General features: G+C 43.4%; 1 protein-coding gene across 1 annotated transcript; it reads right to left on the reverse strand.

Annotated features, from left to right (window-relative positions):
* Positions 1–1,611: 1,611 nt before the first annotated feature.
* Positions 1,612–111,386, reverse strand: LOC126234650 (acetylcholinesterase-like). The gene is made up of 10 exons (XM_049943381.1): positions 111,229–111,386; positions 90,782–90,916; positions 68,839–69,133; positions 48,988–49,173; positions 43,419–43,618; positions 36,288–36,453; positions 30,612–30,802; positions 22,203–22,335; positions 13,073–13,202; positions 1,612–2,148 (listed from the first exon to the last, which is right to left on the reverse strand). Exons 1-10 carry the CDS (start codon positions 111,280–111,282, stop codon positions 1,998–2,000), a joined length of 1,641 nt encoding a protein of 546 aa, XP_049799338.1. The 5' UTR covers positions 111,283–111,386; the 3' UTR covers positions 1,612–1,997.
* Positions 111,387–144,179: the final 32,793 nt, after the last annotated feature.

Raw genomic sequence — 144,179 nt, forward strand, 5'->3', positions numbered from 1 at the left:
GAACATCATCTACAAAAGTCACTGCAGAATTGAACGTCGCACTCGCGAACCCCGTCGGCACTAAAATAGCACGAAGAGAGCTCCAGAAGCACGGAACTGCAGGGCAAGCTGGTATTCCAAAACCACTCATCACTGATGCAAATGCCCGTAACAGCCAGATTTGGTGCAGAAGTCATAAAACCTGGACTATGGAGCAATGGAAGAGAGTCTTCTGGTTTGATGAGTCTTGCAACTGTTCCAACTTCTGGTCGAGTTTACGGCCCAAGAAAGATTTGGATAACCATTTCGTAATATTCCATGGACGCCTCTGCAGGCTAGGAATACTGCCAACGATTAAGTGATCATTTTGGCTCATCAGGTGCATCTCATGATGCAGTCTTAGTTCCCTAATGGGGATTCTGTTTTCCAAGACGACAGGATCAGTGTTCAAGCAGCTCGCTTCGTCCATGACTGGTTTTTTTGAGCACAAGGATGAACTGTCGCATCTCACCACAGTAGCGGATGTCAGTATCATTAAGCCTTTGTGGTGTACTTTGGCGAGGAGGGCGCGTGGCCGCATCCACCTCTATCACCATGTGTGAACTTGCTGCTATTATCAAAAACAATGATATAAGATTTCCTTGAAAACAATATGGGACCTGTATTTATCCATTCCGAGACGTCGGCCGGAGTGGCCGTGCGGTTCTAGGCGCTTCAGTCTGGAACCGCTGCGGTCGCAGGTTCGAATCCTGCCTCAGACATGTAAGTGTGTGATGTCCTTAGGTTAGTTAGGTTTAAGTAGTTCTTAGTTCTAGGGGACTGATGACCTCAGATGTTAAGTCCCATAGTGCTCAGAGCCATTTGAGCCATTCCGAGACGTCGATTGGATGCTGTTTTGAATCTCAACGTTTTTCCTACGCTGAATTAGACACGGTAATGTGTTGTGTTTATAATGTTACCATATTTTTTGTCCACCTGCTGTATAAGTTGGTGTTCGTAAGGTATGTCCCTTCAGTAGTAAGTACTTTGCTTCACTGAAAACACTACTTTTCTACTTGGAGTTAACTGTAGGTCGGACTTAATAATATTATGACAAGCAGTGCGTGAGTTTAAGTGCAAACAGAGGCACAAATGAAGTTATAATAAGCCGAGCGGCTAGGGCTTCCCGTCGGGTAGACCGTTCGCGTGGTGCAAATCTTGCGAGTTGGCGCCACGTCGGCGTCTTGCGTGTCGATGGGGATGAAAGGATGATGATAAGACAGAACACCCAGTCACTGAGCGAAGAAAATCTCCGACCCACCCGGGAATCGAGTCCAGGCCGTTGGGTGTGACATTCCATCGCGTTGACCACTCAGCTACCAGGGGAGGACACAACTGAAATTATGTTTGTGATGGGCAATAAGAAATTTTACATTAATTAATAAACGGAAATTGTAATTAATTCGTGAAACCACCAGTTCCACACAAGTAAAAAGGCAGGTGTCTGGTGGAATGATTACACTCAACAACAGCGATCCAAAGAAAAGTAAAATTATGTTTCGCTTCCTCTTCTTCAATATCTTTAAAAACATTCAACAGAATTCGTTTTCAGAGTAAGTTACAATTACAGCTGAAGCTTCAATAATCCAATAGTTGGAAAAGGCACTTTTTTATTCGTTCCTTAGCCAAGAAACACACTGTACACAAAGTAATAAGTGACAAACATGTTTACACAAGTGACAAAGTGCAAACATATGAAGTAATTAAATTAGGGAATGATTAATCATAACCAAATTTTCCTATCCTGCTTTCGAATGATGGATGCTACGGTGGAGGACAACTTTCATTGGCGCCGATGCACACGAAAGTATTTGAATAAATGCCTATTACGCCAAGGCAGCGCTAAAATACCGGAAGATGTATGTATTGGGAGACGACTGACATTTGTCAAATAAATCTAGTTGCAAAATGAAGGATCGAATGTTCGAACTACAGCAGCTACGTTAACAGCCGTATGCTGTAACGTCTCGCCTTCTCATCTAATACACAGGGATATTCTGGTGCCAGAAGTCCATCCGCTCCTGGTTGACGTTCTGCTCCATTGTGAAAGTGTCCGTAATGTGCAGGTAGTTGAGGTCGGCGTTGTTGAATGGCGTCCACACGATGGGTTCTCCCTCTGGTGACGGCGTCCTGTAAAAAAGGACGAGGCGTCAGCCGTAGTTGAAGATACGTCGTTTCTACATGTTAAAAAGAAAAAAAAGGAAAAGAAAGGTTTTCTTACACCACAGACTAGATACATAATGCTCGAGGTTGAAAGGATAAAAGTAGGAAACGTTTTCACCACTGAGTCTCAATAGAATGTTTAAGATACCTCTCATTTGCATCTTTTCAGTTACTTTACATGTTTCGATCACTCTGGATCATCTTCAGATCCCAGCAGTTGTGTCACCAACCCGCCTTGTCAACGCAGAACCACATATCAGAGCATCAATCTACTTCCGTCTTTGGATTTTTTGTTCTTACGATAGTCGAGGTTCTGTTAATGCGATATTTCGTGAAACGGAATGTCTGAATCACTATCCAGGACATAATTTGCACCTTTTACAATGTCTACGTCACTTTCATATCCAAGCAGTAAGCTTTGCTTATTAACCAAGCATTGCTCTCCAGGGTGTGGTGGTTCGCAGTTACTTTTCTCCAGAGTGTTACGGAATATGATTTGTGTGTTTATATCGTGTCGAGAGTGTGTGGATAGCGTAATGAGGTCTCTCTGTTATTACATTATTTGAAAGGAAGGCGAATAGCGGAACTCGATGACGGCACATTGCGCAATCCTACAGAAGTTTAACCTCCATAGTCCGTGGGTCCACATATGTGCACTTCGTGGTTTTATTTCATAAAGCTCGTGAACAGTTTCTATCAACTAAGGACCTCTAGTAAACGTTTGTGGAAGTTTCGTAGTTTCAGTCCATGCCACTACATTGCATCACAATCGGCTTGCAGGCCCACTGTGATGTTCTGATGGTAGGGGTCGGCGAAATGACTACACACAGCGCGCGCTGTGAAGGTAATTCAAAATAATACGTTGTTCTATACGCTAAATTTACTTTCTTTTTCTATTTAATATGTAAAAAGAGTCACAAATGTGATTTATATACGTTTTTTTCTAAAATTCTATCTCATTGTGAAGACAGTGGACATCGAAAGTCGAAGTACACGTATGTGTACTTCAGGTCTCAACCTCACAATTTTTTCTTTATCTTGTTAATTGTGAGGTTTTAGTTTTTATGGTATTGTGTGAGGAAATACTCATAATTATCCAATTGCTGTGGCAAAATGTTATATAATTTTTAGGATGTCTATTGTTTAAACATCAACAATTAATTTATGCCGTTATTTTAAGTAAACATCGATGAAGAAGTACTTAGGATGCCGGAGGAGAGTGACTTCAATTCAGTTTCAGACGATGAGAGTCAACTATTTTCGGATAAAGAGGATGTTTCTGAATCTCCTGTCACTACCGAACAGGCAGAAAGGGAAATAGAAGACCCTATGCCCGATAGGCCGCAGGACAGTGGACGTAAACGTAAGTTACAATGGACTTGCTCGAAAATGGAAAACAGGGAACCAGATGAAGATAATTTCACAGATCTGACGGATGGTGTGGTCAGGGATCCTGCTGAATACTTGATTATGATAAGAATTTGTAAAATTTTGTTGCAGAAGAAACAAATCTATATTATGTGCCAATTAATAGTAAGCATTTAAACACAGATGTGAACGGAATTCTTTCCTTTGTTGGGATTGAAATTCTAATGGGTGAACTCAAGCTATCACAAGCCAAGATGTGCTGGAGTAGGCTACTTGACTTGCCTCTCATCAATGATTGATTCAGGACAGGTATTTCAAGTTACAAAATAATTTGAATTTCGTAAATAATTTACACGATCATGACAAACTTTGGAATGTGAGACCCGTGATTAATTTTTTTCGGGAATAAGTGTCTCGCCTTGCCACGATCTAAACATCTCTCAATTGATGAACAGATGATTCCATTCTCTGGCAGATGTGCAATGAGAACGTATGTGCCATCTAAGCTTAATCCTCGTGGGTTGAAGAACTGTATTTTGGCGTCTTCAAATGGTTTATTTCTTGACTTAATAACATGTACTGACACTGCTTTAAAAGAAACAGGTTTAGCTGCACGTGTAATTAAGCTATTGACTGTGACAGTTCCAAATGGACAGCGTGTAATATACAGGGCGTTTCCAAATAAATGTACGGGTTCCAAGGCTGTGTAGCATTTATTACATTCAACTTACAGTTATAAATAATACATCAAATGAAAGATCAGCTGAAACAGTTTTTCTTACAAGTGTCCAATGAGACCACCATTCATCTGAGATCGAGTCGATATGGGAGTTCTTCCCAAACCTTGGTCGTCATGCAGCAACGTTTTGTTTGCGAAGTTGACACATAAACCGTACGCTGTAGGCTTTTTATAGCTTGTAACAACTGTAGGCGACAAGGACGTACTTGTAAGCGTATCCTTAAAGGTCTCCATAGAGACATCACTGGAAATGCTAAATGACGACTAGCCATCCGAACTGATTTATTGGTGCTGCGCGTGAAAGGCTCTCACTCATTCAACACGTTCTTCAGTCACTCTTAGTCGTTCCAGTCTCTTCCCTTTACGTACAGGTATACAAACAAGACTGTATGAGTTGCTCTTTCATTTGCTGTATTATTTATATTTTAAGGTGAACGAAAAAAAGCCTTAAAACCCGTATATTCATTTTGAAACATCCTGTATAGTGACAGATTTTTTACAGACATTAAGTCAGTTGAGCTTCTCTTAGGCAACAATATATATCAAACAGGGACTGTAGTGAAAAACAGAATTTCTGACATGGCTTCAACATTCAAAACTGATTGTGATCCAAACAGAGGTGAATGGGATGAATATGTGAGGGAAGACAAAAAGGTGCGTGCACGTAAATGGAAAGATAACAAGTCTGTTATTTTGTTATCATCTTGTGTTGAGAGTGAACCGAAAGTTAGCCGGCCGAAGTGGCCGTGCGGTTAAAGGCGCTGCAGTCTGGAACCGCAAGACTGCTACGGTCGCAGGTTCGAATCCTGCCTCGGGCATGGATGTTTGTGATGTCCTTAGGTTAGTTAGGTTTAACTAGTTCTAAGTTCTAGGGGACTAATGACCTCAGCAGTTGAGTCCCATAGTGCTCAGAGCCATTTTTTTTGAACCGAAAGTTACTTGTAAGCGATGGTCAGAGGCTCAGAAAAGAAGTACTGATGCACCACAACCAGCATTTGTGAAGAGTTACAGTTGTAGCATGGGTGATATTGACCTATGTGACTGATTCATGATCTACTACAGGTCAAATACCAGAACAAGAAAACGGACAATCTGACTATTTAACCATTTTACTGATTTAGTTATTATTAACTGCTGGATTATGTACAAAAGAACCTGTGCCGCGCGGGATTAGCATGGACTGTGCGGCTGGTCCCGGCGGAGGTTCGAGTCCTCCATCGGGCATGGGTGTGTGTGTTTGTCCTTAGGATAATTTAGGTTAAGTAGTGTGTAAGCTTAGGGACTGATGACCTTAGCAGTTAAGTCCCATAAGATTTCACACACAACCAAAGAATCTGTGCAAAACAGACGTACGAAAGTGTAACGGACTGTCCATAATAAACTTCAGACTAAATTTGGCTAATGTCCGAAGTTCCTCACAACTCTCCAAAGAAATAACCTTGGATTAACAGATCACTGACAGTTCAGGAGAAGATGAAGAAAAGTTGTTTCCATGCCAAGGAAGCCAACTTGATTCGTACGTAGGGGCAAAAAATGCATCTAAGTGTCGCTTTAGAGGTTGAAAATCCCGCACAAGAACCTTGTGCAAGAAATGTAACGTTTATTTACGTATGACAGTTATTTAGTAAAATTTCATCAACAAAACCTTTAATATGTTTTTCATTGTATCATATATTTACCGGTTACGGCCTGAAGTCCACATATTTGTAACTCAAATATATTAAAAATACAAATAACGTAATCCTGAATGTAATCGTGTGTAAGACTAATAAAAATAAAAAAAATGGCTCTGAGCACTATGGGACTCAACTGCTGAGGTCATTAGTCCCCTAGAACTTAGAACTAGTTAAACCTAACTAACCTAAGGACATCACAAACATCCATGCCCGAGGCAGGATTCGAACCTGCGACCGTAGCGGTCTTGCGGTTCCAGACAGCAGCGCCTGTAACCGCACGTAATAAAAATAACACTGAAAACAATTTTCCTTACTTATTTTACCTTCAGGACTCAAGAGGTAAAAGAAAAGGGGTCTCGTTTCTTCTTTTGTATTCACCAGAGCAGATTTAAACTGTAAAGTCACGGTTTCAAATAACGGAAAAATTATGGAAAGTAGGTGAGAGTATTACGCCTAGTCGACGTGGTGAAGGTGGTAATCCAGTGCCCAGTATCGTCGAACACGAGTTTAGTGTCATATCCATGGCCGAGCGGTTCTAGACGCTACAGTCTGGAACCAAGCGACCACTACGGTCGCAGGTTCGAATCCAGCCTCCGGCATGGCTGTGTGTGATGTTCTTAGGTTGGTTAGGTTTAAGTAGTTCTAAGTTCAAGGGGACTGATGACCTCAGAAGTTAAGTCCCATATTGCTCAGAGCCATTTGAACCATTTTGTCATATCCATCATCCATTGGCAGAAAATCCTTAGAAATTTTGGTCTTACGTCTAAGCGGTAGGTGGATCAAAACAGAATGTCCAGACACTCTGTGACCAAAATGGTACTGAAACAGAGGATGACAGACTAAAGGCCGAAATACTAAATGTCTTTTTCCAAAGCTGTTTCACACAGGAAGACTGCACTGTAGTTCCTTCTCTAGATTGTCGCACAGATGACAAAATGGTAGATATCGAAATAGACGACAGAGGGATAGAGAAACAATTAAAATCGCTCAAAAGAGGAAAGGCCGCTGGACCTGTGGGATACCAGTTCCATTTTACACAGAGTACGCGAAGGAACTTGCCCCCCTTCTTGCAGCGGTGTACCGTAGGTCTCTAGAAGAGCGTAGCGTTCCAAAGTATTGTAAAAGGGCACAGGTCATCCCCGTTTTCAAGAAGGGACGTCGAACAGATGTGCAGAACTATAGACCTATATCTCTAACGTCGATCAGTTGTAGAATTTAGGAACACGTATTATGTTCCAGTATAGTGACTTCTCTGGAGACTAGAAATCTACTTTGTAGGATTAGTATGCGTTTCGAAAAATACGATCGTGTGAAACCCAGCTCGCGCTATTCGTCTACGAGACTCAGATGGCCATAGACACGGGTTCCCAGGTAGATGTCGTGTTTCTTGACTTCCTCAAGGCGTTCGATACAGTTCCCCACAGTCGTTTAATGAACAAAGTAAGAACATGTGGACTATCAGACCAATTGTGTGATTGGATTGAAGAATTCCTAGATAACAGAACGCAGCATGTCATTCTCAATGGAGAGAAGTCTTCCGAAGTAAGAGTGATTTCAGGTGTGCCGCAGGGGAGTGTCGTAGGACCGTTTGCTATTCACAATATACATAAATGACCTGGTGGATGACATCGGAAGTTCACTGAGGCTTTTTGCGGATGATGCTGTGGCATATCGAGAGGTTGTAACAATAGAAAGTTATACTGAAATGCAGGAGGATCTGCAGCGAATAGACGCATGGTGCAGGGAATGGCAATTGAATCTCAATGTAGACAAGTGTAATGTGCTGCGAATACATAGAAAGAAAGATCCCTTATCATTTAGCTACAATATAGCAGGTCAGCAACTGGAAGCAGTTAATTCCATAAATTATCTGGGAGTACGCATTAGGAGTGATTTAAAATTGAATGATCATATAAACTTGATCGTCGGTAAAGCACATGCCAGACTGAGATGCATGGAAGAATCCTAAGGAAATGCAATCGGAAAACAAAGGAAGTAGGTTACAGTACGCTTGTTCGCCCACTGCTTGAATACTGCTCAGCAGTGTGGGATCCGTACCAGATAGGGTTGATAGAAGAGATAGAGAAGATCCAACGGAGAGCAGCGCGCTTCGTCACAGGATCATTTAGTAAACGCGAAAGCGTTACGGACATGATAGATAAACTCCAGTGGTAGACTCTGCAGCAGAGACGCTCAGTAGCTCGGTACGGGCTTTTGTTGAAGATTAGAGAACATACCTTCACCGAGGAGTCAAGCAGTATATTGCTCCCTCCTACGTATATCTCGCGAAGAGACCATGAGGATAAAATCAGAGAGATTAGAGCCCACACAGAGGCATACCGACAATCCTTCTTTCCACGAACAATACGAGACTGGAACAGAAGGGAGAACCGATAGTAGTACTCAAGGTACCCTCCGCCACACACCGTCAGGTGGCTTGCGGAGTATGGATGTAGCTGTAGATGTAGATATTTCGCTCTGTTTCTAAATGGCAGGATGCGGTAGAATATGGGGGTGGAGATAGTACTGTGGGAGGTGTTACAACCCTTTATGTTGCATTTTCTCTAATGAGTTACCTTGCTGTTGCAAATTGACCCACAACTCTAGTTTTCTAAGTCTTGATGCGCGTGGACTAACACGCGACAATCGTTCATCATAACACAGCGATCTGCACCCAGTTTCAGGCCAGTAATACCTGGCAGTAATACTGTACCTGGCTTTTTCACATTTCCCTTTTTACTGCATAAATCTATGCTGCGCATTTCAATTAATGATCTATGTGATAATTAACTGTATGTCTTTAAGTAGTTTTATAACTGAAATATTAAAACGTTACAGCGAGAGTTTCCTTTCGTTTGGACACCGATATTTCTAGTGCGTTTTGCTCCAGTCTTGTCTGAACGTTATTCGCAAACCGATCAGGTACCTTTGTAGACATATTTAGATCCTGTCTCTCAGCCATAACCTGAAGAAGGTGGCAGTTACGCAACAACATTCAGTGTAAGTCACTTGTACACCTGTTGAACAATATGGGAGACAATGGAGACTCTGGTTCTATGGGTTTTGTACCACTCTTGATTTATAACTGTCAATTAGACAGGAGGTGTGGTAGATAGGGGAAAACCCTGTCAAGAACTCCATGTATAACTACACGGCCCAGCCACTTTAATGTGACCATCAATCAAAAGCCCGAATAACCACCTTTTGAATCGCGGACATGCAGGAAGAGAGTCAGTGAGGTTCTGGAAGCCACGGACAACGATATGGAGCTATGCCGACTCCAGTATCATGACCAGCTGCACTAGGTTTCACAGTTGAGGACCCTTGACGCGCAGAGCTCGATCGAGTTGGTTCCACAAATTCTGGACTGGGTTTAAATCCCGAGAGTATGGTGGACAGGGCAGTGCTGAAATTCACCCTGGCGCTCTCCGAACCACGCACGAACACTGTGAGCTGTATGACACGTTGCACTGTCCTACTGGAAGAAGTCATTGTACCGAGGAGAAATAAACTGCATTTTAGGGTGGACTTGTGTTGATCTGTTGTGTCTTCAAGAATGACGACATCACCCAGGGAGTGTCATGAAAACATTCCCCAGACCATAAAGCTCCCACCTCTGGCATGGACCTTTCCGACGACTGTTGCAGGACCATACACGCCAAAGGCTATCTGTCTATTGGAGTGTAAAACGTGATTCATCTGAAAAGGCCACGAGTTCGCACTCAGTGAACGTCCAGTTGCGATACTGGCGTGCTGATTCCACCCTTCGTCATCTACGAACAGTAGTCAGGATGGGCGTTTGCACCAGATGCTTGCTGCACAGGCCCATAAGCAGCTACGTTCACTAAACGGTCGTTGAGGAGACGTTTCTGGTAGTCCCTTGTCTCATCTAGACCGTCAGTTGCACATATATTCGCCTGTACACATCTCCGCAACCGTCGTGCAGCCCTGTCATCTATGGCCAACGGTACCCCACACAACTGTGGGGTACCGTTTTGGATAGCGCCATTTTGGCATTTACGGTATACTTTAACTACGGCGGAATGTGCATTGTTGTCCACGTATCCCCGACACGCTTTACCCGTATATATCCTCCACTACTAGTGCTGCTACATGTCGACATGCAGTGGTTATTTGACGTAGGCATCAAACACAGGCGGTGGTGCCATTAATGCCATTGGATCGTGAATTTACTTTTTAGTACGGTCATACACACATCATAGACGCTCATGACATCTGAATATACTGCCATTAAGTAGTTCTCCCTGCTGCAACATCGATGTATATTTTTCGACTGTAAGTTGAAGTAAAGTTTCCTGTGCCCATATCACATCTGAAACAGATTGCTCTTCTACAGATATTTGGTTTCAGGCTAATTTTTATAATTCGCTCACGTATTTTGTGAGATCAACAGAGTAGGTTTGTTAGTGTATATGACATTAATTAAAATAATGGTTTGTGGGATGGCTTGATAGGCACCATTCTCGATATCCTTAGTTGTGAGATGTTAGTAATGTGACACTATTCTCTGTTGAGAATGTTGAGTATCTTTAAATGCGAACATTTTAGGTTAGGCTTTACTGTGTCTGTTATTTATATAAAATGAAACGACAAGTTTACTGTTACCAGTCACTGTTTATTTCTCTCCGCGACGCGTTTCAAAGGTTTAAACCTCCATCATCAAGTGGATTTAAATTTGTAGTGTGACATTTGTGTGTGTGTTCTGTTACGATTATTTGAAGGAACTTATTGCACTGTCCAGTGGAGAAACAAAACATTATTTCAGAACATGGTTTTGGATTTCTTTTGACAAAAAAATTAACGTATATCTAGCGGTAGAAATAAATTGAGTAAAATATAGTACCTCCAGTGGTCAGACGTTCCTTTCACTGTCGTAACACACTACATGTATACCGTCACATTTTGTAAACGAATATGGCGTCTGGAAACTATTAGGTGCAAGGATCGTATATCAGAAGAGAAAAAATTATCACAACGTACAAAGAATATACATTGTAACAACATTATTATAGAATAAAATTTAAAAGGATTTTGGAGACGTTAGTTTTAAGGTGACGAATACATGCGTTGGAATAAATATTTCACGTGGTATATAAATTCGATTTTGACAAGTTATTATAGCTTAAACTTCAAACTCCTTTATACAATCGGGTGACATGTTACAAATTTTAAGTAGAATAATTATGTTGGCTACAGTGGTAAAAATATGCTGGAGGAAGATGGAGAGGAAGAGAAAGAGAAAGTTGTAGGGAAAGAGAAGGTGGAATCATGATAACGTGACAAAATATTTATGGTAGATATTAAGGTGTGTGTGTGCGTGTGTGCACTGCAATTTTAATAACGTAGGAAGCTGCTGAAAACAGAGATGATAGTATTGTAAACATAGTCATTTTTGTTATTTAAGATGGATTCAGTTTATTTTGTTTGGTGTTTGTATATTTGGAGTGTTTCAAGGATGTCTAGTTTTTTGCCTTGTGGTTGGATGTGTAGGATGCTGTTACTTGCGTTGTAAACATGGTGTTTTGCTTCATGCAGGAAGGCGGCTATTGCTGATGTGTGGTATTATTTGTTTTTTAGTGCTGCCATGTGTTCTTTCAATCTAATCTCAAATTATCTGCCTGTTTGGCCTATATAGAAGCAGTCACCGTCCAAACATTCAATTTTGTATACACCTGTGTGATGAAGTTGGTTTCGTGTGCTGATGTTGTGGGGTAACTTCAGTCCAATTTTGTTGTCTGTGGTAAAGGATATGCGTATGCCTTTTCGTTTGAAGACATTGGCAATCTGACATGAAGTGTTACATAGAAAGGGGATTGTATGGAATATGTTATTTTCTTTGAAACTATATGTACATCAGCTACTGGCAGAAATTGTATATCCAGCTGCGTATTTTAAAGCATTAACCAATGTATTACCCCAACCTTTAGGCAGTTACTGCATGTAACAGATATAATCTTAAGACCCGCTGCTTTGTAAAGTTTGCTCTCATACAATCACTCTTTCCACCCTTCTCTCCCTCTCACTTTCTCTTTCTCTTCCTCTCCCTCTGCCTCCAGCCTTTCGTATCTATCTGTGAATCCCAACCAAAATTGTTATTAGTGCATAATTTTACCACCGTAGCCAACGTACTTATTAGCTTAAAATTTGTAACGTGTCACCTGATTGTATACAGGAGTTTGAAGTTTAAGCTATATTAGCCTGTCGAAATCTGATTTATATACTACGTGAAATATTTAGTCCAACACATGTATTCGACACCTCAAAACAAACATCTCCAAGATCCTTTAAAATTTATTCTATAATAATGTTGTTACGATGTATATTCTTTGTACTTAGTGACAATGTTTTCTCTTCTGCTATTCGATCCTTGCACCTAATAGTTTCCAGACGCCATATGCGTTTACAAAATATGACAGTATACATGTGGTGTGTTGCAACAGTGAAAGGAACGTCTGACAACTGGAGATATATTTTACTTAATTTATTTCTACCGTTAGATATATGTTAACTTTTTGTCAAAAGAAATATAAAACCATGTTCTGAAATAGTGTTTTGTTTCTTCACTAGACAGTGCCACAAGTTCCTTCAAATAATCGTAACAAAACACACACACAAATGTCATACTACAAATGTAAATCCACCTGATGATGGAGGTTTAAACCTTTGAAACGCGTCGTGGAGAGAAATAAACAGTGACTGGTAACAGTAAACTTGTTGTTTTATTTAATGTTGAGTATATTTGCTTTCCTAATGACGACAGGTGTTGTAACGTCCTATAATGTGTACGTTGTCTGATCTCGGTGCTGTTTCTCTCCCATGAATTTCCATGATCCTTTCCATCTCTGGCGTACCCAGAGGCTGCAATAGCTCATGATACGACATTAAGAGGTTTCACAGCACGTAGGGAATTCACGCCATCTCATAAAGATCATGTACTGTTTTTTAATAGTAGTTATTTGTGTAGAATCATACTCTACGTGTTGTTTAGTTCATGCACATGTATCATTCTTTGTGTCAGAACATTACAAACGTGAGCATACAAATGGAATTATCTATGAAGCTAGAGGTAAGTAACACCTATACGTACCCATACTTGATGAAGTTGCTCCAGAGTCTGACCAAATTGCTCCTCAAGAGTCCAAATGTTGTGTTCGCATCTGGTGGGGACTCATCGGGGCGCAACCAGAGCAACTGTGCGTCAGAAGCATGCGGCGTTCCTTCGGAGGGAGAAGTAGTTTATAAGCTCAACATGTCATCAAGATTTTACAGTAAAAAGCGTCTACTGTCTAAAAAAATGAAAACTTTGTCTAAAATTAGTTTTTCAGAATGCCTGCAGACTACGATGCACGGACGTTGTTATATCATAAGCATCCGAATTACATTTTATGGACGATTAAATATTACAAATTCCCACTAAGTCAAAATACACTCCTGGAAATTGAAATAAGAACACCGTGAATTCATTGTCCCAGGAAGGGGAAACTTTATTGACACATTCCTGGGGTCAGATACATCACATGATCACACTGACAGAACCACAGGCACATAGACACAGGCAACAGAGCATGCACAATGTCGACACTAGTACAGTGTATATCCACCTTTCGCAGCAATGCAGGCTGCTATTCTCCCATGGAGACGATCGTAGAGATGCTGGATGTAGTCCTGTGGAACGGCTTGCCATGCCATTTCCACCTGGCGCCTCAGTTGGACCAGCGTTCGTGCTGGACGTGCAGACCGCGTGAGACGACGCTTCATCCAGTCCCAAACATGCTCAATGGGGGACAGATCCGGAGATCTTGCTGGCCAGGGTAGTTGACTTACACCTTCTAGAGCACGTTGGGTGGCACGGGATACATGCGGACGTGCGTTGTTCTGTTGGAACAGCAAGTTCCCTTGCCGGTCTAGGAATGGTAGAACGATGGGTTCGATGACGGTTTGGATGTACCGTGCACTATTCAGTGTCCCCTCGACGATCACCAGTGGTGTACGGCCAGTGTAGGAGATCGCTCCCCACACCATGATGCCGGGTGTTGGCCCTGTGTGCCTCGGTCGTATGCAGTCCTGATTGTGGCGCTCACCTGCACGGCGCCAAACACGCATACGACCATCATTGGCACCAAGGCAGAAGCGACTCTCATCGCTGAAGACGACACGTCTCCATTCGTCCCTCCATTCACGCCTGTCGCGACACCACTGGAGGCGGGCTGCACGATGTTGGGGCGTGAGCGGAAGACGGCCTAACGGTGTGCGGGACCGTAGCCCAGCTTCATGGAGACGGTTGCGAATGGTCCTCGCCGATACCCCAGGAGCAACAGTGTCCCTAATTTGCTGGGAAGTGGCGGTGCGGTCCCCTACGGCACTGCGTAGGATCCTACGGTCTTGGCGTGCATCCGTGCGTCGCTGCGGTCCGGTCCCAGGTCGACGGGCACGTGCACCCTCCGCCGACCACTGGCGACAACATCGATGTACTGTGGAGACCTCACGCCCCACGTGTTGAGCAATTCGGCGGTACGTCCACCCGGCCTCCCGCATGCCCACTATACGCCCTCGCTCAAAGTCCGTCAACTGCACATACGGTTCACGTCCACGCTGTCGCGGCATGCTACCAGTGTTAAAGACTGCGATGGAGCTCCGTATGCCACGGCAAACTGGCTGACACTGACGACGGCGGTGCACAAATGCTGCGCAGCTAGCGCCATTCGACGGCCAACACCGCGGTTCCTGGTGTGTCCGCTGTGCCGTGGGTGTGATCATTGCTTGTACAGCCCTCTCACAGTGTCCGGAGCAAGTATGGTGGGTCTGACACACCGGTGTCAATGTGTTCTTTTTTCCATTTCCAGGAGTGTATATCTATTCTTAGGTACAAAGCTAAACCGAAACTTAACTGTGAGGAAAATAGACTGCAGTTGTACAAGTTGTTGTACCTCGTGACGGAAATAAATCGCAACCCCAAAAAAAGGCTTAATAATGAAATTTGTCTAGGTAACATACTTAAGTGATTAAAAATACAGGATCACAGATTAATGTAAGCGCGAGATACGCTATTGCAAACGTGAAATGCCGGCCGAAGTGGCCGTGCGGTTAAAGGCGCTGCAGTCTGGAACCGCAAGACCGCTACGGTCGCAGGTTCGAATCCTGCCTCGGGCATGGATGTTTGTGATGTCCTTAGGTTAGTTAGGTTTAACTAGTTCTAAGTTCTAGGGGACTAATGACCTCAGCAGTTGAGTCCCATAGTGCTGAGAGCCATTTGAACCATTTTAGCCAAACGTGAAATACTGGTAAATTAATAACCGGTGTAACTGCCAGAATGTCGAATGAAAGCACGCAACCGTGCAAGCATCGTGTTGTACAAGTGCCGGACGTCACATTGTAGCAATGAATTGTATGCTTGTTGCCCTTGGCCGGTCCATAAAGGGGCGGTTAATGTTGTTTGTGGATGGCGATGGAGTTGTCATCCGATGACGTCCCATATGTGCTGCGGTAGAGACAGATCTGGTGATAGATCAGGCCAAGGAGATATGTTGACACTCTGTTGAGCATATTACAACAGCGGTATGTGGGCGAGCTTTATCCTGTTGGACAACATCCTCTGGAATGCTGCTAATGAATGGAAGCACAACAAGTCGAATCACAAGAGGCACAAATTTGCAGTCAGAGTGCGTGTGATAACCACGAGAGTGCTCCTGCTGTCATACAAAATTGCACCCCAGACCATAACTCCAGGCGTAGGTTCATTGCGTCTAGCACGCAGACAGGTTGGTTCGGGCCCTCACCTGGCTTCCTCCTAACCAGCATAAGGCACCGGGGCAGAACGAGCTTTCGTCAGGAAACACACAGTCCTCTTCCCGCCCTCCAAAGAGCTCTCACTTGACACCACTGAGGCCAAAAATGGCTGTGGTTTGAGGTCAGTGGGAAACATGCTACAGGGCATCCGGCTCGAAGCTGGCCTTGAATTAACCGATTTGTAGCAGCTCATTGTGTCACTGTGGTATCAAATATTTCTCAGTTTGCTGCTGCAGATGCAATACGATGAGCCAAGGCCATACGTCAAACACTTTGGTCTTCCCTCACGGTAGTGCCACGTGACTGTACGGAACCTGGTCCTCCTGCGAACTGCCGGCCGGAGTGGCCGAGCGGTTCTAGGCGCTACAACCTGGAACCGCACGACCGCTACGGTCGCAGGTTCGAATCCTGCCTCGGACATGGATGTGTGTGATGTCCTTAGGTTAGTTAGGTTTAAGTAGTTCTAAGTTCTAGGGGACTGATGACCTCAGATGTTAAGTCCCATAGTGCTCAGAGCCATTTGAACCAATCTTGCGAACTTACATCTTCATAACAACCGCTGCCAGCAGTCATGTACAGTGGCTACATTCCTGCCAAGTCTTTTAGAAGAATGACAGAAAGAACATTTGACTTTTCGAAGGCCTATTACAAGATTTCGTTCAAAGCCAGTGAGGTGTTGATAATGGCATCTTTGTCGCCGTAAAGGTGTTCACGGCTAAAATAAGCTCACCACATCCAGTCTCAAACGTAATTAGCGTTCACGACCATTACAATGTGTCTCTAAACGTAACCTGATTTGCATCCTCATAGTGGCGCTACTGCCGCGAAATATGAATAGACATCATCTCTCAGATGTGGAAACAAGCGTGCGGACTTTCGTTTACGTCACAATCTCTTTCTCCGTGTTGTACTCTGTCTGTACAGGGTAAATCAGACCTCCAACGATATTTCGGAGCTTGTTCAGGGCTATTTTCTGTGTATTCTAACAAACCTGTGAATCGTTTTTCATTGGCTCGTTACAGCGAAATAATGTAATTATTTTTAGGTTTTTTACCCCAGTTACGTTTCTTTCTGTGAAAATACCTTTACAACAGGGAAGAAAAATGTAATATGCAATCAACAAAACAGGAAAACCAAAGCATAGACTAACGCAAAAGCCCCTAGTGCTCGTTATGGCTGCCGTCGCTGTAGCAACAGTTCGTCATAGCGTCGTCATGCTGCTCTTCCACTGCATTTACATCTACGTCTACATTTATAATCCGCAAGCCACCCAACGGTGTGTGGCGGAGGGCACTTTACGTGACACTGTCATTACCTCCCATTCCTGTTCCAGTCGCGTATGGTCCGCGGGAAGAACGACTGCCGGATAGCCTCCGTGCGCGCTCAAATCTCTGGAATTTTACATTCGTGATCTCCTCGGGAGGTATAAGTAGGGGGAAGCAATATATTGAATACATCATCCAGAAACGCACCCTCTCGAAACCTGGACAGCAAGCTACATCGCGATGCAGAGCGCCTCTCTTGCAGAGTCTGCCACTTGAGTTTGCTAAACATCTCCGTAACGCTATCACGGTTACCAAGTAACCCTGTGACGCAACGCGCCGCTCTTCTTTGGATCTTTTCTATCTCCCCTGTCAACCCGACCTGGTACGGATCTCACACTGATGAGCAATACTCAAGTATAGGTAGAACGAGTGTTGTCTAAGCCACCTTCTTTGTTGATGGACTACGTTTTCTATGGACTCTCCCAATGAATCTCAACCTGGCACCCACCTTACCAACAATTAATTTTATATGATCATTCCACTTCAAATCGTTCCGTACGCATACTCCCAGATATTTTACAGAAGTAACTGCTACCAGTGTTTGTTCCGCTGTCATATAATCATACAATAAAGGGTCCTCCTTTCTATGTATCTGCAATACATTACATTTGTCTATGTTAAGGGTTAGTTGCCACTCCCTGCACCAAGTGCCTATCCGCTGCAGTTCTTCCTGCATTTCACTGCAATTTTCTAATGCTGCAACTTCTCTGTAAACTACAGCATCATCCGGGAAAAGCCACATAGAACTTCCGACACTATCTACTAGCTAGTTTATATATATATATATATATATATATATATATATATATATATATATTGTGAAAAGCAATGGTCCCATAACACTCCCCTGTAGCACGCCAGAGGTTACTTTAACGTCTGTAGACGTCTCTTCATTGAGAACAACATGCTGTGTTCAGTTTGCTAAAAACTCTTCAATCCAGCCACACAGCTAGTCTGATATTCCGTGGGCTCTTACTTTGTTTATCAGGCGACAGTGCGGAACAGTATCGAATGCCTTCGGGAAGTCAAGGAAAATGGCATCTACCTAGGAGCCTGCATCTAATATTTTCTGGGTCTCATGAACAAATAAAACGAGTTGGGTCTCACACGATCGCTGTTTCCGGAATCCATGTTGATTCCTACAGAGTAGATTCTGGGTTTTCAATAATGACATGAAACGCGAGCCAAAAACCATGTTCTAAAATTGTACAACAGATCGACGTCAGAGATATAGGCCTACAGTTTTGCGCATCTGCTCGGCGACCCTTCTTGAAAACTGGAACTACCTGTGCTCTTTTCCAATCATTTGGAACCTTCCGTTCCTCTAGAGACTTGCGGTACACGGCTGTTAGAAGGGGGTCAAGTTCTTTCGCGTACTCTATGTAGAATCGAATTGGTATCCCGTCAGGTCCAGTGGACTTTCCTCTGTTGAGTGATTTCAGTTGCTTTTGTATTCCTTGGACACTTATTTCGATGTCAGCCATTTTTTCGTTCGTGCGAGGATGTAGAGAAGGAACTGCAGTGCGGTCTTCCTCTGTGAAACAGCTTTGGAAAAAGGTGTTTTGTATTTCAGCTTTACGCGTGTCATCCTCTGTTTCAATGCCATCATCATCCCGGAGTGTCTGGATATGCTGTTTCGAGCCACTTACTGATTTAACGTAAGACCAGAACTTCCTAGGATTTTCTGTCAAGTCGGTACATAGAATTTTACTTTCGAATTCACTGAACGCTTCACGCATAGCCCTCCTTACGCTAACTTTGACATCGTTTATCTTCTGTTTGTCTGCGTTTAAATTTGCAGTGAAGCTCTCTTTGCTTTCGCAGTAGTTTCCTAACTTTGTTGTTGAGCTACGGTGGGTTTTTCCCGTCCCTCACAGTTTTACTCGGCACGTACCTGTCTAAAACGCATTTTACGATTAGTCAACCTACACACGAGGTGCGTATCACCCAACCCTCCTGTCAACTTATCCATACTGCTGTGTGTTACTGTTGAGGTACAACTAACACTGCTGAATACAAGCTTGAGGATAAAGAGTAAAAACGGTATTATCGTTGTCGCAGCATACCGCGTTACGTCGACATTTGTACTGTTGGGCAGGTATTTTCAGTGCACTGCCAATGCAGAGATAAACGGGGTAAGAAATCACTCGAAATGTAATTACTCTGTATCGAGTTATCGGAGGCCACGCGTCCCTTCTACCAAAATAAAATTTTGTGGGTGGAGTTGTGGTTCACCCTATACTCAGATATATCTACACCATCTATTAGATTGTAATATTCCATTTACTTAGAATCGATGTCACCAGATCTGCATACACAGATTTTCTTTGCTGCAGAAAAATGGTGACATCATCAATCACTTGCAAGAGATTACTCTCTAAATTTTTCTACAAGGATAAGATATGTGAGGTGTGCTTAAACCAACTAATGAGGGCGGAAGGCGGTACTGATATTAAGAGGTGCATTTTTTCAAAGTTAATATGATATCGTAGATCCTCGAAATATTCAGGGGGATTTCGAGATGAGGTTTCAAACTTTTACGGATGCTGGAAATGGGTGAATGTATCTGTTTGCAGTAAGGGATCCTGGTCCGAAAACGACCGAGTCGAAAGTTGTAAGCGGAAATCGTTGCGATACCTTTGACAGTGGAATACCTGTGCCTACGACTGTAAGGTAGGCAACTTTCAGAGATGGTAGTATAGACCAAAACTAGAAAAAATGTGTGGTAAATACGGGCTCTAAAAGCATACGCCAAGAGCTACGAGCACTCGTTCATCTTCTCTACTGTGGAACACATCTCCTGTACTGATCAACTACTCATAGCTCTTAAGGTATGAATTTTACAGTTCAAATTTTCTGGATATTTTTGTTGTCGTTTTCGCCCATACTGTCATCTCTGAAAGTAGTCTATCCTACAACCGTTACAACAACGATACCGGTACATATATTCCACTGCCAGAGGTAACTTAACTTTGTAAGTTTCCACTGGGTCGTGTCCGGACCAGAGACCATTACCTCGAATTTATACATTTATCCTTCTCCATCATCCCTGAAAGTTTGTACCATCATCGCGCAGTCGCCCTATATATAAGGCGTGTTTCTTTTATGGTTCCCAGGAGAGAAAGACGACTACCTCAATCCCCTTCGGACGAAAGAAGATAGCTGCAGCTATACATCTGCTCTAAGTTCATCCGAGCAGGGAAAGATAGTCATGAAATAACCAGCGCATCTAAAAGGAAAGACCGCTGTCGTTGATGAAGGTGTATATATCACGTGCTCCCTTCCGTGAGTAACGTTTTATGGTTTGCACACGGCTGATCGCTTCCTGTGCACAGCGCACTCTCGAAGCTCTCTGTGTAGAGTACTGGACGACGTCGCCCATGTGGCTTGTGCAGTACTAACATTTAGACTGCTGGTCGCTAAAACTGTATCACCGTGAAGGCAGTGTGCAATAAATATCAAAATGGCATGAAGTTTACTACAATATTGGATACGCAAATGATTTGCATTTATTGCGACTGCAAAAAATAGGTACTCATTCTACATCCAGCACATAATGGAAGATTACTGAACGCGTGTTTAATTCTGAAACAGCATTTGACTGTTGTTTGTTTGTGATGAAATCACGGTATGTCTCGTGTCAGAAGGGGAAGCGCCTATCAACACAGCATTGTGACCTATCGGAACTGTCTTTTGTTGTTTGATACAGTTTCTCGCTTTGGTCGGCATCACGCGACTGCCATGCGCATGTGCAGTCTGTGGATTCTGAAGGTTTGCACGCAACGCCATGCAGGATCTCGATGGCGCCATGCAAATAGCGCCTGGCGGTGCCATGCGACGACCTCCAGAGGGACAGACATTATTGTTCGGCTCTCCCGTACATGATCGTATAGGACCGTCACGAAACTTGAGTCAGAAAATGGGCTTATTTTGAGGAAGAAACGTAGCCACATGGACACTGAAAGCTCGGGCTGTCTGAATGGAGACAATTGGAGCGACTACTCTTGGCACAGTAGTGGCTTTCGTGTTGTAGCAGGTGGAGCACTAGACTCGAGCCTTGGAGATCACGGGTTCAATCGTGGGTGGGAGGGGGGGAGGGGGGAGGGAGATATTTTGTCGTTATAGTCACTTCAGGACGGCCCCAGTTCCACTCACCCTACTGTCAAAACGAATACAGGTGGCCTCACCCCTCCCCCTTCTAGTGCCGCGTCAGACAGAAGTGCTGAACTCTGCCTGCAGTCAGCCCGATATCCCGGTCACAGGCTTTACTTCACCCTACCTCTTGCCTCGGCAGTAGACAGAGCCGCGCCAGCAGCGCAGCACCGCACTTGAGCAATGGACACAGAAGCAGTACGACGTCGTCTTTTCAGACAAATGCCGGTCCTGCGTACAGTATCACGATGAACTTACCCATATGTGGAGGCACCGAGAAGAACGATCGTTGTCAGATTACATTCGTCACAGCATACATACCTAGAATCTGGCTTGTGGGAATAGGGTGCCACTCGGTACACAACACGGTCACCTCTGGATTGCATAGATCGTAATTTGGACAGAAAGCGTTAAATTCATGGCATATTAAGGCCAGTGTGCGCTATCTCCGAGGGCTCTGTGACGTCATCTCTCAATAAGATAGCACAATGCTTCGCGTTGCCCGTGTTGTCGTGACTTATCTCGGACAGACCATGTTGGAGTATGCCCCAGACAGGATGTTCTTCAGATACTCCACCAACTGAAAACATCTGCTTGCGAGAGAGCAGAACAGCACCGCTCACCAGCCAATGCGATCGATGAAGTCTGGCATAGACCTGGAGCAGCGTGGCACATCATACCCGTCTTTGTAATTAAAGATCAGCTGGACTTGATGCCCATCCGGGTTTGGGCCATTGTTTCGGCCAGGGCTGAAAGTTCTGTGTCACTTTATATACGTCTAAATGTCTTACAAATTTAATCGTGTATTTTTCCTCCAATAATGTACTCGCACAAAAGTAAAATCATATTCTTTGGTATCCTTCCAGATGTTGCAATTTTAATGACAGGCAATGTAGTTTCTCACAGCTTTTTGACCGATATCGACCATTAAGAACACAAATTTCAATTACTTACCATATGTTGAGTTCCCTAATTCTGACCCCCGATAATCAAACTGGTAGTAATACAGGGGTCCAGCGTCGGAATGGTTGGCGATGATCCGCACGGCTGAGTCCGCTGGTTCCACAAAGAATATGTCACTTGTCATCTGTGGACAGAGGCTCTTGCTAATGTTACATATAAAAAAAATGAGAAAAATTCTGTTGTATATAAATCAATAGGAGTGTTTCTAAATGTTTCAATGCACTTGAATACCGTATATCCTCTGACAATAGAACAATATTCCTGAAAATAGTTTCCTCCCCTGCGACGATGCCGAAGGTTCCTTAATCCAATGAAAATTACACTAAAATTGAAGCACAGACATATAAGTCAACAGAATTTTAGAGTGTGAAGAAGTATCTGGACTCTATGGCCGCCACTGTAGTGATGTCTTAGGGACATATGTGGCGGGATCACTAGAAAACACGTATGTAGTGTATCATTGACAGCAAACTGTTACCTCACGATATGGGCTATTCATGATAGCAGTGAAAGCTCTAGCTGTACAAAACATCACGCCAAAGTCATTGCATTCATGTGGGACTTGATGTGAAAGGAATATGCATTGAAACCAAGTGATATGGGCCATGATTAACGCAATGTTCCCGTATTCGGATGGGTAGGGGTGAAACCTAGTCTGAGTACCTGTATTTGGGTATACTGTGATTATCCTATACCACTTGAAGCGAGTAATTTGTGAAGGTTCAGCACAATCCATATGCAGCGCATTCGATTGGTGTTACCTACTTCACAAGGCTATAAAGCTTGGTGGCAGATTAAAATAGTGCATTTGCCTTTCTTTTCTCACAAATATTACATTAGTCACAAATTCAATGCGGGATGTAGCTCTCTGCTGCTTTCCTAACTTCAAAGCGTACCTCCCACACACCTTGCTGAACTAGCACTTTCGGAAGAAAGTACATCACGAATAAATGGTTAGCCACACCTTAGAAGAATATTTCCATGATAAATATTTCACTTTTTCTGTTAGTATACCTTTACAATCTGTCTTACATACTTCACGAGGCTTCGGGTAGACGTAACGCTCAGGCATGTGAAACACATCCATATCACAATGTAATCCATAGCCTTCCACCTAGTATCAAACTAAGTAACTCTGCAAAATACTCGTAGTAAACCATTTCACTATTTGTGATTAATCACGTACATTTCGTATCTGCTATTGAAGAACGCTGACGTGGCAGACGAGTACTGGATAACTGATCTTTAATAGAAATAAACGTAAACGTCTGCTAATAAACATGAGAAAATAAGAACTCTTTATTGTATGGTTACACGAATGGCAATCAGTTACTAGAATCAGTCACTACTGATAATATTCAAGAGTGTGCGTTTGGGACGGCAAAGTGAATTGCTTATATGAAACTAGTTTTAGCACGGAGAGATAACAATCTCGGCTCAACCAGAAGAATTTTATGTAAATGTGATTTACTCACGAAAGAGGCAATCACAAAACCCTCATTCAATCAATTCTCAAGTACTTCTCGACACTGGAAACCTTGGCAGGTAGGATTAACAGCTAAGATAAAGCAAAACCAAAGAAGAGCAGCACGTTTCCTCACGCATTCGTTTAGAAAGAGTGACATATCACGGTGATGCTCACTCAACTCCTATGGAATACGCTACAATGTCGCTGTGCACTGAGTAGAAGTTTATTATTAAGACTGAGAGGAAAACAGTTGCAAAAAGGATCAAGGAACTTACCATGTCCTCGTACATACATCTCGCGAAATGACCTGGACGGTAAAATCAAGGAAATTTGATGTTGTTTTCCCGCACTGTCACGTTTGGATCTGGGAAGCAGGGAAATGCTGGTATGCATAGCATCCTTCGCCACACACCATGAGGTGCCTTATGGCGTATGAATGTAAATGAAGGTATACATCAATTTCATGGTGATGTTTAGGTATGATATTTAAATGATTTGTAATGTGAACTAAAGGGTATTCGAGCTAAGGAGTAAATGTACAAATAAACATTGTTAGTAGAAAAGAGTCGGTAATACAAGTCCCTAGACAGCGTTCATAAAAGTGTAACCAGCGATCGAATGAAGCGCTCGTGATCCTGATGTGCAATAACTAACGCTTCAATCCAGATGTTTTACCGTGTACCGGTGGGTTCACCTTTTTTTAAATTTCTTTTCTTACACTTAACTACCGTAAGCAAGTGTCATACTCGTATAACTGTTGAACATCTTCACAAAATATAACGGAAGATACACGTGAATGATTCCACTCTGGTCTAACAAAGCTAATAAATAAGTAGTTGTCTTCCATCTTGAAAACAACTGATCACAATAGTTGTGCTGTAAGTACGAGTAATATAAGTTTGAGTGAGGTTGGCTGTTATATTTAATGTGTATACTTACGACTTTGGGCTGTTGTATTCCTAAATACATTGCCATCGGCAGATTAATTTATGTTTATAAACTACGAGTACAGGGTGTGGACAAAAATATGGAAGCACCACGAGGCATGCGTGCTTGAACGTAAATGCAGGTGCTAGACAAGCATGCAGGTTGTGGTGTTGTATTTGACCATAAACGGCACCTGTTGCAAGTCTAACTCATTGCCAGAACAGTGTCCTGTGTAGTTGCGATTGCATTATATCGTAGCTAAGTGACTTCGAATGGTTGGTTCTCATTTCTCATATGGTGCGTGCTTCCAAACCGCTTAGTGTTTGAAGAAGCACCGTAACGAAGATTTATAAAGCGTTTACAGGGAAAGCGGAAAAACATTGTCCGCTACGTTAGAAAGCGGACGGAAATATGTGTACAGTGACCTTGACAGGTGGTCCATTGAAGAGAATTGCGACAAAAATAAGAGGACGACAGCAGCAAAAGTCACTGCAGAAATGAATGTTGCACTCATGGAATCTGTAGGCACCGAAACAACAAAACGGGGAATCCATAAGCAAGGAACTGGAAGGCGAGACGTAATTCGAAAACCACACATCACTGATGCAAATGTTTGTAACAGGAAAACGTTGTCTCGAATAGTGAAACCTAGACTGGAGCAACGAAAGAAAGTCTTTTGTTCAGATGAGTCCTGTTTCACACTGTTTCCAATTTCTGAACGAGTTTACATCCCAAGAGAGAAACATGACGTTTTTTTTTTAAATAATTTGGGCAACCATATTGTGGTATTCCATGAGCCCAGGATCACTCTACAAGGTCGCATTACTGCCATGTAATGGGAACATTTTGGCTTATCCAGTCCCTCCCATGGAACAATGTTTGTTTCCCAATGGTGATGCTGTGTTCCACCGTAGTTCTTTTTCGACATTTTAGTTCGTAATGTTTATTCCCTAATGTTTCACATGTATTTCGAATGTGATGATGCAACAGTAGTACAATGTTAGGACAGAAGTTTAATTTCCTCGTTATTTTTGACTTACAAGCTGCCAGTTTTATTTGGTGCGAATATTCAGCAATAAATTAAATCTCTGGAAATGCCTTTTGCACTCAAGACAGCGACTCTAACCATTCGGCTAAAGAGGTGGTACCAAGCCCAATTACGCCACACACCTTTTTTGGATATAGCACTCCGTCTTCAGGCCACAAGTGGCCCATCGGGACCATCCGACCGCCGTGTCATCCTCAATTGAGGATACGGCTAGGAGGGGCGTGTGAACAGTACACCACTCTCTCGGTCGTTATGATGGTTTTCTTTGACCGGAGCCGCTACTATTCGGTCGAGAAGCTCCTCAATTGGCATTACGAGGCTGAGTGAACCCCGAAAAATGGCAATAGCGCATGGCAGCCTGGATGGTCAATCATCGAAGTGCCAGCCAAGCCCGACGGCGCTTAACTTCGGTGATCTCAGAGGAACCGGTGTGTCCACTGCGACAAGGCCGTTGCCCTGTTTTTTCGAATATTTTCTCATTACAACTCATCAGAGAATCATAACTATGAACAATTATTATTTAATAACCGCTATGAGTTGTCCTATACTGGTGAGTGTATTGTTAATAGTGTCATTATTACTTTCTTTGAGTAATCTGTATTATCACTGAAGCTTTTTACGTTTTAATTTCTTACAACTGGACTTTTGTACACAAAAAAAGAAAACTATTCTCCATGGATAATCCTAACGGGATGGGGGCCGGAAATGGGTATATGTGTTGTATGTGTACGGCCAAATGAATGATTACAATTTTAGAAAAAAATGGATCAAGAAAGGACTTCACAAACTGAGGAAGTCAATAACGTGTTGGTCCACCTCTGGCTTTCTGCAAGCAGTTACTTGACGTTACGTTGATTGATAGAGCTGTTGAATATCCTCATGGGGAAAATCGTACCAAATTCTATCTAACTGGCGCGTTAGATCGTCAAAACTCTGATCTGATTGGAGAGCCCTGCCCATAATGGTCCAGACGTCCTCAGTAGCAGAGAGAATATCGTCTACGTAGCGCTGTACTGTGAGCTTGCCTCATGACAGGCGACAGCCTGGTTGGTATCCCTCCACTGTCTCTGGGGCGTCTTCACACACGTCTTGCTGGTCATCTGGACTCATTTCGAAGCGGGGCTCATCACTGAAGACAATTATACTCCAATCAATGAGATTCGAGGCCGAAGATGTGTCTGGAGACTTCCCCGACAGTCGTGGGATACCAACGTGACTGTCGTCCGCCATACGGCCAGACAAGCAGGAGTGATCGTCTGCGGTGACATTTCTTTTCATAGCAAGATCCGTTCGGTTGACATCTGCAGCATCCTTACAGCATATATTCTACGCCCCGTTATACTCCCCGTTTTGTTGCTCTTTGTGGCAAGCCATCTTGGGCTTACATTTCAATAAGATAATGCCCGTCCGCTCATAGCGAGAGATTCAATTGCTTGTCTTCGTACTTGCCGAACCCCACCTTGTTCAGCAAGATCGCCGGACCTCTCCCCTGTTGAGAATATTCAGAGTATTATTGGCAGGGCTGTCGAATCACCTTGGGATTTTGACGATCTAACGCGCCAGTTGGATAGAATTTGGCAAGTTATCCCATCAAGAGGGCATCTGCCAACCCTAATAACTGCTTGCATGAGGGCCAGAGGTGGACCAATTCGTTATTGACTTGCACTATTTGTGACTCTCTTTCTCTTGAATAAACCATCCAATTTTTCTGAATTTGTGTCATTTATTTGTCTGTAAATGTAAATCACATCTACCGATTTACATCCCATTCGGATAATTGCTTCCTGATGCATCGTTTTCTTGTCTTAGAGCGTGTTTCAAAATTTGTTTTCATGTAACTTTTTGGTAAAAACTGACCTGCTGCTATAGCTTAATGAAGTTAATATGGCCACACAATTAAAACAAAATAAAATTTGCCAAATCATGGAAATCGGCAGACTTTGTAGGCTAAGAAAAAAAAGAGAGACTAAATTATCACTGAAGCTTTTTGCGTTATCGTCATTACCAGTATCTTGTTACAAAAGTAACACACCTAGCAGTAACCTAATGCGCATCTTCGTCACTAGGATGTCAAATGACCAAGATGGGTATTAGATTACTGCTAGACGTACAACATGTTGAGTCTCATGAGATCTCATGATAGTCGAAACCAGTAAACTGCTATAAACCCACCCAATTCAGTCAAGACAGTGGAGAGTAAGAAAATTGTCCAACATAGATCGAGTACTCCTAATTGACAATGTCCAATTTTTGATTGTAGCTCTTTCCGTTCAAATGTCATGTATTGCACTATTATACAGGGTGAAAAAAATGCCGAATTATATATAGCAAAACCTAGTCCCGCCAATAGGTTTAATAGAAATGTGATTTAAGAATCGAGGGTCTGGCAACGCTGTACCTGCGTGCAGAGAAGCCGAGAACGGGTAGCATGAACTACGCGCATGCCGGAGCTGCCTCATAGCTCATTAGCCGGCAAGGTAGCTCAGCGTCTTCGGTCAGAGGGTTAGCTGCCCTGTGTAATAAATAAACTCAGTGAGCAGATCAACGATAAACCTGAATAGGTACCATGGGACGTCTGCAAGTGCAACGAGCAATAATAAACAACATGAGATTAAAAAAAAAAAAAAAGAAGTGCGATGAGACAATGCCGTGGAGAACGATATGCAGAATCGCCGATGTTCGAGTCGCGTTCACACCACACTTTTTTTTCAGTTAAAGCATAAGATTGTATCAAATTTACATTTCGACAATGCGGTATCTTGTGTATTTCTTTCTATTATTGTTGCCTTTATTTATATATTAAGACATAAACGGCCACTTTGTTTCGTCTATGACATAAATAAAGCCAACAGAAAATAATAATGGATACAGTAACACCGTCTTTATCCAATGAACTGCAAAAAACACAATAGGTAGGCTACAATAGATTGCACGTTATGCTACGCACAATAATAATTCTGTTCTGTACGTGTGATTTCCAGGCTTATCTTCACACGTACAGTTATGACCAACGCTCATTTAATAGAAGACGTTAAAAGCGACCACCTTGCATTTGCAAACACTTCGCCACTCAGTGGATCATACTTTGCTGGAGCCTAGCCGGCCGGTGTGACCGAGCGGTTTCTACGCGCTTCAGTCTGGAACCGCGCGACCACTATGGTCGCAGGTTCAAATACTGCCTCGGGCATGGATGTCTGTGATGTCCTTAGGTTAGTTAGGTTTAAGTAGTTCTAAGTTCTAGGGGACTGATGACCTCAGATGTTAAGTCCCATAGTGCTCAGAGCCATTTGAACCATTTGAAGGTCCTAGGAACGTGGCAAACACAACGTTGTACCTCCACGACCAAACAATTTCCCTGGAAAAGCTTCAGTTATGTAGTTCTGCAAATTCATTACAAAGTGTGCCGGTGCAGCATCATGCTGAAATCATAGATGTCACCGAACACCGAGTGGAACGTTTTCTATTGCGTCAGGCAAAGTATTGCAAAGAAATGTACGATGTAGGGGTGAATGGAATTTGTCTGGAAATAGTCATGGGCCCAAAGGCACTCCTCCCACGTTTCCAACCCACGAGTTTATGCCAAAGGGTGCCTGAAAGCGACGTTCGCAGATGACCTTTGCGATGTGTGTCCAACAAGGTTCAAATGGCTCTGAGCACTATGGGACTTAACATCTGAGGTCATCAGTCCCCTAGTACTTAGAACTATTTAAACCTAACTAACCTAAGGACATCACACACATCCATGCCCGAGGCAGGATTCGAACCTGCGACGGTAGCGGTCGCGCGGTTCCAGACTGAAGCGCCTAGAACCTCTCGGCCACACGGGCCGGCTGTCCAACATGCCCTGTTGTAGATGATGATAATAACTTCACGAGTGAAGCTAGATTAGTCAGTCCGTATCACGTTACTTATGAAACGTGCACTATCTTCCACGTGGTGCAAAAGCCGTTCACAAATCTGTACTTGTAGAATACAGTCTCTTGGCTGCTGAAGTTGAATTAACATGTAATGATACGGATACAGTTTTTCATTGTGCAGCACTTCAGCAATATGTCTTTGAGATATCTGCAACTGCCTTACAAGATCACAGACACTTCGCCGAGGTGATTGGCGAACTGATTCAAGAGTCGTGTCCTCTGTTTGTGGAGTACCTCTTGTCCTTGGACGACCTCTGTCCATTACTTGTGGACAGAGATTTCCGCCTTCCCGAGGCGTTGGTTCAAGTGAATGATGATGGCGCCTTTGGGGATACGGCGGAGCATACTCACGAGAACCAGTAGCAGAATCGGATGCACCCAGCACCAAAAGTGTTCTTCGTTTGTGTACTTCATCGGGACGCCGCTCTACATGATGCAAAGGAAAAGTTAATTTAATCGTGGCTTGGCGGTAGGAAAACGCCATGATCGTCGACGAAGTCGGACTCCAAGACAAGATGCTATGCAGAAGTAAAGAGAGGACCTGCAAAAAATAAGAAAAAGAGCCTGACCATGATTTGAACCGTAGTTCCATGGTGAATGTGGGTTTTGATGTCCAAGCAGTGTACTCAGTGAATTGTGACGGTAGTGCGGGGTCATAAACGTTCCTTTGTATATTCCCATTCGCAGCCCGTACCATGTCACAGTGTTGCCAGCTCCTTATTCTCATACATGTGTTTTTAAAATGTAGCCGATCTGATTTCGCTAAATAAACTTCTGTCTTGAATCTGGGCGAGGACTCACATGTTTCCCTCCAAGTGTGGCATTTTTTCTTCACCCTGTATTTCAATATCCATCATTATTTTCACATAATAGTGCAGAAAATAATCATGTTCTGTAACTTGTACCCATTCTTTACCGATTGGGTTTTCTGTTTCTCAACGGAGGCTTTGTTTCGATCTGTTAGGTGTAATTTGACACGTTGATCGCCGTTACCAGTTATCACAGGCAGTGCTGCGAGGGATACGAGGTTGGTAACTTACGTCGACGAGGGCCTGCGCGTCGTCCAACGTGATGTTCTCGTGCCCGAAGTAGAAGTCCCGCAGCTGAAGTGCGGCCTGCTCGCGCTGCGCCGACGTGGGCAGGTGGACCAGGGTGGACACCGCCTCCACGAAGTGGTCGCTCAGCTGCTGCAGCAGCGCCGCGTCCTCCAGGTAGGCAGGCTTCAGCGGAGCTGTCAAAACGGTCACCATGCAGATCCGTGTACGTGTGGCAACGTATGTGGACAATTACACTGCTAGCCATTAAAATTACTACACCACGAAGATGACGTGCTACAGACGCGAAATTTAACCGATAGGAAGAAGATGCTGTGATATGCAAATGATTAGCTTTTCAGAGCATTCACACAAGGTTGGCGCCGGTGGCGACACCTATAACGTGCTGACATAAGGAAAGTTTCCAACAGATTTCTCACACACAAACAGCAGTTGACCTGCGTTGCCTGGTGAAACGTTGCTGTGATGCCTCGTGTAAGGAGGAGAAAAGCGTACCATCACGTTTCCGACTTTGATAAAGGTCGGATTGTAGCCTATCCGAATGCGGTTTATCGTATCGCGACATTGCTGCTCGCGTTGGTCTAGATCCAATGACTGTTAGCAGAATATGGAATCGATGGGTCGATTAGGGTAATACGGAACGACGTGCTGGATCCCAACGTCCTCGTATCAATAGCAGTCGAGATGACAGGCATCTTATCCGCATGGCTGTAACCGATCGTGTAGCCACGTCTCGATCCCTGAGTCAACAGATGGGGACGTTTGCAAGACAACAATCATCTGCACGAACAGTTCGACGACGTTTGCAGCAGCATGGACTATGAGCTCGGAGACCATGGCTGCGGTTACCCTTGACGCTGCATCACAGACAGGAGCGCCTGCGATGGTGTACTCAATGACGAACCTGGGTGCGCGAATGGCAAAACGTCATTTTTTCGGATGAATCCAGGTTCTGTTTACAGCATCATGATTGTCGCATCCGTGTTTGGCGACATCGCGGTGAACGCACATTGGAAGCGTGTATACGTCATCGCCATACTGGCGAATCACCCGGCGCGATGGTATGGGGTGCCATTGGTTACACTTCTGGGTCGCCTCTTGTTCGCTCTGACGGCACTCTGAACAGTCGACGTAACATTTCAGATGTGTTACGACCCGTGGTTCTACCCTTCATTCGATCCCTGCGAAACCCTACATTTCAGCAGGATAATGCACGACCGCATGTTGCAGGTCCTGTAGGGGCCTTTCTGGATACAGAAAATGTTCGACTGCTGCCCTGTCCAGCACTGAAAACGTCTGGTCAATGGTGGCCGAGCAACTGGCTCGTCACAATAGGCCAGTCACTACTCTTGACGAACTGTGGTATCGTGTTGAAGCTGCATGGGCAGCTGTACCTGTACACGCCATCCAAGCTCTGTTTGATTCAATGCTCAGGCGTATCAAAGCCGTTATTACGGCCAGAGGTGGTTGTTTTGGGTACTGATTTCTCAGGGTCTATGCACCCAAATAACGTGAAGATGTAGTCACATGTCAATTATATTATAATATACACTCCTGGAAATGGAAAAAAGAACACATTGACACCGGTGTGTCAGACCCACCATACTTGCTCCGGACACTGCGAGAGGGCTGTACAAGCAATGATCACACGCACGGCACAGCGGACACACCAGGAACCGCGGTGTTGGCCGTCGAATGGCGCTAGCTGCGCAGCATTTGTGCACCGCCGCCGTCAGTGTCAGCCAGTTTGCCGTGGCATACGGAGCTCCATCGCAGTCTTTAACACTGGTAGCATGCCGCGACAGCGTGGACGTGACCCGTATGTGCAGTTGACGGACTTTGAGCGAGGGCGTATAGTGGGCGTGCGGGAGGCCGGGTGGACGTACCGCCGAAGTGCTCAACACGTGGGGCGTGAGGTCTCCACAGTACATCGATGTTGTCGCCAGTGGTCGGCGGAAGGTGCACGTGCCCGTCGACCTGGGACCGGACCGCAGCGACGCACGGATGCACGCCAAGACCGTAGGATCCTACGCAGTGCCGTAGGGGACCGCACCGCCACTTCCCAGCAAATTAGGGACACAGTTGCTCCTGGGGTATCGGCGAGGACCATTCGCAACCGTCTCCATGAAGCTGGGCTACGGTCCCGCACACCGTTAGGCCGTCTTCCGCTCACGCCCCAACATCGTGCAGCCCGCCTCCAGTGGTGTCGCGACAGGCGTGAATGGAGGGACGAATGGAGACGTGTCGTCTTCAGCGATGAGAGTCGCTTCTGCCTTGGTGCCAATGATGGTCGTATGCGTGTTTGGCGCCGTGCAGGTGAGCGCCACAATCAGGACTGCATACGACCGAGGCACACAGGGCCAACACCCGGCATCATGGTGTGGGGAGCGATCTCCTACACTGGCCGTACACCACTGGTGATCGTCGAGGGGACACTGAATAGTGCACGGTACATCCAAACCGTCATCGAACCCATCGTTCTACCATTCCTAGACCTGCAAGGGAACTTGCTGTTCCAACAGGACAATGCACGTCCGCATGTATCCTGTGCCACCCAACGTGCTCTAGAAGGTGTAAGTCAACTACCCTGGCCAGCAAGATCTCCGGATCTGTCCCCCATTGAGCATGTTTGGGACTGGATGAAGCGTCGTCTCACGCGGTCTTCACGTCCAGTACGAACGCTGGTCCAACTGAGGCGCCAGGTGGAAATGGCATGGCAAGCCGTCCCACAGGACTACATCCAGCATCTCTACGATCGTCTCCATGGGAGAATAGCAGCCTGCATTGCTGCGAAAGGTGGATATACACTGTACTAGTGCCGACATTGTGCATGCTCTGTTGCCTGTGTCTATGTGCCTGTGGTTCTGTCAGTGTGATCATGTGATGTATCTGACCCCAGGAATGTGTCAATAAAGTTTCCCCTTCCTGGGACAATGAATTCACGGTGTTCTTATTTCAATTTCCAGGAGTGTATTTGTCCAATGAATACCCGTTCATCATTTGCATTTGTTCTTGGTGTAGTAGTTTTAATGGCCAGTAGTGTACATTTACCATATTTTACGGAGTCTAAGACGTACTTTTTTTTTCAAAAAAATGCCCTCCAAAATTCGAAATTAACATAAGGATGTTTAATGTTTGATTTAAAATTCCCACCAGTTTTAAAAATGGCTATATACAGGGAGATTCACGAAGATATGCAAATATTTTAAGATGTTATTCTGCAAGTAAAAATAAAGAAAAAACTTCATATAAACACAAGTCCGCAAATGTTTAGTGACGGAGTTACGGCTAATAAAAGATTCTGCTTGAAGTTTAGAATCTTCGCTAATATGAAGCCATCGCAAAACTGTACGAGGTTAAGGTAAAGCACGATTTCCATTTATTTTGTTGTTATTGATCTGGTGAATCTAATAAAACATGTCCCAGACGTGTATCTGCAGCAGTTTTCCAGAACATCCAGAGAAGCAAAGAAGTAAAAATTTTAATTTATTAATTACTTGCACCATATTTTTTAAATTCCAGAAAATTGTACAAAGTTATCAAGTTGTACAGAATTTAATTTTGGAAAAATGATGTAGTAAATTTAATTGAAACTGTATGAACTTCGACACGTCTTGTAGAAAAATCAGCATCACGCAAAGCAGTTATTGCAAGAGACCAGATAGCAAATATGTATAATGAGAATGATAAAATATTAAGACACAAGGGATTAAAACATTAGCTACTAGAGGACATTGATTTACATCAATGCAGCAAGTTGAAAATATGTGCGACACTAGGATTCAAACCTGTGTCTCCTGCTTACGAAGCATATGCGCTGACCCCTACCCGATCCAGACACAGCAGTCACGGCAGTCGCATGGACGATCCTAGCACTCATCCCGTCAGACCCATATTCTCAAAGCAAATCATACACCACCGATGTAGTGCCCCTGATCATTAGCCCCATTACTCCAGGCACCTCGCCAGTTTCCATAAGCGTTCAAGCTTGGTGTACACGTGCACTGAAGGGATTATTGACCATCATTGCCTTAATTATATATGTGGACATGTCCGAAAGAACATAGATCACGTATATAATTACAGTAATGACGGCACAATGATCTCTTCAGTGCAAATGTACGCCAAGCTCGAACTCTTAAAGGAATCGTCACGAGATACTGCGAGTAATGAGGCTAATGAGCTGGGGGCACTACGTCAGTAATGTGCAGTTTAAGTTGAGAATTTGGGTCTCACGGGGGGGGGGGGGGGGGGGGCATGCTGTGGTAGTCCGTGCAGTTGGACGACCACTGTGCCCAGATGGTTCAAATGGCTCTAAGCACTATCGGACTTCACATCTGAGGTCATCAGTCCCCTAGACTTAGAACTACTGAAACCTTACTAACCTAAGGACATCGCACACATCCATGCCCGGGGCAGGATTCGAACCTGCGACCGCACCAGCAGCGCCGTTCCGGACTGAAGCGCCTAGAACCGCTCGGCCACAACGGCCGGCCACTGTGCACAGAAGGCGTAGTGGTCAGCGCATATGCTTAGTGAGCAGGAGACCAGGATTCGAATCGCAGTCTGACACAAATTGTCTCATTAATATAAATCAATGCCCACAAGCAGCTTATGCCTCTAACTCCTTTGTGTCTTGACTCATAGTGGCTGTAGGATCAAAATGGTCGAGACTACTCGCGGCAAAGTTGGCCACACATCATATAAGAAACAGAATTGCTTGAAAACGGAAACAGACAGCTTGGACAATTTCAGTGACACTATAAACGTACATCGGACTGAGAGATTAAATTTCCAAGTAGGAAGAAAGACGAATTCGAAGATGGTCAAGGATGTTCTGTGTCGGTGAATGTAGGTTAACTATCTGATGTTTCTAGCGACTATATTATTCGAAAACATCGGTCATAGCATCTCTGAAAGACAGCATAAACCCGCTAGTACGGAAATACCTCGAGGATACGGTAGTAGTAGGTGGTGACATTGACTTACATAGTAGAGAATTGTCAACCGCATATGATGCTGGTGGTAAGGGAAAACCGTTTTGTGAAGTAGCACTGAAGGTATTATCTATCCCGAGCAATCAGAAGGGAGGAAAGATAGAAAAACAAGTATATACAGAACAATGTGCCAGAGATCAACGACAGAGAAAGTTACAGGAACAGAGAATCACCAGGGGAGCAGACAAGAAACGAGGATACAGTAGATCTCACAAGAAAAACAGGAGAGAGAGAAGAAGAGAAAAGAGGTTCTGGGAGGAGAGGAAACGCAAGCCATGAAGGTACTATCTGTGATTCTAAAGAGGCCTCAGTGAAAGGGGAGGATGAAAGCAATCTATTTTTCACACGAGCGATTCTCTGATTACCACTTCCTGCAGGCATCTCATGATGTTTGGATGCATTTCTACGAATAGATGAATAATCGAGGTAGTAATAGAACTCAGAAACAGTCCTTTGAGAAAAGCAAAGAGTTAAGTATTGACAAAAGCGTAGTATGTCGTACAGTTTATTGCATATGGTGGAAATTCGTAGAAGAAGGCACTAGGAGGAGAGCTGCCTGTAGCAGTATCTACTAGTCCTTACGGGATACAATGATATTAATTTACAGAATTAAAAACAGCCAGTACACTGAGGCGCGACAGAAGTACTCAAGTAAACAGCTTACGGCCTAGTAAGACGGCTCCCTCTCCAGACGTAGCTCCCTCCAGCACCGGCACCTTGTTGAAGCGACCTGCCCTGAGGTTGTTGGCAGGCCTGTCTGTCATGAAAGCACCCTCCAAGTCGGGCTCAACCACTGGCAGGAACACCATCGTGTTCATGGACAGCCTCTCCTGTGGTCGAACACACGACATGAACAATGCTAAAAAGCTAACTCAGGTATCAGCAGATGTATCAAATTAAGTCTACACATATGTTTCACAAACCAGTGCACATAGTACTTAGTGCGTTATTCGTCACTCCCTTGCTGTCTGTGAGTGAGGTGATTGATGACACGGCCGTCCATATCCAACCATAATTGCACAGGTATCTGTTCTGTTGTACAAAACGTATTTATGCAAAAATACTATGGAGCTAGTAGAATTGATTTTCAAGGGCAAGCTGAAAACTTCGTTCTGCGGCTCAGAGACAGTAGTACAGATATAATTAAAGTTCTGTGCTATTTGTACGTATTCCAGAACAATTAAAACTGCTGTCAACTTGAATTTTGCAATAGATTTGTTTATTTAAGTTTTTGTAGCGGATGTGGTAGTGCGTGTGCGTGTTTTTGTGTTTGTGTAGACAGTGTGGAATGTTGTGCCTCCACAAATTCCATTGTTTTAGATTTATATCGACAACAGAAATCTGTACAAAGTTAATGGAGGTTAGTGGTCAATTTGTCCTTCCGTTTTCAACAGTTAAGAATCGGGCAAGTGAAGTCAAATGTGGCAGCACGCGGCAATTCAGACCTCCTTCTCAACGTAATATATAGCAGAGAAAACTAAAGCCAGCATTGATTCTCCGCGTTGAAATAAGATGTTGGAAGTCTTACTTACATTAATAAAAGAGATGAGGAGAAACATGTGGTCTACATTATCTAAAATAGCGGATCTAGTGAAAGAAAGCAGAATGGAGAAAAACTCTTTGGTAGAATTAATTGTCTAGGTAGCATATAGGAATAAATGAAACAAAGGCGAATAAGGAGGAGAACAAGGGGTATCTAAACACTCAGAGTATCTGAGACAATAAATCGAAGATTTCTGTTGCCTAAAAAACAAATAACATACAAGTGCCCGAAGTGCGGAAAATGTCACAAGTTGATTGGTGCTGGAAAATGAAACTTTCTTCAACCAAAGAGATTTGTAGGTGTCAAATATTGTTACAGAGAACTGAAGAATCCAAACGGATGTTCTTATGTCTGATACTGACGTGTTTCTGAAGACAAAAAAATTATTGGTTCAATTTCTTTACGTGTAATGGAGAGTGAATTACATGGAAAGGGATTTATAGAACATGATATTGTATTGGAAACAAGATTTAAAAAAAGTTGAGCAGAAGAAGGTGGAAAAATTTTAAACGAGATATTACAGCAGGATTCATTTGATTTCATGTGAGTGTTGTGGGGGAATTGATAGCAGTATTTGGAACAAGGTAGTTGAATCGTGTTTTTGCGCTTCGCTGATTTTTCTCGATTTTTGTGCTGCGCGCGCTGATTGTAGTCGTGGGACACTTTCGCGCTGTTAAGCAACTATTGCCAAACGCTGAGAAGAGGACCGTATGCTATCTGACGTCAGCGTGAAGCCTGTGCAATGGTCTGGATAGAAAACTACAGGGTGGCCCGGGACGAACAGTCAGTATTCAGGGATGTAACAGGAACGATCACTGGAAGCAAAAGTCTCTAATAAGCATTCACTCTGAAGTGTATATCTTAAGAGGTGTGAGCATTTGTTCGTCTTCGCTACATGAAACACATCTCTTATACTGAACAAGTGCTCATAGCTCTTAAGATATCTGTTGTAGAGGCCATGTTTACTAGAAAATGTTGTATTGTTTCGATCCATACTACGTCCTCCCAGAATGTGGAAAGCATAGAGCTTGCAGTAGAAGAGCTTTGTTTCACCGTATCGAAGGTCAAGATGTGCTCATAGCTCTTACAGTACGCAATTTAGAGCCCGTGTTTAGCAGGCTTTCTTGTTTATCTTTCGTGTTGTATCCCTAAACATTGACTATTTCTCCTGCGATACCCAGGATTAAGAAAAGATGCGCAGTGTGTTAACTCATTTGATTAATTAATGTTGACAGTAAATCATAGCGTCGAAAGGAGGGTAAAAGTGAGTTTATCGGTCTTAGAGGCGAGTGATTAGAGAAGAGTAATCAAATAATTCGAATTTGTATCGTCGGTAATTTATATATTATGGACATTAGGCAGTGGTCTAAGGCATATTAATGTGCCTGATATCTCCTCTCTTAAAAATAGAGATATTCCCAAAGTTGATTTTCAAACTTAGGCAAACTCAGCGACTCGAGCCGTTTATACATAACCACGCAATTTTCTAGACAACACAGATAAACCGCGAGGCGGCAGCATATTATGCTTTGGGATCACGAAACCACTAAATTAGATTGTCCGATACTGTTGTTTTATCAGGGTCCAATCACTAGTATGTTAGAATTTACAGACAGGCCACAGAAATTAAAAACACAGAAATAACTTCAATAATAGAAGAGGAACGCAGATGTCAGACAAGTTGTGGGACCTAGTGCTTAATAAAACTGAACAGCGGCAACGATTCTGCAGTACAAAGCTGTCGTCACACCGGACGAGGCAGCTCAAGTCGACGTGAACGCGGACGGCAAATCCAACGTCACGAGATATAGCGCCGTCGGCACACGGGACGAGCTGGTTGAGGCAAGATACCCAGCGCTCTGCAGCGGCAATGGGAGGCTTTATTTGGCTTGCAAACCATACAGTTTACATTTCCTCCCTTTTCCGTATGCTAGTCAAGTTGTTCTGTTTGTAGAATGCATAAATAAAACCTTCAGTATCCATCAGCATGTAACAAAAAGAAAAAGGAAAGATACATATTTAGTCAGTAAGGACACCAGTTTATAAATGTTGACAAGATCGGAAAAACGGATTCCTGAAAGAGAGTGCACTTACATTTCCGCCACTTAAAATATTAAGGAAATTTTTTCTGTTAATTTAATAAGAAAGCGGCACAACCTTTTAGAAGGTGAAAAAAAAAGTATAGGTTCAGCTGGACGCCAACCCCCTACCTAGGGGACTGATGACCTCAGATGTTAAGTCCCATAGTGCTCAGAGCCATTTGAACCATTTGAAGGCATGTGGAATTGATGATTTGCCAGCAGAACTGTTGAAGAGTCTGGGAAACAAGGCAAGAAAAGAAACAGTCTACCACTGTAACGAAATATATGACAAAGGGGAATGGCCTGAGGTTATCCTTGCAACAGTTATGATACCAATAGAGAAAAAGAGAAACGCTAAAAAATGTGAAGAGCGTAGTTACCATGAGTCTAATTTCTCATGCAGCTAAAGTCTTGCTCACAGTGTTGAATAGAAGGCTACATGGCAAGTTGGATAGAGGGATTGCAGAGGAGCAGTTCGGATTTAGAAGAGGAAAAGGAACAAGATATGCTATTGGCGTGTTAAGAACTATAGACCAAAGATATATGGAAAAAGGTAGAGAAATCTTTGCTTTTTTTTATAGATTTTGAAAAGGCTTTTGACAGAGTTCAGTGGAACAAGCTGATGGATATTTTGAAGAGGAAAGGAGTAGACTGGAAAGAGAGACGACTGATACAGAATCTATTTTTACACCAGAAAGTAAGGATAAGGGTTGGAAATGAAATGTCAGAAGGAAGCAGCACTGGACGAGGTGTTAGACAAGGTTGTTGCCTTTCCCTACTGTTGTTTAACGCATACCTTGAAGAGAAATGGCTGAAATGGCTCTGAGCAGTATGGGACTTAACTTCGGAGGTCATCAGTCCCCTAGAACTTAGAACTATTCAAACCTAACTATCCTAAGGACATCACAGACATCCATGCCCGAGGCAGGATTCGAACCTGCGACCGTAGGAGTTTCGCGGTTCCAGACCGTAGCGCCTACTTTGAAGAGATTATTGCGAAAGGCTTAGAGGGAAAAGAGGAATATGTATTGTTGTAAAGAGGACAGAATGTATAAGATTTGCTGCTGACATGGTATTAGTGCCAGAAAGTGAACGAACAGTGAATAATATGCTGAAACATCTGAGTGAAGCTTGCGTGGAATATGGGAGGCAAATAAACACAGCATAAACAAAGAGTATGGTCATCAGTACAAGACGCAGACTGTCCAATATTAAAATAGGACAATCTACCATTAGCCAAGTAAGTGCATTTAAATATCTTTGAAGCACAATAATTGAAGACTTGAGAAGCCACCAGGAAGTGAAAACTCGGATTGCCACAACGAAGGAGGCATTCAACAGAAATAGGAGACTATTATGTGACAAATTATATGAAGGTCTAAGGAAAAGGCTTGGCAAATGTTTTGTCTGGAGTGTGGCACTACATGGGGCAGAAACATGGACGCTGAGACGAGAGGATGAAAAAAGGTCAGAAGCATATGAGATGTGGATGTGGAGGAGAATTGAGAGAATAAGATGGATGGAAAGAGTGAGTAATGAAAGAGTACTGGAAAGTGTTGGCGAGAGAAGATGTCTGCTGAAGGTTGTAAGAGAAAGGAAAAAGAACTGGTTGGGACATACACTGAGAAGGGAGTGTTTACAAGCAGATGCTTTGGAAGGATTGGTTTGTGGGAGGAAGAAGGAGATACAAGATGATAGGCGACATAAAGGGAAGAGGAAATTATGCAGACGTGAAGAGGATGGCAGAAGACCAGACAGCCTGGAGAACTACCATGTCAAAACCTGCCTTTTGACAGAACACTGATGTTGATGAATTATAACAAAGTCTACGAAGAATGACACATTTTTGACGAATCTCCAATATCACGTTGGCTTAAAATGGTGTATTTTCAGAATACGCGAATTATAATACGAAACTGTCTAAATTCGAAAATTTCTTAACCGCCAGTATGACGTTTCTCGTCATTTTATTACAACAAATCGTATCAATAACAGTACTGGCGAATCTTCTCGAGAGGTTCAATGTACTGGCGCTTAGAAACAGTACATATTCATAGGGTGTAAGTTATAACATAAAACCCAACAAAAATGAGCGTCAAACAAGAAAATTACAATATGGTGTCTCACAAATTCTGGTTGTGACATAGAGAGCGTTCTTATTTCTCACTGGTTCTGTGTTACGTGGCACGTAGCGGAATAACGTGTTTCACGTAACGAAATGGCTGCTCAACGTGGAAGAGCAGGAATTGACATCACAAAAATCGTAAAGCGCCACGTCAACGTTAGCTAACTCGTCGCATGTGATGACGGCATAAATTCCGTAACACACGTCGGCGCGACTCCACGATCTTTGGCAGCGGTCAGATGAAGTCACATTTGCGTAGTTACCTATAAAAAGTATAGCTTGTTGAGCTTGTGTACGTTTGAAAATCAGCTACAGCTTAATAGATCTGTGAAAGTCTCCAGCGTTAGGACACGAAACATGAAGCGCGGTAGCATGTCCCAGAACTCGGTCTAATAATGCCAATAAAACAGAAATCATCAGAGTAGTAAATAGCCGCTGTGAAAAGCTGCAATGTATTCTCAGAGCGATCTTGCGCTTTCAGTAACTGCTGTTATCATGCAGAACGAAAGTACTGCGGCAGAATTGTCATGTAAAAAGGGAACTTTTATACTGCTTGCAGTTTTGCATTTTCATGAGTCCTTTGGGATACGGCAAACTATGCTGTGACATTAAACAAGGAAGTAACGAAGGACCTTCATCACAACAATAAAGAATAATAAACAAAGAATTTATCCTTTCATTTGAACTAAGAATGAGAAATATATACAAATCAAAAGAGACTTATCCTCTTATACAGCAAACGATCGGAAATCTCGCGACTTGTGATCCCATTCTTCACACGTCTATCCAACTGTATCGAATAGCTGTTTAAGTTTTTATTATGGCCAAACCAATTAGGTGGTTATTCCATTATTACAACATACTATGATAGTGAAGTGATCGGAGTATATAAGCATCGACATGTAGGCAAGGAATTAGTGTGGCATTCGTATTTTTCCGATGTGCGTGCAGTAAATGCAGAATTATGGCGACGTGATTACCAAATGCATCCAGAAGGACCAACACGCCGTTATTCGTTTCTCGGGTGCCGAAGAACAAACACCGGTTGACATTCACCGGTTGACAAAGACTGTGTACAGGGCAGCTCGTCTGTCGAAAACCACCATTGCTGCGACAAGGAGTGTTGCTGCTTCATGATAACTCACGTCCCCAAATCGCAAATATCGTAACCCAAAAGTAGTGCCAACTGAAGTGGAAGACACGCAAACATCCGCCCTATTGAACTGATCTCTCCCCCATGCGATTATCGAGCCTTCGGTCTCTTAAAAGAGGCCTTGAAGCGTCGACAATTCCTGTCTGACGAGGATGTACAGCAGACAGATACGGATTTTTTCACGCAGCAGCACACGGTGTTCAGCCAAACGGGTATCTTCAATATGGTGCGTCGGTGGGATAATTGGCTCAGCGCCGCGCGGGATTAGCCGAGTGGTCTGGGGCGCTGCAGTCGTGGACTGTGCGGCTGGTCCTGGAGAAGATTCGAGTCCTCCCTCGGGCATGGGTGTTTGTGTTTGTCCTTAGGATAATTTAGGTTAAGTAGTGTGTAAGCTTAGGGACTGATGACCTTAGCAGTTAAGTCCCATAAGATTTCACACACATCTGAACAATTGGCTCAGTGCTTACGGCGTTTTTGCCTCATTGACATACCAAGTATGCACTGCACGGCCTTCGAACAGGAACTTTTTGATCGCTCCTTATACAAAGAATATTTAAGGAAAACATAAAAATATTTACCATAGAAGGAAATAAGTTAATGTACTATACCTCTAATTATCTGGAAACAGCTGACCAGATAGAGTACAGAGGAATATTGTACGACCATAAAAATATTACAGTCTGTGAATCACATTATCACAACTTTGAATATAGTCGTTATGCAAAGAAGAAACGAGCACCAGAACGTAGGTATAAGTGGTGAATACTATCAAACCATTAAAATATTGATTTATATAAAAAAGCTGAAACTAACTTAATCAGTTTAAAGCACTTGTTTGAGGTCCATATACTGCGTATAGCGTTCGCAGGCGGCCACTTAGGCAGAGAACTCACAGCTTCTGTTTGGACGTCCGCGTCGTGTGCCACGAGTTCATGCGCATCCTGCGTCCTGAGGAAGTCCAGCAGCTCCCTGGAGTCGTTGGTGGAGAATCCCAGGACCTGCCCCAGGCGGAACGCCTTCTCTCTCGCTACGCTCGTCACGCCGTAAGGAGAGACTGACTCACCGCTCTCTATGGTCACTGACCGGAAGAGGCCTGTTGGAAGTCACAGTGGCAGATAAAGTACTAGTCTATTGCCTTTCCTCTGTGACACAGTTCGAATATTTCACCACACATCTGGACCAGTGTATGGTGGATTATACAGTCAGTTCCACAAGAAAGTGACGCCGATATCTTTATGAAATAAAAGACAGTATTATAAACATATATTTACATGGAAATACATGTGATTACTAATTGCACATTTACCTAATAGTTCAATTGCCACCATTATCGATTATAGGTTTGCACCTTTTTGGCATGCTTTCGGTAACGATCTTCATATCGTCCTGATTTTACATGACAGCTGCTTCAAAGTACATATTGGCTTTCCTTTAAGCTTCATCTTAATACACGACCAAAAATTTTTCGATAGGATTTGCATTCGGAAACACTGCAGGCCAATCCATCGTGGGACACCCCATTGTCTTGTTTCCACGCTATACAGAGGCAGCTAACGTGTTTCGCATCGTTGTCCTCCTGAAGCACCCAGTTGGCCTCGTTCGAACCAAATAACTTCTTAACGGATCTCAGACGGCTTTTTTGATAAACATGGCAATTTTTTGCACTGCCTCGTGAGGCTTCACATATTTTGAACTAATTTTAAAATGCTATCGACAAAACAAAACATTCAACTCTCACACTGTTTATCTATACACTGTGCAAAAACCCACTGAGTACAGATTCGAGACCACGTTACATTTAAAATTATGATGTACACTTTACTGTGGAACTGACTGTCCATTACTGAATTCCATAAAGTAATTGTAAAAAATAAAACATTTAGTCACGAGACAATCTATAACCGTACGAAGAAAGGTTTAAAGCCACAGAACAATAACACACAGTAATAAATCCGTACGTCTTGAGGCTCCTCCACACAGAGATTCCTCACTCTGAGGTTTCTGTTCCTAAACGACTCGCATGCTCTAGTGAATGGGTATCGATATGCACTATCTGTATAAATGTTGGCTAAAATACCAAAACACTTACCGTCTATCAGCGAACAGTGAACGTGGGTCCCTTTTTCTCATTTTTCTCTTACGTCCATCATTATATTTCTTGTCTCAAGGAACATGCAGAACAATATTTGGATATCACCTGTAAGTCTACTACTTGTCCTGTGTCGACACTAATGACTCTTAAAACTCCATTCAGTGAAGTACACTCCCTCTTCATCCAACATCTGTCACAGGAAAGTGCTGTATCTTTGATATTAGTTGCATGACAATTTTCTTGAATTGCCTCCTGGACTGCCATTTTCATGCTCTCTTCATCTTTCTTCTGTAACTGCATTGAGGAGAGTAGTGTTCAATGTAGTAAATTTTAGGGGAGGACCTGGTATGTTTGTAATATCATGTAAAGGGGTTCTGCCATCTCTTCCAATTCTTATACATCTTAGTCCAATGCAAATCCCATATTGGCTTCATACATGCTTTTCCCTGTCTTCGATGTCTTAAATGGTGTGTGAGAATCACAGTCTTGACATAAAATGTGCAGTGTGCAAACCAAACCTTCTCTCCTTCCATCATTCACCAAATTCACATTTGCTACAAAAAAAAAAAAAAAAAAAAAAAAAAAAAAAAAAAAAAAAAAGCACTTACAGGCTTTTCTAAGTGCCAATTCCAGATCCACAATTCTGAAACCTATCTTTATGTCATAATTTATTTCTTCTGTCACAGTACCTTTCCCAAGTTTTAGTTTAGATGCACTTGGACACAAACTAATGTTTGCATCTGCAGACCTGACTCTAACCCTAACATCAGTTTTCCGCTTTACATTGGAAATATGAGACTAACTATATTTTTTAAATACCTTACCAGGCTTAGGCACTGTAAAAAGCAATCAATATATTCAACCTTGCACAAAGAATGACACATTAAATCCAACTTCTCGCAAATTCCACTAAACAGCGCAAAACTTGTTTACAAAGCAGCACAGCCTTCTATACCTCACTGCTTGGACCATAAAATGGCTCCACAGCCTTCTATACAACACTGCTGTGTTGCATACAAAAAATCACAGCCTTCTAATGTTATACTTTCCTGGTTCACAGGAACCGCTTACAATTTAAATTTTTTATGCCATTTGTAGTTCGAATTTTAAAGAAAAAATTTGGGATAATAATGTCAGTTATATTTACTTTCAAATAAGCAAATAAAAAAAAATATGTAAATTTTTCATGTTGTGTGCCACTGTCCTCCCTAGACCACCATGCATGCTGGAATTAATCTGATCCTATCCTTATGATCCTAACAGGAGTGATACGTAACAGGTTGTAGTATATTCCTAGAGTCATGTTTTAAAGCTGGTTCTTGAAACTTTTTAAGTAGGCTTTCTCAGAACTTTGTATGTCTATCTTCAAGAATCTGCCAATTAAGTTTCTTTAGCATCTCTCTGACACTCTCCTATGGATCAAACAAACCTTTGGCCATTCGTACTGTCCTTCTCTGTATGCATTCAATATCCCCTGTTAGTCCACTTTGGTATGGATCTCACATACTACAACAATATTCTAGGATAAATCATATGAGAGATTTGTAAGCAAATTTCTTTGTAGACTGATTGCATTTCCCCTGTATTCTACTAATAAAGCAAAGTCTACCAACTGCTTTACCCACGACTGAGCTTATGTGATCACTGTTGACAGATTCCAGCCCTAAATCACTAATACTCTAGTCATAGGAACGTGTTTTAGTTTTGTGAAGAGCACACTTTTACATTTTTGAACATGTAAAACAATTTGCCCATTTTTGCACCAGTTTGAAATCTTGGCAAGATCTAACTGAATATTTATGCTGCAAGTACTTCATGGATAATTAAATAATTTGCAAAAAAATCTACTATAAATATTGACTGCAAGCTCATTAATATTCAACAAAGACAGTAAGGATCCGACACATTTCCCTGGGACACAATTGAAGTTAACTTCCACATCCTTCGATGATTCTACATTCCAGATAACTACGTCATTCAAACTTGTAAAATACACTCCTGGAAATTGAAATAAGAACACCGTGAATTCATTGTCCCAGGAAGGGGAAACTTTATTGACACATTCCTGGGGTCAGATACATCACATGATCACACTGACAGAACCACAGGCACATAGACACAGGCAACAGAGCATGCACAATGTCGGCACTAGTACAGTGTATATCCACCTTTCGCAGCAATGCAGGCTGCTATTCTCCCATGGAGACGATCGTAGAGATGCTGGATGTAGTCCTGTGGAACGGCTTGCCATGCCATTTCCACCTGGCGCCTCAGTTGGACCAGCGTTCGTGCTGGACGTGCAGACCGCGTGAGACGACGCTTCATCCAGTCCCAAACATGCTCAATGGGGGACAGATCCGGACATCTTGCTGGCCAGGGTAGTTGACTTACACCTTCTAGAGCACGTTGGGTGGCACGGGATACATGCGGACGTGCATTGTCCTGTTGGAACAGCAAGTTCCCTTGCCGGTCTAGGAATGGTAGAACGATGGGTTCGATGACGGTTTGGATGTACCGTGCACTATTCAGTGTCCCCTCGACGATCACCAGTGGTGTACGGCCAGTGTAGGAGATCACTCCCCACACCATGATGCCGGGTGTTGGCTCTGTGTGCCTCGGTCGTATGCAGTCCTGATTGTGGCGCTCACCTGCACGGCGCCAAACACGCATACGACCATCATTGGCACCAAGGCAGAAGCGACTCTCATCGCTGAAGACGACACGTCTCCATTCGTCCCTCCATTCACGCCTGTCGCGACACCACTGGAGGCGGGCTGCACGATGTTGGGGCGTGATCAGAAGACGGCCTAACGGTGTGCGGGACCGTAGCCCAGCTTCATGGAGACGGTTGCGAATGGTCCTCGCCGATACCCCAGGAGCAACAGTGTCCCTAATTTGCTGGGAAGTGGCGGTGCGGTCCCCTACGGCACTGCGTAGGATCCTACGGTCTTGGCGTGCATCCGTGCGTCGCTGCGGTCCGGTCCCAGGTCGACGGGCACGTGCACCTTCCGCCGACCACTGGCGACAACATCGATGTACTGTGGAGACCTCACGCCCCACGTGTTGAGCAATTCGGCGGTACGTCCACCCAGCCTCCCGCATGCCCACTATACGCCCTCGCTCAAAGTCCGTCAACTGCATATACGGTTCACGTCCACGCTGTCGCGGCATGCTACCAGTGTTAAAGACTGCGATGGAGCTCCGTATGCCACGGCAAACTGGCTGACACTGACGGCGGCGGTGCACAAATGCTGCGCAGCTAGCGCCATTCGACGGCCAACACCGCGGTTCCTGGTGTGTCCGCTGTGCCGTGCGTGTGATCATTGCTTGTACAGCCCTCTCGCAGTGTCCGGAGCAAGTATGGTGGGTCTGACACACCGGTGTCAATGTGTTCTTTTTTCCATTTCCAGGAGTGTATTTTGTTTGTTCATAGACGCAATCACATTCTTATGACACAGTCATAACCGATTTCGGCCATACAACGACAATCTTCAGATTCTAAAGGTGGCATACAATGAACACACCTGTATTCATTGTGTTCATGCGTTGTCAAACTTTTAACAACGCATGAACCTGTGTTCAGTGCTATAATCTGAAGATGGTCATTGTATGGCCGAAACCGGTTATGACTGTCATAAGAATGTGATTGCGTCTTTAAATAAACTAAACATTTTTACAAAATAATCAATCATTCGCTCCATTGACAAAATGTCGTTTTTTTCGTTCAAACTTGTTTGAGTACACTGTCAGCTCCTGCGGCACCTAACTACTGTGTCATATGATGGTGGATTGCAGCCATGCACTTTGACGTAACCATCATTGAATGTTACAGCGTTGTTCCCCTTCAAATGCAGAAAACCGATTAGCGTACGACACCTCACGTTATCGATAAGGAAGGTCATTTTGTTTTGGCTCTTACAGAGGCGTTCTAATCTACTGTGGCGGGGAATTTCAATATGTCCTATGCCCGTATGCATGTAGTCGCAAAAAGAACTTTATTTCTTAACTATTTTATGGATATGGTAAGTAAAATTTTATCACTATCCGGTGTCCTCCAGGAAGAGAAAGTTTAGTCTTTAACATGTATTTAGCAACGAAGTCATTAGAGGAAACGAATACCAGGTCGTGCTCCAGTGCAGTAACGTACATTAGCAACCTCGGCTACAACAGCATTAAAAAATTTTAAAACTCGTGGTGTTGTCTCTGCAGCATTCGCTGTGTGGATTAGATCGTGAAATGTAGCTGCAGCATATTTCTTGCAATTCTAGCAATATTGCTAAATCGGTAAGAAAGGACAGCACGAAATACTCTATGCAGATTAGTTCAGTTTCTCCTTAGTTTTAACAAGGCAGGATGAGAATGTGACTCGCCTGCGGAGCTGGGCGATATGAGGTGGTGGGCCGCTGAGCTGCCGCCAGCGCTCTCCCCGCCGACTGTGACCTTTTCTGGGTCAGCGCCGAAGGCTGCGACGTTCTGCTGCAGCCACCGCAGGGCCATCACCTGGTCCTTCAGGCCTGCGTTGCCAGGGATCACCTCGTCCTCAGTGCTGAGAAATCCTGTAGACAAACATCGTTTCTCAAGCTGCACTTCAAATATTCACGCAACAGTTAAATCTGGAAGGCAAACAATGTAGTGAAAGCCTATCAGTAGTACGACTAATTGCAGCAGCATGCATAGATGAGCGACAAGAAGAACGAAAGAAGAATAACAACAGAGGAAATAAAATAATGGAGCCCTTAGACATGGAGGGATGTCTATTTTCACCTTTTTGTAGAGCTCATTAATTATTTTGTTTTAAATAGGACAAAAAATCGTGTCTGAGGTTTGCGACCATATTGATACTTATAAAAGTTGTAACCAATGCTGATAGGTCGCTAATAACAGTCACAGGATATTAACTGACTGTCTTTATTGCATCAAGCGTTTCAGGCGTAGCCCAAAATCAGATGATTAACATGTAAATTTGAGAAAGAAATTTTTGACGATGGCATTTATTATGTAAAACATTCTCGGACTTCTGGTCACGTCAGTTCAGGGTAAAACCTCGAGCTTTTGACGATTAGCTCCATCGTCTTCGTCAGGAAGAACTAACTGTCGAACTGCTGCTGTACCGGTCTTGCATAGCCCAAAGGTGGCTTGTGATTGGTTGGTAATTACGTCATGCTGTCGCAGACGGTATCAACGTCTACACTGGTGGCGCCACCGCTCACGCCGTAGTATAAAGCAAACGATTATCTCTGGCTCTTCACTGCACCGAGAGATCGCTTCCATGCACCTCTAATGTTACATCCGCTGTCACGGCCGAAGATTTTCTCACACATTCTCGCTTCTATCGTCTCTTCATCTACAGAGTCCCAGTATGTAGCAGTCTGGAACAAAACTTTTGTTCACTCAAAGAGTATTTTATGTTTGTTTGTGAGCTTGTGCTAAGCAGCTGCAGGCTTATCCAGTTATCGACTTTTAATGTGGCGCTGATGCTTTGTATAACAGTCGGAAACAGTGCGGATGGACTGACCGATGGAATTGCTTTCGTGCTCACAATGGGTGTTGTAATTCCCAAGAATTCTGAGACTAAGCTGTCCTTAACAGCTGTAGTATCTCCTTTATCTTCTTATGATGTCGGAAAATAGATCAGATACCTTGTCTTCCCAGGAATCTGCCCATTTTGCTGGATGTAGCACCGCAGAGGGGAAGGAATGCTATATGTGGCTCATCACGTGAATGTTCAACATTTTCACGTTTCTTTTTGTTGGAGAGCACTGACTTCACATCAGCGAGAGCATGAAGTAATTACCTACCAATTAGAAATCGTCTTTCGGCTGTATAAGGCCACCACAGCAACCGTTTGACAGTCTGTTCAAAATGGTTCAAATGGCTCTGAGCACTGTGGGACTTTATATATGAGAGCATCAGTCCTCTAGAACTTAGAACTACTTAAACCTAACCAACCTAAGGACATCACACACACCCATGCCCGAGGCAGGATTCGAACCTGCGACCATAGCGGTCGCGCGGTTCCAGACTGTAGCGCCTAGAACCGCTCGGCCACACCAATCGGCTTAAAAATGGCTCTGAGCGCTATTGGACTTAACATCTGAGATCATCAGTCCCCTAGAACTTAGAACCACTTAAACCTAACTAACCTAAGGACATCACACATATCCATACCCGAGGCAGGATTCGAACCTGCGACCGTAGCGGTCGCACGGTTCCAGACTGAAGTGCCTAGAACCGCTCGGCCACACCGGCCGGCAACAGTCTGTTGCTCCTGAGGAAAGACGATTGAGGTAACTGGCGAATGGTCGAGTTCTTCCGCGAACAGCCACGACAAGAAATCCGAGAATGCTTTATACAAAATACAAACTTGATAAAGATATTTTAGACACAAACAATGTCACACAAAAAATCTACGATAGTAAGATAGTAAGTCAAATCATCAACATCAACTTCAAGACCTCCCACCATCAGGGATCCACGCCCATCCCAATTCTACTTCTATCACCAGATATACAATAGGTTCCTTTATTACACCTTCTCGGCCTTCCCATTCAACCCACCGCTAGGAGACCAAAGAAGAAGTCAGTGTGAAGAAAACAAAATATATTTATATTAGACTGACATGAGAATGCACGAGTCAGAAGGAAAACACAAAGAAGAGGAGACGGAAGGTGATCCGAGTAATCTAAGATATCTGTTATGCTTTGTCTGATGGAATTAGGTTAGGAAATGAGACACTTAAAGAAGTAAATGAGTTTTGCGATTTGGGAAGCAAAATAACTGATGATGGTCGAAGTAGGGAGGATAGAAAATGTAGACTGGCAATGGCAAGAAAAGCGTTTCTGAAGAAGAGAAATTTGTTAACATCCAATATAGATTTAAGTGTCAGGAAGTATTTTCTGAAAGTATTTGTATGGAGTGTAGCTTTGTATGGAATGAATTATGGACGATAAACAGTTTGGACAAGCAGAGAGTAGAAGCTGTCGAAACGTGGTGCTACAGAATAATGCTCAAGATTAGATGTGTAGATCATGTAACTAATGAGGAGGTACTGAATAGAATTGGGAAGAAGAGAAATTTGTGGCACATCCTGACTAGGAGAAGGGATCGGTTGACAGGACACATTCTGAGGCATCAAGGGATCACCAATTTTGTACTGGAGGCAAGTGTGCGGGGTAAAAGTCATAGAGGGAGACAAAGAGATGAATACAGTAAGCAGATTCAGAACGATGTAGGCTGCAGTAGTTGAACGAATCATAAACAAAGACAATAATTCAAATGATAGCATACTCCTCAAGATGAAGCAATTCGAGATAGGACGAAAAGAAAAGTGTTTGAAGACGACGGCGTTTAATCAGAAATTGAAGCTATGGGAACAATAATTCAAAACAAACGTTCATAGTTGTGCTAACCGTTTTTGAAAAACAAGGCACTGATTCAAGCAGTGGTATTATTCTTCCTATTTGGGAATAACCACAAATTCATAACTGAAAGATGTGTCCGTCAAGGACATTCTTTATTACCAGCACTGTAGTTAGCAGCCTTAAAACGAAACGAATAGTAATAAAAAAATTATTAATGGAACGTACCAGAACACCTTCCTTTCTCTGATGATATTATATTTCTCGTCTGTAGCGCAGATTAACAGCAGCTAATGGCAAAACTTTACATAGTAAGTTTAAAAGTAGCTTCGAAAACAATATATTATGGAAAAAATTATGTATAATCGACATATCAAAATGAAAATTGTTCATATTCTCAACGAAGTCACAGAACCAGTTGACAGACTTTTGTGTTTGTAACCGTGAAGGACTGAGATTGGATGGAAGGTTTGAAGAAATAAACAGTAAACTAAACATGGCATGAAGTGCATTTACACTGCCTGACATAAAAGAGCGAATCACCCAGAAGGGGGGAAGAGAAAGAAAGCAAACTTCACAAGTTGACAGGGTATATGTCGTTATTGCGACGATCACAAAATCGAGCCAAATCTGAAAAGAACATGGGAGTACAGTTCCACTTTCCGCATCCTCTGGCCTGAATGAATGCTCTGATTCTGTTGGGAAGGAAATCGTAAAGCCGTTGTATCCTTTACTGAGGTAAACTGTCGCACGTACCTGGACACTGGCACTGGGACGCAGTCGGTGCCCGAGATGGTCTCACAAATGTTCCATCGAGGACAAATCTGGGGATACTTCTGGTCACAAGAATACCTCAACATCACGCAGAAGAAGAGATGACTCATGTCGCTGCCATAATGGATGGTCATCCAGGAAACTGCAGAATCGCAATTTATCGCTGAATACAATGCGGAGCCAATCATCATTCCAGGATTCCCGACCACAGCACCAAACCGAATGCTTCTGTTTGTCTTGTTGTGAAAAACCTTGTCCTGTTGAAAAATAGGACGTCGATACAGTCGCACGGCCAGTGACGCATGAGGATGTCCACGACGTACCGTTGTACGAGACCTAATTTGGCTACGAGTGATAAGAAGACTGTAATACTACATTGTTATTGTTGTGGTCTTCAGTCCAGAGAGTGGTTTGATGCAGCTCCCTATGCTACTTCATCCTGTGCAAGCTTCTAATGGAATGTTGTCTACTCCTGGGGCCTTGTTTCGACTTAAGTCTTTCAGTGCTCCGTCAAATTCTTCACGCAGTATCGTATCTCCAATCCCCACTGTTCTCCACACCATGTTGCCAGAAGTAAACCGCTATGTCTCTCGAAAATATTGGGAGAGTGAGACCTCTCCCTACGTCGCCGCCATACTTGCTGACGATGGTCATCTAGGTATAACAGAATCGCAGTTTACAGCTGAATACAATGCGACGCCATTCATCAGCAATTCATGCTTGCCGGTCACGTTAGTACTCCAAAAGCAGTTGTTTGTTTTGTGAAGCTAACGGCATGACACGGCAATTCCCTATTTCGGCTGCTGATTTCCGACCAATGATGTGGGATGGCAAATAGTTTATTACAGTGCGTGCATTGCTTGATCTCGGATGGCTGTCGCAGATGAGAAGGAGCTACGATGTGCCTGCTGGACACTACGGCGACCCTCCCTTGTGGTGATCAGGCGTGGTTGACCGGAACCTCGACGATGAATATGCCTGCCCTCACATTGCCACGCAATACAACATCGGCCATTGTCGCAACCGAATGCCCCACGAATCTCAATTCAACCAGCCGGCGAAACAGAGACCGAAATGAGGCCACTTCCAAAAGTTGACAGGTGCTTGTAGCACTGTCTCACTCGAGGAATCGGCTTCTCCGTGGTTTTCACAATGATCACTCAATATCTGACACTGTTCACTCCCTAATGCACGATACAAGGCCTTGTAAGAATACGAACAACATCAACGCACACTGGTGGCCGTTGCAACTGCCATATAGAATTGTAACTCATTTACAAACTCGTACGTGTACGAAGATACACTGACATCCAACCATGACTTATGGATGCTTCACTTTATTTGTCAAGCTTCAGATATGTCTGAAACGGTTATTATAATCAATATTCGTAATAGTTTTGGTATATGACACTGAACATTGCCTGGTAATGCGAAAACTATTTGAAAACCAAATGTTGCTTGGCGGCTAGTAAAGAATGAATGTTGGGTAAGACAACCAAATAAACGAGCAAATTAATCAAGGGTAAGACTGGTGCAGAAGATGTAATTACGATTTACTGAAAATGAATTGACGGAGGACGGGACATTTAATCATGCGATTAGGAGGTAAATGGAACAAGGAAGTTTTTTGTTTGGCTACGAGTGAGAAGAAGACTGAGAATACTACATTGTTATTGTTGTGGTCTTCAGTGCAGAGAGTGGTTTGATGCAGCTCTCTATGCTACTTCATCCTGTGCAAGCTTCTCCACCCCGTGTAACTACAGCATCCTTCTGAATCTGTTTAGTGTATTCAGGCCTAAGTCTCTCTCTACTATTTTTACCCTCCGCGCTTCCCTCCAGTACTAAACTGATGATCCCTTGATGCCTCAGAATGCGTCCTAGCAACCAATACGTTCTTATAGTCAAGTTGTGCCACAAATTCCTCTTCTCCCCAATTCTACTCAGTACCTCCTCAATAATTACGTGATCTACTCATCTAATCTTCAGCATTCTTCTGTAGCATATTTAGAAAACCTCTATACTCTTCTTGTCTAAACTTTTATCGTCCGTGTTTCGCTAAACTCCATGCAAATACTTTCAGAAAAGACTTTGTGATACTTGAATCTATACCCTATGTTAACAAATTTCTCTTCTTCAAAAACCCTTTCCTTGCTATTGCCAGTTTACATTCTATAACCTCTCTATTTCGACCATCGTCAGTTACTTTGCTCCCTAAATAGCAAAACTCATCTGCTACTTTGTCTTATTTCCTAATCTAATTCCCTCAGTATCACTTGATTTAATTCGACTATATCACATCATCCTCGTTTTGCTTTTGTTGATGTTCATCTTATATCCTCCTGTCAAGACACTGTCCATTCCGTTCAACCGCTCTTCGAGGTCCTTTGCAGTCTCTGACAGAATTACAATGTCGTCGGTAAACCTCAAAGTTTTTATTTCTTCTACATGGATTTTAATACCTACTCCGAATTTTTCTTTTGTTTTCTTTACTGCTTGCTTAATATACAGATTGAATAACATCGAAAATAGGCTACAGCCCTGTCTCAACCAGTGCTTTGATTTCGTGCTCCTCGGCTCTTATAACTGCCATCTGGTTTCTGTACAAATTGTAAATAGCCTTTCGCTCCCTGTATTTTACCCCTGCCACCTTCAGAATTTGAAAGAGAGTATTCCAGTCAACATTGTCAAAAGTTTTCTCTAAGTCTACAAATGCTAGAAACGTAGGTTTGCCTTTCCTTAATCTTTCTTCTAAGTTAAGTCGTAAGGTCAGTATTGCCCTACGTGCTCCAGTATTTCTACGGAATCCAAACTGATCTTCCCCGAGGTCGGCTTCTACTAGTTTTTCCATTCGTCTGTAAAGAATTCGTGTTAGTATTTTGCAGCTGTGGCTTATTAAACTGATTGTTCGGTAATTCTCACATCTGTCAACACCTGCTTTCTTTGGGATTGGAATTATTATATTCTTCTTGAAGTCTGAGGGTATGTCGCCTGTTTCATACATCTTGCTCACCAGATGGTAGAGTTTTGTCAGGGCTGGCACTCCCAAGGCTATCAGTAGTTCTAATGGAATGTTGTCTACTCCTGGGGCGTTGTTTCGACTTAAGTCTTTCAGAGCTCTGTCAAATTCTTCACGCAGTATCGTATCTCCAATCTCATCTTTATCTACGTCCTTTTCCATTTCAGTAATATTACCCTCAAGTACAGCGCCCCTGTAAAGACCCTCTATATACAACTACCTTTCTGCCTTCCCTTCTTTGCTTAGAACTGTTTTTCCATCTGAGCTCTTGATATTTGTACATGTGGTTCTCTTTTCTCCAGATACTACGTATCTGTACATAAATGACATGAAATAAACGCTAAAGAAACATGCGTGGGTACAGCTGAAGACCATAAAATTGGGGAAGTCTCTACCCAAAAGTAATGTCAAATAGCTATTGTTGATGCTGATTATGATTCGAAGCCTCTAAATTCAGCCGCTTTCATTTCTGTAGCAGCCATTACGGTATCATATACCGAAACCACACAAATGAGAATGTTTTACCAGTGGACAGCAGCATGAATTGCAGCTCACCAGTCTCATTCTCACCAGCAACCACCTGCCATAGCGGCATCGATCTCTTCTATTCCAGACTCATCATTCACCAATGACTGTAGTTCATCAAATGGACCACATTTTGGGCAAGGGATCTTGCTGCATAAAATTCTACTCCAGCAAGCAACCGTGTTGTTCAGCAACCTTGTCTAAAATTTCTAGCACAGCCACACGTCATACGACAGGTAAAACAAGCAGTACCAAGTTAGTTGTGTCACAAGAAAAAAACTTCCACAAAGTATGTTATCACATACGACCTGATACAAAGATCGCTAACCCAAAAGCTAAACATTTATAGATAACAAGAAATATCTTTCTGACTTCAAAATCCAATAACAGGACTGTGTTGTTCAAATGCGTGTGAAATCTTATGGGGCTTAACTGCTAAGGTCATCAGTCCCTAAGCTTACACACTACTTAATCTTAAGTATCCTAAGGCCAAACACACACACCGATGCCCGAGGGAGGACTCGAACCTCCGCCGGGACCAGCCGCACAGTCCATGACTGCAGCACCCCTGACCGCTCGGCTAACAAGACTGGACTCCATGGAGTCGCCAATCAATATCACGAAAATGTTCAATTCTGAACTTCCTCCTGTTGCACTTACTGTACTTAACAGCATAACCTCTGGTCCCCACACTTGCTTGTTTCCCTTTGATCCCTTAGATCCTGCACAGATAAAACCTCTCACATTTCCAACTAACACTCTCTGCTGTGATCAAGGGTACAGACGCGGACATCATAGCTCAGAATGTTGGAAGGGAACTAAACTCCAATCCTGAATTACAGAGCGGAACACAATGTGCACCTGTAACAATTCTACTCAGATATTTCTTGTACATGCATTCTCAAAATCCTCGCAACTGTTGATTACTTCTTCACATACAAGGACCAAATTTGCCATTGTGCACAGCGGTTTCCAGATCTCAAACCTATGCTGTTATAAAAAATAACTTAGAGGCAGTGGCTGCTGCTACTGCTGATTAACGATCTGAAGAGACTAAACACCTCTCATTAGTCTCTTATTACACCCCAAAATTAAACCGCATGTCTCATCTGTCTGCGCATAGACCTAATCCTACGTGAAAATGCGTGAAAGTTTTCTACATGCTCTGGTGGAAAGAAATCGCAGCACTAAAAAATAATTAATGTAGCATAATGAAATTTCAGGAATACATGATTCTAGGTAACATATTTAACTGATGAAAATTGCAAATTCACAGGTTAATGTAAGCGCGAGACAAGCCTTTGTAAATGTGCAATTCTACTACATTAATAAATGGTGTAAGGCCAGAATACTGATTGAAAGCATGCAAACGTGCATGCACTGCATTATATAGGTGACGGATGCAAGTTTGTGGGATGGATTTCCATGCCTGTCGCACTTTGTCGGTCAATACAGGGACGGTTAATGCTGTTTGTGAATGACAATGGAGTTGTCCGATGATGAGCTACATGTGCTCGAATGGGGACATACGTGGTGAACTAGAAGGCCAAGGCAACATGTCGACACTCTGTAGAGCTTAGCTTCAACAGCGGTATGACGGCGAGCGTTATCCTGTTGGAATACTGTTTATGACTGGCAGCACGACAGGCCGAATCACCAGACTGACGTACAAGTTTGTAGTCTGTGTGCGTGGGAGTACCACAAGAGTGCTACTGCTGTCATACGAAATCGCACCCCAGGCTATAACTCAAGGTGTAGATCTAGTGTGCTTAGCATCCAGACAGGTTGGTTGCAAGCCCTCAGTCGGCCTCCTTCTAACCAACACACGGCCATCACTGGCACCGAAAGAGAACCAGCTTTCTTCAGGAAACACAACCGACCTCCACCCTCCCTCAAATGAGCTCTAGCTTGACACCACTGAAGCCGCAAGTGGCGGTTCTTTGGGGTCGGTGGAATGCTCGCTATAAGGCTTCTGGCGCAGAACTGCCCTTGAAGTAACCGATCTGTAACAGTTCGTTGTGTCACTGTGGTGCCAACTACTGCTCAACTGTTGCAGATGCAGTACGTTGAGACAGAGCCATACACCTAAAACGATGGTCTTCTCTCTAGGTAGTGCCAAGAGACCGTGTGGAGTCCTGACTTTTGCGACTGTACATTCTCGTGATTGAACATGTACAGTGGCTACAACTCCTGCGCATTCTGCAGTATCACATAAGGATGATCCAGCTAATCGTAGCACTTTTACGGTATTGATAATGTCAAAGGTAACTAACGCTCACGGCCGTTACAACGTTTGTTTAAAGCAAACCCGATTTGCATCCTCATAGTGACGCTACTACCATCACTCTTATGCGACTAGTGCGAGATCTGAATAGAAAGACGTCTACCAACTTTCGTTTATGTTGAACAACTCCTTCTTGGTGTTGCGATTTGTTTGCCGTCATTGTATTTGCTTATCGAGTATTTTAAGTGGAACACAGGTATCAGCCCCCCATGAACCATGGACCTTGCCGTTGGTGGGGAGGCTTGCGTGCCTCAGCGATACAGATAGCCGTACCGTAGGTACATCCACAACGGAGGGGTATCTGTTGAGAGGCCAGACAAACGTGTGGTTCCTGAAGAGGGGCAGCAGCCTTTTCAGTAGTTGCAAGGGCAACAGTCTGGATAATTGACTGATCTGGCCTTGTAACAATAACCAAAACGGCCTTGCTGTGCTGGTACTGCGAACGGCTGAAAGCAAGGGGAAACTACGGCCGTAATTTTTCCCGAGGGCATGCAGCTTTACTGTATGATTAAATGATGATGGCGTCCTCTTGGGTAAAATATTCCGGAGGTAAAATAGTCCCCCATTCGGATCTCCGGGCGGGGACTACTCAAGAGGATGTCGTTATCAGGAGAAAGAAAACTGGCGTTCTACGGATCGGAGCGTGGAATGTCAGGTCCCTTAATCGGGCAGGTAGGTTAGAAAATTTGAAAAGGGAAATGGATAGGTTAAAGTTAGATATAGTGGGAATTAGTGAAGTTCGGTGGCAGAAGGAACAAGACTTCTGGTCAGGTGACTACAGGGTTATAAACACAAAGTCAAATAGGGGTAATGGAGGAGTAGGTTTAATAATGAATAGGAAAATAGGAACGCGGGTAAGCAACTACAAACAACTTAGTGAACGCATTATTGTGGCCAAGATAGATACGAAGCCCACACCTACTACAGTAGTACAAGTTTATATGCCAACTAGCTCTGCAGATGACGAAGAAATTGAAGAAATGTATGATGAAATAAAGGAAATTATTCAGATAGTGAAGGGAGACGAAAATTTAATAGTCATGGGTGACTGGAATTCGAGTGTAGGAAAAGGGAGAGAAGGAAACGTAGTAGGTGAATATGGATTGGGGCTAAGAAATGAAAGAGGAAGTCGCCTGGTAGAATTTTGCACAGAGCACAACTTAATCATAGCTAACACTTGGTTTAAGAATCATGATAGAAGGTTGTATACATGGAAGAACCCTGGAGATACTAAAAGGTATCAGATAGATTATATAATGGTAAGACAGAGATTTAGGAACCAGGTTTTAAATTGTAAGACATTTCCAGGGGCAGATGTGGACTCTGACCACAATCTATTGGTTATGACCTGTAGATTAAAACTGAAGAAACTGCAAAAAGGTGGGAATTTAAGGAGATGGGACCTGGATAAACTGAAAGAACCAGAGGTTGTACAGAGTTTCAGGGAGAGCATAAGGGAACAATTGACAGGAATGGGGGAAAGAAATACAGTAGAAGAAGAATGGGTAGCTTTGAGGAATGAAGTAGTGAAGGCAGCAGAGGATCAAGTAGGTAAAAAGACGAGGGCTAGTAGAAATCCTTGGGTAACAGAAGAAATATTGAATTTAATTGATGAAAGGAGAAAATATAAAAATGCAGTAAATGAAGCAGGCAAAAAGGAATACAAACGTCTCAAAAATGAGATCGACAGGAAGTGCAAAATGGCTAAGCAGGGATGGCTAGAGGACAAATATAAGGATGTAGAGGCTTATCTCACTAGGGGTAAGATAGATACTGCCTACAGGAAAATTAAAGAGACCTTTGGAGATAAGAGAACCACTTGTATGAACATCAAGAGCTCAGATGGAAACCCAGTTCTAAGCAAAGAAGGGAAAGCAGAAAGGTGGAAGGAGTATATAGAGGATTTATACAAGGGTGATGTACTTGAGGACAATATTATGGAAATGGAAGAGGATGTAGATGAAGACGAAATGGGAGATAAGATACTGCGTGAAGAGTTTGACAGAGCACTGAAAGACCTGAGTCGAAACAAGGCCCCCGGAGTGGACAACATTCCATTGGAACTACTGACGGCCTTGGGAGAGCCAGTCCTGACAAAACTCTACCATCTGGTGAGCAAGATGTATGAAACAGGCGACATACCCTCAGACTTCAAGAAGAATATAATAATTCCAATCCCAAAGAAAGCAGGTGTTGACAGATGTGAGAATTACCGAACAATCAGTTTAATAAGCCACAGCTGCAAAATACTAACACGAATTCTTTACAGACGAATGGAAAAACTAGTAGAAGCCGACCTCGGGGAAGATCAGTTTGGATTCCGTAGAAATACTGGAGCACGTGAGGCAATACTGACCTTACGACTTATTTTAGAAGAAAGATTAAGGAAAGGCAAACCTACGTTTCTAGCATTTGTAGACTTAGAGAAAACTTTTGACAATTTTGACTGGAATACTCTCTTTCAAATTCTAAAGGTGGCAGGGGTAAAATACAGGGAGCGAAAGGCTATTTACAATTTGTACAGAAACCAAATGGCAGTTATAAGAGTCGAGGGACATGAAAGGGAAGCTGTGGTTGGGAAGGGAGTGAGACAGGGTTGTAGCCTCTCCCCGATGTTATTCAATCTGTATATTGAGCAAGCAGTAAAGGAAACAAAAGAAAAATTTGGAGTAGGTATTAAAATCCACGGAGAAGAAATAAAAACTTTGAGGTTCGCCGATGACATTGTAATTCTATCAGAGACAGCAAAGGACTTGGAAGAGCAGTTGAACGGAATGGACAGTGTCTTGAAAGGAGGATATAAGATGAAAATCAACAAAAGCAAAACGAGGATAATGGGATGTAGTCCAATTAAATCGGGTGATGCTGAGGGAATTAGATTAGGAAATGAAACACTTAAAGTAGTAAGAGTTTTGCTATTTGGCGAGCAAAACAACTGATGATGGTCGAAGTAGAGAGGATATAAAATGTAGATTGGCAATGGTAAGGAAAGCGTTTCTGAAGAAGAGAAATTTGTTAACATCGAGTATAGATTTAAGTGTCAGGAAGTCGTTTCTGAAAGTATTTGTATGGAGTGTAGCCATGTATGGGAGTGAAACATGGATGATAAATAGTTTGGTCAAGACGAGAATAGAAGCTTTCGAAATGTGGTGCTACAGAAGAATACTGAAGATTAGATGGGTAGATCACATAACTAATCAGGAGGTATTGAATAGAATTGGGGAGAAGAGGAGTTTGTGGCACAACTTGACAAGAAGAAGGGACCGGTTGGTAGGACATGTTCTGAGGCATCAAGGGATCACCAATTTAGTATTGGAGGGCAGCGTGGAGGGTAAAAATCGTAGAGGGAGGCCAAGAGATGAATACACTAAACAGATTCAGAAGGATGTAGGTTGCAGTAGGTACTGGGAGATGAAGAAGCTTGCACGGGATAGAGTAGCATGGAGAGCTGCATCAAACCAGTCTCAGGACTGAAGACCACAACAACAACAACAGGTATCAGCTAGTATTTACCTAGTGAAACCCACAAACAGGCTGACCGGCTCAACACCCTTCGTCGTTAGTCCGCTAAGTGGATTCAGACTGAGTCAGGGTCCCCGGTCCGAGCCCTGGAAGCGACGCGTCAATGCTCTTGGCTATCCTGGGCAGGTAACAGACAATGGCCCACAATTGTGAACCGCTCGCCCTTTACTCATGGTGGATATCATATCGCCTTCTGAAACAATGTTGAGGCATTAATATCTGCTTCCAGAGAAGTATTGGTAACGTCACACTAGACTAAAAGTGTAAGGCAAAATCCAGTTTCGTAAAACTGGGACTGACTATTCCATCCACGCCATCAATAAACCTCTCCACGTGGAAAACTCCATATGTTTTACCCCACCACAGAAGAGAAAACCCATTTTGTCATGTTATTGCTCCAAATTATTTATACCAACCTTCCAACAAACCATACTTACCACTTAAGCTGTATTTCACCAGAAGCCCGCCGCCATAAACACGCACAACCTGAGTAGACTTTTTTTTTTTGGGAGGGGGGTGGAGGTGGTCATCAGTCTTCTGACCTGTTTGCGACCCTCCCCTGCGCCAGCGTTTTCATTTCGGAGTAGCGCTTGGACCGTACGTCCTCAATTATTGCTGGATGTATTCCAATCTCTGTCTTCCCTTCAGCTTTTACGCTCCACAGTTCCCTCTAGTAACATGAGAGTTACTCTTTGATGCTGTAACACATATCCTATCATCCTATCCCTTCGTCTTTTCAATGTTTTCCACATGTTTCCTTCTTCGCAAAATCTGCGGAGAACGTCCTCGTTCCTTATCTATCAGCCCACCTGATTTTCAAAATTCTTCTGTAGCACCGCATCTAAAACGCTGTTCCGGTTTTTCCATAGTCCATGTTTCACTGCTACACATTGCTGTGCTCCAAAACTACATTGTTAGAAATTTCTTTCTCAAATTAAGGCCTGTATTCGATATTAACAGTCTTGTCTTGGTCAGAAATGCCCTCTTTGTCTGTTCTAGTCAGACTTTGATGTCCTTTTTGCTCCGTCCATCATAGATTGCTGGCTGCGTAGCATAATTCCTTGACCTGTTCTACTTCGTGATCTACGATTCAGATGTTGTGTTTCCATTTTGCCTTATTTTATCTCAAGTCTTCCAGAGCTCTGTTAAATTCCGACTCTAATACTGGGTTCCTGTGTCTTTCTTACTGACTCCAATTTCTCCTTGTATCAAGTCATCAGCCCCCTCATAGAGGCCTTCAGTATATTCTTTCCATCTGTCTGCTCTTTCCTCTGCGTTTAACAGTGGAATTCCCGTTGCACTCTTAATGTTATCACCCTTGCTTTTAATTTCACGGTGTGTTGTTTTAGCTTTTGTGTGTGCTGAGACACTCGTACGGACGATCACCTCATTTTCGATTTATTGGCATTGTTCGTGCAGCCATTTTGCCTGAGCTGTCCTGCACTTCCCATTTATTTTTCTTCCTAGGTGTATTTTATCGTCATATTTCTGTCTTTCCCTGAATATTTTTGCTCTTCCTTCCTTCGTCGTTCAGTTAACCTATTTCTTCCGCTTCCCGAGTTTTTTTTCAGAATTACCTTCCTTGTTTCTATGTACAACTGTCGAACATTTTAACTGCCCTCTTTAGAAATATCCCCTCCTCTTCAGCTGAACTGCCTAGTGTGGTATTCCTTATCGCAGTATATACAACTTTAGCGTTCTTCAAATGCGTCTCATCGTTCCTCAGTACTTCCATATCCCACTCCCTTTCACACTGGCTCTTCAGTACCATTCCGTTAATCCTCCGTTTACTCTTCATCAGAACTCAGTTATCATCCATCAGAGTCTATATCTGCTTCTGGATACACATTAAAATACATGTCTGACCATGATGTAATCCAGCTGGAATATTTCCTTGCCTCCGGGTATGTTCGAAGTAAAGCTCCCCCTTTTGTGATTCTTGATCAGGGTAGTCGCTATTATCATCTGAAATTTGTGGTAGAACTCATTCTCTTCTCTCATTCCTGCCTAGCCCATATTCTCCCGTAACCCATCATTCTATTACTACCCCTATAACGACATTCCAATTCTCCATGATTATTAGATTTTCATCTGCCTTTGCGTACTTTATTACCTTCAGTCTCCTCAAATAATTCCCCTGTTTCTTCATTTTCTGCTTGCCTCGTCGGCCTGTGTACCGAACTATCGTTGTCGGCCTTGGTTTGCTGTCGAATCTGATGAGAACAACTCTGTTGCTGATCTGGTTACTGTCGTGCATTGGAGTCTAGTGAAGAAAATACGAGCTTAACCTGTATCGGACCATATTTGCCACTGGACTTCCTTGCTGATAGAACTCAACGCGTCGCTCTTAACAGAATGAGGTCGGCAAATATAAAGGTAATTTCCGGAGTACCCCAAGGAAGCGTGATACGTCCGGTACTGTTTCTAAGAGTATAAATGACCTAGTAAAAGGCCTCGGATATCTTTAAGACTATTCGCAGATCTATAAAAAGGTAGCAACGTCGTAAGACAGTATCTATTTGTAGATTGACTTGCAGGAGATTGATGAGTGATGAGGGCTCTGGTCTGGTAGTTGACCCTGAACGTAAATAAAGGTAACATGTTGCACATACATAGGAAAAGAAAGCCAGTACTGCATAACAACACGGTTGATGAGAAACTGCTGGAACCAGTATATACCACAATATATCTAGAAGTAACCATCCAGAGCGGTTCTGATGTGGAATGATCACGTAAAACAGATAGTAGGAAAAGCATGTGTCAGACAGATTTATTGGAGGAATAGTAACTCATCCATGAAGGAAGTGACTTATAAGGCACTTGTTCGACCGATTATTGAGCTTTGTTGATCAGTATGGGACCCTTGTCAGGTACAAGTGATAGAAGAGATAGAGAAGATCCAACGAAGAGCGGGGTGTTCCTTCAGGGGATAGTTTAATATGCGGGAGAGCGTTACCGAGATGATGACTGCATCCTCCCATATACATACTGCGTAATGACCACGACGACAAAATTCGAGAAATTAGAAACAATACAGAGGCTTATTGACAATCATCCTCCCCAAAGTGAAATTTGCGATTGGAAGAGGGTAGGAGGAATCAGAGGTACCAGAAGTACCCTCCACCACACTCCATTAGGTGGCTTGCGGAGTATGATATAGATGAAGCTCAATATCAGCTCTACATTCGTATCCATTTTGTGCGTATGTTGATTTTACCCTGTATTCGGATGACTAGAGATCCCTTTCATCTTTCCACTTGACTTCACTGACCTCCACTGTATCTAGACTAAGCCTTTATATTTCTCTTTTGAGGTTTTCTAGCTTTCCTACTACTTCCAAACTTCATATCCCGGAACATAGCATGTTATCCCTTAGTTGGTTGTTCCCACTTCTTCTCGTGGTCATCTCTCCCTTGACTGTTCCCTCCTGGAGATTCGAATGGGGGCTAATCCGGAATCTTTTCCATTGGAGAGACCATCATGATGCCTCCTTAATACCGGCTATATGTTCTGTGGATACATATCATGCGTCTTTAATGCAGTGCTCTCCACTGCCTTCTGTATCCTCATGCCGTTGATCGTTGCTGATTCTTTCGCCATTTGGGTCAGTCCCCCACTGTTTAAGCAGTGGCTGTTTTTTTACCAGTCAAATATGCTAATCCTAGACCACGGATTCAAAAGTCCAGCGCCTGTGAGAATACCGTTGTGTAATCACACCGCCGGCCGTAGTGGCCGAACGGTTCTAGGCGCTACAGTCTGGAACCACGTGGCCGCTACGGTCGCAGGTTCGAATCCTGCCTCGGGCGTGGATGTGTGTGATGTCCATAGGTTAGTTAGGTTTAAGTAGTTCTAAGTTCTAGGGGACTGATGACTTCAGAAGTTAAGTCCCATAGTGCTCAGAGCCATTTGAGCCATTTGTAATCACACCTACACCACAAATTCCTTCTTTCCATGCATTACGTGATTATTAGCACAATTGTTACAGCCTAGAAAATTTCCTATTGATATTACATCATTTCTTCATATAGATTTTTTATTATCACATTTTCAGTTTATTGTTCATCACTTGTTCGCTGATCCTTCAATGCACGCTAACAGACTAAGAGACTAGATTGGCGCACAGTCACTGGAATCAATCAGAACGTCGAATACGTAGAAGTATCACCACTGAAGTATCATTGGAATAACCAAATACTTCTGATTGTGGGGAAGCTATTTTATAGACTTGTATGAACCGGAAAGAAGTGTATTTCAACCAGTTACAAAATACCGACTCGTCAAGTCGTAAGAGTTGTCCGGTAGCTAGCGAACACCACCTAGGTGGATTACGAACATTTAAACAACAGATGCAAATTTAGGCAGGGACTCTTTTTGTTAGTGCCTCACAAAAATTCTCAACAAACCGTAAAGCGAGACGTTATTATAAGAAACGTGTTTTAAATTATAAAACATTGCAGAAAAAATAGCGAGAAGGTACCATTCAGCACAGGTTGAATGTCTCGATCATAATTGTGAAAACAGAGAAAAAAATAACGTATTGTCGCAGCTGTTTTTCCGATGGACCATCACTGAGTGGAAGAGAAAAAAGATGAAATCCATTATAGGTTTACTGTGTTACCTCCAGTACACAACACACAGTAGTTTGCTGTAGACGCTTGTGCAGGAAATAGTAAGGATCTTAGTTTATTTTTTTATTTTGCGAGTTATTTGTAGCTATTACCGTTTATCGCTTCTCCATCTCTGTACTTTACGGTCCTGCCAATTTCCTATTGGAGATTCCAAAAGTCAGAGTTTCGTTGACGTATCGCACACCGGCAAGAAAAGTGACACAAATCAAAAAACGGCAGTTTTTAGTTTTGTATCACTGAAAAATACGTGTGACATGCCCCAGCGTGCACGTCAAGTATAATGGAATTTGATGCCAACAATACTTACATGATATTTAAAGGAAGCTTATACTATTTCAATGGAAGTTGTATAGAATTCTTTAAGTCGTGATCCCTAAATATTGGATTTCTGAGTTGTGTTACTGTTCTTGCCGGAGTGACGTACATCATCCATTATGTTCCTCTCCACTTCCATAATTTTCCTATTTCTTCATTTACGATGTTGTCTAACCTTGAGATTCCAGCACTTCGTCACCAGCAATCTATTTCCATTTTATTATTCCAAAAGATTAAGTTTAACTGTGGAATAACGATATTTCCCTGTCCAAAGTTATTTTTAATATCTTCTACAATATGTTCATTCGCTTGTATAGCTATACTTAATATTTAAAAAAAAAGCATCTAATACTAAAATCCCCAATATCTAAATCCCGCTGATCGTTTCATCCACTATAATATAGTCAGTTATATTTATCTTTGATGTATTGAAAGAGGGCGAACAGTCCATTTAACATTCGCAGACTTAGTAAGTGGCATTACGTGAGTAGAGGTTGGGAATGAGGAATAATGGCGTCTTAATACCCTACATTAGTGCAGTTACATCTTTATACCAACAGCTCAGTGAAACTGGGTAATGTTCCATCGGAGAATTCCAAATTAGCGAAGGGGTTCCAGAAACTTGCCCACTGCTTCCTCTGTTGTTTAACATTTATGTGGTAGAAGTATTAAAGACACTGAAAAATAAATATAAGCCGAAGGCAATTTCTGGGGGGTCAATGAACTATGCTCTCTGCTAGTCGCTGATGAATAGGCGATAATTGCCGAAGGTAGTGAGAGCTACAGCAGTATGGTGAATAAACTGATAGAAGAATATGACAAGCGGTTTTAAAAATGAACACAAAAAGCCAGGTCTGCAGCTCGTGGTCGTGCGGTAGCGTTCTCGCTTCCCGCGCCCGGGTTCCCGGGTTCGATTCCCGGCGGGGTCAGGGATTTTCTCTGCCTCGTGATGACTGGGTGTTGTGTGATGTCCTTAGGTTAGTTAGGTTTAAGTAGTTCTAGGGGACTGATGACCATAGATGGTAAGTCCCATAGTGCTCAGAGCCATTTCAAACATTTTTGAACAAAGAGCCAGGTTAACAATGCTAAATACTTGGAGTTGTTCACGTATACAAACTAAAAATGTAATACGTTCACAGGAAATGTATTCGCAGTTGCCAATATTAACCACCTTCCGCTGTACTTTGGAATGACAACAATGAAAATCTGTGCTAGACCGGGTCTCGAACCCGGAACTCCCGCTTGCGGTAGCGCATGCCTTAACCGCTCCGGCCATCCGAGCACCAATCACGGCTAGACCCAGACTCCCATTCGTCGTCGTCGCTTATCAACTATGTATCAGAACCTGCACTCGTACGTTACATATATTCCGAGGAAGGACATATTTAATGGGGAGCGAGGGCCTGGTATTAGCGAATAAGTACGAAATATCAGTACCTGTGTTATTAAGAAGAACGATGCGATGTTCTTTCGGACATGCATGCATGTCCAATGGACCAGGCACTGCTACTACTACGGCCATCAACAAATACAGGAAAGGTATTCCGAGCTACGAATATCAACCACCATCGACAGTATACTGGAATGACGACAATGACGGACAAGGACTCTACCCCGAATTTCCTGTTTTATGCGGACTGTCGCCTTCACAGCTTCGCCCATCCGAGCACGAATCACAGACAGATCCGCAAGGAACATTGCTTCACTCTTCTTAATAACACAGGCAGTGCTATATCGCAAGACGTTCTTATCAACTATGGATCATTGTGATTAAGCACCGTAAGTGAAGGTTGTCTCACCTAGAGCTCCGAGGCGGTAGTTGACAGTGACCGCAGCGATACCTTCTTCTATGAGGAGGTCTGGCCCATACTGAGCGATGGTGCCACTGCCAACAAAGTAGCCGCCTCCCGGCATCCAGACGTACACTGGGGGCGGCTCAGTGGTGTTGAGGGGCACGTACAAGTTGAGGACGAGGCAGTCCTCGTCGCCGGGGTCTCTGGCCGTTGGGAAATCCGGCAGCGGCACCTGTGTGCAGGCCGACCCCTCCTCTAGGGCGTCGCGAACGCCCGACCAGCTCGCGGCCGGCTGCGGCGCCTGCAGGACATAAAATATGGTTCCTCATTTGCAAAGCCTAGTCTCAGTGCTGCATAAACTGTCTGATATATAATGGTCGGGTAAGAGACATAAAGATATCATTTTCATCCATATGAATGACGATTTGATCTGTCATCAATGGCCACATAGGCGCAAATTAAACTAAATGCGAATAAGTGCCAAGTAAAAATATTGTCCCATCGGAAATTAATTAGTTCTGAATTCCGTGAATGATTGTTTCCTAGTTTCATCAACGATATCCGAATATCACATCAGTAAACAGTGTAGAACCTGAATGTACACTACTGTGTGGAAAAAGAGAAACACTCAGAAGCTATGGTCTACAACAATCCACAATAAGAGGACGTGTAGAACAGTGTAACCATAAGAATTGACTTAAAAGGCAGAGAGGTGGCGTGCACGTAGGCCTATCAGCGCCCTCTTGTGTGACCGGACAGGTCAGTCTTACGCAGCGCTCCGTTGGTGCGGAGCCGTCGTGCGCAGTGGAAACGTAGAATCAACTGCCACTATGCCTCGCCGTCATGACGGGATGGAATATTGGTATGCTGAGTGCATTCGGACTGGAGGCCGGTCTGTCGTTCCACGACACTGAGGCTCGTACAAGGCACCAGTTTCAACAGAGAGGCGTATGTGGGGCCTGTGCAGAGGCCATACACAGCACCGACAGGCTACTGGGTTGGGTTGTTTTGGGGAAGGAGACCAGACAGCGAGGTCATCGATCTCATCGGATTAGGGAAGGATGGGGAAGGAAGTCGGCCGTGCCCTTTGAAAGGAACCATCCCGGCATTCGCCTGGAGCGATTTAGGGAAATCACGGAAAACCTAAATCAGGATGGCCGGACGCGGGATTGAACCGTCGTCCTCCCGAATGCGAGTCCAGTGTCTAACCACTGCGCCACCTCGCTCGGTTGGCTACTGGGCGACACAATATCACCACAGCGCCGGCCAAGGTGGCCGAGCGGTTCTAGGCTCTACAGTCTGGAACCGCACGACCGCTACGTCGCAGGTTCGAATCCCGGCTCGGGCATGGATGTGTGTGATGTCCTTAGGTTAGTTAGGTTTAAGTAGTTCTAAGTTCTAGTGGACTGATGACCTCAGAAGATAAATCCCATAGTGCTCAGAGCTATTTGAACCATCACAACAGCGCGAGATGACGTCCATATTGTCTGCTTGGCCTTAATGGATAAAACAGCTTCGTTAACAGTGTTGGCGCGACGTTGGATCACTGCAGCGGATCTGGACATGATTCCGTCGACGTTTCACTCCGTATTATGAGGACTGGACTGGTATCAGGCATGCAATCGCGTCAGCTTCCATTGACTGGAACCGACCAAAGCTACTGACTACAATGGGCACGTGAGAGCCGACACTGCCGTGCTGAGTGGCAAAAATGTGTTGGTTTTGGATGACTCCCGCTGCGACTTGTCCTACCGTGATGACCGAGACTCTGCTGCTCCTGCAAGCCGTTCGACTTGCCATATTTCAGTAGTACAACGCCTGGCAGCAAGTTGCGAGGAATCTGCAAGCCTTCTTGAAGAACGACGGGTACCACTGCTTCCGTGACCTGCCCAGTCCCTGACCTGCCGTCCAGCGAACATGTCTGATATATTGTCGGTCGGCAACTTGTTCGTACAGGTCCCCCAGCAGCCAGCGTTGATGGTTTGTGGACACGCCTACAAACCGCGTGGCAGAGTATTACCCAGCAGCATGTTTCAGGCGCTTTTTGAATCCATACCACGACGCCGAGGGCTCAGACTGCAGCATATGGTTGTGCTCCTCCGTGCTGAATTTCCAAGTCCCAGGCATGTACAGATCTGTAATGCTAACCATGTGCGTAGTGTCGTGTCTTTAATAGGTGGAATAAATTTCATTTTGATCACATCTCTCGGTCGTTGTGTTTCACTTTTCCCAAACAATAGTTTAGCTTTGGATGAGCATCTCAACTGCGCAAAAAGTACTGTTGCCAAGTGCGGGAAGTCTTCTGGTTACCCGTATTTCTTTCGGAAGATTCGGAACATATTTCCACAAGATCTGAAACGTAAACTTGGACAATGACTCTTTCTACCGAAACAACACGAGTGAGATATGATTTAACATGTGTGAGTAGTGAAAACTCTGGACGGCTAGAACTAACACTATGCTTGTGTGCGTTACGTCTGCAACATATATTTGTTCATGTCAGTATTTCACATCCGCAGTTAGTATCGCTGCGGTTGGAAAGTTACGTGACTACCAAACGGAGTGTTTGCTTCATAGGCTCCTCACTGTGCATGCACGCCAGTACTTGGCATCGGAGATCAATTACATATCATATCATCATAGTCACAACCCAACGTCTCACTTATGTATTATGCTAGTTGTGCCCATTCATGAAACAAAAGCTCCTTCTTTGTTACTGATGTCCGCCTCTAGACAAAGCTACCCTGCACCCTGCGCACAGTTCAGCGCCCTGTTACATTTGAGAAAAACTGAAGCACTTCATTTTGTCAGTCTCATTATCCATAAAAATTAATGTATGGCCATTTATCATCTTTCAAACAGAAGTATAAATGCTTATATCTTCTCCCAGTTACACGTATTTCTCTTTTCGTTTCTCAATCACGCATGCCAGTATCCACCCCCTCTTTTAATTACCCGTGTTACACAATGTTCTTGTCTCTCTCTCGCTCGCTCCCTCCCTTTACCCCTCCTCTCTGCCGGCCGCGGTGGTCTAGCGGTTCTGGCGCTGCAGTCCGGAACCGCGGGACTGCTACGGTCGCAGGTTCGAATCCTGCCTCGGGCATGGGTGTGTGTGATGTCCTTAGGTTAGTTAGGTTTAAGTAGTTCTAAGTTCTAGGGGACTTATGACCTAAGATGTTGAGTCCCATAGTGCTCAGAGCCATTTGAACCATTTGAACCCCTCCTCTCTGACATCCATTGCTGCGTGTGCCACTAATTTTACGTAGAAATGCAAGTCTTAAATATAACCTAAAATCATTCTTCATAAACAACTTCTGTTCCTAGAAAAATTTCTATTTATTAGCCGGTAGCCTACAAAACGAATGTAGTTGCATGAGTAAGACTAAAAAATTTGTTCATTTATGTTCGCACTAAACATGTATTCATATCCTGAAAACTGACTCGTTCCACATCATTTCGGTAAAAGAATCAAGTGGCCTATGGAAAAAGAATTACTCTACTCGTCTTTGTTGCTCTAGATTTCATGGTCAATATAAGCTGCTTTTTTCTTCGACTGTAGCTAGTACCTTTTTGAGTGGTTGTGTTACACTTAATTCTAATGGTTGTGTACTACATCGACTATCAGACTTATTAAAACACGAGTGTAGTAATGAACAAAGCGTATTTGTAATGACCGTTTGGATGTAAGAGCCGGCCGGAGTGGCCGAGCCATTCTAGGCGATACAGTCTGGAACCGCGCGACCGCTACGGTCGCAGGTTCGAATCCTGCCTCGGGCATGGATGTGTGTGACGTCCTTAGGTTAGTTAGGTTTAAGTAGTTCTAAGTTCTAGGGGACTGATCACCACAGCAGTTAAGTCCCATAGTGCTCTGAGCCATTTAAACCATTTTGATATAAGAGGGGGGGGGGGGGGTCCTGGCCTTGCCATGATAAATAAATAAATAAATAAATAAAAATATTAATAAAGATTTGTGTATGTCTACAGAACTTCTGCTCGAAAACATTTATGAAAATCAGTAAGTTCAGTAACAGTGGATGAGCAAATTAGTGCGAACATGTTATTTTATATGTCTTCCCCGTCAGTGCTATGGTTTTTCCGTTTAGTTTCACGGGAGATTATGTTGTTTCATGATGATCTTTTTGTAGTAAGATGCTAATCTCAGAGCACGTGTATCGCTGCTGCTTCTATCCTCTTTTGACTGATGCAGAAGAGGTAGCCGTCTTTCGTTTCTGGGCGCCATACAAAGACTCACGATATGTATCTTCCAGGGAGCCACTACTCGATATTCTGAACTGTAACTTTACCTCTGAATAAATAAGTGAGGTCTTTATGTAAATACCGCCTTCCCCATTTTTTGTATTAATTAAATTCCATATATTTTCCTGTTGCAGACAAATTTACGGGAGGATAGACGAGGAAAGGAACATGTGGAAAATACTGGAAGGAAGTAGAGACAGAATAGGACGTGAGTTAAGACACTTGAGAGAGCTGTAAAGATTCGCAAATTCAGTACATTAGGTGCAAGTGCTAATCTGAGATGAAGAGGTTGGACAGGAGAGGATTTCGTGGCGGGCCGCATTAAACAAGTCAGAAGACTAGTGAAAGAAAAGCTATTGCAGTTGAGTAAACAAATGAGAAAGTATATAAATTCAAGTGGGGCCTATGTCCTAAACGACCGCCTCTAACTGAACATATTCGTTAACGATGCAAATTTTCAGTACCATTCTGGTACTTTCTTGTATCATATCACGTATCCAATATTTTCCAGTGGAAAAGGACATGTCACCACTGAGCTGTTGCTCAGCTGATGAACTTTGGCGAAGTTTGTGGCAAAGTAAGGGCATAGTTTTGTGTAGACTGAAGCGATGAGTGAAACTTTGTACCAAGGCCGGGAATCGAAGCCGGATCTTCTGTTTACTAGGCAGGTGCGCTAGCCACTAAGCCACCTTGGCATAGAGGTTCGCACCACTGCACGGATTATCCTGGCACGCCTCCGTCCTCGATCAAAAAAAAAAAAAAAATGGCTCTGAGCACTATGGGACTTAAAATCTATGGTCATCAGTCCCCTAGAACTTAGAACTACTTAAACCTAACTAACCTAAGGACAGCACACAACACCCAGCCATCACGAGGCAGAGAAAATCCCTGACCCCGCCGGGAATCGAACCCGGGAACCCGGGCGTGGGAAGCGAGAACGCTACCGCACGACCACGAGATGCGAGCAGAAGGTCCTCGATCCAATCCTCACTGGCGCCTCAGTGTAAATTCAGCAGTACACGCTAACAGAACTGTTCATATGTAGGGGGGAATTTAAAGTACACTGAGGTGACATTGAGAATTTGGATCGAGGAGGGAGGGGTCCCAGGGTAATGCGTGCATTGGAGCGAACCTCTGTGGCTTAATGGCTAGCGCAGCTGCCTAGTAAGCAGAAGACCTGACTTCGATTCCCGGCCTTGGTATAAATTTTCAGTCGCTGCTTCAGTCTGTACCAGGGGTTCCCAACAAAATTTTCTCGAGGACCCCCTCATCGGGCATGATTGGTACCTTGTCATATCACAGTATCAAGTACCTAAAAAAGCCAAATTAAGAGTCTTTTTATACGTCTTCTATTTTTGGTACTTAAAAAAACATTGACATATTCATTATTGAAAATATATTGAACGGCCAAAACAAAAAATCTGTTATCATACGAAATATATTTAATATATTTTTTATTCTAATAGCGTCTTGCGGACTCCTCTGGAATAGCTAACAGACCTCTGGCGGCCCGCGGACCACCTGTTGGGAACCACTGGTCTATACACATAAAAACGTGTGTGTATGAGACCAGTAACGTCTTTGAAACTGTGTCATTTAATTCGTATGAGGACTTCGTTCACAGTCGACAAATGTGTGCGCAGTAACGCGTTCCTTAGCTAAGCGAAAAATTCTGTAAATCCTTTCTAGTACATTTTTCACACGATATAAATACAAAAAATTCCGCGTAACAGAAATACAATGCGCAACGATCAAGTCGTAAAGCAAAATACTGAGAAGAAATTACAAAATTAATACAGGTGTACTGGTTTTCATGGCTTTGGGCAATGAAAGTAAAATCATCAGGATGACTAAACTGCGTCATTTGCCTCTTCTTCTTCTTCTTCAACAAAACGTCATTTTCGACTCTTTTCCCGAGATCTTCTTCTGGAATCGACAGGTGGCTGAATAGTGAGGAAAAACAGTGTCGTGTTCTCATTTGAAACAATGTTCCTTGTAAGAGGTCCATGACTAAGGATTTTATTGCTAGCGCACTCGAGCAGATGTATTTTCGAAGGATTGCTCACGCGCTGCCTGCGATATGTAAGCTATAAGAGAATCTCAGACCAGAGAGCAGTGTTGGCTGCAGTAAGAGCAGTGGTAGTAGTGGTAGTAGCTAGCAGTCTGGTGTATGGAGTTGGCAGGGCCGGTCGTGGGGAGCGATGGCGGTGCCTGAGCGATGTAGTATAAGGTAAAAGCAACCGCGTGCATATGTAGTTTGATAAACTAAAGTTGTACTGTTGTTATATCAAGTTCCATGCAACTGTTTCAAAAAATGTTTTAATAATAATCTTTTTTATAAAATTAACTTTTTGACAATCATTCATCTGAATTTAAAGAATTTACTAATTTCTGCAATCCATGGTCATCCCGATTAACGTAAGGAAAAATCAGTTGTTTCTTTTTATACATGACAAATTTGGCGGCCAGCATTGCACTGGGCTGTGCCAGAAAAATTTCTTATAGGAGCAGATGTATACGCGTTATCCGGTGACTTCATTGAGGTAAGAATTTTCCATTTATTCAGTAGGATCTTTCAGGGCCATGACGCAGCACTGCTGACGTCCAAATTTATCAGTTTAGATTCAAGGTCAGTTAATTATTGAAAGGTTATATATGAGTCACATTTTTTATTGGGAGATTAGTCACGTTATTATTGCGACGTTACGGAATAGTAAGATGTTGGGAAGTTACACTGGATGTGAATGTGACACATATTTTTTTGTTGGTAGGTTACATCCTTAGCGTGTTTTCCTGCAGAAAGTGTCACGAGCCCAACCGGAGTACAATGCGTCACGTGAAAAATAGCATTTAAGTGGAAAGGAAATTAACTTTGTTGTTGTCGATTATGTGAAATTGTCATCCTTTTTAATATATATGTTGATTTAATACAGATGTTTTTAAGTCGATATTGTAAGGTAATACGAGGAATTGGCTGCATAGTGGTAACGAAAGCAAGTTGTGCGGATGTCAAGGAGTAGCCTCAGCATCGAAGGTGGCCGCTAGATGAAGCACAGACGTCCACTATCTACAGTATTACTATTGTCAAACATTTTAATAACGCTATTGCATTGTCTCTGATTTTTTAAAACAACTGAGATTTTGTTCGGGAGTCGATAGATGGGCGAGTCGTTTGTGTAAAGTCACCAAATCTTTTACGGTGAAGTGAACTTATTGGAGTCGAATACAAGCACTGTGTGTACAGATTAGATCCAACTAAATGGGTTTTTTCAATCAAATTCCTGTTTATCACAAAACCGTAATCGACTGTTAGTATCGTAGCATGAGAGACTCAAGATCAAGGAACCATCGGCTGAATAAAATTAAAGTGGTCGTTAGTTGATCTTCGAGTTAATAACGTCTCCAGCCTTTTACGTAGAAGCCGGCCGCGGTGGCCGAGCATTTCTACGCCCTTCAGTCCGGAACCACGCGGCTGCTGCCGTCGCAGATTCGAATCCTGCCTCGGGCAGGGATGTGTGTGATGTCCTTAGGTTAGTTAGGTTTAAGTAGTTCTAAGTCTAGTGGACTGATCACCTCAGATGTTAAGTCCCATAGTGCTCAGAGCCATTTGAACCATTTCTTTTACGTAGATGCCTGAATGGGAATAGTGTTTAATCGGTAGAATTTCTGATCACTATCTCGTTTGAAGTAGCTATCCGTTGGAAGAATGTTGTCTATTGGGAGGGGGTACTGTTCCTTTTCTTGTGTTTGATGGGTTGCACGTTATTTGAACTGATAAGCGTCAATTGCAAAGTGATGAAACGGAAGCTACTGTCGTTGTTTACCACGTAGTTCAGTGGTTGTGTAACTTAATTAATGTAGAAAAAAGTCATATTACTCTCTTCTCTGGTGGTATCGAAGAACTCTAGAAAAACTAGTGACAAAGTTATTTTCAACTTAATGAAAGTGCTGCATCGGTTATCCACGAACTAATGTAACAAATTTCTAGTGATGGTTATTGTTCACCAACGTCTGAAGCAGATGAGATATGTTACTAAAATTTGTAATTGATAGGGCTAACGTTTGGGTGGCAATTGACTTCTTTATGGCAGAAAAGGCCAAGTTTTTATGATTGGAGAACACAGGGGGGCTGAAAGGCAACGAATGGGAATAACAGAGAAGGAAAATAAATTTTAATGTGCATTCTAATGGCTCGGAGCACTATGGGACTCAACTTCTGAGGTCATCAGTCCCCTAGAACTTAGAACTACTTAAACCTAACTAGCCTAAGGACATCACACACATCCATGCCCGAGGCAGGATTCGAACCTGCGACCGTAGCGGTCTCGCGGTTCCAGACTGTAGCGCCTAGAACCGCACGGCCACTCCGGCCGGCTAATGTACATTCTAGTTAGAGCTCAAACTATGCAGAAAGAACAAAAAAAGAAAAAGAAAAGAAAGGCTACAAGAAAGCACTGGCAACTACACTCCTGGAAATTGAAATAAGGCACATAGACACAGGCAACAGAGCATGCACAATGTCGGCACTAGTACAGTGTATATCCACCTTTCGCAGCAATGCAGGCTGCTATTCTCCCATGGAGACGATCGTAGAGATGCTGGATGTAGTCCTGTGGAACGGCTTGCCATGCCATTTCCACCTGGCGCCTCAGTTGGACCAGCGTTCGTGCTGGACGTGCAGACCGCGTGAGACGACGCTTCATCCAGTGCCAAACATGCTCAATGGGGGACAGATCCGGAGATCTTGCTGGCCAGGGTAGTTGACTTACACCTTCTAGAGCACGTTGGGTGGCACGGGATACATGCGGACGTGCATTGTCCTGTTGGAACAGCAAGTTCCCTTGCCGGTCTAGGAATGGTAGAACGATGGGTTCGATGACGGTTTGGATGTACCGTGCACTATTCAGTGTCCCCTCGACGATCACCAGTGGTGTACGGCCAGTGTAGGAGATCGCTCCCCACACCATGATGCCGGGTGTTGGCCCTGTGTGCCTCGGTCGTATGCAGTCCTGATTGTGGCGCTCACCTGCACGGCGCCAAACACGCATACGACCATCATTGGCACCAAGGCAGAAGCGACTCTCATCGCTGAAGACGACACGTCTCCATTCGTCCCTCCATTCACGCCTGTCGCGACACCACTGGAGGCGGGCTGCACGATGTTGGGGCGTGAGCGGAAGACGGCCTAACGGTGTGCGGGACCGTAGCCCAGCTACATGGAGACGGTTGCGAATGGTCCTCGCCGATACCCCAGGAGCAACAGTGTCCCTAATTTGCTGGGAAGTGGCGGTGCGGTCCCCTACGGCACTGCGTAGGATGCTACAGTCTTGGCGTGCATCCGTGCGTCGCTGCGGTCCGGTCCCAGGTCGACGGGCACGTGCACCTTCCGCCGACCACTGGCGACAATATCGATGTACTGTGGAGACCTCACGCCCCACGTGTTGAGCAATTCGGCGGTACGTCCACCCGGCCTCCCGCATGCCCACTATACGCCCTCGCTCAAAGTCCGTCAACTGCACGTACGGTTCACGTCCACGCTGTCGCGGCATGCTACCAGTGTTAAAGACTGCGATGGAGCTCCGTATGCCACGGCAAACTGGCTGACACTGACGGCGGCGGTGCACAAATGCTGCGCAGCTAGCGCCATTCGACGGCCAACACGGCGGTTCCTGGTGTGTCCGCTGTGCCGTGCGTGTGATCATTGCTTGTACAGCCCTCTCGCAGTGTCCGGAGCAAGTATGGTGGGTCTGACACACCGGTGTCAATGTGTTCTTTTTTTCCATTTCCAGGAGTGTATTTAAGTCAGAGACAGAAAAAGTGTCAACTTGGATAATGTGATATGCTGTTAACTGTGCACTTATAATTAACTGTGAGATTAAGAAAAAAAAAAATATAAGACAAGGAGTCAGGTACACATTAATGAAAAGAATTCGGCAGAAGAAAAGAAAAGAGTGTTAATTATATTTCTTGTTTATAAAGGAATATTGTTAATAACTGACCAGAAATTAGCGCGAGTTCCCTCTGACAAGGAAGGGATAACATTACAGGATTTTTGCTACGTTTTGATTCAGATTTATTCCATAATACCTGATTTTCGTAATGTTCAGTCAAATTTAAAAAGAGGATTTATTTGCTACTAAACTATGGTGTTGTAAACAGAAAAATTTTTCATTCGGAAGTAAGGCCTGTACCTTTTACTAGTATACAGTTAGCCACATTTAAGCCTACCATAATTCCGGCTATTGTGCAAAAATTCACAACATTAATGTTCCTAATACTCCTGTTTCTTAAAAAATTACACAATCGGCGCCATATACGCGGATTAAATCAGTGGTTCAGGAAGTGTCGAATAAATTTTTTCTATTTGATAACAAAAAAATTTGCGTCATTAGACTGCCGATTTCGGTCAACGATGACCATCTTCAGATCTGTTTTACATCTCCTAGTATAAGGAAGCCATAATGGCATTTGTATTTCTTTACGATGCCACTATGGCTTCATTATATTAGGACATGTCAGATACCACCCAATCCAAATACCCCAACGTATTTACGAGAGACCCCGAAAATAGACAGGCAGAATCGTAACGTTCGAGTAGATCAAAGTGTAAATTATAGGTACGGAAAACGATTTGTTAGGCGAACAGCTCTTTTCTGTGAAACAGGTGTAGAAGGTGATAAAACGAGAGACAAAGAAGGAAGATGGAAGGCTTAGAGAAACAGGCGGTGCTCGTCTTTCGGAGACTGAAACGTTCTCTCACGCCTTATGTAATGGGGTCATCACTAATGTAGCGGAATCAACGGAAGCTGTTGCGCCTGGTAATCGACAATCTGTCGAGAATCTGAAATTGCTCTCAAAGGATTTTACGTCAGCTGCAGACATCCAACAGAAACCAGAAGACATGCATAAATATCTTGAAAATAATCTTCGTCTAAATAGACTAGAGGACCTCAACACGTTGAAAGTAGACCTGCGTCACGTTACTCAAATGGCACACCCAAAATATGACTCTGTGATTTTTCCGATCTCTGAAGTGATTGACAAAATTCAATTGAAAGTGAACAACCTGCCAACTAACTTACGACAATCCTAAGACAAGCATTCACCAGGAGAAAAAAGGTTCTTGACCTGGAACGAACTTCCAGACTTTGTCGTAGCGCGTGGTCAGACCTGTTTTGATATCTCCCACTGTCTGTGGAAATCTCGTGTGTTTACTCGACATTCTTGATATATGCGGACATTAAAAATAAATGCTGTGCACTATGCGCGAGTAATGACTGAAATAAGTAAGTTAGTAGAAGATTGGGAGACAATGTTCCTCAGTTTCCAATTCACGTAAGGACAATTGTAAGTGATCCAAATGAAAAACAGTACTTTTCAAAAAAAATTGTATGCAAGAAAAAAAGTTCCAAACTTTGTGAAGAACATGCTGCAACAGTAACTCTAAAGTCCTCACACCGTAAACTAACACTAACGAGCATTTACGTGCAAAGTTCACACAACGTTAAACCATATATTAATAGGCAGAGAAATGCGACACATTATGTACAGCGTTCGTCACATATCTGCTTTACAGCGAAGGACGCTAGCACAAAATCCGCGCCATGGTAAAGTCGTGTGATGGATGAGCGTGGAATAAAAACGCAGGACACAATTAATGAATTAAACCTCTATGTGCTGAACAGGGCGGACTGTCCAGCCGCGTACGAAAACAGTGTTGATACCGAACCAACAATGGTATCACCCCGTCAAATCGGTTTGAAGATAACAAAATCAACTCCAGAAGAACCTCTCAGCATGCTGGTGGAAACGACCACCGTGCGATCATGATAGATTTGTTGGTTCTGGCTTACAACAAAGGAGTATGGGATAGGAACATATTCAACTTCGTTAAAATTTTTAAAAGTCTAACTGGGAAAAACTAAGTGCAAAATTGATCGTCAAATATCAGAAGATCCTGACCACGGCGTAACTTGCATAGCATATCGACACTTACAACTGCCTTACAAAAAGCACAAAATGTGTGTATTACAGTATAGAAAACTCCTAGACATTGTGGTACATCTTGGAGTGCGGAGCTTACAGAGCTGAAGAAAACATAAAAACATATACAACAACTTTGCAAATTTTATCAAAGTGCTTTGGAACACGACGAGAGAGAGAGAGAGAGAGAGAGAGAGAGAGAGGGAGGGAGAGAGAGAGAGGCTACACTGCTGTTGTACAGATCAATGAAATCCGAATACGCAACTCTCATAGATAGTACGTAGAAAAGTCATTGGGAATAATACGTTCAAAGGCAACTAGTAATAGATGCATGAGCGACTCCCTATAGAATAGAAACAGAAAAATTAAAAGCACCAAGTGTATGGCGTGAACAGGGAGGGACTGTTACAGCAGGTTGGAGAGGCTCCGCTGAATATCTGCTGCAGTCGCTTCTTCCGGAAGACAACAGTGAAAATGATGTCGTTCTTCAAAGAGAGGCATGAGAAAGTATGTATGTCCCCACATGAAATCCCAGAACTCGTTCTTCCATTTGTACAAGAAGAAATTGCATTTGTTATCAATCAGCTAAAGAATGGAAAGACCATGGCCCCGATTACAGTCATAACGAAACGCTGAAAGCAACTATGAGCAAAACTGTCCACATTCATCACACACTTATTAAATGAATCACCAAAACAAGGAAGAATTCCTGTGGTGTGGAAGTATATGCAAGCTGTAATAATCCAGAAGTGCATGGATAGACTTCCAATGGTCCCTAAGAGGTACAGACCAATCAGTCTTTTTAGCGCCTTCGGAAAAGCACAGGAGCGCTTGATGTGCAACAGATTACAGACTCAAAGGGAGCTACATGCCCTCTAACGGAGCCAGTTCGGCTTCATAAAGAGCAGATCTATGGATGACGCAGTTAGCTGTGTTCTCATCATTGTGGACAACTGTAGCAGCTAGTATGTTGTAGGCATCAGGGTTGACATTGCGGACGCATTAGTCCAGTTATAGTGGTCCACAATGTTTGCCCGCCTGAGACACGTATAGGTCCCAAAATGTTTGTATCAGAGCCTCCCAGATTGCTGCGAAGGACTTATTGTGGAGTGGGGCACAACATCCAGTAAACTAGTGAGGCGAATCACTAAGGGTTGTGCACATTAATCTATATGTGAACCAATTTTTTGGGAGCTTACTCTTGAGACATTGCTAACAATGGATGAAAACGCTTAATTATCAGGGATATTGACGATGACATGTTATGGCCACAGAGAACTCAAGAGCCAGTCTGGAAAGAGATGGGAGTAATGTGCTTGCACAGAGACAAAAATGGTGCTCAGATAATAAACTACAAATCGTACCAAAATAAGACCACCTACGTGCTGCTCAAAAGCAGCCTCTCTCACCCGCAGAATCCTACTATCAGAATTGGGGGGAACTCCGGTGCTACGCAGTGAGGTTTGTAAGTACTTTGGGATACAGGGGATATGTAAAATAATGTGAACAATGGTAGCAATGGGATGGTTGTGTTTGACGGTCAACAGTGCAGGTAAGGCACGTGTCGCGCTGGACTATGCGCGTTCACTACGGACTAAGCACCAGTGCAGGTTATAGTGATTAAAATTCTTCTGGGTATTATACCGCGTCATTGCTAAAAACTAACAACAATAATAAACTAAAACCGACGTTTCGGCCGAATTGCAACGGCCTTCCTCAGGGCATGACTGGTTTTGCATGGGGATACGTGCTTCTATTTATTACAGACTATCGATTTCTGACGTCACTGTTGTAAAGCTAATCGGCCCTCTAATATGATTGGCTAGTCATGACGTAAGGGAAGATGGACAGAAAGGGGCTATTCGTGGATGTCCATGTCGTCAACGATTGGTAGCTGTCCGCCAATCAGCGTTCTGCTTCTGGTCGGCAAGTTTTCCTCCTAGTGTGCGAGGAAGTGGACTGACAGTTGCTCTACAGCTGTTTGTGCAGATACGTCCGTGTCCCGTGTCGCTTCTGCCCCGCGACCGCTCGCGGCCCGTTGGACTGGGATGGCAGGCAGCCAGGACGCCGGGAATTTGTAGTCATCTGCTCTTTTGATGGTGTCAGGTTGTTTAATAATTTCGATCGCCTCCCCTATTTTGCGTTCTCGCATCCACGTTTCTTTCGCCAGTACTCGGGCCTCCTGGAACCTGATAGGTTGTCCACAGTCACGGTGGTGTTCCGCTAACGCCGATTTGTTATGTTGTAATCTTACACAACGTTCGTGTTCTGCTACTCGTAAGCTGACAGGTCTCCCTGTTTCTCCTATGTAGGGGGCTCCGCACTCACACGGTAGTTCGTAAACACCTGCAGTGTTAAGAATATTGACTACATCCTTAGTGGATCCTGTGATGCTTCGAAAAATCGGTTTGAAACCTCGTCCGCGGAGGACGTTGCCTAGCCGTTCACTGACGCGTTTTACATATGGCAAGTGTACTAGTGGAAGCTTCTCTTCTTTGCCTCGTGTTCTGCACCCTTTGGTTTTAGCTACCTTGCTTATGATTTTGTCGTCATAGCCGTTGGCACGAAACGTGTGTTGTATCTCCTTTAATTCTTCTTTCTTGTTATTTTCATCGCTTATCCGGTAGGCTCGGGCAGTTAACGTGTGCAGGACAGACTACTTTTGAGCTGGGTTGTGGTGGATCTCCGAGTGCAGGTACCGATTAGTGTGCGTTGGTTTCCGGTACACTTTGTGTCCCAGTTTACCTTCGGCAGCTCTGTATACTTCCACTTCCAGAAATGGCAGGGAACCATTGTTTTCAGTCTCATGTGTGAACTTTATATACTTGCCGACCAGAAGCAGAACGCTGATTGGCGGACAGCTACCAATCGTTGACGACATGGACATCCACGAATAGCCTCTTTCTTTCCATCTTCCTTTACGTCATGACTAGCCAATTATATTAGACGGCCAATTAAAAGTCTTACAACAGTGACGTCAGACATCGATAGTCTGTAACAAATAGAAGTACCTATCCCCATGCAAAACCAGTCGTGTCCTGAGGAAGACCGTTGCAATTCGGCCGAAACGTCGGTTTTAGTTTATTATTGTTGTTAGTTTTTAGCAATGATGCGGCATAATACCCACAAGAATTTTAATCACTATGAGACCGGCCGCTGAAGCCTACGTTCTTATACCAGTGCAAGTTGTTTACGAATAGTGCACACTTCGTATTTGCATTCAGAGGCGAGGTCGATGTGCAATGAAAGACCTAACAGAGCTCCAAAAAGGGCAGATTGTGGGGGCCAGATTAGCTGGAGCATCAGCAACCAAGATAGTCAACTTGCAAGAGCAACTGTTGCAGCAGTCATGAGAGCCTACACAAAACATGGAAAGACATCATCGTGTAAACGTAATAGTGGGAGCAAATCAAAACTAAATGACAAAGATCGTCGTACGCTAACACGAATTGTGTCAAAACAACACAAAATTATGGCGGCTAAACTGGTTGCAGAGCTCAGTAGCCACCCCGTATCTATTAATACTGTCCGCCGAGAATACCAAAAAGGGAATATTCATGGACGGAATGCTATATCGAAACCTTTAGCGACGAAAACCAACGCAAAGAAGCGTAAAGCATGGTGTCAGGAGCATAAATCCTAGTAGCTGAACAGTGGAAACACGTCATATGGTCCGACGAGTCAACGTTTTCGTCATTTCCAATGTATGGCCGGGTTTACTTCTGGAGAACGCGAAAAGAAGCCTACAATCCTGATTGCTTGATTCCAATGGCTAAGCATGGAGGGTGAAGTCTGATGGTGTGGGCAGCTATATCATGATATTCTGCTGGTCCCATCATTACTCTCAAAGGCTGCGTTGCAGCCAAAGATTATGTGAACATTTCAGTTGATCAGGTGCACTCCATAATTCAAATGTTGTTCCCCAACAATGAGGCCATACTTCAGGACGATGACGAACCCATTCACACAGCCAGGTCAGTTCAACCGTGGTATGGGGAGCACGCAACTGAACTGCAGCGTCTTCCCTGGCCAGCACAGTCCCCGGACTTGAACATCATCTCTTGTGGGCGGTATTGGAGCGCAGACATCGGAGCAGATTTCCGCCTCCCTCGTCACTACAGGAGTTAGAAGAGTGGCATAACATTCCACAGGGGACTATACAATTATTATACGCCAGTATTCCAAGAAGAATCGCGGCTGTATTACGGGCAGATGGGGGTCCAAACCCTCATTAATAAACCATTTCCAAGCAGATACAGGTGTTCACATTATTTTGCCTATCCCCTGTACACATGAACCAGAATTGCTAATTTCACACACAATGTATTTCACATATGTCAGAAAGATACTAACGTTATGCATAAATTTCCAAGACTGGACCCCACTTACTTTAAGATCCCTGTAATTTACTTATACTCTATCATGATACATTCCTCGCTGCTATATAGAATTTCTCGTCACCCTATGGAGACAAAAACTGTGCTGAATCACTGCAAGTCAACGCTAAGGCACACACAAGGCTGTTTGCTGCTGAGGCTATAGGAAAACATCTATAGAGGCGCTATTAGTCATACTAGGCTTATGCCAAATATATGCTGCTCTCGGACACAGAGGCTCTATTCTGTCTTCGCAAAGAGAAATCATGGGTCAGGAAATAACAACCAAATAAGTGCTAAAAGCATAGAAAGTGGCAAAGAGACCGGAAAAATGTCACAGCAGTACAACGAGAAACCAGTAAAAAGTTTCAAATTTTACTTTTTTTCTTCACTCGATGATTAGATTCGTTCCAAGACCCATTTTCAAATCATCCTAATATAGTACAAAATGGCATTTCCGAAGGTGTGAAAACAACGTCAAACTTCTGCAACTTACAGTTTCAGCGCATACAGCGCAACGTTAGAGAATAAGAGAAACCTAACTGTAAGTGGTTATGGGGAAGTGAATAATATGAGTGAGTGAGTGACAGTTGCTGAGGACAACCAGAAGCAGTGGATATGTGACCACAGTGTAGCAGGTATGGGAGAAACGGAGGAGTGAATGGGATCTTATATGTGACTTATAAAGGTCTCCCAGCAAGAGCAGGCTGGAGTGAGATTGGTGGGGTGAATCCGTTGGGGTCCACTATTTGACTTCACTGGGACTGTGGATGATGGCGCTAACTCACCAGTGGCCCCAGCTCAGAACTGACAGGTGGTGGATTCTAGACTCTTTGGGGATAATATGGGTTTCCGGAAATCAGGCCTAGAGATGTAGCATGCTGTCCACAGCAGTTGGGGACTCACTTGCGTAGAAGTAAGTAAAGGTAGAATGGATTATAGCTGTGGAATTCTGCAATAGGAGCTTCCTGAAGACTATACTTTTCTTAACATTGATGTTTTCCTGTGGTTAAGATAGGTAACTACCAGTAAGCCATCTGCCGTAATAGTAGCATCATTGTTTAAGGGTTTTCGATGGTTGTTTTCTTTTTTATTTAACAGTTTGTAAATTTTCTATTTCCTTTATAATTAATTTCACTAATTATTGAAATTTTTGAAACTGCAAATCTTAAAATAAATGTTAATATCAGCTGTATAAATCTTCCTGAAGCTATGTGAAATTATGGCCTGCATAGGTTTCCCATTGGTAGGTGTCGAAATTGTAAGCAATAATAAACAAATAAATTTATAATTGCACGACCTTGCATTGTGAGGTCATGTGGTCAAGGTTAGTTATCCATGGGTGGTGCCATAATGACGTTATAGTAAAGAGGCTGTGGCTTGCTGAAACATGGAGGGCAGCTTTTTAAGGTTACAGGCAACTTGTTACAATTGTAGTGGAATTTATAACAATTTTGGAGAAACGTGTTACTGTTCTGGGGCATCTTCTTGCTGTTTGGAGGACTTTATTGGCTGCAGGAGGGAGGAAAACTTGTTACAGTTTCACTGTAATATGGGGCAACTTGTTGGAGTTTTGCTGTAACAGGTAGGGCAGCCCCAGCAGCTGACACTTCCGGTAGATGACCCCTCCCAGTAGTTCACACCCTCTGTAGTTGACCGCCAGTGCACGTACGCATTGTCAGCTTCTGGAGTTACTACGCAATTTTAAGATCCAGTAGGTGAAATGCACTGTCAGGTTGTAGAATATATACTGCCAAGTTAAAGCACATACGTTGCCACTTTCTGGTTTTAGAATACTTTTCAGTTCTGAATGCCTATTTGTTTGTGTCAAGTGCCGCTGCCTTGCCCATCTAGCACTAAGAGCAGAAAATGACAAGCGTTCTGTAATGCAAGATAAAATTAAAATAACCTAGTATGGAAAACTTACAGAAAGATATAACTGCCATTTAAATGCGTAATACACTTTATTACACAATCTAGATTTCAGTCTTAAGTCATTATCAAGTGGTACAAATGTCAAAAATCATCTGACCTGTGTGGATTTTTAACATTTGTGACACTTGATGATGGCCTTAGACTGAAATCTACGTCGAGTAATAAAGTACATCACACAGTCAAATAGCGATTATACCTTCCTGTAAGTTAATATGACTGTGGCTACATATGAAGGAAAAATCACTCTAGAATGGAGTCACTATGATGTTAAGTTGACTTTGAAACTGAGTAGTTGAAAACATAGTAACACTTGTTTCTTACCAAAGCACATGTGTGTTACTACTATTGTGTGACAGCACATGCTTGATAAAGTTGATATCCTAACATGAGAGTTACTGTCAGGTCTGTCATTTTCAGCAGAACATTGCAAACGTTTTGTACTACAAGATAAAATTAATACCCTAGTATGGAGTCGCTGTAATGCGTGGATGATTTTGAACATGTAGCAGCCAGTTTTATACCTGTGCCAACTGTCTTATTAATGTTCAGTGTGCTCTTTCATCGAAGTATCATGTAGTTTACACTATCAGACAGCAGAAGGTAACAAAAATTTTCAACAGAAAGACGAAGTTAATACTCAAGTATGGGATCACTATAATTTTTTTCTGACCTTGATATCGGTTTTAGAGACGAGATTGTGAGGAATTTAGATGAAGGAATAACATTGTTTACTTTGGAAATTCTCATTGACAAGTGCACTTTAAGCTGTGGCTTAGATCATCAATATTTTTTACGAATGTAACGTGTGGTACAAAAATCGAACTATGCTTATATGCTAACCTGTAATTTATTTCTGTAGGGCAAATACGCGAGCAGCGTGTGTTGTGCTTGCAAAATGTGGTACAACAGTCGAACATTCGCCGTTGACAAGTGTGCTTAACCCATCAGTTTCATCAATAGTGGTAGTAGCCACACTATGAGTATTTTTTAAATCTTATTGAACATGTAAGTTATGACAGCAGTGGCCCATGTGTTTGTTCGAAAACTTGCATATTTTCGAAACATTACAATTTTGTTTTGCTGCAAAGGTCGAATTTTTGTTCGCAAAGAGATATGTAATTATATCTTCATATTCCGATAAGAAACATGTAAAGTGTGTGTGTGTGTGTGTGTGTGTGTGTGTGTGTGTGTGTGTATGCATGTGTGTTTTCTGTACTCAAAATCGTTACTTATTATGATAAATAATTTTAATTCATTGGCAAAGATTGTATTTTAGAGACTTATACTATTCATCTGTATTTTATTCCACGACCATCTTTGATCATGTTGTACTGCATGTAAAATTTACATATTATGTAGTTTTGTGTAGTTCTCCTTGCGTAATACAGTAGGATGTAGTTCAAGGTTATATCACAAAAAGTATCTCGTCAACATACCTTTATTCCACCCGAAAACATGCTTGGTCATTTTATTTGTCTTTTTTCAAGTTGTGCGTTTTTACAGTGTTTACAGTGTGTATTTTTATTAGATATTTGGCAATATTTAACAGCTGATTGTGGGAAATACAGTCTGTTAATGTTTTAGAGAGTCTTAGTATCTTAGTTCCGACTGGTAAATATTGCAGCTTTCTACGAAATTCGTTTTTGTACTTAACCTCAGTTAGACATGAATCATTTGCAATAAATGCAATAACTGCCAAACAACATCATCGATGATTATAATTTTCTGACCTTAATACAGTAGATGTTGAAAGTGACCACCATTCATTTGTTGGCACTTTTGGGCCTTGATCAGCAAGCTGCAGAAGGTGAATCGAAGCTTGACTGCTGGAACCGTTGCAATCAAATTCGAAATGTTCTGCTGCAGTTTTTGAAGTCTATGAGGGTCGTTGCTATACACATTACACTTGATGGCTCCTCACATAAAGTAATCGCACGTTGACAGATCAGGTGGCCTGGCTGATCAGCTATGGCGGCGACCAGACCAACATCTCTTAATATCTCTGTCAGGCGTGAAGACTGTGTAAATTTGCTCCAATGTTCGGCCGGCTGAATGGACAGTTGCTCCATCCTTTTGGAAGTAACAGTAGGTCAGGGGGTGTGGATATATGCATATACTGACATCCAATCGTATTCACACGTCCAGGCTACTGTTATTTGCCTCATTCTGTATAAGCACTGATTAGTTGGGAATGGAATTTTGATCCATCTTCCTAGATGATAGTGAAAGAGAGAATCTAACCATTCTGTTTCCTCAGTACAGAACACAATAGCTCTTGAATACTAAAATCAGGCGATTAATAAGGAAATCGAAGACATGGGCTCCCTTTATCATGTACAAACTATAGTCTATATTAACAACCATTAGAGAATTTATCCTCTTGGAACATTTCATTTCTACCTAGAAGCAATGACATCGTTAGCGAGTATGTGTAGCTAGCAGAAGTCTAAGGTCATTAGCACGCACCTCTCATATGCTTGTGACCACAAGAAACAGGTACAAACATATTATTGAGGTTGCACATTATGCTTGGATGAAGAGAATGTGGACTGCAAATTTTTCCTAGAGCTCTACACATTTAAACGTGGGTTACGATGAGAAAAGGACTAAAAGTAGGTTCGTCAGACATCAGGACACTGGTTTCGTTAATTCTAGACACTAAAATCAGTATGTCAAGTTCTGCCTTAGCTAGCTGCATTACTTTTATTATACCAGAACCGGTTTCCTGTTTGTGCTATTTAGAACATACTCCTGAACTACAACGCAAAAAAATGGTTCAAACGACTCTGAGCACTATGGGACTTAACTGCTGTGGTCATTAGTCCCCTAGAACTTAGAACTACTTAAACCTAACTAACCTAAGGACATCACACACACCCATGCCCGAGGCAGGATTCGAACCTGGGACCGTAGCAGCAGCGCGGCTCCAGACTGGAGCGCCTAGAACCGCACGGCCACCGCGGCCGGCAAACTACAACGCACTTTTTCACCACGCATAGTGGTACGTCTTTCGGCAGTTGTGTCTACCCAAACGTAGAAAGGAAATTTAGACTGTAGGTGTGAGCTGTAGATCTGTGATCGTAGACATGGACGCATCTACTTTATATACACGTAATCTCTGTCCTTGAGAGAACAATACACACAACGGTCACTGTTGTACTGACCGCTCAGAATGATTCTGCTGATATTAGAAACGAGGTAACAACAACAGACAAGCATGTTAGAGGGAACACATCTGTGCAAAGCTTCATCAGATTTTCCCCGTGGTTCCCATTTCGCGAATGATCGGACTTTACTTTCCAAACAGCCGTATTAATGATGTCGGTGTCCAGTGTTCAGCCTCGTTACACTGGTACCAGTTGATCCAGCAATGCGCTAACGTTCAGCGAGATGCCCACCTGGAACCGGAGATCTCCCAGTGGAGGCGTGGCGTAGGGGACTCCTCTGAAGGCGGCGTACGGCGTGCCCAGCTTGCTGATGACCACGCTGCCTCTCAGCACGCCCTGCTCCACTGTCACCAGCACGTCCTGAGCCTGTCAAAACGAGACAACACAACTTTAATGGCACATTTTACTTCTAGCTTCCTTGGTCCTAACCCTCTGGTACATATAATTCCGCGGCCAGAGTCAGTCGACATAAGACCCACAACAAGGCCGCTGCAACCGTGGCCGAAACGTCGGTTTTTTCCAGCAGCAGTAGTTTTTTACATTATGACGCAGTACCATACCCAGAAAACTTTTATGTCGCCTTTGGTACATGTTTTTCACTGCAGTGGATAGCTGTAAATGCCACTTGTCTGGCGTTTTCACTCAGTCATGAGGCTGCAAATGCATTTAGGGCACAAAACTAGTAAGGAGTGCCCACAGCACTGGGGTGTGTGCACTTGCAGTCTCAGGACTTACTGAAAACGCCAAAGATGCGACTATTAACAACTGTCCAGTGCAGTGGACGTTGTGCGCCACAGGACTAATAATGCCAAGCAAGACACGTGGTAAACGTTTTAGCATTTAGGTAAACGAGGAACACTTCAGTACCGAGGCATGCACATTAACTGACATACAGGGTGAAAAGTATTTAAACAGACAAACTCTGGGAGGTTGTAGGGGACATCAAAAAAAAAAAATGGCTCTAAGCACTATGGGACTCAACTTCTGAGGTCATTAGTCCCCTAGGACTTAGAACTAGTTAAACCTAACTAACCTAAGGACATCACAAACATCCATGCCCGAGGCAGGATTCGAACCTGCGACCGTAGCGGTCTTGCGGTTCCAGACTGCAGCGCCTTTAACCGCACGGCCACTTCGGCCGGCGGACATCAAAACAAATATTTTTCCCTAATGTCATTTTCTCCTATGAGGAGTATTTAAACTGGTAGAGGAAGATTTCTCTGGCGGCAAATTAATTAAACCAACAAACATTTCTCCATTTTTTTTGTGGCCAAGAGACAACACATTAACACAACCCAATTTCAATTACAGTACACTTTCAAAAATGCCTCCATTGACACGTAAACAAAGGTTACACCGTCGGATCATGTTCTGTCTGACACGGGCAAAAACCCCAGCAGTATCCTGAATTGTTCCTGCTGCTGCTACTATCGAGGCAACTAGATCCTCTTCTGATGCAACAGGAGTTGGGTAAACAAGGTTGCGCATCTCTCCCCTCAAAAAAAAAAAATCCAGAGGGGACATATCTGGGGATCGAGCAGGCCATGGTATAGGACCACCTCTCCCAATCCACGTTTCTGGGAACCGCCGGTCCAGGAATCGACGCGCACGACGACTGAAATGTGCCGGCGCCCCGTCATGTTGGAACCCCATACGTTGTCTTGTAGGGAGCGGAACGTCTTCCAGCAATTCTGGCAATGCTCTGGCGAGAAAATTGTAATATTATCTGCCATTTAATGGCCTGGGTAGCAGATACGGCCCAATTAAACAGTCCCCAACAACACCGACCCACACATTAACGAAGAACCGCACTTGATGAGCGCTAGTAACTGTGGAATGTGTGTTAACCTCACTCCAAACATGCGAATTGTGCATGTTGAAGACTCCATCACCCCCGAACGTTGCTTCATCGGTAAGCAACACAGAGGATGGGAATGTAGTATGCATTTCACACTGTTCTAGGTACCACTGCAAAAGCTGTGCTCTGGGTGGATGATCGACTGGTTTCAGGTTGTGGACACGCTGTAAGTGAAATGGACGTAACAATTGCTCTCGAAGGACTGTTTATACATTCGTTTGATTCGTCCCTATGTTACGTGCAATTGCGCGAGTGCTGATTGAAGGATCCCGCTCCACATGCTGTAAGACAGCTTCCTCAGATTGCAGCGTCCCTGTCCAGGTAATCTGCTAAATGACCCGGTCTCACGCAGACGTTGGTAAACAGCAGCGAAGGTCGTACGATGCGGGATACGGCGATTATCATATTGTTGTTGATAAAATCGCTGTGCAGCTCGTCCGTTGTGGTGCGCTACGTAGTACGCACCAACCATATCAGTGTACTCACTCCAGGTGTATCGCTCCATTATAGCTCAATTCTTTTATCTTGGCGGCTCGCGCAAGCCCGCCCAGACGCGGGAGATTGCTGCGTTGCCAGTTGCAAACAACGCACGCGCCAAGACAAGCAGCGCCATAGTATAGTACAGTTCGCAAACTTACGTTTAGGTGGGAGCGCGCAGTTTATGAAGTAAAGCCACCACGGCCGCATTAACCCTTTCGCTGCTACAGAGACGTGCTCCCCGCATTCCGCGCTGTGCGCGATTTTGTCATCACTGCACTGGTCCCCTGTGCAGACACATAGTGTTCCGACTGCTTTGACACACTTATCATTCGATTTCACAAAAACTATTTGGCCCAAAAATTTGATTTTTACACATCTTCGTGACTGAAACCTTCCCCCCATAAATGACTTAATTTTCTTTCGTTGTTCAACACAGTTATTGTGCAGCATTAAATGTAGCAAACCATTGCACGAAATTTTGAGGAGTTTGCAGAGGTAAAAGTCCATAGCGTATACTTTCGGTATGGTACCAAAACCGACGAATTTGTGGTCAAATTTGTTACAATTGAATGTCCCCTCCAAAGAGGAACTAATTTTCATTAGAATTTCTTTTGGCTCTGTGTGTCGTTTTCAAGAGATTTAAATGTCCCCAGTTAAAATGAACACCCTTTATAACATAAACAGTATTTATAAATTGGGAAATATTCCATCTTTAGCGACTGTAATAAAACTTGTATTTATCCCATAGTTAGTCGCTTTTTCTAAAACGTTCTGATTAAAACGAAGTTGGCGAAGTACACACAACTGAATTGTGGATGTAATAAAACATAGAAACTAAAATATATTGTCAGTGAGGCGCAGTGCGCAAACAATTTGTGTTTGTCACAACGGACAGCAAATACTTGCCAAAACATAGACCAGTCGACGAAAACATTGAATGTGATGTTGCCAAGGCAGTGAAGCAAAGAATTGCGTCAGACAATCAAGAGGCCGGCCGAAGTGGCCGCGCGGTTCTGGCGCTGCAGTCTGGAACCGCGAGACCGCTACGGTCGCAGGTTCGAATCCTGCCTCGGGCATGGATGTGTGTGATGTCCTTAGGTTAGTTACGTTTAACTAGTTCTAAGTTCTAGGGGAATAATGACCTCAGCAGTTGAGTCCCATAGTGCTCAGAGCCAGACAATCAAGTAGCTCGGCAACGTACGAGCCGAAATTCTGCTCTAAATAATACTTTTAATACTGTCACAAAAGAATACATCTCAATATGAATAGTAAGACAGCGATTGCGGAAGAGAAGATATACAAACAAAACAGGTAACATGAATACTGCATGTGTGCCTTTTCATTGTTTTTAATTGCTGTAAAAAGAAACATTGGAGGACAAAATTAGAAAAACCGAAAACTTATTATGATTTTAATGAAGAGACAAAGCAATAGAAATTTCAAAAAATTACATTCAAACGAATAAAATTCATGAAGTAAGACACTTCGATATTGTTTTTAAATAAACAAAATATTAAGCACCAAACTAAGTTTGAACTCAGAACCTTTTGCTCATCACCCAAACACCTTAACCATTACACTAACACAACTTGTCTTTCACCAAAAGTCCTTGAAGACTCTAAATTATTACGCAAAATACCGACAAACACTGTTGGTATGACTAGGAATTACTCACTTTTCGTCGAAGTACAATAGGAAATAAACAATTATCGCTGTTCTTTATTGCGAAAAAGCGGTTTGTGAGAATGATACAAACACCTTTCCTTGCTATCACCTGAATTAGGAGGTTTATTGCTTGTTTGGTTTAATTAATTAATAGAATATGAAGCAATTGGTATAAAGAATGTTTTTTTCCAAACTTTCTATAAAAGAAAGTCTGCTATCAAGAAATTACTTTTGTTCAATTACTTTATTTGTGAGTGAATGTTTCTAAAACTGAAGACACTCGTCTGTGCTCTGCACTGCAGTCGAGCTCTGGCAACGTTGTCGTTCCCTGTTCATTGGCTGACTGTGTTTTATGACGTCAGATGCGCAGAACAAACCTAAACTCGGCCGCCATCGTAAATGACGCGCACTATAGTAAACAGAGACAATGCACTACTCCACTGGTGGAGAGCAGTTGCCTACAAATGAAGAGCATAATACACCCTCTAACAGCTGAAGAGCGTAATACGGCTTCCACCGGTTTAAATAATCCTCATAGGAAAAAATTACACTAGGGAAAATTATTTGTTTGGATGTCCCCTACAACCTCCCAGAGTTTGTCGGTTTAAATACTTTTCACCCTTTATAATATCTACAGAATAACTTGGTGAAACGTGGGATAAACTCACTCATATACACTGCCGGTAAAAAATTAGTACACCCTTTTAGAGGTTTCCAGTCCACTCAAGATTTATTGTTGCATCAGTGCATATGGAGTACTTGAAATGATTACATTTGCAGATCAAGCGTTTCTGAGGTGCTGCATATCGACCCATGCTGGAACACCCATATTACTACGTGGTGTAGTCTCCAAATGCGGCAGTGCAGGCACTGACTCTGGCATCCAGTAAATCATACGAACGGCAAATACTGTCCTGGAGCAGGTTATTCGATGCCTGCTCGACCTGTTCAAGTAATTCTGTAGGAGCTGTTGGTCGACTGGTCGCACAAGCCACTTCTCAACCCACAATAATACCACACGTGCTAGAATGGAGACAATTTCGTTGTTCGTTCTGGCCAGGAAAGTTGCTGCACATCTTGTGGCGCACGTTCAGTTTCACGGTCAGTGTGTGGGCGAGCATTATCCTGCTGGAATAACACATTACCATCCCAGTGCGAGAACGGCAAAAGAACAGGTCTAATCACATTCTGCACGTATCGAGCGTTGGTTAGCATACCCTCTGGAAATACCGAAGGTGTAGCTTATCGGACCCCAAACCGTAAGATCTGGGATGGGGCCAGTACAGTTTGCGGGAATGCGCTCCGCGATTCGGCGCTCACGAAGTATACGTCGTACGCGGAAACGACCATCACTTGAGTGCAGGTAGAATCTGCTTCAGTGGCAGAAGATCACCCATGTCAACTTTCAAGTGATCCTCTGACGGCACCAGTCGAGCCGTGCACGTAGATGCTGTGGCGTGAGTGGAAAACTGGTTAAAGGTGTGCATGCCCGTAGTTCCAGTTCTAAACTACTAGCCATTAAAATTGTTACACCAAGAAGAAATGCAGATGATAAACGCGTATTCATTGGACAAATATATTATACTAGAACTGACATGTGATTATATTTTCACGCAATTTGGGTGCATAGATCCTGAGAAATCAGTACCCAGAACAACCACCTCTGGCCGTAATAACGACCTTGATTACGCCTAGGCATTGAGTCAGAGATTCGATGGCGTGCACAGGTACAGCTGCCCTTGAAGCTTCAACACGATAACACAGTTCATCAAGAGTAGTGACTGGCGTATTGTGACGAGCCAGTTGCTCTGCCACCATTGACCAGACGTTTTCAATTGGTGGGAGATCTGGAGAATGTGCTGGCCAGGGCAGCAGTCGAAAATTTTCTGTATCCAGAAAGGCCCGTACAGGACATGCAACATGCGGTCGTGCATTATCCTGCTGAAATGTAGGGTTTCGCAGGGATCGAATGAAGGGTAGAGCCACGGGTCGTAACACATGTGAAATGTAACGTCCACTGTTCAAAGTGCCGTCAATGCGAACAAGAGGTGACCGAGACGTGTAACCAATGGCACCCCATACCATCACGCCGGGTGATACGCCAGTATGGCGAAGACGAATACAATCTTTCAATGTGCATTCACCGCGATGTCGCCAAACACGGATGCGACCATCATGATGCTGTAAACAGAACCTGGATTCATCCGAAAAAATGACGTTTTGCCATTCGTGCACCCAGGTTCGTCGTTCAGTACACCATCACAAGCGCTCCTGTCTGTGATGCAGCGTCAAGGGTAACCGCAGCTGGTAGTCCATGCTGCTGCAAACGTCGTCGAACTGTTCGTGCAGATGGTTGTTGTCTTGTAAACGTCCCCATCTGTTGACTCAGGGATCGAGACGTGGCTACACGATCCGTTACAGCCATGCTGATAAGATGCCTGTCATCTCGACTGCTAGTGATACGAGGCCGTTGGGATCCAGCACGGCGTTCCGTATTACCCTCCTGAGCCCACCGATTCCATATTCTGCTAACAGTCATCGGATCTCGACCTACGCGAGCAGCAATGTTGCGATACGATAAACCGCAATCGCGATAGGCAACAATCCGACCTTTATCAAGTCGGAAATGTGATGGTACGCATTTCTCCTCCTTACACGAGGCATCACAACAACGTTTCACCTTGCAACGCCGGTCAGCTGCTGTTTGTGTATGAGAAACCGGTTGGAAACTTTCGTCACGTCAGCACGTTGTAGGTGTCGCCACCTGCGCCAAACTTGTGTGAGTGCTCTGAAAAGCTAATCATTTGCATATCACAGCATCTTGTTCCTGTAGGTTAAATTTGGCGTATGTGCCACGTCATCTTCGTGCTGTAGCAATTTTAATGGCCATTAGTGTAATAACTGGTTCGGAACAGTTCGTGTTGCCACGGCTAGGCTCGTAAGCCCTCTTATCTGTGATGTGGTAGCTCTACGATCTGCCACTGTTGCCCTTACAATACGATGATCCTGGCGGGCGTCTGTGCTGCGTGGACGTCCAGAACCACGTCTAAGGGTATGAGATTGTTCATGTGGCCACTAAACACAGAATCATTGCACAACTGAGGCAGCACTTTCAACTGGGTGGCATTTCTCTGAAAGGCCCATTCCCCTTACAGAAGATCACAGTTTGACACCTTTCAAACTTTCTCACTTGGCTATACGAAGCACGTGTGCGTCTCCGTAGCCTGCTTGTTTCTCACGTCTGTACAGCACTGAGCCTTCTGACTATACGCATTCCCAATTACAGGGAAGACGCAAATGGCGCCCTGGAAATTTCGTCACCACGCTATCTGTTGGCGGAAGACGCAGAAACCGTTATCAGTACACCTACTATACCTCAGGTGGCGTATGCCGTCATCAGATCAAGATCGACGGCGTCTTCCAGGTGTTCTAATTTTTTTTCCAGAAGTGTATACACTACCAATCATTAATTTCAGTAATACATGACTGCTATCTAGTATTTCAAATATGAACGTAAAAAACCTTATTACTCCAAAAAATATAATTATATATCCTTAAACACATATAATGCAAACAGAAAAATTAGATTTTACTTTCATCGAAGTATCCTCCCTTCGATTTAATAATCGTCTCACGAACTTGAGGCATATGGTCAATATGCAGTCCGAGTCTATATGATACCACACGTTCTTAACGACATTGCAGAGATGTTCCTTGCTTCTTACGTGAACTCTCCGTATACGTCTGTCCGCTTCGTCCCAGACCATTTCAGTAAGATTACTATTAAGGATTTGGGACGGCCACGCCGTATCTTTCAATCCCTTTTCCTTTGATGCAATGTACTTCTAACAGAACGCCGAACGATGTTTCGGGTCATTATCATCTCGAAATTTGAACCCTCTCCACATTAAGCGCAATCTACATGGTATCGAACGACAATGACGTACTCGTCTGCGGTGGTAATGCTTCTGCTCTATACACTCTTCTAGTTTCACAATGTTGATATCTCCTGAAAAACACTCCCAAACCATTATAGAACCACTACTGTGTTTAACTGTAGGTAGAATGCACTGCTGGGCCATTCTTTCTCCTTTAGATAGCCGAGCAAATGCCCTCCAAGGATTCATGAAATTTTCCTGGCGTCAAGAGTATTCCAAGTGGTTTTGGGATTGCAGCCGGATGACGTCGACTTTGTGCCACGATATTTCGGTTGACAACCTTTCAGCCATCTTCAGGTGAATGTTTTGCTCTGGACATTGCTAGTTCACATCGCCAACTTCATGCTAAAATTTGGCGCGGAGACGCGGCACTCGTTACGGTAATGCCCTCCTCGATTTTAGGTCCCTCCTCGAATACTGCTCCATCTGTGGCGCACAGGCGCATTACGGTGATACTACATGCGATTACGTTGATAATACATGAGCGCTCGTTGTCGGAATGAGGACGTGCGGTGTTAAAACTCAGATGGTAAATTAATAAAATTAATTGTCATTAGAAGTGTCACTAGCCATAAAATGTTCCCTTTCCGTAGACATTAGAGAAATCACCGGGTCCCACGCCTTATCCAGGTGAATGCCGCCATCACTATTAATAAAATCTTCTGCCTTCCGTGTTTCCATCAATTTCTTTTTAACTATATATCTGAAGGATCTCCTCGAAGACAAGATTTCCGTGGCAGAATAAGCCATAGAAAATTCTGTAGAAATACAGTGTTCGGCTAAGTCTAACATACTGGGCTGCGAAAGGCGAGTATGGAGAACGCGTTCAACGCACCTGTTAGGTGCTGTGCGTTTTGTCTGATCAATGATCAATGTCACAGTGGCAAGGTATTCCACAGGTTTCAGCCTTCCACAATCACAGATTGTCCGTTACTGAGCTGAGAAGAGCAGAAATGTTTGTTTGTAGGTGGCCGGAAGGTAACTTTCACATAATAAGTTATTTCCTTAGGTTTCTTCCTAATTTCGAAGAAATTTCGTCAAAGAGTAGCTTGAATTGTTGTCAAAACATCCTGAGTCTCGGGTACGAACCGAGACACTTCCTACATTAGGAATAAAAATCATCAGCAGCCGAAGACCTCCAACATAAGAAGTCACCCTGGTTCTGCTAACGGCCTTGTTGACAAACTGCCTGTCTCGGGTTCTTCGGCCGACGTTCATCTAATGATTTTTCTGACGTTTCGCCAGCACGAGTGGCTGGCATTGTCAAAGCTTCACCCTCCATTGCCGGTGGTGAACTGGAGCCGAGCTCGCGGGCGCAGACCATATGTACCTGGCGCGCCAACGTCCGAGGGCTTCTCCGCGGTCATTTCCGGTGCGGTTCTCCTCTTGCAAGTGGGTCTCTTTTCTCCTTCGCCGATCTAAGACACTCTTTGATCGGCGAAGGAGAAAAGAGACCCACTTGCAATGTCGGGAATATACCGTATACCATGCACATGCGGAAAAGTTTATGTCGGAATGACTGGACGATCCATCAACACCAGGATCAAAGAGCATAAGCGACATTGCAGGTTGGGGCAGGTGGAGAAATCGGCCGTGGCAGAGCACGCACTGAATGAGATCGACCACGTAATAAAATTCGCCGACACGGAAGTTCTGGCTGTAGAGAAGCATTATCACACGCGCTTGTCCAGAGAAGCTGTAGAAATACAAAAACACGCGAACAGTTTCAACAAGAAAGAGGAAAGCCTTAAGGTCAACGGATCCTGGCTTCCCGTACTGCAGCGAACGACCGTCGCAGGTAGCAAGAGGAGAACCGCACCGGAAATGACCGCGAAGCCCTCGGACGTTGGCGCGCCAGGTACATATAGTCTGCGCCAGCGAGCTCGGCTCCAGTTCACCACTGGCAATGGAGGGTGAAGCTTTGACAATGCCAGCCACTCGTGCTGGCGAAACGTCAGAAAAATCATTAGATGAACGTCGGCCGAAGAACCCGAGACAGAAGCCAATAGGCAGTTTGTCAACAAGTGGCCAAGAAAGCCTTAACAATTTTGTATAACGGCCTTGTCTAAGAGACCAAAGGAGCGGACAGAGTTTCAGGGCAGTCTCTTGTTCTTGGGCTGGGAAACTTCGCTATCAGGCGAAAGAATAAACAATGATCAATGGCATGAGGGTGCGGAGGGCAATGGAAACACCTGCGTTGAAGACATGTAAGGTGTAATCACAGGACAAGCGACCTGTAACTGAAAAAGTGTCATAATGACCTCTCCATCGGCAAAAGATTACGGAACAGTGTCCCATTCGGATCTCTGGGAGGGGACTGGTAAGGAGGAAGCGAACATGAGAATAAGATGGAACAACCAACGAAAGGGTAACATTCTGCGAGTCGGAGCGTGGAATGTAATAAGCCTGAACGTGATAGGAAGGCTAGAAAATCTCAAAATGGAAATGCAGAGGCTCAATCGAGATACAGAAGTGGTCAGAGAAGTAAAATGGAAAGAAAAATAAGGATTTCTGGTTAGGCAAATATAGGGTGATAACAACAGCAGCAGAAAAAGTATAACGCCAGTATAATTCGTCATGAATAGGAAGACTGGGTAGAGAATGAGTTACTATGTACAGTTCAGTGACGGGGTTGTTTCCATAAAATTCGACAGAAAACGGCCACAACAATATTTCAGGTGTACATGCCAATTTCGCAAGGAGGAAATGAAGAGACAGAGAAAATAAACGAGGGTATTGCACGGGTAATTCGGTACGTAAAGGGAGATGATAATCTAAGAATCACGGGGGTTGGAACGCGGTTGTAGGAGAAAGAATTCAAGAAGGGTGACGGGAAAATATGGGCATGCCAGAAGGAATGAGATAGGAGGAAGGCTAATCGAACTCTGCAATAATTTTCAGATGGTAACAGCGAATACTCTGTTCTAGAATCACAAGAGCAGCATGTGTAATTGGAAAGGGCGCAAAGACATGAAAAGATTCCAAGTGGATTACATAATGGGCAGAGTCAGATTCAGAAATGAGACATTGCCATGTATGATGTACCCAGGAGCAGACAGAGACTAAAATCACAATTTAGCAATAATGAACAGTAGGCTGAAGTTCAAGATAATCGTCCGGATGAATCTATGTGGAAGGTAATGGGATACTGAGCCCGCCCGGCTAGTTGCGAAGTCTAACTCGCTGCTTCTCGAGCGGGATGGCGTGCCGGTCGCCGGCACGAATCCGCTCGGCGGATTAATGTCGAAGTCCGGTGTGCCAGCCAGCCTGTGGATGGTTTTTAAGGCGGTTTTCCATCTGCCTGGGCTAATGCGGGCTGGTCCCCGCTATTCCACCTCAGGTACACTATGTCGGCGATTGATGCGCCAACTCTGTCTCCACGTACGCTTATACCATAATTAGTCTACCATGCAAACATTTGGGGTTACACTCGTCTGGTATGGGACGTTCCTGGGGGGTCCACTTTGGGCCGAACCGCACAATAACTCTGGGTTCGGTGAGGGGCAGCGGTGGGGTGGGTAGACTGCTGTAGCCTGTTGTGGGGTTGTGAACCACAGAGGGCTACGGCGGGGACGAAGTCTAACCGTCGTTTCTAGATCCACAGTTCAATACACAATACACACAGTATAATGGGATACTGAAGTACTGAGAACCGATGAAACTCGCTTGAAGTTCTCCAAGTGTGTGGACATTACGATAAGCAATATCACAGTAGGAAAGAGCAATCGCGGATGCTGGACAAGCAACAGGAAGGTAACTGCCAAGAAACCTTGGCTAATAGAAGAAATACTTCAACTGATAGATGAAAAAATTAAGGATGAGTACAAAAATCTTCAGGGGAAGACTGGAATACTGCAATATAAATCACTTAGGAATGAAATAAACAGGAAGTACAGGAAAACCAAGGTGAAATGGGTGCAGAAAAAATGTGAAGAATCGAGAAAAAATGATTGTTAGAAGGGTTGACACAGAAAAGGTTGACACAGCTTATAGGAAAGTCAAAACGATCTTCGATGAAATTAAAAGTAAGGACGGCAAAATTAAGTGTGCATTGGGAATCCCATTGCTGAACACAGAAGAGAGTGCGAATAGATGGAAAGAGACACTGAAGGCCTCTATCACTGATAACTGTATAGAAGAAGAAATTGGAGACGATATCGACGACATAGGAGACCCAATATTAGTGTCTATGACGTGTCGAGAGGCACATTAGCTCTACCCGCGGCTGGAGATTCATGCTTGGCTTCGTGTAGTGCTGGAGTCGCGAGACAGCCCTGAGCACCGCTGGGGCTATGGTGTGACAGGGAGCACAGCGGACAAGTCAGTTGACGCGAGTGGAACGAACAGAATCTTCTGGAGGCCAGATCCGTCGCCATGGTGTAAGCGGAGGACAAGCCTGTGGTGCCTCGACAGGAGCCTTAATGACGCATCGAGCGAGGTGTCCCTAACGTCGGGCTGGACCCGAAGGAGATGGAATGAGTCAGTTGCTGCACGGAGACGAACGAGACACCCTCTTCAAGCTGGTACGCCATGGAGCTGCCAACGGGACATCGCTGACGTTCAGCATGGAGTATGGCTACAGTGTGGGCAAGAACTGCCCTGTGGAGCGGCTAGCGTCTTTCCCTGGGACAGAGGACAGTGATTCCATATGAGGAGGAGACGGGGGCTTCTGCATTTCGAGGGGAGCGCTCCTTACTTGCTTTAGTAGCCGACAGTTGCATCATGGACGTCAAGTGATACAATATACGAGGTCTGTTCGGAAAGTAAGGAACGAGCGGTCGCGAAATGGTAATCACAGTGAAGATTCGATTGCGCTTTGAACATATGTGTTGGGCAGTGTCTTTAGTATGCCACCAGATAGCGTCACGTAACTCCTTTCAGTTCTGAGCGCACAACGAGTGCGTGAAAATGCCCAGAAATTAGTGTGTCCCACAATGCCCAGATAATTCGACCTGTTTCACGCGACCCCACATAACGTAACGGTCATACATTTCCTTCTTCATGACAGTTCCCGGGTGCATACTGCAGGGGAATGGAGATGCTCCTGTAGCGTTTTCGATGGGAAATGTTTGATCACCATCCAGTCATCCCGGCCTTGTCTCGTTGTGGTTTTCATCTCTGGTCGGGTTAACGGCTGCCTATTAAGACAACATTTTGGCATAGACAACGAGCTGCAGTCCAGCGTAGAAAATTGTCGAACTGCCTTCTGTACTGGAAAGCTGGTGCAACGCTATGACACATGTCTAAGTTGGAGCAGCGGCTATGTAGAGAAGTAGCTGGAAGGTATAGCTGTTGCAAATAAAAGAATTTTGATTTTCACTGTGGTTTCTATTTTGCGACCTATCGTCCTTTAGTTTCCTAATAGCTCTCGTACTGAACAGTTACAGTATCAACCCAACTGTTACAGGCATGCTGATGCTGTCCGAGAAGCCACCGGTACCCAGCTGCAGCTGCCGAGTCATACCGCCCCACAATGTCAATGGTATCCGCCTTGTCGCCTGTAGCAGGCAGGAAGAAAACCGCTACTGTTCTTAGAACCCGAAAAGCGACTACTGCGCTTACAACTCGACCCAACTATCGCATAGGTTTTTTCCCCTTGGCTCTTGCCTTGGCACTCCCTCCCCCCCCCCCACCCCAACCCCTCACCCGGCCAATCAAACCGCTACCCTTCGTCCAGCTTTCGACCCAATCTATCTCAAGATGAGAGAGTATTAATACACATCTTTCCAGACCTCACTTAGTGAAAACTAAACAATACGCTGAGGTGACAGTAGAACTTTAGTGTTGGCCATCATGCCGGTGTGGCCGTGAAGGGGCTCCACTCCCTCCCTATACACACGAAAAATCCATGTTTACAGTGCGATGTGTTATGATTGTTCTGTGATGGCACACCGAGCGCGCGAATATGTTCTCTAAAAGTGAGAACCAACTTGATTTCGTTAACAACACCCCATGAGTGTGGTTGATTTGTACGTTTTCTGGTAGAGAAGATGATGTTGCCTTTAGGAGCCTGTGAGCGTGATATTGTTTTGGTTTGAGTGAATCATTATTATGTTTCATTTTAGAGAAGCATGTATTGTGATGTACGGTATGCATAGGCGGTTCTGTAGACAGCGGACAGTAGCTTTTCGTTGTGCCTAGTTGTTGTTGGGAGTAACCCTAGATCAATCCTTAGCTGCATGTTTTGTGGATGGTCTTAATTCTGTTAATAGTTGCCTTACTGTCCTACAATTAATTGTTGAACCTACATTTATTGTATTTTCCTGTGGACAATGACCATATATTGTTTTTATTACTGATGTTGCCCCACTGTCTTGGGAATAGTTTCATTTGAATCCTGTTTCACTGAATTCTTTAACTTTACTCAGACAGTAATTTAAGTGTTGTTCTCTTGACTGAGCACCGTATTCAGAAATAACTTGTGCTACATGTTAAGTTGTGTTTAACTGTTACTGTTCTGCTGAGCCGGCTGTTGTGGCCGAGCGGTTCTAGGCGCTTCAGTTCGGAACCGTGCTGCTGCTGCGGTCGTGGTTCGAATCCTGCCTCGAGCATGGATGTGTATGATGTCCTTAGGTTAGTTAGGTTTAAGTAGTTCTAAGTCTAGGGGACCAATGACCTCAGATGTTAAGTCCCATATTGCTTAGAGCCATTTGAACCATTTGTTCTGCTGACCAGAAGATTTTATGGTTAATAAATTGGTTGTTGAATTGAGCCCAAGCAAACACAACCCCCGGCCCGTACATAGCTCCACGCAAATCCTACGCTACAAGTCAGGGTTTAAATGAGGTTTGGAAGATTTGATGTCAAATATGGTGGAAACAACAGATAACATTCCTTCGTAATTTCTAAAATCAATGAAGGTATTGTCAAGAGGTACGTAGCATCAGTGAGATTCGCGACTTACCATCTGACTTCCAAGAAATATCAACGATAGCATTACGAAGATAGCAAGGACAGTTACGTGCCGGAATCATCGCACAATCAGCGTAACGGCTCATTTATCCAAGCTGCTGGCAAGAATAACACAAGAACAGGAAAGAAAAATGAAGATCAGTCAGATGATCATCGGTTTGGCTTTGTGAAAGGTAAAGGCACCAGAGAGGCAGATCTGACTATGACCATGATAACGGAAGCAACAATGAAGGAACATGAAAACACACTCTTCGGATTTGACTGTCTAGAAAAAAATGTTAGAGAGAGTAAAATGTTCGAAATTCTGAGTAAAATAGGCATAAGTTATAGGAAAAGCCGGTAATAAGCAGTATATACGAGACTCAAATGGGAAAAATAGGACTGGAAGACCAGCAACGAAGTGCTCAGTAAATACGGTGTAACACTGTGATGCAGTCTTTCGCCCCTACCGTTCAATCTATACGTCCAAGAAGCATTTATGGAAATAAAAGAAAGATTCAAGAGTGATATTAAAATTTAGAATGAAATGATATCAATGATAAAATTCGCTGATGACATTGCTATCCTCAGCGAAAGTGAAGACGAACTACAATATCTGTTGAATGGAATGAACGGTCTGACTACAGAAAATAGAAGAGAGTAAACGGAAGAAAACCAAAAGTAATTGGTAGAAGCTGAACATCAAAGTTGATGATCACGAAGGAGACGAAGTTAAAGAATTCTGCCACCCTGAAAGCAACCCGTGACGGACAGAGAAAGGAGGAACGAAAAGAAGACAAGAAAAGGCGAAGCGGCATTCCTGGCCAAGCGAAGTGTACAGGTATCAAACACAGGCCTTAATTTGAGGAATTACTTTCTAAGAATGTACGTTTGGAACACAGCATTGTATGATGGTGAAACACGGACTGTGGGAAAACCAGGACAGAATTGATGCACTTGAAATGTGTTACTACAGAAGAATGTTGGAAATTAGGTGAATCGATATGGAATGAGGAGGTTCTTCGCAGAATCCGCGAGGAAAGGAATATGTGGAAAACACTGACAAGAAGAAGATACAGGATGACAGGACATCTCTTTCGACACCAGGGAATAACTCCCGTGGTACAACAGGGTAAAAGATATAGAGGAAGATAGAGATTGAAATACACCCATCAAATAATTGAGGACGTAGGCTGCAAGTGCTGCTCTGAAATGAAGAGGTTGGCAAAGGAAAGGAATTCTTGGCGAGTCCCTTCAGACCAGTGAGAATAGTGATGTTAATAAAAAATGTGTAACTCCCTCAACCTTTTATAGTAATTCTTAACAGGAAAAATAAGTTTTGTGTATGGATCCACAAAAATTATACAGTTAGAATAAAACTTTTTAAATAATTATTTTATGTAATTTAAAACGAAATACAGATTGCCCTTAATAGAACCAAATACGCAAACGTAACAAACAATCCTACGTTTACAAGTGTGAACAAATAAGACTGCGAGAAAAAGCAAGTAGCATAACATTCTTGTACAAACTGCTACTAAATATTCCTACATACATAACGATATTGAAAACAGTATTAATAAAAACAATAGTTAAGCTGATGTTACATTCAGGGTTGTACCTCAAAATTGGTCACTGAGTACCGCGACGGGAATACAGTTGAATGTGCTAAAGATGAGCGGTGCTCAAGTTGCCAACAGAACATCAAAGCGCTGAAGTCCAGGAACGAGGCCGTATTATATTTAAACCTCCACTTGCTCACCGAAAAGGCCGATTCAATGAACCTTGCAATATGTGATCAGATGACAAAACTGCTTAAAACATGTTGCGTGACCATCGGAGAAATATGTACCGACCGTAATGCTTACATATAATTTCAGCATTTTCAAGCAGTTGGCCCTGCTCTCGCCTTGCATCACTCTTCTCACGACTGTTGGATGGTGACTGCCTCCCACGAATCTTACTGTCCTTTGTGGATCCATACACAAAACTTATTTTTCCTGTTAAGAATTACTATAAAAGGTTGAGGTAGTTACACATTTTTTATTAACATTACTATTCTCACTGGTCTGAAGGGACTCGCCAAGAATTCCTTTCCTTTGCCAACCTCTTCATTTCAGAGCAGCACTTGCAGCCTACGTCCTCAATTATTTGATGGGTGTATTTCCGTCTCTATCTTCCTCTATATCTTTTACCCTGTTGTACCACGGGAGTTATTCCCTGGTGTCGAAAGAGATGTCCTGTCATCCTCTATCTTCTTCTTGTCAGTGTTTTCCACATATTCCTTTCCTCGCGGATGTTGTGTCAGGGGCACCGGACTATGGCATGGCTGTGCGGCAAATGGGGATTTAAGAAGTTATATGTGTGATGTCTGTTCTTTGGAACATGTCAGAAAGAACAGAGACAATTCTGATCCTGCACCTGTTATCAAATCAAGACACGAAGGAATTACGACATGTAGCTGCTAGTGCGCATTGATTTCCATTAATGGGGAAAATTTATGCTGTATCGGGATTCGAACTCGAGTCTGTTGCTTAATATGTAGATGCACTCATCACTGAGCCATGCGGACACAGTGGTCATCGCTGCTGCCCAGACTACCCTAGCACGTCTCCCGTCAGACCCAAATTCTCAACTTACCCACACACTACTGACGTAGTACCCCTGCCCATTACCCTCATTACTCGCGGCGTTCCTCCGATTCCCGTAAGAGCTCGACCGTCGTGGGCAGTTGCACTGAAAGAATCACTGGCCGGTCTCGACTTAACCCTTTCGTGGTTGATGGGTCATATATGTCCCACTAACTTTGAGCGCCTGTTCGAGTGTCGGGATATATGTCACCCAGCTCTGCATGGTGCTGCCATCTAGGGACGACTGTACTGAACCCGAGAAGAAATCGGGACTGCACTGCAAAGGCAATAGAGAAGGCGGTGAGCAGACATTATTTGTAAAGTTATTTAACGGTTTGAAATATAATGTGATGCTGTTTTATTCCTTTCCACACTGAAAATAATACAGTTAAAGCTTGCTATTAATGAATTATCATTACTACTTTGCAGATACTGAAAGACAGTGAGATTCTCCATTATCTTTTCTCGCTGCCAGATGATCCTGAGGATTCGGAAGCTGAAGCTGATTATCTTGAAGAGGACAATACTTCCGATGCAGAGTCATCTAGAAGTGGTATGCCACATGACGTATCAGAAAATCGAACAGCAGGTGGTAGTTCAGACATTTCACAAACAACAAATAACACTGACAGTAGAATTGAAAATGTCTTTCCTGATATTTTCGCTGATGAGAACTCTTATGAAAAGGCTGAACATAATGCATGTGTTATAATCACTGAAGAGACAGGAGATCAAGATGTAAGTGATTCTGACAGTGATTGGGGTGATGATACTACATGTTTTGAAAACACTGTGATTCTGTGTATGGAGCCAAAATCGAAAGTAGATTTCAGTGTAACAGACAGTGAATGTGTTTATTTTGAGAAACTTTTTTGCAGAAACATTATGGAGCACATATGATTTCAAACAAATTTATATGCTGCTCAGAAGAAGTGTCAAATGGAAAGAAATAACTGTTCCTGAAGTGAAGGCATTCATAGGGATGCTCATAATAATGGGTATCCATCAACTACCAGCAGCTGACAGTTACTGGAGTTCAGATCCAATGTTGAAAGTGATTTCAGTTTCAAACGTCATGACACTGTCAAGATACAAGAAAATCGTACAGAACCTGCACTGCAATGACAACAGTGTTATTCTTCCTCCAAAAACAGATCCAAACTATGACAAACTTTATAAAATTAGACCCATTATTACAGCACTAAACAAAAACTGTTTAGCAGTATATGAGCCACTTCTACATTAGCAGTAGACGAATCAATGGTGGCATTCAAGGGACGTACGTCTCTCAAACAGTATATGCCCATGAAGCCAACAAAGAGGGGCTACAAAATTTGGTGTCTTGCCGACTCGAAAAGCAGTTTTGTTTCAAATTTTGAAGTGTACACTGGTAAATAGAGCACCCCAATACAAGACTTCAAGAATTATCAGATGTGTGAACGATTGGTTCTGGAACTGTGTCAACCATTTTTTTTTACACAGGCAGAATCAATGTTTTCGATAATTTCTTCACAACTTACAAGTTGATGAAAGGACTGAGGAACAAAGGCCTCTATAGTTGTGGAACTGTAAGAGGAAAGAGGAAAGGACTACCAGGAATATTAGAAAACAAAAAAAGTGATCTCAAACTTGGAGAGTTTCAGTTTGCAGTAAAGTGTGGTGTAGCTGCTGTGAAATGGCAGGACAACAAAGCAGTTTGCCTTCTTTCCACATACAACAATCCAAAAGATGTCAAATTTATTGAAAGGAAACTGAAAGATGGCTCTAAGGTAACTGTACCCTGTCCTGAAGTAGTAAGTCATTACAATAACACAATGGGCGGCGCTGACCGATTTGATCAGCTACGTGAAAGATATATGGTAGGCAGACGATCCATAAAATGGTGGCTTCTACTATTCAATTTTTTTCTTGATCTGGCTATTATCAACTCTTCATGGTTCATGGGACATATGTGTCCCACTTCCTGTTGTGAAAAAATGGAGAATTTAAAAAATATTTTGGTGGTGAAAATATAATAATGGGACTGAAAAGAAACCATTATCACCTTAATTTTTTAAAAATCTGTAAAAAATGAATTTTATCCATGAAAGGGTTAATTGTATGAGTGGCGACTGCTCTTTGGGTCTGGCGGAAGGGGTGTTAGGGTAATCCGTACAGGTGTGATAATCAATGTGTTCACATGGCTCAGTGACCGGAACATCTGCCTAGTAATCAGGAGACCTGGGTTCGAATTCCGGTCTGGCACAAAGTTTCAACTTCGCCCATTGATAAAAATCAATGTTCACAAACAGGTCCACGTCGTAATTCCTTTGTATCTTGAATTTAAGAAGTACCGAAAGTGAGATACAGAGTTATTCAACGGTAGCATTACTGAACAGCACGGAAATACCCTATATATGCGGTAGTAGTAGGAGTGACTAACTTGCACAGTATCGGATGGGAAACATACCATACTGGCTATAAGGACGAACATTCTTGCTGATTAATACTGCCTCAAACAACTAGTCCTACAACTCAATCGCGAAAGAAATATTTTAGGCCCCCTGGCTACAAACGGAGTCAATATTTTCGAGATTTTTACAATGACAGAAGGATTGGCGACCGTGGTTCTATTGCAATAATAATGGTTACCATTGGCAAAGGGCTCATCAAGAATGCTTGGTTGAGCTGACCGGCTGTCACTGAAAACTTGTATAAAGGAGGAACTGAGAATTTTTAGTACAAACTGCTACACTCGCTGCAACAGAGAGTACTGGGAAATGCAGAAAATTTAAAACCAGCTCATAAGATGGGCCATCCATGAAGACTAATGTCAGATCCTGGTCAAAGATCTGTCAATTTTGGAAGTTCACCTCATATATAAATTCACTGAACGGATCTAAATTTCCCACAGCATCTTAGGTGGATCTGTATGATTATGAAATTGAAAACAGTAGAGCATTCCGTAGCACTCGAAGAGAGTGATGTATCAGCCCGTAAGTAAAGGAACTTTCTCAGTTGGAGAGATTGAGTTGCAAAAGCCAGAATTTTTATTTACACCAAGCCCAACGTAAAGTGTAATGTACATTGCACTGCAACAACTATTTCAGATGTAACTGCAAGTCTCAGCGTATTATGTTTTTACAACATGAACGTTTTGATTATGTATAAAGATTAGTGTCAGGTGGTTTGTTCTGAATCTATTTTTGTAATAAATATACAAAAAGGCTTGCTTACCACAACGGCCGAGACCACCACAGAGAAAAGGAACCAAGCCAAACGCGCGGACATGTCAGTTGGTTTCAGCTCTTTCCACGGATAAGATTGACAGCGTCAGCATCGAACTCTTATAGTAACTTTCCCCACTCCAAGTCCTTTAATATCGGCTTGTTCACTAATCTCAGAATGTCTTGAGTATTACAAAACTGCTCCATTTACTGATTTAGACCAAACTGTTCCAAGCGTGATATGATAAGCGTGCCGTTGGATAACAGACAGATAACACTCGCTTTCTTTCATTCCCGCGAGGTGTGATCACCCGCTGTGGCTATTGCCTCACGTCACAACTTACATTCTTGCGATGAGAATATATTGATGGGCGTTTTCCGTTGGTTCACCGAACAACAAGTAACTACTGCATTCATAGGAGAACGGTATTATGTCACCAGGGGAAATAGTGATGTATTGTAATTTTATAAAAAAAACTCAGCCTAGATCATAATTTTATTGATGTGACAAGTTTCGGCTAAATTTGGGCATGTTCATATTTACAGTGAATTAATGAAAAGAAGAAACAAAAAAAGCTATTACCTATCATGCAAAATATTTGAAAGAAGTACGTGAAAGGAAACGCAGATTTACCAGGTTCCCTAAAATATGCAGAGTAGTTCCGCTGATATGTGTCATCAACACTGAGTCAGCATGAATGGCTCAGCAATTTTATACGAAATGGAAATAACGACGGAACAATGTCGTTACTATCCAAAAAAAAAAAAAAATGGTTCAAATGGCTCTGAGCACTATGGGACTCAACTTCTGAGGTCATTAGTCCCCTAGAACTTAGAACTACTTAAACCTAAGGACATCACACACATCCATGCCCGAGGCAGGATTCGAACCTGCGACCGTAGCAGTCGCGCGGTTCCGGACTGAGCGCCTAGAACCGCTAGACCACCGCGGCCGGCTTACTATCCAAAAGATTAACTATAAACTATATACAGGGTAGTCGGAAATTCCCGTTACAGACTTCTAGGACTTGTAGAGGGGATTGAGTACATCGTATTTCGAATAGGAACCCATGTCCGGAAACGTCATCCAACGAGACTACAGAGCGTCAAAGCTACAAAAAAAAAAAAAAAAAAAAAAAAAAAAAAAAAAAAATGGTTCTGAGCACTATGGGACTCAACTGCTGTGGTTATCAGTCCCCTAGAACTTAGAACTACTTAAACCTAACTAACCTAAGGACATCACACACACCCATGCCCGAGGCAGGATTCGAACCTGCGACCGTAGCAGTCGCACGGTTCCGGACTGCGCGCCTAGAACCGCGAGACCACCGCGGCCGGCGTCAAAGTTACAGGCGCGGGCGTCTGTAAATGTATGTATACACGGGGTGTTTCCGTGATGATGTTACAGACATTCTAGGATGATGGAGAACGATAAATGTATTAATTTGAAGTAAGGATCCCTGTACCGAGACGAAAGTTATCAACGAAAACCGTTCTGATACCTCTGACAGTTGAATACATGTACCGGTTCTTGTGTTTCGAAGAGTGTAGGGTTGGTAACTTTCAGTGGTGGTAGTGTGGACAAAAACTAGAAAAAATATCCAGTAAACGTGGTCTCTAAAGTGCGTACCTTAATAGCTATGAAAACTTGCGCAATAGAGGAGATGTGTTTCACATTAGCGAAGATGAACGAATGGTCATAGCTCCTCAGGTATCCAATTTAGAGCCCACTTTTATTGGAAATTTTTTCTAGTTTATGTCCGCACTACCACCATTGAAAGTTATCAACCCTACACTCTTCGCAACACAGGAACCGGTACATTTATTCAACTGTCAGAGCTATCAGAACAGTTTTAGTTTATAACTTTCGACTCGTTCGTTTCCGGTACAGGGATCCTTACTTTCAAATTAATACATTTATCGTTCTCCATCATCCTAGAAAGTCTGTAACATAATCACCGAATCACTCCGTGTATACGTACATTTACAGACGCCCGCGCCTATAACTTTGACGATCTGTAGTCTCGTTGGATGATATTTTCGGACACGGGTTCCTATTCAAAATACAATGTACTCACTCCCCTCTACAAGTCCTAGAAGTTTGTAACGGGAATTTCCGACCAAACTGTATATGCCGATGTACACATTTGTATTATCTGTACTTCTATTACAAAAACAACTTATGAACAATATAACCTACTGGCCATTAAAATTGCTACACCAAGAAGAAATGCAGATGATAAACGGGTATTCATTGGACAAATATATTATAACAGAACTGACATTTGATTACATTTTCACGCAATTTGGGTGCATAGATCCTGAGAAATAAGTACCGTGAACAACCACCTCTGGCCGTAATAACGGCCATGATACGCCTAGGCATTGAGTCAAACAGAGCTTGGATGGAGTGTACAGGTACAGTTGCCCATGCAGCTTCTGCACGATACCACAGTTCATCAAGAGTAGAGACTGGCGTATTGTGACGAGCCAGTTGCTCGGCCACCATTGACTAGACGTTTTCAATTGGTGAGAGATCTGGAGAATGTGGTGGCCAGGGCAGCACTCGAACATTTTCTGTATCCAGAAAGGCCCGTACAGGACCTGCTGAAATGTAGGGTGTCTCAGGGATCGAATGAAGGGTAGAGCCAAGGGTCGTAACACATCTGAAATGTAACGTCCACTGGTAAAAGTGCCGTCAATGCGAAGAAGAGGTGACCGAGACGTGTAACCAATGGCACCCCATACCATCACGCCGGGTGATACGCCAGTATGGCGATGACAAATACATGCTTCCAATGTACGTTCACCGCGATGTCGCCAAACACGAATGCGACCATCATGATGCTGTAAACAGAACCTGGATTCATCCGGAAAAATGATATTCTGCCATTCGCGCACCCACGTTCGTCGTTGAGTACACCATCGCAGGCGCTCCTGTCTGTGATGCAGCGTCAAGGGTAACCGCAGCCATGGTCTCCGATCTGATAGTCGATGCTGCTTCAAATGTCGTCGAACTGTTCGTGCAGATGGTTGTTGTCTTGCAAACGTCGCCATCTGTTGACTCAGGGATCGAGACGTGGCTGCACGATCCGTTACAGCCATGCGCATAAGATGCCTGTCATCTCGACTGCTAGTGATACGAGGCCGTTGAGATCCAGCAAGGCGTTCCCTATTACCCTCCTGAACCCACCGATTCCATATTCTGCTAACAATCACTGGATCTCGACAAACGCGAGCAGCAATGTCGCGATACGATAAACCGCAAACGCGACAGGCTACAATCCGACCTCTATCAAAGTCGGAAACGTGATGGTACGCATTTCTCCTCCTTACACGAGGCATCACAACAACGTTTCACCAGGCAACGCCGGTCAACTGCTTTTTGTGTATGAGAAATCGGTTGGAAACGTTCCTCATGACAACACGTTGTAGGTGTCGCCACCGGCGCCAACCTTGTGTAAATTCTCTGAAACGCTAATCATTTGCATATCACAGCATCTTCTTCCTGTCGGTTGAATTTCGCGTCTGTAGCACGTCATCTTCGTGGTGTAGAAGTTTTAATGGCCAGTAGTGTATGTTAAAAGAACGCTCATAATGGCATGTCGTTTTACAGCATGGTAGTTAGGTTGTCAGTCTCAGCTACTATGCACATAGGCGTAATCACGAAACTGTTATGCAAATTGTTAGATTAACGTTTACTAAAACAATTCTGATGCCGTACAATAAAAGACAATATGTGAACTTCCATAATACGTAGTAACTTGTGATATTTTCACTGTACCGTATGCATTGATGTAGTTTTAACGTCCTCCAATAGAGCACGCATAACAAAGTGTAATAATTGTTTACTTCCGAAAAGTCTGGAAGGCACAGACTCAATTGTAGTGTTATCGGTGGAGTGAACTGGTATCCTCATGTTGCCTTTGTCCTACGTGAGCGACCTGACGTGAACACAGCGTGTCAAAGGATCGTGTGAATATTCCAACGACCAAGCACTAAGTGGTGTGATGTCGCCTCTCTGTCCTACGTGGGCAGCATAGTCTTAACGAGAATTAGCGGCGAAGAACTGGGCGGATGTGCCAGTCACTGTGAAATACTTATCAACCAACTTTAAGAAAACTATTTGGTGAAAAAATTTGATTCTTCTGCATCTTACAACCTGGTATCATCGCTCAGTAAACGACTGAATTTCTTTTCGATATTCGTCATAGTTACTTTGTTGCTCAAAATGAAGTAAATCATTGCATGAGATTTTAAGTGTGTGCGAAGGTATAAAAGACATTGCATAGAGTAAGCGTATGTTTCATTTTAGGTTATATATTGCTGCATATGAAATTTAGCCGCCGTATCGAATGGTTCAAATGGCTCTGAGCACTATGGTACTTAACATCTGAGGTCATCAGTCCCCTAGAACTTAGAACTACTTAAACCTAACTAACCCAAGGACATCACAAACATCCATGCCCGAGGCAGGATTCGAACCTGCGACCGTAGCAGTCGCGCGGTTCCGGACTACAGCGCCTAGAACCGCATGGCCACCGCGGCCGAACATATCGAAATTATATATAAATCAGAGAGCAGAGAGATCTTTAACTCCGTTCTCAATGTATTGGTTTGCTTGTCTGAAGGAGAGTCGTGTACGGTGCACCCAGTTCTGTCCATATGCAGGGTGAATCATACGGTTGTGTCGCTTATTGTATTTCATAAATGGTTCAAAATATCGAAACGAGGTTATTCTTATTTTTTTAAATGGTAGCACACAAAGAGATAGCACACAAACGATAAAGATCAATTCACGGCTGAGTGTAACTTCTCCAGAATAAGTTTAAATGATTGCTTTTAAAACACCAGGATTTAGAGTAACGGCTGAAGGCCGTACTTAAGTAAAATTACAATATATTCTCAGCTAAAGGCCGAATTAATATTTCAGATCAGCTAAGGAAATTCTTTAAAAGGCCAAGGCCATATTGAGGAAAATTCAAGTTAATTCTTCGGCTGAGAGCCCAATTAAAAAAATTTTCTTTACATAATAAAACGAGCCGTTCTAGGCGCTTCAGTCTGGAACCGCGAGACCGCTACGGTCGCAGGATGGCATGGATGTGTGTGATGTCCTTAGGTTAATTATGTTTAAGTAGTTCTAAGTTCTAGGGGACTGATGACCTCAGATGTTAAGTCAGATAGTGCTCACAACCATTTGAACCATTTGAATTTTGAACATAATAAAAGAGAGACTTTAAAGATAAGCCTTTACATAATACAACAGAAAAACATCTTAAGAAAAGTTGAAGTATCTTGCCAGCTGAAGGCCCAAGCAGTTACTCAAGAATAATTAAAGACAACTTTAAGATAAACATTTACAGAACACGGCTAATGGCCGTTTCAGGAATTCAATATAATTAAAGAGAAGCCTTACAGACAAGGATTGCGTATTAAAGCCACAGATTCTGAAACAAACGCGGCTGCGTGCCTAAACACAGAGCAAACAAGAAATTTAAATAAAACATGGCTGACGGCCTAATTTCAATCATTAAAACAGCATTAATACACTAGAGACGGCAAAGCACAGTACTTACAAAATTACAAAAGGGGAAACATAAATTAAAACAATAAAAAGTGGTGTTCAGAAAATACTCCAGGATCGGCCTGAGAAGGTCCATTACGGGTGTCGTGAAGTGGGACGGGCAGGTCAGAGAAGAGAAGGCAGCACAACTTAGGGACGGTTCACGACCGACCGACAATCTGACCGAATTCCAACCGTCAGATGCAACTACACAAATAATAGAAAATATCGGCCGATGACGAGTAAACCAAAATACCTATACTTCGGTCACGGCCTCACCAAGATCAAGGCGTCACACACCACTCAAGACAAGTTTAAAAGGATAAAGAAAAAGGAAACAACACACACCACTTGTTATCACACGCGTTAACGGCTGAGGAGAGAACAATCCACTAAAACGAAGAAATCGTAACAGTCGAGTTTTAAGAACAGGCAACTAAATACTCAACTCGAGGATCCTGCTTCGGAGGAAAGAGAAAAGTCGCTCACACAGCCAGCGCCTCCAAATGCAACAGCGCGTGCCCGCCGCCAAAAGCCACGGCCTGGCTTCGCGCTGTGGTGACTACGTCGCTTCTCAGTTCCAACGAACCGACAAGGTGCAACCACATCCCGACTCGGAAAATTGTTTTCGTCCTGAGGATCCAAGACGTCGTCGAGAGAGACGACCGGCCGAACAAACGACCAACGGCAGCCCACTTTCGCCAACAGCGGTCCCGGCGAATACTAACACCATACGGACCCGACCGTTGCTGGCTGCCAACTCTTCCCCGGCTGATACTGGTATCAATGCTCAGCATACTACGTGTCGCCATCCGACGACCAGCCGACCGGCCGACCAATGGCCTTCCATCTGCGTCAACCATGATCCCGGTGCGTACTTGCACCATGTGGACCTGCCTGCTACTGACTGCCAACTCGTCCAACAACCGAGTAACAACGAACCCGACTCAGTCCACAACCCAAAGGGGACTGAGACTCAGAGCCGACTGACTAACATGCGACTGTCTGACTTTCGAGTGAGCCTGCCGACTCACTGCACCGACTCACTACACCGACCCGTTCCTGTCAGAGCAGAACTCGGAAACACTCGCAGTCGCTCCACAGATAGCAACAAGAACGTACTATCGATAACGCTGGTGCTGCCACTCACGGACAGCGAAGGTGAGCAAGGACAGTGGCGCCAGAAGACATTAACACAAAACCAAAAGAAAAAGAAATATTCTCGCCATTTCAGAAATGCAGGAAGGACAGGTCACAATCATGAGCCACGGACGGCTCAATGGGCATCGATGTGGATAGCGGAATAGCAGGTTTCTATAAGAAGTCGATAGTGGCCGTGCAGGATCCAGTAGATCCAATGGAGCGCGCCTGCTGAGCGGCACCCGCAGTAGCTCCTGCCGAAATACAGGACGCCGGCGGCAGCTACTCGGCCCGCTCACACTCGGACCCATTTCGCTGCAAGATGCTACGCAGATGCCGCCTGGTCGTGGCTCTGTCTTCATTGTTCGTTCTTTAGTCAGCGTGGTAGCTAGGCTCTGTTTCTTGCTGCATTATTTGTAACGAGTCTTCGTATGCCTGGAGAAAGGCAAGGTAAGTAAACCTTCTGTTTGCTGTGTTATCTGTTTGCTAATCATTTCTGGTCCTTTCCAGTTTGCCTACCACGACAACTGGCGCATCACTCAGCAGTCTATCTCTCCTTACCGTTGAGTGCAAAGTCAGACACAGTATCTGGCGACGAGGTATCGAGCCTACACAAGGCGGTCTCCGTACTGCTTTCTCACTGCTCTGTCGTCTTGTTGATTGATTTTTGCTGTTATTGGTTGTTTTTTTCGGTTCTTTGCTTCCTGGGTACCCAGTGTTCGACTTGCTTGTGCTCTTTATGTTCTATGTTACGTTGTTGCGGCTTTTGCACCCTTTTTTGCTTTCTCTGTGCTTTGTCTTACTGTCCAAGATGGCCGCCGAGTAAGTGACGCCAGAAACTATTTCCAGAAAGTTAGGTGATTTACACAGGAATATAATTTAGTTTAACACCGACAACAAATTAAGTACCTGCATTAGTGTATCGTTTAGTCTTGGCGTTAAAGGTTTCACTTTTCTTTGCGTATTTTTTCAGAAAACACGAAAAGATCGTAACTTCGCGAAGTCGCGTTTAGGCTTAAATTTTGTAAATGTGTTTGTTTCTTGTTTCACGGTAATTTGACTAGTTTATCGGTAACAAATAAGTAAACTACCGTAAATAGCGTATAACTTCATTGTTTTAATACAGATTTAATAAAAACAGCGTAACTTTATATCAGAAACTTGCTTATATACATTTGTTTATAGGCCTAATTCTCGTAACGTTTTTGGAGAATCAAACTTAAAGTATCTCGTTTAATTGTCCTTTGTTTTCATTCCATCGAGTGAAATATATAATAAATAGCGTATACCTTCATTGTTTAAATACAGATCTCAGAAAAACAGTGGAATTTTAAATCAGAAACTTGCTTATATACATTTGTGAATAGGCTTAATTCTTGTAACGTCTTTTTTGATTTTCGGTAATTTAATTGATTTATTCTAGCTTAAGTATTATTTTTGCCATGAGTGAGAAGTGCCTGACCTGCCGTAGAATTGTTAGTTCCGGGGTTTGGTGTGATGGATGCAGTAGTTTTTTTTCATTGGGGGGACTGCAGTGGCGTGGATGTCGGGAAAGTGGATTAGGCTCATCAGTGGTTATGTAGGATTTGCAGCAGAGATAGGAAGATAGTGGAACAGGAGGGGAAAATTGCTGCCCTTCAGGCTGAGCTAGATCAGGCTAGGGAAGATCTGGACAGGTTAAGGAGGGAGAAGGGCAAAGAGAGGTGGGAAGTGGCAACAGGTAACAGAAGGAACAGGCCTAGAACTAAGTCTGACAGTTTTTTGGTGAATGTTAGAAATAGGTTTGACCTGTTGCTTCAGTTAGAAACTGATGAGCCTCAAGCAGAGGTAGGTATAGACAGGACACAACAAACTTTCAATAGGAAATTGAAAAAGAATGTAGGAAACTCATCGAAAAGAAAGAAAGTTATGTTGTTAGCCAGTTCTCATGCCAAAGGTGTAGGCCAACTTCTGCAGGAGGAATTAGGACCAGAATACCAGGTCACAAATTTTTTCAAACCAAGTGCTAGTCTGGATCAGGTGACAGAGGATTTAGGTTCACTCTGTAAAGGATTTACCAGGGAAGACACCGTGGTTATTGTGGGAGGGCCAGGGAACAGTATAGACAGAGATCCTGGGTATAGTATAGAGTGTGACCTGGTAAAGATTGCGTCGGCATCGAGACACACCAGTGTTTAATTTGTATCTGTCCTGAGACGCCATGACCGACCTCATTTGAACTCTTCTGTTGGGACAGTTAATTTGGAGTTGGAACGGCTGCTTGGGTCGGGTGCGGGGGCCCATATTGGTTTGGTTCCTGTTGATTCTCTCAGTAGGTGGGACTATACCAGGCACGGCCTACATCTCAACAGGAAAGGGAAGGGTAAACTGGCTGGGGTAATAGCAGAAAATTTAAGAGGGGGAGACACTGCCATGAATGGTAAAATACCAGTGGTTACAGGTGTTAGAGTAGCACCTTTTTTAGGATAGGTAAGACAGAAAGATGTCAAGTTCTACGAGAGGTCAGGATTGAAACAAATTTTCAGTTTAGGAAAGAAATTAAACGGCACAATTCTAGCACATTGGATCACCAATCACAGCTGTCAATTATAAATTTTCACCGATCATCAGAAATTTTATCTCCACCAAGTTGTATCTCAGTCCTAGGTAATTGCATTGATGAATTAAAGTCACCCAACCTAGTTGACATAATCTGCCTCTCTGAACACCATGTGACCACTGGTATAGGGACTAGGCCTAAGCAAAATGAGAAACTCAGACAGGACAGTACTGCAAATGTTAGAATGAGGAAAGGTTCTCATAAAAGTATAATTGAAAATAATGTAAGTATATTTCATCAAAATATTGGGAGTTTAAAGAATAAAATAGATGAGCTTCTGGTTTGTTTAGAAGATTTAGAAGCTGAGGATGAAATAGATATACTATGCCTGTCTGAGCATCACATTGTTACTGATATGGATAAGGTACATGTAAGTGGATATAAGCTCTCTGCACATGTAATTAGAGAAAATACGGAGAAAGGAGGAGTTGCCGTGTCTGTCAAAAGTTATCATTGTGCAAAAAGTATAGAAACAAAAAAGTTTTGTGTAGAGAAACATATAGAAGCATGTGCCTGTGAACTTAAATTAAATAAAGGCACATTTATAATTGTAACTGTATATAGGTCGCCATCGGGAAATTTTCATCTACTTCTGAAAAATTTGAACTCCTTGTTGTGCTATCTTTCAGACAGGGAGAAGCAAATTATTATTTGTGGGGACTTCAATGTAGATTCTCTGAAAGAGGGTAATAGGAAGAATGACCTTGAAGCATTACTCGGTTCTTTCAATTTGACACCCGTTATTGACTTTCCTACTCTGGTGGTAAAGGATAGCAGCTCACTGATAGATAACTTCTTTATAGACCAAGATAAGTTTAACCAGATAAATGCTAAGCCTGTTTAGAATGATCTTTCTGATCACGGTGCACAGCTAGTTACAATATATGACATAGCTCCACTCAGCAGTACTAAACAGTCGTCCAAAGTAGTATGTTCAGTCAACGATTTAACAATTGCAAATTTCAGGGAAAGCCTACAGCAGTTAGATTTGGATGAGGTGTACCGTGAACCTGACGCCAATTTAAAATATAATTTATTTCGTGACACTTTTGTAAATGAATTTTAAAACTGCTTCCCCATGAAAATAGTTAAATATACTCGTAAGAAACCATGTAACAAACCATGGCTTACTAAGGGTATAAAAATATCTTGTAACTGGAAAACGGAAATGTATCCGACAGCAAGAAAGAGTAGTGACCCAAAAAGTATCAAACATTATAGAAACTACTGTACTATATTAAGAAAAGTTATTAAAAAAACCAGAAGTATGTGTATCATGTCTGAAATCAGCAACTCTGATAGTAAAATTAAAACAATTTGGAATATTATTAAAAGAGAAACAGGTCAACCAAGAGCACAGGAAGACAGTATTACTATCAAATTGAATGAAAACTTTACGAACAAAAAGTCAGAATTTGAAAATATTTTCAATAATCATTTTCTAAATGTTGTGGATATAGTACGATCCAGGTGTTCATTAGAAGATGCTAGGCTGTTAATGGAAGGGGCCATACCTAAGCAATTTGATACAATTGAAATGTCACCCACTTCTCCCTCTGAAATTAGGAAAATAATAAACTTGCTTAAAAGCAAAAACTCACATGGAATTGATGGCATTTCCCTCAAAATACTAAAATCTTGTTCTCAACAGATAAGTAAGATTCTCAGCCACCTGTGTAATAGCTCTCTGGAACAGGGCATTTTCCCTGATAGACTGAAATATGCTATTGTTATACCTTTGCATAAAATAGGGGATAGATCTGATGTCAACAATTACCATCCAATCTCCTTTCTAACAGCTTTATCCAAAATTTTTGAGAAAGTAATGTATTCAAGAGTAGCTTCACATATCTGTAAAAATGAAGTACTAACAAAATGTCAGTTTGGTTTCCAGAAAGGTTTTTCAACAGAAAATGCCATATATGCTTTCACCAATCAAATTTTGAATGGTCTGAATAACCGAACACCACACATTAGAATTTTTTGTGATCTCTCAAAGGCTTTTAATTGTGTAAATCATGAAATTCTGCTAGACAAGCTCAAGTATTGTGGCATGAGTGGGACAGTGCACAAATGGTTTAATTCGTACCTAACTGGACGAGTGCAGAAAGTTGAAATAAGCAGTTCTCATAATATGCAAAGGTCAGCTCATTCCTCAAACTGGGGAACTATCAAGAATGGGGTTCCACAACGGTCGGTCTTGGGTCCTTTGTTGTTCTTAATATATATTAATGACTTGCCATTCTATATTCATGAAGAGGCAAAGTTAGTTCTCTTTGCTGATGATACAAGTATAGTAATCACAACTGACAAAGAAGAATTAACTGATGAAATTGTCAATAATGTCTTTCAGAAAAATACTAAGTGGTTCCTTGTATCGGACTCTCACTGAATTTTGATAAGACACAGTACATACAGTTCCGTACAGTAAATGGTATGACGCCATCAATAAATATAGACCTTAATCAGAAGCATATAGCTAAGGTAGAATATTCAAAATTTTTAGGTGTGTCCATTGATGAGAGATTAAATTGGAAGAAACACACTGATGATCTTCTGAAACGTTTGAGTTCAGCTACTTATGCAATAAGGGTCATTGCAAAATTTGGTGATAAACATCTTAGTAAATTAGCTTTCTACGCCTATTTTCACTCATTGCTTGCATATGGCATCATATTTTGGGGTAATTCATCACTGAGTAATAAAGTATTTATTGCACAAAAGCGTGTAATCAGAATAATAGCTGGAGTCCACTCAAGATCATCCTGCAGACATTTGTTTAAGGATCTAGGGATATTCACAGTAGCTTCTCAGTATATATACTCTCTTATGAAATTTGTTATTAACAACCAAACCCAATTCAAAAGTAATAGCAGTGTGCATATCTACAATACTAGGAGAAAGGATGATCTTCACTATTCAAGATTAAATCTAACTTTGGCACAGAAAGGGGTGAATTATACTGCCACTAAAGTCTTTGGTCACTTACCAAACAGTATCAAAAGTCTGACAGATAACCAACAAGTATGTAAGAAGAAATTAAAAGAATTTCTGAATGACAACTCCTTCTGCTCCATAGAGGAATTTTTAGATATAAATTAAGAAAAAAAGGAAAAAACCAAACAAAAAATTATTTAAAAAGTTAAAAGGAACAAAAAAATAAAAAAGTTGTTATATTAACTTAATTATGTTGTTAAATTAACTTAATTATGTCATGTATTGGAAAATTTGACTCGTTCCACATCATTACGAAAATCATGATCCATGGAACTAGTATTAATCTAATCTAATCACTGTATGTACTGTATTTATGCACTGCGCAATTTACAATGGCTACACCTTCACAATATCCTGCTGGTCCACCTGCGGTTGATCTACTCGGTTTACCAGTTTATTCAGTGTCAGTGTCAACAAATGACGCAACTGCTTGTAGTGTTGAATCGCAACACGACGGCGCAGATGACTTCACACAAGATGCCGGACCCAATAGCAGCGCCACTGCATGCACTGCCCCTGAATGTGCCGCTATTTCGTGAGTCGAGGCGAACAGGGACTAGACAGAGTACGTTGCACAGTTCAACGCACATTACGCAGTACACCACGTACCTGGTGCTGACAGACATTAGTTAGCCACGGCATGAGTGACTGTTTATAGACTTTACGCGAAGTTATTTCTCACGGCCAATACGAACACCTATTGCAAGCGCCTACGAAGTATTATGTGGTTGGTTGGTTGACTTGGGGGAGGTGACCAAACAGTGAGATAATCTGTCCAATCGAATTAGGGAAGGATTTGGAAGAAAGTCGGCTGTGCCTTTTCAAAGGAACCATCCCGGCATTTGCCTGAATCGATTTAGGGATATCAAGGGAATCATAAATGTGGATGGCCGGACACGGGTTTAAACCGTCGTCCAACCGAATGTGAGGTATTACGGGGACATAGTTCAAGTGGCGGCTGCCTGTTACAAATTCTTTAGGTTGCATAAGCAACAAGGGCAGACATACTGTCAGTGGGTCAATGATTTGCAAGACCTCACTAGACAGTGTAGATTCGAATGTAACTGTGGCAAATACTACAGTGATACGATGGTTCGTTACACTATCACGCATAATGTAGCTGACTGTCGGTTTTGGGAACTCTTGTTACGTACCTAGACCATTCCTTGAAACAGGCTCTTCATATTCTAGATTACTGTGATTGCTGCAAAACTGCAGCAGACAGTGCTAAAGCCAAAGCGCTTGCATAAACACTTGTCACGTCCGGCACAAGGTGTGAAGTCGTGCCCTTTCTGTAACACGGCACATAACGGCCGATCTTACCATCGCGTGAAGCGAAGCAAATGTGGACAAGTACAGTGTGCGTTACATAAGTGTAAGGAACCCCTTTTGCTACTCCTTCATGCAAATCTAAGTCCCAATGTGCAGACCCACAGTATTGTCACTATAAACCTGCAGTGCAACAGCCTGTCAGGAAAGGCTCCCTGCAGTGTTACTTGAGGGTGGCAAAGTTTTTGTCTCTCTCAATACTGCTGGACAATCAGTCCATTTGCAACTCGACACTGACGCTTCAGTTACTTTGCTCAACCGGAGCACTTCCGAATTGCTTGTAAAACCTAAGTCGTGCACATCGCACCACGCGATGACGGCGTATAACGTCCAAGACATTCGCATCTTAGGCACTTGTAACCTTCCTGCCATTTCCCGAAATGTGACGAATGGAGTGACATATAGAGTGTTTTTCTCCTGAGATAGTGTTACTATTTTTGCCTGGACTATCTTGAGTTTTTTGGGTTAAGCATTCAGTACAATGTACTTTTCTGTTTATTCCTTTGATCCTCGAGATATTGTTGATAGGTAATGTGCAGAATTTCAGTATGGTTTCCTGAGAGTTTGGGAAAAGCTAATAATTTCGTTGCTCATGTGGCAACGAAGGACAATGAACAAAGACGTTTCGTCGAAGCTCGTCCTGTTTCTCACGCTCTTCGAGAACAGATGACTAGGGAAGTAATTGCTTTGCAAGACAGTGGGGTCGCAGCCCGCATTACTTCCAGTCAATGGACGTCCCCTATTGTTATTCTAAAGCAGCTATCTGGCAGACTCCAGCTGTACGCCGATTTTAAGAAGCGCGTTTCTTTCAGACGGAACTTGATTACTTAGGAAGTGGCATTAATAGACAGGGTGTTTATCCATTGCAATCACATCGGCTTGTTATCCGTGGCCTTCCACCCCCACGAATTGTACGGGAATTGTAGTGTGTGTTAGCGATGCTCAGGTATTACATCCGATTTATTCATTATGTCAGTCAAATTGCGGCTCACTTTCATCGCTTACACAGGAAGAAATTTCGTTTTGTTTGGTTAGTCTGCATTGTTTAATCATCGATGCCTTCTTCATTTTGATACAGGTAAACCTGTGGTTTTGGCTGTGCATGTTGATTCTTAAGCATAGATGCAGTTTTGTTGAATGAATTCTGGTTCTATTGATAGGCCGATTGCTTTGCTTTGAAGTTGTTGAACAAAGCTCAATGTGACTATTCGCAATTTAAAACGAGGCTCTTGCCATTGTCTGTGGTGTCAATGAGTTTCACCAATATATTTTTGTCACAACATTTTTCTAGGTAACTGACCATAAACGTCTACAACCTTTGTTTTAGCATTTCTTAGTCAGTCCCAACTCGCAGAGCACAGAAGCTTCAACGATGGGCTCTTCTTTGGTCGCATTACCAATATGAGATTTAGTATCGGTCCACTCCTAAGCAAGCCAACGTAGATGGTCTTTCTCACCTCCCTATTGGACCAAATTCCTCGTTACATGGTCGCTCTCCTTCTTGTTGCACAGGACACAGATGTTTTGCGTAGCTTTCCACTTAATCACGGAAAATTGCCAACGTCATAGAGGCGGATCTTGATTTCCAGATTCTGTTGTACTACATCCGCTCTGGTTGGCAACCTTCAGACAAACATATTCGTAGCAGCTTGCGCGATGTCATTGCGCTTGACACGGACTCGTTGCTCAAATTAAACAGTTGACTTCACAGTGCCAAGACTGTGCTGAACATCAGTCCGCCCCACCTCAGCAGTTCTTTGAGTGGCCAAACCTAAAAACTTTGGCAACGTTTTCACTTGGATTTCGCGGGTCGTTACTAGCATATTCGTTGGCTCACCGTCATTGACACTTTCAGCAAATTTCCGTTCCTGGTTACTATACACTCTACTACGGCTGGTTCCAGGGTTTGTCGTCAATATTTTGCCTCGAGGGATGGCCTGAAGTGATAACTGACAATGGACCCCAATTCGTCGCCGCCGAGTTTGAACAGTTTTGGACCATTACAACATTAAACACGAGTGCATCGGTCCAGCCGCAATCCAAAGGCGAAGATGAACCCTTTTTGCAAATATTTAAGTATACAGCTGGAAAAACTTTGTGCCTCCTCCACATCCTCCAGTGCTGTGGCTCTTCTTGCCTTACTGCCGCACCCAGCCATGCTCAGGCGTTTGTCGACGGAGTTGTTACATAAACGGCGCCATCACACCTTCCTTGAGTTGCTGCGCCGCCACGGCGGGCGACGTCCACTCCACACAGACAGGCAAAGTATAACACTAATGATTCGGTTTTTACAGATTGTGTGGCGGATGGAGCCGCTGGGAGCGACACACCATTGTATAACGTATTGGACGTTCTATGTTTCTCCTGCAGGGACCGAGAGGATAGCTGCAACGTCACCAGACTCAAATTAGTCAATATCAATTGCATGATCCTGCTGCACGCCCAGTGAGCCCTGCTTCCAGTGGCTCTGGTTTACGAGCGTCTTCTGCTGCCGGAATATAGGACGTCTGGTGGCTACTCAGCCCACACGCGCTCAGCTACTTTGCAGACACCTCCTAGTCGCGTTTCTGGTTTCACCGTTCGTGCTTTAGTGCAGAGAGATGTCATGTCACTGGGACAGGAGTTTGATGGAGTGGTTCGAGGGACACAGTGACGAATTCCAATTGATATACTGGCCCCCCAACTCGCCAGATTAGAACCAGATCGAACATATCTGGGATGAGTCAGAGCTCGTCGCCCCCCTCCCAGAAATTTACGGGAATTAGGTCACTTGTGTGTGCAGATGTGTTGCCAAGTCCCTTCAGCGACCTACCAAGGCCTTATTGCTTTCATGTGATATATTAGTGGATATGATACTAAAATGTTGTATGGAGGGCCTTGAGTTCAAAACTCACCTGGACTGTACAATTTTTCTATATTCGGTCCGAGTACATTCTGGAAGTATCCACAAATGGCAAGAATCATTGCACTGGAATGTTTTGTAGCTGTACATATACTGTATGTGTTCTGGCCGGAGACAGTTCGCTTCGCGCTCTTGCATGTGCAGGTGCTGAATAAACCGACGTTAAGTGAAGTTAGTGTTCGTCATACATCTAATTACACCTTATTCTACGTGAGAATATATATATATATATATATATATATATATATATATATATATATATATATATATATATACTCCTGGAAATTGAAATAAGAACACCGTGAATTCATTGTCCCAGGAAGGGGAAACTTGATTGACACATTCCTGGGGTCAGATACATCACATGATCACACTGACAGAACCACAGGCACATAGACACAGGCAACAGAGCATGCACAATGTCGGCACTAGTACAGTGTATATCCACCTTTCGCAGCAATGCAGGCTGCTATTCTCCCATGGAGACGATCGTAGAGATGCTGGATGTAGTCCTGTGGAACGGCTTGCCATGCCATTTCCACCTGGCGCCTCAGTTGGACCAGCGTTCGTGCTGGACGTGCAGACCGCGTGAGACGACGCTTCATCCAGTCCCAAACATGCTCAATGGGGGACAGATCCGGAGATCTTGCTGGCCAGGGTAGTTGACGTACACCTTCTAGAGCACGTTGGGTGGCACGGGATACATGCGGACGTGCATTGTCCTGTTGGAACAGCAAGTTCCCTTGCCGGTCTAGGAATGGTAGAACGATGGGTTCGATGACGGTTTAGATGTACCGTGCACTATTCAGTGTCCCCTCGACGATCACCAGTGGTGTACGGCCAGTGTAGGAAATCGCTCCCCACACCATGATGCCGGGTGTTGGCCCTGTGTGCCTCGGTCGTATGCAGTCCTGATTGTGGAGCTCACCTGCACGGCGCCAAACACGCATACGACCATCATTGGCACCAAGGCAGAAGCGACTCTCATCGCTGAAGACGACACGTCTCCATTCGTCCCTCCATTCCCGCCTGTCGCGACACCACTGGAGGCGGGCTGCACGATGTTGGGGCGTGAGCGGAAGACGGCCCAACGGTGTGCGGGACTGTAGCCCAGCTTCATGGAGACGGTTGCGAATGGTCCTCGCCGATACCCCAGGAGCAACAGTGTCCCTAATTTGCTGGGAAGTGGCGGTGCGGTCCCCTACGGCACTGCGTAGGATCCTACGGTCTTGGCGTGCATCCGTGCGTCGCTGCGGTCCGGTCCCAGGTTGACGGGCACGTGCACCTTCCGCCGACCACTGGCGACAACATCGATGTACTGTGGAGACCTCACGCCCCACGTGTTGAGCAATTCGGCGGTACGTCCACCCGGCCTCCCGCATGCCCACTATACGCCCTCGCTCAAAGTCCGTCAACTGCACATACGGTTCACGTCCACGCTGTCGCGGCATGCTACCAGTGTTAAAGACTGCGATGGAGCTCCGTATGCCACAGCAAACTGGCTGACACTGACGGCGGCGGTGCACAAATGCTGCGCAGCTAGCGCCATTCGACGGCCAACACCGCGGTTCCTGGTGTGTCCGCTGTGCCGTGCGTGTGATCATTGCTTGTACAGCCCTCTCGCAGTGTCCGGAGCAAGTATGGTGGGTCTGACACACCGGTGTCAATGTGTTCTTTTTTCCATTTCCAGGAGTATATATATATATATATATATATATATATATATATATATATATATATACTGTGTTTGTAACTTCTTGAGATTTTTTTGTGACAACATGTTATCAAATTAAATCCTATTATCAAATTAATAAAAAATATATTATATTTAAAAAATGGGTATATAAAGATATACTGGTACTCCCGTGAAACGTTGTTCCAAAAGTTCAAAGCAATCGATCATAAACTTCGGGAGATTTTGGATCGAAACATCTACAATTTCTATGTAAGTACAAACGCGGATGTTTGTTTCTTCAAAACCTCAATCCCTGAGAGTTTTTCATGGACTGCTTTGAAATTTTGCCACAACGTTGCATTCTAATACTCAAGTGTTTTTATATAACTATTGGAACCCGCCGGGTATATAAGTAATAAAGTGGTAAACGTGTTTGCTCAAAATTGTTGATCTTCGAAAGTTTTTGAGAGATTGCTTTGAAATTTTGACACATCGTTGAATTCTAATACGGGCTTGTTTATAGGTACTTAATTCTTTAATGTATGTGTATTTTTTTATACACATAATATAGAAATCTGTATATATAATTTATAAAGGGACGACAGTGGTATTGAAAGTCTCAAAATTTACCTTTCCGTTTACCTCAGATTTTTGCACTTTACTCTGATAAATATTTAGACACATATAGACTATATACTTTTCAGTATACAAATATATATAAAATATACAACAGTGAAACGTTGCTAATAAACACGAAAGTATTTTATGATTAGAGCTACTACAGAATCCGAATTTCCAGAAACAATAAACAAGGTTGAAGGTCAGAGAGAGAGGGGAAGCGGAGATGGACAGAGAAATGGGAGGAAATGGACATAGAAACGGAGACGAGGAGGTGGGCAGGGAGAGTGGCAGGAGGTGATGGAGAGAGAGAGGGGATGAGGTGATGGACAGAGAGAGGAAGAAGGAGGAGGAGATGGACGATAAGAGAATAAAAGCTTTTGAAGTGTGGTGCTTCAGGAGAATGCTGAATGTTAGGTGGGTAGAGCGAGTACCTAACGAAGGGATGCAGAATCTAATTGGGGAGAAGAGAGTTTTATGACACTACTTGACTGAAAGAAAGTCTAGGTTGATAGGACATATACTTAGGAGTTATGGAATTGTTATTTGCTAATGGAGGGAGATGAGGCGGTAAATGCTGTGGAGGCTAAGCTGGATGTTAGCTGCAGAGATGAATGATCTTACACAGGAGAGACTAGGCTGAGACCTTCATTAACTCTTCTCACTGTCGACTACAATAAGAATAACGGCATACAGAGTTAGCGTACAGATGCTTTCATCTATTGTTTGAATGGGAAGGACAGTGTTATGCACGGCTGACTCAGTGACAAGCGATAAAACGTAGCATAAAGGTGAAAACAAATTCTAAAATAATCTACGTCAAGTACTTCATTATTAGAATATGTGTTCCACGGGACAAAAAGTTCGGTCTCGATGAAGCGAATTTCTCATGCCGTGTTTGTACAATTAGGCGAGTGTGGAATTGGTGGTTCTAAGGGGGTTCTAAACAACGATGAACGAATAGTGGAGCATCGATTGTGTCCGGCCTGATGCTTGATTTCTTTCGCAGTGCTGGTTCGACGTTGGCGCCTTGCATGCACGATCTTATCATAAGTATCCAGATACTCATATTTGACGCGTAATTGACCACTAGATGTCATGAGAGTCAGACCCGCTTGCATAGAAGGATGCCGACAGCGTTGTCAGAAGAGAAACGGTAGCAGCAGAACAGGTTCGTTAGGAGAACACAGCGACTTTGAGCGTGGACTAATTGTTGGATGTCACCCGAGTAACAAACCCATTAGGGACATTTCAACCCTTCTAAAGCTGCCCAAGTCGATTGTAATTATTCTGAGCTAAACCAAGATCTGGCCAACGGACTTGCCGTAGTGGTAACACTGGTTTCCATCTAATCACCGATGTTCAGCGCTTTCGGGCTGGGCTGTCACTTGGATGGGTGACCATCCGATCTGCCGAACGCTGTTAGCAAATGGGGTGGGCTCAGCCTTTGAGGGGCAAACTGAGGAGCTACTTCATTTGTGAAGTTGCGACTCCGGTCTCGTAAACAGACATACAGCCGGGAGAGCGGTGTGCTTACCACATGCCCCTCCATATCCGCATCCAGTGACGCCTGTGTGCTGAGGATGACATGGCGTCCGGTCGGTACCGTTGGGCCTTCCAAGGCTTCTTCGGATGGAAACTAAGACCTAGCGCACATCATTTACTATCGGACAGGGACCGTCCAACATTACGGAGGGTGGTTGTAGAAGATCGCTAGAAGTCAACGGAAGGACACAGACGTCAATTCCAAAGTGCGACCAGCTGTCCAGCTAATACAGTGAGTGCACGTAACGACTTAGAAAGAATGGTGTACAATGGTCTAGTAGCTCCCCATTAGCCACATATTTCTGTAGCCAGTGCTAAGCGATGCTTGAGGTGGTCTAAAGAACGACTCCCCATTCCGATGGAAGGGTTTGGGTTGTTTGAATGCCTGGAATACGTTACCTTCCATAACGTATGGTGTCAACAGTGAATTGTGTAAGAGGTGGTATTGCAATATGGGGCGTCTGCAGTGGTTAGGATTTGGTCCTTTCACTGCGGTACAGAAAACGCTAAATGCGGAACCATATGACCAAATTTTACAGGAGTGTGTACTGCATACAATAAAGGAACAGTTCAGAGACGATGACTGTTTGTATCAGCGTAACAACGCACCATGTCGTAAAGCAACATTTGTGAGGCAGTGGGTCTGTGGACTACAGCGTTCCAGAAATGGACTGGTCTTTCCAGATTTCTAACATGAACCCAGTGGACAACTTTCAGATGTGTTAGAACGTCAACTTCAGAGCCCAGCTCCCGACATCACTACCTTCTCTGATTCTGGCATTTGAAGAAGAGTTGGTACCATTCCTCAAAAGACAGTCAGGCACCTCATAGAATGTGTCTCCAACATATTTCAAACTGTCATAAAGAAGAAAAGGTGCGCACATCTCATATAAATGTCCACTATAGGTGACTCGGTTGCACTTGTGGTCTGGGGTTAGCGTCTTTGATATGTGGTAACGTCCTCGGCCCCAGGTTCGACACCCACCATCGCTTAAGTTTTGAATAAAATCGTCAGCATTGTCGGCCGATGACTTCCGGCATAAGAAGTCACTGTCATTTTGCCAACGGTCTTGTCAAAGAGGGCGGAGGACCGGACAGAGGTTCAGCGGACTCTCTTGCCCTTGGGGTGGGAATCTGCCCTTAAAGGCGGAAGAATTGCCCTCTACCATTCAATGATCTGTGTCAGGCGGAGTATAATGTAAATGTAGCTGCAATAAAGTGGCAGAGTGTTAAGTCTTGAACGATTCCTAGTTCAATCTATCCTACTGCGATACGTGAATGCATGGTACGGACAGTCGGGCGTTGTGGCAGAGCGGTTCTAAGCACTTCAGTCGGGAACCACGCAGCTGCTGCGGTCGCAGGTTCGAATCCTGCCCCGGGCATGGATGTGTGTGATGTCCTTAGGTTAGTTAAGTTTAAGTAGTTCTAAGTCTAGGGGACTGATGACCTTAGATGTTAAGTCCTCTATCGCTTAGAGCCATTTGAACAATGGTACGGACTATCGTGGGGAACATGTTCCGACAGCAAGCACCGTTGACCATCATTACGGACAAACAAGTGTTACGATATGGGGCGTCACTCCACACCGTGTATTGAGGACTACAGGAAGTGGACAAAGATATTGATACAAGAGAGAGACTACACATTAGCACACCTAATACACTGTACGCATTAAAAGCAGCTTGTAGTCGTCTCGGAATGGATAAATACAGGTCCCGTATGACTTTCAAGGGAATCTTATGCTATTCGCACTGCAAAATAGTGGCCAGTTCGGGTAATGACGATGCGGGTGGATAGCGATCAGGCAGCCGTCTCTCCAAAGTAGACCACAAAGACTCAATAATAATGAGATCTTGTGACTGTGGTGCCCAGGGGAGATGCGACAGTTCATCCTCGTCTCACAAAACCAGTTCTGGAAGATGCCAACTGTGTGAGTACGTACAGTGACCTGTTGGAACAGAGCGTCCCCACTATGAAAAAAAAAAAAGAATCGTAATATGGGATGGACGCCGCGCGGGATTAGCCGAGCGGTCTCAGACGCTGCAGTCATGGACTGTGCGGCTGACCCTGACGGAGGTTCGAGTCCTCCCTCGGGCATGGGTGGGTGTGTTTGTCCTTAGGATACTTTAGGTTAAGTAGTGTGTAAGCTTAGGGACTGATGACCTTAGCAGATAAGTGCCATAAGATTTCACACATATTTGAACATTTATGGGACGGACGAGATCAGCTAAAATGGTCATGTAATCGTTGGCAGTAATGCGGCCTTGTAGGGAAACCATGGGTTCATTGAATACCACGATACAGCTGTCCAAACCATCATCGGTCCCCTGCCATGTTTCATTCTTGCGACCTAAACTCCGCCAGAAGTTAGAAACAGTGTGAAACAAGACCTACTCGTCCAAACGGCTTTCTTCTATTGCTCCTTAGTCCAGTTTTTATGGATTTGGCATCACGTTTTCTTGTTATCGGCATTTACACCAGAGTTCAGTGGCTTCGGAATTCCAGCTTGCGCTACAATTCCCTGCTTATGGAGCTCCCCTCCGTTATTTTTTTTATTTATTTATTTTTTTTTTTGACAGGGTTTGCGAGTGCGGCAGTCAGTTCTGCAGTGATTTTTGAGGCTATCGTCCCCTTATTTTTGCTGACAGTCCTCTTACTGTCACGATCACTCAACACATACTTTAGTCTTCTTTGTGACTTGGCGGATGTTGTTTTTCTGCTATTCCTGTATGCAGTATAAATATTCGATACGGTGCTTCTTGAAACATGGAAGACTTTGGCTCCCTTGTTTGCGGAAGCACCCACCACACGAGCTCAGACAAGTTGTCCACTTTCGAAGTCACTTAACTCCGGCACAGTCCATTGACAGTTACACTAAACAGTGTACTTACCACCACTGCCACTCAAAACGTTTTGAGGACATTGCACGAGTGCCGTTCGTTGTCACTCCTTCAACCTGACGGCTTGGCTAGTAACTGCATTTACGTTGAAGTATGCACTTCTCAGTGTTTCCGTGTTTCTGTCCAGCTCCCGTATCCGAACTGAAGTACGTGCATCTACGTCCGAAGGAGCTGCACCTCTTTCTGGCCAATCCATGCTTCCTATGTCATCAAGACAACGCCCGGCCATATGTAGCGAAATATGGGCAAGATTCTGAACAGTTACCTGACATATCGTCTATCAAGCAAAAAATGGTTCAAATGGCTCTGAGCACAATGGGATTTAACATCTGAGGTCATCAGTCCCCGAGAACTTAGAACTACTTAAATATAACTGACCTAAGGACATTCATGCCCGAGGCAGGATTCAAACCTGCGACCGTAGCGGTCGCGTGATTCCAGACTGAAGCGCCTAGAACTGCTCGGCCACACCGGCCGGCGTCTATCAACCACACGTGGGAAATGGTTGGACGTCAAATTGTACATCAGTCTCACAGTAAACACTGTTAAAGTTTTGGACTTGCACACAAACCGTGTGGACTGAGACTCGTTTGGATTGTTTCTCCACCGTATATGATAAATGAAATGTATTCGCAGTTGCGAATAGGGACAACCATGAGCTGTATAAGGCAATAACTGCAGTGCAGATTTGTGCAGGACCGGGACTCAAACCCGGATTTCCCGCTTTAGGCGAGCGGTTGCCTTAACCACTTTTGCTATCCGTGCACGACTCACGACCAGACCCAAACTTCCATATGTCGTCTTTCCTGTGTCACAGCCTGCTCTCGTACACACATTATGTAATTCTCGTACAGGAGAATAGATTCTAATTGAAAGTCGCTGCCTGGTATCAGCGGATAAATATGAGACTGCATATTTATGCGCCGATACCAGGCAGCGACTTTCAGTTAGAATATATTCCCCTGTACGAGAATTACATAATGTGTGTACGACTGCAGGCTGTGTTCTTAAGAACATCGATGCAGTATTCCTTGGACATGCATGCATGTTGGAAGGAACATTCCCTCGATCTTCTTAACGACACAGGTACTGCAATATTGTACATATGCGATTGCATAGAATGATGTACAGTGGCCCCGTTCGTAGCGTGTTAGAGATTCGCACCATAAGAAACCTCAAGGAGTTTAAGTACAATTCTGCAATCATAATCTTTTATTTATCATCCTGTTTCTGCATATAAGAAGAATATCACTGCAATGAAATTCATTGATTTTCAGAATCTGTGTCTAGGGCCCTACCTTAAATTTGAAACTGAATACGCAAAACTGTCATTAGGTTAGGAAGTGTGTCTGAAATCTCTTTACCATCATATCAAACATTTTAACAAGATAGAAAGCTAGAGACCACAATGTACGATGTGTACGGTATGCAATTGTTCATCTTTGCTACTGTGAAACACGTCTCTTCTACTGCAAGCTCTTTGCTTTCCATATTTTTTAGTTACCACGGGTTCCAAAGTGCACACCGTAAGAGCTGTTAACACCTGTTTATGGTTGCTACTGTGAAACACATCTCTTCTAGTGAACAAGTGCTCATAACACTTACGGTGTGCATTTTAGAGCCTGTGTTTGATAGAGTTTTATGTTCCGAATGATCGTTCCCGTCATATTCCTGAATATCGACCATTCCTCCCGAGACACCCTAAATGGATATCATGGAGCCCTGCTGGTAATTTGGGACTCCTCAATATCTAATAAACGAAGTGGCGAATTCTGGTGGTGAATGTATCAATTACAAGTACTCGTTCGTAGTTACTCATGTAGAGCGCCTTTCCATGTTACCTGGTTTTACCAGTGAGCAGTCCGGTTATCTTATTTTCAGCACTGCCAAAAAGTTTTAGAGGCAGAATTTTATGTTAGTAGTACTATAGCAATGCCAATGTGACTACTCATTATAATATTTTCTTTATATTACACACGTATCGAGGATTATGATCCAGTATCAGAATTTTACTTTATAGCATTCCATGTTGGTTCTGATAACCTTCAGTTTTAAAGGGGCGAAATTACAGTCGCTGCAGAATTTCTGTTCACTTTCGTATTGCATATGCCTTATAAATAGTTAACGCCTAAGAGGCACTACAACGAAAGGTTTAGGGTAAACAAGACTTGGTAAGACCTTCATGGGCACTATCAGAGTAAAGACTGGGACTATTGAGAGGTAGAAAAACGGTTTTATGTGCCTGCAGAAAACCTACGAAGGCTGTTCCGTCGGGACGTGTCTCTAGAAGCAGTACGTAGAAAAATCGGGAGAAATCCGATTCTGTCCACTGGTATGGGCTGGTATGGACCTTGTTAAATAGTTAGTTATTATGCAATCTAAATTTAGTGACGTCACATGAGACGATATGTGGCGTTTGGCTATCCACTTATGTGAGAATAACAGAATCCGGCATCCATTCCTGGTGAAGTGACAGGAGCGCCTAGTTCGACCATTTCAAGAACAGCCACAAACGTGTTTTTCCTGTCGTAACGAAAAGGAACGACTTTTTCAAATATTCTAGAAGCTGGGATAGATAAATACGTTGATCCGATCATACGTTCAATGTGGAAGTAATAGGCATAGCCTTGTGCAAAGCAGGATCCCTCGAGTAACTGGTCTAGAAGCAAACGCCAGATTGCTGCTTTTAGTGCTTCTGATCGGGAGAGTCTCATGTCAGTTGTGTTTTCAACGAGCGCCGGAGAAACTTTTATCCCACTCGGTAGACACTTCAATGAAAGGGGTCCCACACGATACTGTTCGGACATGTCATTCTTCTGGGATGATTCAAAGAGATCTATTTGCAGACTGATTCAATCATTTCGCTGAGAAGATTAGTGCCACAGCCAGGGATCCTGTCCTAATTCTGACAGGAATTATACGCACACAAAAAATATTCAGGTGGTTGATATGTCACAGAAAAATCACATCATAAGCCCTCCTTATCATACAAGGACGCAACCCTTGGACAAGAAATTTATGGTCCTGGTGAAACATTACTGCAGCGAAAATATTCGACCTTGGATGCGCCATTATGACAGACCTCCTAGATCACTCCATTTCAGAATGCTTGTCAAGTGGTTTCCGAGTTATTGGAAATTATCCCTGCAACCGACAGGTTTTTACTGAAGCAGATTTTGCTTGCTCTTGGAGCAATATGGCAGAGCTGGATGTTCGAAGTCACCAACAAAACAAGTGAATTGTTTCCTCAAATGATAAATTGCTATTACATCTTCTCAAGAGATGAAATTCGAGAGTTCTCCTGTCGCAGATTCGAACTAGAATATTTTGCTATGTGCTAAGAGTTTACAAGAAGGTGCTCCATACTGACTTCCTACATCTAAGAAAAGTAAAATAGCCGTTTTACCAAGAGACAGTTCGCCCATTACAGACAGCAAAGTCGTGAAGTCTGGAAAATCTGTCTTAATAACATCCTCTCTTTACAAACTGGCGTTAGCATATGCAGAACAGAAGGTAGAGGAGGAATAATGTTGACAGCAATTCAAAGAAGAAAGATGTGAAAGGAAAGACGTGAAATAATCTGGCAAGAAGTGCATAATAGAAATGACGTCGTAATAAGTGAAGGAAAAGGAATAAAAACATAAAAAGATTCTCAAGAAATCCTGTCAACTTACTTCTCTCCCCCCCAAAGCGTGTGATGATGCAAAATGTCATTCAAACACAGATTCGGGTAATTCTTTTCCTGAAACTGCATCTCGTGTTAGCATGCTTGTGAGTGACGACACTGCTTGCCTTTTTTTTTTTTTTTTTGTGAAGAGATGTGTGCAGAGGACTGCAGTAGCGAACCGTAGATGCAGTGTATGCTCTGTGAAAAGTGAGCTCACAAAGAACATCCTGGTTGTAAGACTGACACGTGTGTGATTTTTGTAAATCGGTAAAGTGGTTTTATTGATACTAAAACTAAATAAATGTTGATTTTTTAAAACACATTTAAATATGGGGACGGTCCTTAAGAGGCTTTCTACATTGTACAAAGTTGTAATTATATTTGATTCAGTAAAAACGTTGTTCATGTAAGATTTTACATAATATTTTTGAAATTACCGCGTGGGGCTCATGTTATAAGAACAACTTCTTTTCGCAGACTGTATAAGGTTCGATATTCCCATTCCATTTTTTGCGGTATGCATAATTCCTCAAAAACAGTATAGCAAATAAGTGAAAGACATATCATGCTCAACTGGTTTCAAGTACACAGAAAAGAAATTTTGGCAGTAAGGATGAAAAAACAAAGTTGCAGCATTCAGAGAATTCTAATAACACAGTGGCCCTCCCACATATCACGTGGATTAGTTTGTCATTGAGTCCAACGTCGGCATTTCTACATCTGCAGTCCTGTTTCTTTCGTCATTATTCATATGGATGTCACCAATTCTCCTGTAAGAGGAACTTTTTATGCCAACTTGATTAACATTTCATGGCTTTTGCGACAAGAGATTTTACTGCGACCCATATTTCAAAGATTTTCGCTGTAAAACGTTTTCGCATGATGAATCAATATTGCACAAACTTAGCACTAACATGAAAGTGCCGGATACTTGCTGTATCATTCACCTGAAGTACGCGCGTGACTTATAAGATATGATCTGTTATTGAAGTAACCAGGTGCGCTAGAGATATCAATGGTGCTATCTCTATGTTCGATCATTAATGTCAGGGAAAATCTTACGCAGTGAGCGTGATCCAGCAGACAATAGATAAAACAGTTTCAATGAAAACAACTTTTTTGTGAACTGTGCACTGACACGAAATTATTTCACTTTTTGCATCTAGGACCAATAATTCAAAAGACAAATAAATGCCAAAAATATTTGAAGATTTTTGCTACTATGTGTAGTTTTGCGACATTCAGTTCGTTAGAGGTATAAAAAATACATGACTGTGTACTGCAGTCATAAATTTAATAAGCAGTTTTCGGCTCGTTTATTATTGTTTCCAAATAAAAGTGTGAGCTATACAAAAGGTAGTTTGATCTTTTAAACGTCGACCATTCTTCTCCTATACAGGCGGTAATACTTAATTGTTTTGCAGATCAAGGTATTTTTCTTATGTCAGAATAACTAAGTCCTCTTATATCAAAATCTTTATTTTATTCATGAAATGTCGATGTGCGAGGCGTAAATGTTGCATACCACCGATAAATCACAACAAATGTTTTAAAACTCTTCCCTTTTCCTAAAATACCGAAAATTCCATGAAAATGACAATAACATAAAGATTTTTTGGGAAGTGTAATGAAATTCACAAAAGGTGCAAAACATATGAGTCGACACACACAGATATGACAAGATGTCTAAAGTTTTGAATGAGAAGGTGTGTTATAAAAGGAATGATGCTTCAGTAATGTTCTTTAGCAGCAAAAACGCAACATGCACTGAGGTGTCTTTGGATAGAGATACGGACATACACAAATGGCAGTAGTATCGCTTACACAATGTACAAAGGGGCAGTGCAATGGCGGAGCTGTCATTTGTACTCAGGTGACTCACGTGAAAAGGTTTCCTACATGGTTATGGTCACATGACGGAAGTTAACAGACTCTGAAAGCGGAATGGTAGTTGGAGCTAGGCGTATGGGACATTCCATTTCGGAAATCTTTATTTCGAGTTCGACAGTATCAAGAGCGTGTCGAGAATACCAAATTTCAGGCGTTATCACGGACATCGCAGAAGCCGACGGTCTTCACTTAACGACTGAGAGCAGCGGCGTTTGCTTAGGGTTGTCAGTACTAACAGACAAGCAACACTGCGTGAAACAACAGCAGGAAGCAGTGTGGATATGGGACGTACGACGAAAGTATCAGTGAAGGGAAATTTGGCTTTAATGGACTACTGGATGAGATGACCAATGCGAGTGCCTTTGCTAACAGTACGACATTGCCTGCAGCTCTTCTTCTGGACTCGTGACGGTGTCGATTGGACCATTTACTACTGGGAAACCGTGTCCTGGTCAGATGGGTCCGGAGATATCTGGTGAGTTTGCTGACCAGGGCAGTTGTTGTACACCAAGAAGAGCGTGTTGCGTAGCAACAGCCTTATGTGAACGTGCATTGTGCTGCTGGAAGAGCACATCACCATTCTTTCGAAGAAATGGCAGTAGCACATGGATAAAGGCCTAGGTAATGTAGCGGGTACCGTTACTTTATCCTGCAGAAACACTTAATGTAACCGTGACACAACATGAAGCCGAGGATGGAACCTGTTTCTCGTGGGCGAATGCACTCTGGAGTAGGAAGCTCACCAAGTCTACGCCATACACGTGTAGTAAGCCCATCACTCGCATGTGGCGGAGCCTCCTCTCATCACTGAAGACAGCAGAGCTCCATTCCGGTCTCCATTCAGGTCTTTCACAACACCAGGGTAGCCATGCTTGCGATATTGTGGTGTCGGTGGTAGCCTGGCCAGAGCCACACACGACTGTAATCCTGCTGCAAGCGGATGTTTTCCAGTGGTCCCTGATGACACAGCACATTTCGTCCGTGGACGCTGTTCGGTCGGCAACCACTCCTCTTAGAATGCGTCGATTTTGACGTGTGTATGTACTATGCGGACATCGAGAACCTGGTCTGCAGGTGAGGTATTGTTCCGCAGACCACCGTTGAAACCAAAGACACGCCACCGATACAGTGCGTCCAATATGTGCAGCAATCCGTCGATACTTCGAGCCTGCTTCCCGTAGGCCCATACTGCAACCCCGCCTCAAATGGCTGAAGCTGTTCAACAGGAGTACGCACTCGTCGGTGAGACATGATTGTTTCCTAGCATAAATTTCTCAAACATGGGAATGACCTTCTACTTAACGCTCAACATGAAAAGTTGGTACTTTTGGTAGACGATACTAGTGTTATAATAAATCCCATTAGAGAGAAAGCAACAGAAGAGTTGGTAAACGTTACTTCCCAAATACACAACTGGCCATTAAAATTGCTACACCAAGAATATGAAGTGCTACAGACGCGAAATTTAACCGACAGGAAGAAGATGCTGTGATATGCAAGTGATAAGCTTTTCAGAGCATTCACATAAGGTTGGCGCCGGTGGCGACACCTACAACGTACTGACATGAGGAAAGTTTCCAACCGAATTCTCAAACACAAGCAGCAGTTGACCAGCGTTGCCTGGTGAAACGTTGTTGTGATGCCTCTTGTAAGGAGGAGACATTTGTACCATCACGTTTCCGACTTTGATAAAGGTCGGATTGTAGCCTATCGCGATTTATCGTATCGCGACATTGCTGCTCGCGTTGGTCGAGATCCAATGACTGTTAGCAGAATATGGAATCGGTGGGTTCAGGAGGGTAATACGGAACGCCGTGCTGGATCCCAGCGGCCTCGTATCACTAGCAGTCGAGCTGACAGGCATCTTATCCGCGTGGCTGTAACGGATCGTGCAGCCACGTCTCGATCCCTGAGTCAAGACATGGGGACGTTTGCAAGACAACAACCACCTGCATGAACAGTTCGACGACTTTTGCAGCAGCATGGACTATCAGCTCGGAGACCATGGTTGCGGCTACCCTTGACGCTGCATCACAGACAGGAGCGCCTGCGATGGTGTACTCAACGACGAACCTGGGTGCACGAATGGCAAAACGTCATTTTTTCGGATGAATCCAGGTTCTGTTTACAGCATCATGATGGTGGCATCCGTGTTTGGCGACATCGCAGTGAACGCACGTTAGAAGCGTGTATTCGTCGTCGCCATACTGGCGTATCACCCAGCGTGATGGTATGGGTTGACATTGGTTACACGTCTCGATCACCTCTTGTTCGCATTGACGGCACTTTGAACAGTGGACGTTACATTTCCGATGTGTTACGACCCGTGGCTCTACCCTTCCTTCGATCCCTTCGAAACCCTACATTTCAACAGGATAATGCACGACCGCATGTTGCAGGTCCTGTACGGGCCTTTCTGGATACAGAAAATGTTCAAGTGCTGCCCTGGCCAGCGCTTTCTCCAGATCTCTCACCAATTGAAAACGTTTGGTCATTGGTGGCCGAGCAACTGGCTCGTTACAATACGCGTCACTACTACTCTTGATGAACTGTGGTATCGTGTTGAAGCTGCATGGGCAGCCGTTATTACGGCCAGAGGTGGTTGTTCTGGGTACTGATTTCTCAGGATCTATGCACCCAAATTGCGTGAAAATGTAATCACATGTCAGTTCTAGTATAATATATTTGTCCAATGAATACCCGTTTACCATCTGCATTTCTTCTTGGTGTAGCAGTTGTAATGCACAGTAGTGTAATTAGCAAGTGGTTCTCTGAAAATGGACTCCCTGAACTTTAAAAAAAAATAAGGAAAGCCCGTACTACATTCAGTTCTGTACAACAAACAGTGTCAGACGAACAGCTGACGTAGCACATCATCAACAGTCAGTAAGAACGGTTAAATAAACCAATATTTTGGGTGTACAGATTTAGGAAGACTTGAACAGGTAGAAGCATATTACTGAACTTCTCATACACGTAAGTTCAGCTACTTTTGGTCTTTGTATAACTGCTGATCTTGGAAAAAAACGTATCTACCTCGCGACATATTTTGCATATTTCCGCTCAGTTATGTCGTACGGAATAATTTTCTGGGGTAACCCATCACTTAGAAACAAAAAATTGACTGCAAAAAAGCTAGCGGTAAGAATAAAATGTGGTGTTCACGCACGGACGTCTTGAGGGTACCTCCTTAAGGAGCTATGTATTTTAATTGCGTCGACACAATACATATTTTCGGCAATGAAATTTGTCATAAACAACCCACCACTATTTGAGAGGAAGAGTGATTCCATACTTACAACACTAAAGACGTTTATTACTCATCGTTAAGTGGCGCAGAGAGGAATTCAGTATACAGCAATAAAAATTTTTCGCCATTTGCCCAATAACATAAAATGTCTGACGGTTAGCGAAGCAAGTTTTAAATGTAATTAAAGCCATTTCTCCTGGACAGCTACTTCTATTCCACTGAAAAATTTCTGCTTAAAAACCGTAGGGTGCACAGACGGGCCTCCTCAGGGCCATCTGAATGGCCATGACCGTGATGAATAACTCCACAACAATTCAGTATGCACGTGTTATGCCCTGGTGCCACTGAACACACTCCCTGAGAGTGTTGCATTTTTTTTTCCCCAGCAGTGTAATTTTTTTTTTTATCATCAGTCTTCTGATTGGTTTGATGCGGCCCGCCACGAATTCCTCTCCTGTGCCAACCTCTTTTATTCTCACTTGTTGTTGTGGTCTTCAGTCCTGAGACTGGTTTGATGCAGCTCTCCATGCTACCCTATCCTGTGCAAGCTTCTTCATCTCCCAGTACTTACTGCAACAGTTGATGTTCGTTTACCTGATACCTGCTTGTTGACTTCAACATTGAGACACAGCGGACCCGATGCATACCACAGCAATGGTATGCCGTTGCTGCCTACTGGGATATCGCGGGTGAGAAGACTGATATGTGTCCAACCCTCCTCTACTACGGGTCGTCGCGAGTGATCTGCATACTGTCATCTGCACACTAACCAGTCATGTCATGTTTGCGAAACCTCCTGAACGACTCGTGTACGTCTGCTGCCGTCTTGGCCGATCCATGATAGATGACCAGATGTAGGATTCACGACAACTGACAACCTGGACTA

The sequence above is a fragment of the Schistocerca nitens genome, chromosome 2, assembly GCF_023898315.1.
Source record: "Schistocerca nitens isolate TAMUIC-IGC-003100 chromosome 2, iqSchNite1.1, whole genome shotgun sequence".
NCBI lineage: Eukaryota > Metazoa > Arthropoda > Insecta > Orthoptera > Acrididae > Schistocerca > Schistocerca nitens.

Bases quoted from the DNA above. Each gene is read 5' to 3' on its own strand.
- LOC126234650 (XM_049943381.1), bottom strand. From the start codon at position 111,282: ATGTCCGCGCGTTTGGCTTGGTTCCTTTTCTCTGTGGTGGTCTCGGCC. The intron at 49,174-68,838 runs GTGAGACAACCT...GTTTGTCTACAG, and splicing joins CTACCGCCTCGGAGCTCTAG to GATTTCTCAGCACTGAGGAC. The intron at 22,336-30,611 runs GTAAGTTACCAA...CTCTGTCCACAG, and splicing joins ACGCGCAGGCCCTCGTCGAC to ATGACAAGTGACATATTCTT.